Source organism: Python bivittatus, unplaced genomic scaffold (genome assembly GCF_059951505.1).
Source record: "Python bivittatus isolate LINGU-HERP-01145 unplaced genomic scaffold, Pbiv_v1 ctg000960_np1212, whole genome shotgun sequence".
NCBI lineage: Eukaryota > Metazoa > Chordata > Lepidosauria > Squamata > Pythonidae > Python > Python bivittatus.
Window position 1 is genome coordinate 9,287,916 of NW_028277124.1, and position 144,179 is coordinate 9,432,094.

At 39.2% G+C, this 144,179-nt stretch overlaps 4 protein-coding genes across 6 annotated transcripts; 2 read left to right on the forward strand and 2 right to left on the reverse strand.

The window, feature by feature from the left end:
• Window positions 1-5,240: 5,240 nt before the first annotated feature.
• HARS1 (histidyl-tRNA synthetase 1) lies at window positions 5,241-41,150 on the reverse strand. The gene is made up of 13 exons (XM_007430639.4): window positions 40,866-41,150; window positions 39,210-39,299; window positions 35,671-35,790; window positions 28,217-28,312; window positions 24,694-24,819; window positions 22,385-22,492; window positions 21,636-21,734; window positions 15,730-15,823; window positions 14,577-14,704; window positions 14,255-14,494; window positions 9,810-9,926; window positions 7,429-7,575; window positions 5,241-5,558 (listed from the first exon to the last, which is right to left on the reverse strand). Exons 1-13 carry the CDS (start codon window positions 40,941-40,943, stop codon window positions 5,499-5,501), a joined length of 1,503 nt encoding a protein of 500 aa, XP_007430701.1. The 5' UTR covers window positions 40,944-41,150; the 3' UTR covers window positions 5,241-5,498.
• A 5,093-nt stretch (window positions 41,151-46,243) lies between these two features.
• Window positions 46,244-72,953, reverse strand: LOC103055611 (histidine--tRNA ligase, cytoplasmic-like). Of its 3 annotated transcripts, none has more exons than XM_007430642.4 (14): window positions 72,815-72,953; window positions 71,293-71,502; window positions 70,456-70,539; window positions 70,112-70,231; window positions 61,342-61,437; window positions 59,790-59,915; window positions 58,811-58,918; window positions 58,542-58,640; window positions 57,792-57,885; window positions 57,055-57,182; window positions 56,723-56,965; window positions 52,913-53,029; window positions 47,599-47,745; window positions 46,244-47,429 (listed from the first exon to the last, which is right to left on the reverse strand). In XM_007430642.4, the coding sequence occupies exons 2-14, from the start codon at window positions 71,392-71,394 to the stop codon at window positions 47,364-47,366; spliced, it is 1,530 nt and encodes a 509-aa protein (XP_007430704.1). In that variant the 5' UTR covers window positions 71,395-71,502; window positions 72,815-72,953; the 3' UTR covers window positions 46,244-47,363. The 3 variants fall into 3 exon arrangements, with proteins under 3 accessions (XP_007430704.1, XP_007430703.1, XP_007430705.1); XM_007430641.4 differs by lacking the exon at window positions 72,815-72,953 and adding an exon at window positions 72,655-72,794; XM_007430643.4 differs by lacking the exon at window positions 72,815-72,953 and adding an exon at window positions 72,329-72,567.
• On the forward strand, window positions 72,946-111,270 carry ZMAT2 (zinc finger matrin-type 2). Its single transcript, XM_007430640.3, has 6 exons — window positions 72,946-73,074; window positions 86,644-86,737; window positions 87,116-87,239; window positions 98,864-98,937; window positions 107,548-107,693; window positions 110,082-111,270. The coding sequence occupies exons 1-6, from the start codon at window positions 73,057-73,059 to the stop codon at window positions 110,223-110,225; spliced, it is 600 nt and encodes a 199-aa protein (XP_007430702.1). The 5' UTR covers window positions 72,946-73,056; the 3' UTR covers window positions 110,226-111,270.
• An 11,193-nt stretch (window positions 111,271-122,463) lies between these two features.
• Window positions 122,464-140,301, forward strand: LOC103056398 (protocadherin-10). The gene is made up of 4 exons (XM_088131352.1): window positions 122,464-125,121; window positions 134,973-135,025; window positions 135,144-135,232; window positions 137,587-140,301. Exons 1-4 carry the CDS (start codon window positions 122,464-122,466, stop codon window positions 137,844-137,846), a joined length of 3,060 nt encoding a protein of 1,019 aa, XP_087987478.1. The 3' UTR covers window positions 137,847-140,301.
• The last annotated feature ends 3,878 nt before the right edge of the window (window positions 140,302-144,179 follow it).

Genomic DNA, 144,179 nt, shown 5'->3' on the forward strand with positions numbered 1-144,179 from the left:
CATTCATTCAGTCTCTAGTGCAATAAAGACCAGAACAAAGAGATCAATCAAGAGCTCATCTAATCCAGCATTCTGTATTCCACACGGATCATCTGGATATCTTCAGGAAGTTCACATCCTTGGGCAGGAAGATGACAGGCCTTTTCCACTCTCTCTCGAGAACATGTCACTAGTATTTCAGGTCTGCTGGTTGCAATTCAGGAGGTGGTACTGAGTGCTGTATTAATTTGTCTGTAGGTGTGAAGATGCTAGTCCTTCAAAATGATGTATCTATTTAAATATCATAGATAATAACTGTTCCATCTATCCTCTCCTTAACTGGTTAAAGATTTTGTAGGTGAACATAACTGTAATGAAAGCAACAACATTCATGTGATATTTATATATTGCACAAGAAAAAATATTTCTTTCTTTGCCAGTACTGAGTTTGCTGCCTATCCCTGTACTTGGATTGCTTCAAATCTAAATTCTACAAGTAAGGAAGAAAACTAAAATAGCATGGATTTAAATTATAAATTGCTGATTACCAAGGCAGGGCAGCCAACTAGCAAGGATAACTTGGAATCCTTCACTGAGTCTCTGCTGGTGGCAACATCTTGGGGATGTTAGCTATCTTGACAGCTAAGCATGGTTAGTGCTTGGATGGGGGAACCACCTGAGAATCCCAGGACTGTTGTCTAGATGAGAAATCAAAAAGAAAAAAGTGAAGAACCCAGTTAAGAAAATTGCATGGATGCAGTCATAGGAGTGTAACTTGTTCTAAAGGCATATTTACCTTTACTGAGCAGGGTTATGATTTCATAGTCTCTGCGGTCCCTTCCAGCTTTACAATTCTAAGATTTCAGTGTATCTGTGCTATCTACAGTCCTGTGGGGAAGGTAATAAAACTTTGAGTGTTTGTACCTCCTGTAACTAAGTTATGATCCATCCATTCAACCCTGACTCCTGGTGACTACAGGGACAGGTTTCTGCACTTTTCTTGGCAATATTTTCAGAAGTGGCTTGCCAGTACCTTCTTCCTAGGGTTGAGAGAGACTGGTACAAAGTCACCAGGGCTAGAACTCATGGCTGTCTCTATTTGAGAAACCTGCCCGGAGCCAAACTTCTAATTTGCTATTGTTTAGGTCACATCTTTCCCTGGACAAGAAGAGTCTATACCCCGAGAAACTTCCTTAAAGTTCCTCCCAACTGCACAGAAGGGCCAACATATAGATGTTGTTCCTGCTGACAGTTAAATCCTAATTTATTACTTAGAAGATTTATTCTTCCTGACATCCTTTGAACTTCTCTTTTGCATGTTATTTTGAACCTTTGGCAGAGTCTGTGCAAGAGAGATCCCTAGAATTCCCCCTCTCAAAATCTAAGCTCCAAGCCTTTTCTGATGCTCAGATCCTGAGGATGCAAATGATTTATCTGAACTACAAATCCACCCCCACAAAGATTATTCTTTTCTTTAGGATATGCACAAACATGTTCAGCTCTTAATCTAACCTTCAGCCTTGATTTCCTGCCACTATCCAGTTCAGTTGGTGCCCCTACCATTAAGTCACCACAGTCACATCCTTGCCTATAGACCTCCCTAGGTTCTCAGGCTTGATTAGAATTAACGCCAGCACTGAATTTACACATCTATCAAGAAAACCAGTTTGGTTTAGTGGTTAAGGTACTGGATTAGAAGCTGGGAGAGTATGAATTCTACTCCCACCTTGGGACTGGAACCCAGCTGGCTGACTTTGGGCCAGACATTCTCTCTCAACCCAGGGAAGATAACTGGCAAGCCACTTCCAGAAAAGGTTGCTGGGAAAACTGTAGAAATTGTTTCTGCAATTACCAGGAGTCAGAATGGACTCAGTGGACAATCACAACAGCAATATCATGCTATAAGTCCAAAGTAATGATTTTTCAAACATTTGGACTAATTAAGATTTCTTCAGCAGTCCTCTTTCTAATGAAAGAGAAGGTGGGTTGGTGATCGTGACAGAAGTCCAGCAATGTTTAGATGGATGATTATCAAGAAAGATGAAGCTGGAGGCCTCCCATGCTGTTTCTTTTTCAGGCAGCTTGTGCATGGATTTGTCTAAATATTTTAAAAGTATTTTTTTTTCCTGGTTTGGATTTCCTGCAGCTGTTGCAGAGTGGAAATATATTACAAATGGTGTGCTGCCAGTAACTATGTCTGTCACTGAGCCCAAGTCATGCACAGCCTGCCTTCACCACACTGTGGCAGCAGCTGGTTGCATGCCATGCACCATTTTATTATTTATTTGAATTTATTAGCCACCCAACTCCAATGGACTCTGGGTGGCTAATACATTTTGCCTTTTGGCATGCACTTTTTCTCACCCTCGTTACCCTCCCCGAATTAATAGATTGGATGTAGCAGGCTCAAATTCTTTGGTTCTTACTGCTAAGCCAACAAAGTTGTCATCTCTTTGAAAGAAAATTGGGAAAAAGAAACTTTCTTCCAGTAGAAAGTGGAACAGAATTGTTGGGTCTGTATCTCTTTTGAAGTGGAATAAAGCTGCAAGCTCCTGTAGCCCTCCAGAATTTGTGGGTCTGAAATGTTTACCCCCTTTGAAAGATTTTGTAGAAGGACTTCAAGGGCAAAATAAATTCAACTCCCCCCCCCCCCCCATTTCCACTGTGTTTCTGTCCAACTATTTCATGAAGCCTCCAAGGTTGGCTTGCTAATATCACAGGCAGCAGAATATTCTAAGCAGATCTCTAGTCAGGATAGCTGACCGAATTTGAGTAAAGTAAGGCTGGATATTCAACACATTTCATTATTTTGCTAAAATGGAAAAGATGAATGCAGGAAACCTGGGTTTCTTTCTTTGCCAGTACTGAGTTTGCTGCCTATCCCTGTACTTGGATTGCTTCAAATCTAAATTCTACAAGTAAGGAAGAAAACTAAAATAGCATGGATTTAAATTATAAATTGCTGATTACCAAGGCAGGGCAGCCAACTAGCAAGGATAACTTGGAATCCTTCACTGAGTCTCTGCTGGTGGCAACATCTTGGGGATGTTAGCTATCTTGACAGCTAAGCATGGTTAGTGCTTGGATGGGGGAACCACCTGAGAATCCCAGGACTGTTGTCTAGATGAGAAATCAAAAAGAAAAAAGTGAAGAACCCAGTTAAGAAAATTGCATGGATGCAGTCATAGGAGTGTAACTTGTTCTAAAGGCATATTTACCTTTACTGAGCAGGGTTATGATTTCATAGTCTCTGCGGTCCCTTCCAGCTTTACAATTCTAAGATTTCAGTGTATCTGTGCTATCTACAGTCCTGTGGGGAAGGTAATAAAACTTTGAGTGTTTGTACCTCCTGTAACTAAGTTATGATCCATCCATTCAACCCTGACTCCTGGTGACTACAGGGACAGGTTTCTGCACTTTTCTTGGCAATATTTTCAGAAGTGGCTTGCCAGTACCTTCTTCCTAGGGTTGAGAGAGACTGGTACAAAGTCACCAGGGCTAGAACTCATGGCTGTCTCTATTTGAGAAACCTGCCCGGAGCCAAACTTCTAATTTGCTATTGTTTAGGTCACATCTTTCCCTGGACAAGAAGAGTCTATACCCCGAGAAACTTCCTTAAAGTTCCTCCCAACTGCACAGAAGGGCCAACATATAGATGTTGTTCCTGCTGACAGTTAAATCCTAATTTATTACTTAGAAGATTTATTCTTCCTGACATCCTTTGAACTTCTCTTTTGCATGTTATTTTGAACCTTTGGCAGAGTCTGTGCAAGAGAGATCCCTAGAATTCCCCCTCTCAAAATCTAAGCTCCAAGCCTTTTCTGATGCTCAGATCCTGAGGATGCAAATGATTTATCTGAACTACAAATCCACCCCCACAAAGATTATTCTTTTCTTTAGGATATGCACAAACATGTTCAGCTCTTAATCTAACCTTCAGCCTTGATTTCCTGCCACTATCCAGTTCAGTTGGTGCCCCTACCATTAAGTCACCACAGTCACATCCTTGCCTATAGACCTCCCTAGGTTCTCAGGCTTGATTAGAATTAACGCCAGCACTGAATTTACACATCTATCAAGAAAACCAGTTTGGTTTAGTGGTTAAGGTACTGGATTAGAAGCTGGGAGAGTATGAATTCTACTCCCACCTTGGGACTGGAACCCAGCTGGCTGACTTTGGGCCAGACATTCTCTCTCAACCCAGGGAAGATAACTGGCAAGCCACTTCCAGAAAAGGTTGCTGGGAAAACTGTAGAAATTGTTTCTGCAATTACCAGGAGTCAGAATGGACTCAGTGGACAATCACAACAGCAATATCATGCTATAAGTCCAAAGTAATGATTTTTCAAACATTTGGACTAATTAAGATTTCTTCAGCAGTCCTCTTTCTAATGAAAGAGAAGGTGGGTTGGTGATCGTGACAGAAGTCCAGCAATGTTTAGATGGATGATTATCAAGAAAGATGAAGCTGGAGGCCTCCCATGCTGTTTCTTTTTCAGGCAGCTTGTGCATGGATTTGTCTAAATATTTTAAAAGTATTTTTTTTTCCTGGTTTGGATTTCCTGCAGCTGTTGCAGAGTGGAAATATATTACAAATGGTGTGCTGCCAGTAACTATGTCTGTCACTGAGCCCAAGTCATGCACAGCCTGCCTTCACCACACTGTGGCAGCAGCTGGTTGCATGCCATGCACCATTTTATTATTTATTTGAATTTATTAGCCACCCAACTCCAATGGACTCTGGGTGGCTAATACATTTTGCCTTTTGGCATGCACTTTTTCTCACCCTCGTTACCCTCCCCGAATTAATAGATTGGATGTAGCAGGCTCAAATTCTTTGGTTCTTACTGCTAAGCCAACAAAGTTGTCATCTCTTTGAAAGAAAATTGGGAAAAAGAAACTTTCTTCCAGTAGAAAGTGGAACAGAATTGTTGGGTCTGTATCTCTTTTGAAGTGGAATAAAGCTGCAAGCTCCTGTAGCCCTCCAGAATTTGTGGGTCTGAAATGTTTACCCCCTTTGAAAGATTTTGTAGAAGGACTTCAAGGGCAAAATAAATTCAACTCCCCCCCCCCCCCCATTTCCACTGTGTTTCTGTCCAACTATTTCATGAAGCCTCCAAGGTTGGCTTGCTAATATCACAGGCAGCAGAATATTCTAAGCAGATCTCTAGTCAGGATAGCTGACCGAATTTGAGTAAAGTAAGGCTGGATATTCAACACATTTCATTATTTTGCTAAAATGGAAAAGATGAATGCAGGAAACCTGGGTTGAAACAAGTTTTATTGATATCAAATCATAGATTCAAAATGTCAGTGTTTTAAACAATGGACCAGAATACTGAAAATATCAGCCTTCATTTGCTTTGAACTACAGCTCCTTACTCTTTAAGATTAAGCTCCTTGATCTCTAAGATTAAGGAGCTTTACAGCAAAATAAATTACAGCTTTGAAAAAAAACCTCTGATTTGCCACAGTTATGAAGAATTTTGCAGGTCTTTGCAAAGGGGAATCCAGTATTTCTAGAGAATATATGTTCGCATCTTGATTTCCTCTACAAGCTTTCCTCTGCAAATATCCACCTGCAAAGCAAAAGTATGGCCTAATTAAGCTACAAAATATGTATCTCAATACCCTTCTTACTATACTTTAGTAAAGTTATCACAATGTAACATTTATGTCATCTCTTCTTCCTATCAAGGTTGCCATGTTTATGTCACTTCCAAGCAGACTGCTTATATCATGCAGCAGAAGACATGTCAAAAGCCTACGTACAGTTTTAATTAATTTTTTGAAAGACTGTTCAAGGCCTGAATTTATATTGAGAGACTGTTGAAGGCTGCATTGTAAGAAGAAAGCTGTGTTCGTCTATGGTAGCCAAAAATCAGAAGGAATCTGTTAGCATCCTTTCAGACTACCAAATCTTATTAAAAGGCATAAACTCCTGTAAACTGCAGTTCAACTTATGCATCTGATGCATGGAGAGCTAAGTTGATATGGACTTAAATTGGGATGGGGGAAGCTAGAACACAGGGTAGTTAGGCAGGTTACATGTGAGTCAGATTACAAGTATCTTACCAATTAGCAGTTTGTTGAGATCTCAACAAACACAGTGGGTTTTTAACATATTACAATGGCTAATTTTACCTTACCAATTAGCAGTTTGTTGAGGTCTCAACAAACACAGTGGGTTTTTAACATATTACAATGGATAATTGGCAAGATCCTTGTAATCTGTCTCTCATGTAACTTGTATCTGCATAAGCACCTTGTCTTTCCTGTCTCTTCCCAATTTAAATCCTACATCAGTTTAGCCACTCCATGCATCTGATGAAGTGAGCTGCAGTTTATGACAGCTTATGCCCTTCTAATAAAATTTGTTAATCCGAAAAGGTGCCACCAAACTCCTTCTGATTCAAGGCTTCATGTGTCTCATGCAACAGCTGATGGATTACTTTCGGGGGAATAAAGGCACAAGGTTTTAATTCAGTCTGCCTCAGTACAATTAGTACCATTTCCTAACTCTACCGCTTGTAAAAAACAGTAATTTCATTCAGTATCACAACATGTTCTACAAAAGGTCACTTTGCACAAGAGCTCCATTCAGTCAGCACCACTTATACCTCCTATCTTTGTGTGAGGGCACATGTTCAGTTTATGTGCTCACTGCCATTTCCCAGGGCTTTCAGGCTAGGGCAGGTTTTACTGACAATGCCCCTATGGCTATGCTCTATTTCAGGAAACTTTTTCCAGATTTACGTGGCCTCACATTACATCCTGACCTCTTTTAGAGGAAGTAAGCTTCCTTCTTTTTAAGGGAGCCACTAAACTGGTGCTACCCTGGGATTGTGACCAAGGCTTCCTTTCCTGCCATTTTTTTTTTTTTTTTGGTGCCTTTGAGTGACTCTTGCTGACTGCCTGGACTAGTCCCTGCAGTTTTCTTGGCAAGATTTTCTAAAGTGGTTTGCTTTGCCTTCTACTTAGGGCTGAGAGAAAGTGACTGGCCCAAAGTCACCCAGGTGGCCTCCTGCTATTTAACTCTCACAAAATTGGATAGAAATCTTTGTCCTAAACCATTTTATTATAGAACTTCCTTCTTGGGCCTTTGATTGCTTTTTAAAATTTGTAAACAGAGTTAATCTATATGTGCCTATTAATAGTTGATGTTTAATTTCAACATACTTAGACAAATTCTTTTGTTTTGCAAGAAAGAGACAAATTGAATCACATATTCAACTGAGAAACTGTAACCATCTTAGGAGAAGCCATACATAAAAATCTAGCAAACTTCATTCCTTTGTGTCAAAGCACTGATGATGTTACCTAGATTGGTAATGAAATGTTTGCAAGAAGAAAAGCAAGCTCAGAGAATACCAAGAATCTAATGATTCCTGCTTTTAGTTGAGTATTCTGGAATCATGGTATAACCCTAAAATAAAATGGCATGCACACCTCTTCTCTAGTAACCACATCACGCAATTTGACAACTCCATCCTTTAACTCTTGCTCTCCCAATATGGCAACAAGTGGAATTCCTGTTTCCTCACAGTACTGCAACTGGCTCAGTAGTTTGGGATTTTTCTTATAAAGTATTTCTGCCTGGAAAATACAGTAAAACAGAGGGAAAAGTTAGTAGGCAATGATGGAAACTAACCATTATTCTGGCTCCAAAAATTCTGGTGCTCATCAGTTTTTCTCAGGAAAGACAATATTATAACGTATATGCATTCTTTAGACTATTTAGTCATTGTTTCAATGTTCCTCAGTTATATGAAATGCTACGTTATAGGATACATTCAGATGAACAGGTCTGACTAATGTCTTGCCTGAACACATATATCCAGCATGCCCTATAATATTGCAACACAGTGAATTTCCATGTCAGATATTTGGATGGAGGTTCTTCACAGGTGAACTGATGCAATAAATAGTCTTATCTTTAAGCTAAAGAGTGGACTTTTTGGATCAAGAGCTATGCACCATTTTGTATAATGTACAAGGTGTCTACTTAAAAAATGGGTGTGGGTAGGGAAAAGTAGAAAAGACCAGAGCAAGATAAAGAATACAGATTAACACTGAATAAACTTTAAAGTTTAAATAGGCTGTATTTGGCACTGGCCAGCCAGAAACCCCCAAGATGTTCAGAAGAAGGCATGAAAGTCTTCTTTGACAGCACAGCATACACATAAATACATATACATATTACTACTGCTCAATATTTTCTTTAAAGTTAAATATAAATTATTCCTTAGTGTAGGCTTTTGAAAAGAAGAAAAAAACCAATTTAACCCTTTTAAAAGCAATTCAAAAGATAAACAGATTAATTCCAAAATATTTAAAAATCTTAATCACTGGGGTAGAATTTGATTTTGTATAATCTGTAACATCCAGGAAAACTTGATCCAATTAAATAAATCTACTACATCAAAGGCTTTGTTTAATGTGTAGTCTAATGAATAATAGTGAAGAACTTGAAAGTTTGCTCAATTTTTTTGAGAGGTCAGTTTCACAGAAAGGAGTACAATAGTGTGCACAAAATAGAAAAGGTATTTTGTTCCAAACTGGGAAAAAATCAGCACCACTCTGAACATTCCACTGGAATTTTCTGAACATTCAACTTTCCAATAGAACATTTCTATTTCACATGTTCCATTATGGTCCATCACAGGAAACGTTTGGAACTTTAAAAAAGCCCCTAGGTAGGGTCACAAAAATCACTGGGATGATTGTCGAAGCTTCATTCTACAGACTGCCCATGTCAGTAAAATTTGTTAAAGGAATGATGTTTTTAAGCAAACTGTAAATATTTTTTTTCCATAGTGAAAAGAGAAGCAATAGTTAACCATGTTTTTTTGCAACTTAGTCTTTATGAACAAATAGCCATAAAGTTAAGTCTAGTAAAGAAACAACAGCAAGGGATTCACTTCAGCATCAAAGCCCAAGAACTTATTTGTCAACCTGCCTACAAAAGAATATATAGCACAACACAGAATACACAGGGACAACAACATTCCATTATGAGTAACTCATGAACTCAAACATTGCCACAGCAAAGAATCTAAAAAAACAAAAAGACAGTATTTTTTTTCTTATGTCCCAAACAGCTCAGATTTAATTTTCCTTCAAACTCCACCCTTTTTCCCAGAAGTATCTGCAGACTCTTGCTGCTTTAGTCCCACAGAAAAGGAGCAGTGTTTACATCACCACACCACAATGCTATTTGTATCACTCTGGCCTCCCTTGTCTCCATCATGGATACCACTGCTTCTTCCCCTCAACTAGCTTTTGCAAACAGCAACAAGGATCAAACCTGCACTGGCTGTTTATTAGCTACGCATCCTCCAAACTCCCATGTCTGCAAAAATTTAAAAGGACACAAAACAAGCTAAGTGGAAGAACATACAAAACAACTTGGAACAAAACACTCTGTTTGAGTGTGAGGCAAAACTTTGGAACAACTGAAACATTTCTTCTGAGTTGGAATGTTTCTAGCTCTGAATGTTTTACAAACCCCAGGAGGGGTGAAGGCATTCTCCACTGATGAAGTACACCAACTAAACTTTGAACAATCAAATAAATAGTGTTCTATTGTATGGATATCCTCATAGCATTAGTTCAGAAGTGAAATACTTGCTGCATTATAAGATGATCAAACTCATATTCTTAATTGGACCCAAACGATCAGGTTTTTAATAGAACAGCTTGCAGGTCTATCTTACTGAAGAGCTATATTGCATCAGATACACTTACACTTATGATTCTTTCCTACCAAACTCAGAGATCTAGTCTAGAATTCTAATTATTGGCTTGACCCTGATATAATTAAGTTGCACCTTAATTCCCGAATCCCACAGCTCAGACACAAGCTTTAGCCTTTCTTCAAGCAGTTTCTTTTGAGCAGATGCTACAAGCACCTGGGTCTCTGTTGTTCGGATTTTCTCTTCAGAAGCCTGAAGGAGAAAAAAAAGAGTTGAGAGAGAGAGAGAGATTTATGGAAATATAATAATAAGAGAATCACTACAATTCACACTTGCAACCCAGATTTAATAAATTAATCTGGATGGTTCTCCTCCTGTTGGTGTTCCAAAGAGCCATAAAAACCTGGCTGGTCTCCCAGTCCTCGGGCTAGGATAGTTGATGTCAGTTGGTGGGATATTTTGAGGTTTGCCATTTGCTCTTTTTTTTCTTTACTGGAGTTTGGTTCTGTGGTTTGTTATATTGTTTTGATGTATTATAAACCATCCAGAGTGGTTTGGAGTTGGGCAGCATCAAATTGAATAAATAAATAATTTTAAAACCTCCTGACATTACCGTAGAAAATGGGTGTTGTGATAGACTGATATACTGTGATATAAGTACAATGAATTGATTCTTGATTCATCTAAGGATTACAGTTTTTAACCTGATATCCTTTCAAATGTTCCTTCCTCCTTAAAAAGATCTCATCATCTTGGTACTGTTGCTTCTATAACTATCCTCATTCTACACACTTCACTAGCTGCCACATCAAGTATGAATAAAGCATTTAGTTCTTTTTAGTCTGAGAAAAAAGATAAGGATGGACATGAACATTTATAAAATTATGGGTGATATGATGGAGATAAAAGAAAGCTGTGCCACTGTCATTTTATACTTTACACAGATTTTGTACCAATATCGATCAGTATAGCTGATTAATGAAATAATACATACAGATATATAATATAATTACTCTGCCACACTAACATTTTATTCTAAGCTAAAAAGCTGTCTAAACTTTAATGTTTAATTATAGGGAGGATACCCCAGTCATATGAACATATTAGCTGCCACTTTTGCAACTTTACTATACAATGACTAGAACTTTCCAAAAGTCTTCAAACATCATTTAAATATTTATCTTTTTGATCAATTATTTATATATTTGTAACATTTTCAAATAGCTCCAAAAGACTTAGGATGTGGAATTTATTTTTGCAGAAGCTACTGTATGCTGGTTCTTTTCAGCAAGGATAGTTCTTCTTTATGGTGCTGAATGGTTCCCATCAGTTTCCATGGAATACATATTAGGCTAGTTAACATATAGTATCCTAAAATTGTTACTCTCTAATAACTCTATGTATACATTTGCTTAAGGATCAGAAACTTTGCATTTGATTTCATTAAGGATCAGTGAATAGATGCTATCTAGAATAAGCGGCTAATTAATTTTGTCAATTAGCCCAATAACATTTTCATTTGTCTTTTGATTCCTTTCTTTAGTTGTCCTTCCCCAACAAGTAGTTAAAATATAAATATGTTCAGTTCCATTAACAGCAGAGGACCTCACTTGTGTTGGCTCAGTGCCTAGAGGATTTAAGTCTTTGGATGGGGAAGAACCTCCTCCAAATCAACCCTAGCAAGATGGAAAGGCTTTGAGGTTTTGGTCCCCTGGATCTGGTGAGGTATCATCTCTGACTCTTGCTGGGGCAGAACTCCTAGACTTGTAGCTGGGGGGTGTGTGTCACAGATTCATCTCATGTGCCAATTGCACCCATTCCTGGACCTGCTCACAATCACTTATGCCCTGGTCACTTTCTGGTTGGATTATTGTAACCTGCTCTACATAGGGCTGCCCTTGAAGAACACCTGGAAATTACAACTGGTCCACAATGTAGCAGTTCTGGACATCCCACAGTTTGCTCATATTACACTGCTGCAGTGCAAGCTGTCCTGGCTTCCTGTTTCTTTCCAGGTGCAATTCAAAGTGTTGGTTATCATCTTTAAAGCCCTAAATGTTATGGGGCCAGGCTGTTTGTGGCACTGCCTCTTCCTAAGGATATCTGCCCATTCCATCAGGTCAGATAGGGTGAGTATGCTCCAGGTCCCTTTCCTTAAATGTTGCTTAGTGGGACCTAGGAAGTGCACCTTCTCTTTAGCAGCCCCTGCCTTGTGAAACACCCTTCCCCCTGAGATCTGGCAGCCCCCTACCCACCTAGTCTTTCAGAGGGTCTTGAGGAGCTTGCTGTTCCTGAAAGTCTTGGGATATAGCAAGGCTGGAGCCCAGTAAAGTGGAATGATGATGGGGGAGAAGGAGTGTTGCATTTGGGGCACCAGACGTTTTTGTTATGGTTTGATATTTTTAATTATTATTTTGTGAGCCACCCAGGGTACATAAGATCAGTGGCACCATACATCTTTTAAATCTGTCTGTCTGTCTGTCTGTCTGTCTGTCTATCTATCTATCTATCTATCTATCTATCTATCTATCTATCTATCTATCTATCTATCTATCTTTGTGAACAGACAGTAACATTTGGTCATGTGAGATAGCTTCATGAGTGCTGTCATGGAAAATGGCCATCATGGGGGTATAGTCATTTACAGAACATCAATTTCACTGAATGCAAATTAGTAACGATATCAGACAAACAACCTGATTGCAAATCAGAAGTGGGTCCAGAACCCAATACACAGAACATGAATTTGGACTTGGTTTTCTGACACAAGAGAATTTCACAGATGGTAAAGAACACAAAGGCCCAGAGAGAGAAAAAAATTAGAGGTGTGGAAAATGTTCTGAGAAGGAAACATGTGATTTTCCTGACATGGGCCATTTCATCTCTGTTCTTTGATTAGAACAGATTTCTGACCACCTGGGATATAGTTGGCCAGAGATTAGAACATTTTAACTTCAAACATTGTATCCACTTCTAGAAAATGCCACTTTAAAGAACTGGTACTTCCCTGAAACTGATGTTTGAGGAGTTCATGAATTCAAACTCACAAATGCAGACAGTGTCCTTGTCTGAAACATTCCAGAGCTAAATGTTTTTGGCAGGAACCTTATCTCTACATAGACTGACACAAAAATCTCTAGAACTGAGAGACTGAAACAATCACTTAGGCTGTATGAATTCAGAGATGACCACTTAAATAACATGGGGAAATAAACAGCTCTTGTTCATCATGGTCTCTGTAAAGCACACATGAATGAATAATCAGCTCCATTTCCTGATGATAGGCTTAGCTGGTTATAGAGCCAAGGATGCAGAACCTCCTTTGCTGAACCTGTAATGTTTTATAAATATGGGTGGATGGGAAACTACTGATGTAAGACTAGGCTGAAATAGCCATACCTAAAGGTGAAGCAGGCACATAAGCAGAGAGGACAAAAAGCCAGGAATCTGGTCTAAAAGATCCTTTAGGGAGGTATATAAGAAGGAAAGAAGTCACATTGTTAAGGAAACAAAGGGAAAAAGGTCACCTGAACCAGACAAAGGAAGTTGGGCCTGAGCACATGGAAACCCCCCACCCCCAATCCCATCAACAACTACCAGACTTGTAAATTAACAAGGCAAGAGTAGCTGCCAGTCTTGTGAATGAACAAAGCAAGGACTTTTGGGGATAAAAGGGGTCCTGAAGCCTGCCCACTCTGAGTCGTTTTTGGCGGCTTCCGTCCCTCTAGAAGGACATGGGTATGTGTGAGAAGTACATTGTAACCAGTAAAGTTTTGCTGTTACTTTAAATTTGCTGGGTTTCTGTGTATTCCAAAGAATCTGCTGTGTCTCAGTGTTTGGATGGAAGTGATTTGTGTGCATATCTAATTATTTTCCGGCTGTTGCCCAGGGCTGTGAGTCTTGTCTGCTCTAGCCGCACCTATCTGGAAAACCCAGGTAGAAAGCAAGGGTGGCTTACAAGATCTGTGCGCCTCAACTGGTTGTGAGTGTGTGACCATAAGCCGACCCTGGGAGTGCCTGTAACACTGCTGTGCCTAAATGGAATGATCTCTAATGCCTTCTGGATATAGTACATCAACTAACTGATAACAAAATGGTATGGAGGGAACAAAATGGAGGCCGAAACAAGATGAGAAATTTCTTCTCTTGCACCTTCATAACAAAGAAAGGAGTCTGTCCTCTGCATATAAAATGCAGCTTCTTCCATAATCCAATTTATGCAGACAGCTCTCCAAATGTATGATAGGATTTAGAAGGTATATAGGAAGAATCATATCTTGATTCATCTGGTATTCAATACTGTCAGAGCAAAAAAGAACTACCCAATCTCAAAACAGAGTGCCACTTTGGTATAGAGGTTATAGGCAGTGGACTAGAAACTGGGAGATCAGGAGGTCTAGTCCTCCTTTCGGCACAAAAGCAAGTCACACTCTCTCAGCTCTAGGAAGAAAGTGCTTACAAACCATTTCCAAAATGTTGCCAAGAAATCTGCATGGTGGAGCTTTTATTTCATTTGTTGCAAGCAGACCTGTATGTAATCACAGACAAGCTTTCAAGTAGGAAAAGCAAGGAATCTTTACCTCTATTTTTTGTTCCATAATGGAAAAGATCCGTTCGATGCCAATGCTGACTCCAACACAAGGCACTTTCCGACCCTTGGGATCAAACATCCCTACTAACCCATCATAACGGCCACCTCCAGCAACACTGCCAACACCAACAGATTCCTCCATATGATCATTTGGTTCCTGGAGGATAGCCTCATATATTACCCCAGTGTAGTAATCCAAACCACGAGCCAGACTTAAATCAAAGGAAATCTGTAAAACAATTTAAAAATCTCATAAACAGAACCGAAACACTCAACTCAATGTCATTAGAAGAGCAAAGAATAGTATTTACCTTATCTGAAATTCCAAAAAGATCCAAATATTTGAACAGCTGTTTCACTTCTTCAAGCCCTTCCCGGGCCAGTTTATTTTGTGAGAGCTTTGGATCTTGGAGCAAATGTTCGATCAAACTCAACCCACCTGTGGAAATGAGGCATGTAGGACACATGTTCTGTATGAAAGATGCAGCAGCAGTAATATGCCTTTATAAAAACTTCTTCCATTCAACCCTCCTTTACTTTCTCTATTTCTTGTGCAATGCAATTTCATTTCTTCTAAGACTGAAATATATACAAGTTGAAGTAGGCATACTGTACAGGTAGTCCTCGCTTAATGACTTTAATTGGGACTGGAAACTCCATTGTTAAGTGACATGTTCGTAAGTCAAAAAATCACATGACCGCGCTGCTTAGCAATGGCAGTTCCAGCAGTCCTGATTGCCATCATTAAATGAGAACTGTATGGGTCATTAAGCAAAGATCTCATGTGACCATGACTTCCGACTTCCTGCCAGCTTCCCCATTGACTTTGCTTGTGGGAAGCTGGCAGGGTTGCAAATCGAGATCATGTAACCGTGGGATGCTGCAACAGCCATGAGCATGAGGTCTGGTCATAACTATCACTTATTCAGTGCCATAGTAAGTTCAAGTGGTCGCTGAACAAGTGGTTGTTAAAAGAGGACCACCTGTATTTATACAGGTAGACCTCGCTTACCGACTGCCTCCTGCAGCAATCATTCAAAGTTACGAGGGTGCTGAAAAAGTAACTTTGTGACCAAGGCATGCATTTACAACCTTCGCAGAGTCTCTCAGTCACATGATCCCCATTACACTCAGTATGTGTTGTCCTCTGCCTGACCAGTCTTTTTTTTTCTTTTTCCCCCCTCAAAGAGCAGAGAGATTGGAGAGGAAGGGATTATAAGAAATTAAGGAGGCACACAATGGAGAATATACATCAAAAGGAATGCACTAGTGCTGGCAGCCACAAGTGTGCTAGGCAAACAGCCAGTGTATTCCCCATTATCAGCAAATGGGGGATACAAAATTGCTCTCTTGTAATCTCTTACGTACCACCTTGACTAGTAATGGGATAAAAGAGAATGACATCAGCATTTGGCTTGCATGCCTTAGAGAGCTAGAATGTATCTCACCTATTTTCATACTCACCATTGAGTCTTACATATTCACCAATATGATCTGCAATCTCTGCTGCCAATCCCTTCTCTCCAACCATCTCATTTTTTACATCTTCCCAAGCCATCTGTAGACAAGATCAAAGCTATGTAGACTCTGCCTCAGCGAACGATTTTTCTCTTCTATTAGCCTGAGATAATCTGGAACTGTATTGTTTCTTCCTGTTTTTCCTACTCTGATTCTAAATACTCTGAATTTTCAGAGTAGTAATTTTCAGAATATTCTATTCAAAAACATGCAACAATTGGGAAGAAAAGAAGGCAGGAAAGGAAAATTATTTCTTTGAACAGAATTTTTAGGAAAAAGACTAAAAATGAAACAACCAATATAGTAACATCCTTCTAAGCATATAGGGCAATCACATTTGGAATATTGTATTCAGTTCTGGTCACCGCATCTCAAAGCTATACTGTAAAGCTGGGAAATGTGCAGAAAAAGGCTACCAAAATGATTAGGGGCCTAGAACAACTACTCTGCAAGGAACTATAACTATGTTTGGGACATTTTAGTTTACAAAAAAGACTAATAAGAGGAGAACCTAATAGAAGTATATGAAATTATGCATAGCATGGAAAATGTGGACAGGAAAGCTTTAACTCTTACAGTATTAAACTTGAGGTTATCTAATGAAATTCAAGACTGTTAAATTTGATTATTGTTTTACACAATGCATAGGGAAAACTACAGAATGTATTGCCATCAAAAGTGGTGATAGTCAACAATTCAGATTGTTTTAAAAGAGAACTAGACAAATTAATGAAGGATAGCTAGTAGTCTTGTTTGTTGTATACTAACTGTTAAGTTACATGGAAGCATACCTTATATACCTGTTTCCAAAGAGCTTTTGGTTTTACAAGACGAATGGACTTTTAGGGGTCTCAAGGCTCTTGATAACTCCTCTTTAATTTATTAGCACAGCTGTTGTTATTAAACAGAGTTACAATTCTAGCCTCTACAATTCTAGCCTGTTCATCTATTCAGGCAACTTCTAATTTTTACCTGTCAAGTAAGCAAAGCTAATTACAAAGAAAATGAATAGGCCTTCTGAATTTCTAGGAGGTAAGACACAGTAGCAATTATAAAATCAATAACCTCTTATTTGAATTCAGCTCTCATGATCATTCTTCAAATCTGACCACAGGCTGTCCTGAAATCAAATCTATCATTGCCATAAACCCAGGCTATGCTACAGCATAGAGTTTCACTACAGAGTAGATTTATATCTCCCAAGAAAATTGGCTTCTCTGTCTAGAAAAGACTTCTTTCTACAGCTCCACCTCAATATATACAGAAAGAGGGGAAGGGAAGGGAAGGGAAGGGAAGATGATGGGGGAGTCTCATTTGGCAGGACTAATATTGGCAGTAGAAAATAAAGAAATGCTACCATGTGAATTTCCTTCACTATTGTTGCAACTGGGGAAATACAGGTAGTTCTTGAGTTACAACAACAATCGGGACCAGAATTTCATGATGTCACATGACTGCATCACTTAGTGATGGCAATCCCTGCAGTTCCTATTGTTAAACAAGGATTGTGGGTTGTTAAGCGAGCACCTCCTCACAACTTCCTGCCAGCTTCCAACAACCAAAGTCAGTGGGGAAGCTACTGCTGGGTGAGAGAGGGAGTGAGGGGCTGCGTGGGTGGCTGGGAGGCATAGCACAAGCGCAACGAGGTTTGGGGAGGGTGCGCGGGTGGTGGGGGAGGCGCAAGAGTGGCAGGGCTGCTGCCAGGTGGGTGTGCGAGTGGCCAAGGAAGATGTGTGAGGGTGTGCCGGTGGCAGAGGAGGCACAGTATGAGCATAGCGGGCTTGGGGTGCTGCTGCCAGGTGCAGGAGGGTGCTTAGGTAGCCAGGAAGGTGTGGCACAAGTGCAGTGAGGCTCAAGGAGGGTGTGCTAGTAGCCGGGGAGGTGCGGCGCAAGCACGGTGAGGTTTGGTGTGGCTGCTACCGGATGGGAGAAGGTGTGTTAGGGTGCGTGGGTGGCCAGGGAGGCATGGTGCAAGCACACCAAGGTTCAGGGAGGATGCGCAAGTGGCCAGGGAGGCACAACATGAGTGCAATGAGGTTCGGGGAGGATGCACGGGTGGCAGGGGAGGCACGGCGCAAGTGCATCTCCTAGCTATGTGGATGATTGTTGGTTTTTTCAGCTGCTATATATTTTAATTTTTGTATATGTATTTGTTTTATTGTTACCACTGTCCACAACCCAGAGTCGTTGTTGAGATGGGCTGCTATATAAATTGGTTAAATAAATAAATAAATAAATTTAAATATCTGGTAGCCCTAAGAAAAAATAGTAGGCTCTCAGCCTGAAGAAAAATGGGAAACTATCTCAGCCACAGTTTGCAAAATACTCTACAACACTCTAGAAAAGATTTAAACACCCCAAAACCTGACATGAATGTACTCTAAAAATTCAACATGAACTCCCCCAAACATTCCATGTATGGACTCTCAACTTTTTGCTGCTACTCTCAAAGAGCAAGTAATTGTAAGTATCATTCTCATAATACTTATGAGAAAAATGTTCTTAGGAGTTTCCTGGGTTTATAGAATGGATAGAGCATCTGTAATCCTCTAGCATGGCTATGGGCGCATCTGGAAAGCTATGGATGAATCACCAGAAACATCTGAAAATCACCATATGAGCCAAGGTTTGCAATACAGTACCCATGGGCCTTATGGCACATGTGTTCCCCCAGTGGCATCCACAGACAACCCTCCTCCCCAAGCTACATGACAGAGTTGTTTTAAAAGTTAATGTACTTGTTAAACATGATTTTATAAAATATTACACTTTTTAAGATATAAAGTAATAATAAATAAATTAGTTATAAATAGCATCACAGACAAAAGCCTATCTGCAGGGAAATAAAAGAGAAGTTTATTATTTTATGATTAATATAGACAATTATTACAAGCACTCAGTTTTAGTAATATTTGATAATCTCTACTATCCCTACAATCTTCACCTAATTCTTTATTAGTTCTGATTTATAAATCTAGTGCATCTCTATTTATAGTTATGAAAAATGAGACTGGACACACTGGAAAAAAGCACTGGTATAGTCTTGACATCAAACATCATCACATATTTCTCAAAACCTTCCCTTGCCCCTTTAGGTTTCACTGCACTCTTGAACTTCAAAATTGTCCCTCAGGAGGTAGAATTGTTCCCATTGGGAAATGCTGCTATAGGCTAAGGGAACCATTTATCTAAGTTAAGGGTTTGGTTCTATAGCATAGCTACACTGAAAGAAATCAATATCCCTTCCTTCCTGCTCATTCTAAATCTGTAAATAGAGTTGAAGATTGTTTTTCCTTAAATAATAAATGTTAGATATAATGCAAAGTTATTCTTTTCTTTTCAAACTGGTTCTCTGAATTCTCATTTCTACTGGGAGACAAATCAGGACCCTGTGATCTATTTTATTCAGTTTCATTAACTTCCTTATTAAAAGTTATCTCTTTGAAATCAGAACCAGAAATATTTCTGGCTGATGGTGTTCTTTCTCATCACAAAGTTTCTAGATTATTTGCTGCTTGCTATGTTATTTATTTTGTTAAGAAACAGAAGGTTACTGGATTTAGAAGGGCATGATCTGAGAATTGGGTGGCATGGATATCTATGGTATGATAAAGCTAAGGTGAATGTAGATTTTAAAAATCATTATATGTGCTATATGAGTATGGAATAAAATATAAACGCAGGTTTTATCTGAAAACACCTTTATGGCTTTTAGCCCAAGAAGCATTTTACAGGCAAAAAATAATAAGTAAACATAAATGGTTAACCTACCGAGATGTACTAGAATTTTCTCAAGGGGATTGTAAAATAAAATCAAGAGAAGGATATCCTTGTCAATGGTTTTCTTATGTACAATTAACAGAAAGCTTTAAAGTGGACAAAATATTTTATGGTTTTGAACAAAGTAAGACTGAGTTTGAAAGAGAATTATGTACTAATGATGAACATGTTATTGCTAAAATATATAAACTTTTGCTGAAATATGAGACGGAAGAAGAACAAGTGAAAGAATGTTTGATAACATGAGCTAAAATTTTTGGCTATAATATACAAATGGATCAGTGGGAAAATATGTGGTTGAAAGGACTGAAATTTACATTACTGTATGTTCTAGCGTTAAAGAGAATTTTTATAAAATGATGTATTGTCAGTATCTGTCACCAGAGAAATTGTCTAGAATGTATAAAGGTACTTAAAATCTTTGCTGAAAATGTGAACAATATGAAGGGACATTTTATCATGTTTGGTGGACATGTAAAAAAGCCAAAAAAATTGGATATAAATACATGCATTAATTCAGAAAATATTAAAGGTTAAAGTACAACTGAAACCAGAGACTTTTCTTTTGGGACTAATGTGGTTTTGATGATTAGAAAAAAAATGGATAATAGAAAAAAGTGAGCTTTTTTTATAATCATAGGGATAATTTTGCAATTGTACTTATATTTGCTGCAAAGGAATTCAAAAGATTCTTTCTATTTTTTCTTTTTTACTCTTTTCTGCACTTTTGCTTTTTTCTCTCTTCTTTCTTCTTTACGGTTTCTACTCTTTATTAGTTTGTGTTAGTTTTTACATGCTTTGTAAATCTTTTAATAAAAAAATATTTTTAAAAAGTTTCTAGATTAGAATGGATTGTTTATGAGCTTTGTTTGCCTATAAAACAGGGGTAGGCAATCCAGAGTCTACCACCAGCACTCTGAGAAGATAGCTCTGAAATTTGGTAGCTGAATTTTGGCTCCACTTCCTCCCCAGAATTAAGTGTGGGAATGGAATGATTCTCCTTGCTGTTATTTCCACTTTAACATCCTGCACAGGTTCAGTTTTGGGGACTGATTCTGCCCCACTGTTTGGCATTTTTTCTCTGGAAAAAACTAATTTCCCAGTCTTAAAAACCAGAGAGAGAGAGAGAGAAAGAAAGAGGGAGAAGGAGGGTGGAAGGGAGGAAGGAAGGTTGGTCAAAAATGTTCACCCCCACCCCTTCTGGTTAGATGGCTTTCTTGTCAGGATTTTCTTTCTCATGGGAAAGGATTCATCCCATTATCTTTACAACAATAACAAATAATATTTTGACTACAGAGATCATGTGAAAAACACCTGTTATTGTGTGTTGTGTATTGTGCTATCTACTGCCACCTATTGGCGTGTGTATGCTAGCTACCCAGTGGGGGTGGCATAGAGCTATAATACAAGGGGAGGAAAATGTTCAGTCTCTCTGAATAGTTGTTAGTTGTTTTAGTGTTAGCCACTATGTAGGTTTTATGGGCTACGTAATTGTAACAAAGTACCAAACAGTGTACCTCTTCTCTAAGAGTTTGTAGCTAGAGATTTTGTTAAGCTTGTATTGCTAATAAGTCTTGGATGCTACATTAAACGAGAAGATGTGTTTTTCTTTATATTTTGTATGATATTTGCATTTTATGGAATTTTGCATTTTTATCAATAAACACCAGTTAGTATATATTTTTTGACTGGATTTCTTTGGGAAACAAGAAATGGACATTGCATTGTGTTTGCTGTCATGGCTAATATTTTCCTGGAGTTTTTGCTGCACTCTGCACAAACAGGAGTGTTTGTGATTATCACTCTGCCCGACATTTCTGAAGCAATCTGAAAGGTCAGGAATCTATGTTGTGACCCTTGACCCCTCAACAGTTGCCCATCCTGATGTCCTTATCTATCTTCTTGAATGTTGAACTTAAATTATGTCTTCTTTCCTGTTGTAACTTCTGTAACAGCAGCCACAAGAATGTTGTTGCATTTCATGGCCAATGACTGTGATGGCAAAATATCTTTCCCTGGATTTTCTAGTCACTTGAGTTATCAACCTGTGGTCCTAATAACAAAGTCCTTACCTTGTCTAACTTGTCTACAGTGGAACAAATGGTCCGGAATTTGCTGTCTGGAACCCCACAGACTGCAAACACCCCATCAAGGATGCGCCGGTCATTGACCTAGAAGGAAGTTAATATCTTTTCAAGCAGCAATCCTAATTCTCTTGGCAGATTTTGATACTATTGGTCATTTTCCTGAACTATTTGTAGGTTGGACCTTGGAACATTGGTTTACAGTGATTCCAGTCTTACTCACTGGGCCATGTACTAGGGATTACTGGATGTTTAATCTATTTTTACTTCGAGTCTAGGAAAAATTTGAGCTTTCTTCTGGCAAATCTAATTTTGATTTATTTGAATGCTTTTCAGTTAGATTTACCTAGGAACTCAAAATAGTATGTATAATATTCCTTTTTCAAAATTTACCCACAACTATGTGAGGTAGATTGGATGAGAGATACAACTTCTATGGCTGAATATGTACTTCAATTAAGGTATTTCCAGAACTTCTTTTACTTTCTACAACACAGAAGTGAATGGCTAGGACACCAACATTGACAAGTAAGCAACAATAACCTCACTCCAAAATGTGGATAATTCTAGTTGCAAAATATACATACATATAAAAATATATCTCAATGGTTAAAGTATACCATTTGTTGCCAGAGATCAAAGAGAAAAATACAAGTAGTAATTGACTAAAATCATTCTAATACTTAAAGCACACCTGTGAGGAAAAAAATGGATTTTGGCCCAGATCTTGTACTCACCTTGATAAGAAAGTCTCCTATTTGTAGGGCACTTAGAATCTCGTGCACAATTTTCAGACACTCAGCATCAGGAATCATGATGTCATAGTGGCCAGCAATGTCAAAATCCTGGGTTACAAATTGCAAATAAGAAAATCCCTGAAGTATAAACTGTCCAGCAGTGAATCAGTCATTGGTCCTGTGTTGCTCAGTATATAGGAGCTATCTTTCCAAGTCTTGAAATCAGAAGAGCAGTCCTCTGGGATCTGACATATAGCACAAACTGAGGCAACTGGGGATTGTTTGAGGCTAAACTATCTACATCCTCCAATGATGCAAACTGCTTACTAGAGGGCTAACTGTTTCTTTGCATTTCTGAGACAAACAAACGAATAAATCCCAGAGTAGCCTACAGGAATGTGGCTTCTTTAGGCATCTGTCTTTTTTAAATTCCCCCCTCCATAATCATAGGGAAGAGTCTGAAAAATGAGCATACAGGGGTGGGAATGGGTAAGGTCCTCTGACTTTACTACAATAATTGCCAAATGGAGTTACAGCATTTTTTTTTTCATTCTGATAGGAGGAATGAAAAACAAGGAAGCAATGGCTTCCCAGCCTCCTCTGCAATGCTTGGGAGGCCACTTCCCAACTAACTGAGATGATCAATGTACAGGAATACGTAATGGAAGTGAATGTCTGTCACGTCATCTAAACACAGCCACAGAATCTTACTTAAATCTGGCAAACAAGGAAAAAGGTGCTAAATGTAAACAAAGAAATCAAGATTAAGAAAGTATTATGAATATAAAGGCAAAATGTAAACTAAGTACAGTTATATGGCACATGATTCCTGAAAATGACTGTGTTAAACCTGTAAGCAATGTATTTATATAGTACCATTAATGAGCATGATAATGCACATGATAGTGTAAAAGGTTACATCAGCAGAAAAAATATCCACATCCAACATTTTTAATACAGAGATTCTGAGTCCTATAAGATTATTCGTTTTCTTCCTCATTTATTCTAAACCCTTTATATCAAGAAAAAACCAACATTTTCTCATCATACCCATCTCTCTTATTTCTATCACATAGTTAGATAATTTTACCCATACTATGTTCTTACATGGGACATTCCCAGATGCCTTTACACAATTTTGGAAAAAAAACTATTACAATAAACTTTAGAATAAGACATATATGGTTATTATATAAAGACATCTATATACTGTACTGTGTTACTATCATTTATTCTGAGAAAATTATACTGGCACATATGGAAGTCATTTCAAATTTCACTGGGGGAATTAAAAAACATTCTTGCATAGCAAGGATGGGAAATTCATGGCCCCATGGGCAATGACTTGCCCAGAGTAGGTGTGATCAAACATTCGGTGTGTGTGTGTGTGTGTTAAGTTTTAAGGTTGCCCATAGCAACCCTTAAAAACACTGAAAACCTCCCAAAGAGAGGGCCTTTTTTTTCCATTTAGAAAAACTTTTTAAGGGGTAATATGGCTGATTTATTCCCCTGTAAGTTCAATTAAAAAAAAAAACATGAAAAAAAGGGAAGAAAACAAACACCATCCAAAAACACCAATGACGTCACCTCTCTGGCCTCTGGCAGAAAAAAGCGCAGCTACCAAGCTGACAGATGTATCTAAGTCTCTTAATATAATTTTTTGAAAAATTCTGCTTGTGGCTACATTTTAAGATGGAGATGCAGGGAAAAAGTAAAAATCACATTTTGCTATGACAGCTTGAAATATCTCATTAATATCACGTTAGCATTACCAAGCAAGCAACACATCTCTTCCTTTTAAATTAAAACACATCTACAACTTTGGTGTATATACTCGTATGTGGAGACATATGATTGATTATGACAAAAGATACAGGACAAACAGAGTACAGAATCAGAAATGTAAATGCTACTGAAAAATTACCATGTATCTGTAGTTAGACAGAATGGGCCTTTATATTAAATACCCGAAATGCTGCATCTACAAGAACAGTATCAGTCTCTTTGATATAGAATGATCTGCTCTCAGTATAAATGTACATTGCACATGGCTATACCCCCCCACCAAGGGGCTAAACATTTCCATGGAAATGGATAATATAAGAAGAAAGAAACAAGTTTGTTATTATCCCAGGGCTAGCTGCAGAACTATCCAGATACATGACCATATGAACTAAGGAGACAGAAACTTGTTGGCAACATTAGGAAACACTGCCCACATCTGTATCCGATACCATGGAGCTATGCATTCCACTGTGGAGGAAGCCAATTAGTCATATATAACCTAATGGTAGCTTGCATGTACTTACACACTGATAGAACTCCCTATAACGTCCCTTCGTCATGGCTGGATTATCCCGCCTGTAGACTTTAGCAATATGGTAACGCTTAATGTTGGTGATTTTGTTCATAGCCAGATAACGAGCAAATGGCACCTGGACAAAGAGGGCTAAGGAGCACACTTGAAATTCTAAGGCAAAACATAATCTCTACTAGAGCAGAGGGGGAATCTAAGAACCTTTGCTGCTAAGTAATGTCTCTCAAACAGAAACTACTAAAAAAAGGCACAACAGGAAGATATCCCATCCCTGAGTAATTCAAAGATGCCACCAAGGCATCATTATCATTATTATTAAAACTGATATGCTGCCCAACTCCCAGCAACTCTGGGCAGTTTACAAATGATTTAAAACATGAAAACAAGACAATAAAAACAAGAAACAAAAGAATGGTAGAGATGGCAGAATAACAAACTGGGTGGAAACCAAAGAAAACAACCAAGGTTAAAAGCAGGCTTCAGTCATCCCCACTAAATGCCTGGTGAAGAGCCAGGTCTTCAGGCCCCTTTGAAACACCAGCAGGAGGGGGAAAAAATGTATGAGGAGCAAAATGGGAAGTCAGGATTAAAATAAGAAGCGATAACCCTATAATCTTTCCTCCATTTTTTTTATCCCGCCTTTATTATTTTTAGAAATAACTCAAGGCAAACACACCTAATACTCCTTCCTCCTCCTATTTTCCCCACAACAACAACCCTGTGAGGTGAGTTGGGCTGGGAGAGAGTGAGCCCCAAAGTCACTCAGCTGGCTTTCATGCCTAAGGTGGGACTAGAACTCACAGTCTCCCAGTTTCTAGCCTGGTGCCTTAACCACTACACCAAACTGGTTCTCTTTATTCTTGGATAAAATATAATAATTTAATATATATAAATAAAATTATTAAATATATAAAACTTTATATGCATATTATAAATGCATATTATATATATATATATATATATATATATATATATAAACATAATTGTAACATTATAAAATTATATTATTATATATTATTATATATATTAAAATATATATTAAAATTATAAAATTTATATACTGCAATATATAATTGTATTAAATATAAATTTTGTATAATATAAAATTTATATAAAATATATAAAATTTATATAAAATATATAAAATATTATATAACATGATTTAATATAATGGATATAACATATCCCACAGGTACAAGAGAAATATCTTGTTCCTATGTACACTCCTATGTTCCTTATGTTCCTCCTAAGCAGCTTGAAATATGTTTTCAAGTAGCTGCCATATTATTTAGCAAACCTTTTTGAAAAATCTAAGTCTCACAGTTGTAGTGGGCTTAACCATTTCTGTTAAGTCTATAAGAAAAAATATTTTCAGAAAAAAATTATTTTTTAGAAAATTTCTAGGGGTTCTTCAATTCTGAGACTATCTTTACAGAAAATGCCATTATCAATTAATGAAGGAGGATTCGGTCTTCTGAATCTGGAGCTATATCATCATGCTTACCTATTGTCAAGTATTAAATACTGGAAGCCAGCAAGTGGTGTGAATTTTCCAATTTGGGCAACTTTGGAATATACATATACAACATTTGGTTGGATGGACGAAATGGACCAAAATATCTAATTAGTATCTAATTCTAATATCTCTAGAAACAATTTTGTCAATTAGAAAGTCATGGAACATAAAGTTGAATAATAAAAGATTTGACCTTTTTTCTCATGCCAAATTGACTTTATGGGGAAACCCAACTTTAAAAATTGGGAAAAAGATGGTGATATGAAAAAAATTGGATGGAAGCAGGGATATTGACTTTGGACCAACCGATAGATGATGAAGATGAATTTTTAACGTATGCTGTGTTAAGAGATAAATATAATCTAACAGATGTAACCCAATGGCAGTATTTACAGTTACAACATTCATTAACAACATTATTTGGACCAGCAGCATTTCAGCTTCTGAGACACCTGAGATATTAGAACAATTTGTTAAATCCTTTGAAACTAAAAAACCTACTATTAGTTTGTATTGATACTGTATCTGTTATCAATAAATCAGTTTGATAAGGGATGAGTGGACTAAAGAATTAGAGGTTTCTATACTGCCTAGACAATGGGAGAGTATCTTAACTTCTATAGCAAGAGTGTCAATGGACCTCAAACTACGACTTATACAATAAAAAATAGTATTTAGAATTTATTGGACTCCACTATGTCTGTACAGAAAAGGATTGTCAAAAAACAGCATTTTGTTGGAGATATAATAAGGACAATGCCTCTGTAAAGCCTATCTCCTATACTTATGTTTTGGGAGAAAGTAGTAGACTATATAAATATGATTATGTGACAAAAGCTAAAATTTTCAGAGGATAATATTCTTTTGAGCTATATACCTAGTACATGGAACTTGACAACTGGACAACATAAATGGATTCTTTGTGCTCTTACTGTGGCCAAAAGATTGATATTGCAGCATTGGAAAGATAAACTTATGGCCCTATTTATTCAATGGATTGACGACCTGATTGCACTTGCTACTTATAAGTGGATTGCCTATAGACGTAGACTTTGTATGGACAAGTATAATGAAATATGGGACTCATTTATACAAAATACATTGGGTTAAAAAAACCATGATAGTCATATAACTCTATTAGAAATATATATGTACTTGAATAATATTTGTATTAGATAAGCATATATAGAATTGTAACTGTTTACTGTTATGATATATTAACGTTTTTTTCTTTTTGTTATATTTTTTCCATTTTTATGTTAAAGCACTTTTATATATCTTTTTTTCTTCTTTTTGTAATCAATTAAAAAAAAATAAAAAATAAAAAAAAGAGTCCAAAAGAAAACATCACTTCCTTTTGGCTTGTCACTTCAGTTTCTGTTTCTCCGTTCAGAAACAAATCTTTACAACTGCACAATGGATTCATTCTGTCCAGAACTACAGATCTGGATTTTATTTTATTCCTGATTGTTAAATTTATGTAGTTCAAGCAATGTATTTGGTCTGATCCAATGTGTTGAAGATATGAGATTAATAGCTAGATTTATCTTCTGCAAAATGTTGATAACAGCATAGTCTTATATTACCTACTCAAAAGTAAATCTCACTAAAGTCATCTTCAATATACCCCAATGGAACATGCTCCCATGTATAAGTGGATATAAGTCTGCCTAGATGTAATTAAGCAACTTCATAATTTTTGTAAAAGCAGGCTGTGAAAATAAGCCTCAGAAATGGAAGACTTTAGCAAGGGATCCTAGGATCTGTTATGACTTCTGTTCTTTCAGACAGTAGCACCAAATTGTCTGGATACCTATATATTTTTCCCTCTTTCCTCATCTCTAGTTGAAAATTTGTTTAATCAACAAGTTGAACAATCAAAATAATGCTCGTGTATGGACTGAGCTTGAATAACTCTGATCACAGAATATGGAATTTAAGCTCAAAATGCCTGCTCACCATTTTATATTAATGCCAGGAATACCAGGCCTTAGGATACAGTTAAATCATAGCGAAGAGATAGCAGCTCTCCTCCTTGGTCTTTTAGATCATAGATGAGCTTGGAGTCTTCTCCATATTTCCCTGTCAAGGTTTCCTAAAAAGAAAAGGAGTATGAAAGAAGAGAGGAAAAATAAATAAAAAAAGACAGATAGGAATAGCAGTAAATAATGTTCTTACAAGAGACCAATAAAAGTTCTAGTCACAATGTTTTTATAAAGGTCACAATTGCTTGGGCATCTGAATAAAAATGATAAGTGAATAATTTCTATTCCTTTCTTTTACCTCATATAAATAACACCTTAAAAAAAACCCTGAAAACAAAAACCAGTTAATCAGATACAATATAGATGTCAAAATAATGAATAGCAGTGATATAAATAGGAAGGGAAGAGCAGTGGAGGAAGGCTGTTCCATCAGGTATGGAGACCAGATTTTAAACCAATTTCCCTTTTTGCCTTACTTCCCTGTGGAAAATGTTCAATGAGAATACATGGCAGACTTAAACTGGAATGATGTTTCAGAGCCATGGCAGTACCACAGAAAGAGGCAGTTGTACATGGCAATGAGAGTAGGGCTTCTTTCTTGTATGCAGGAAGTGGTATTTTGAACGGAGAGCAAACAGAAGGAAACACACAAAACAACCAGGAAAATCTGATAATATGTGTTGATGCTGCAACCAGTACTTCACTAAAGGAGCCTTAGCGTCTTGGTACCTTGTGTTACACAAATGTTTTCCAATCCTTTTTTCAATTTTCCGATACTTTTGCCTACATATGATAGGCAACATGGACACTTAACAGAATTGCTCTCAGAGAAAGAAAATAGATTGCTATATCTACCTATTACCAAGAAATTATCTTAAAACAATAGAACAACACATCTAAGTCACGGTTTTGTTCAGCTGTATGGGTCAATAAAGGTATTTTGCAACCCCGGCCATGAGTGAAGAGTTAACATCTCTTAAAAAATAATGAAGACGTGGCAAGAGTTTTCCCAGAGCTACAAAGACAAATTTTCTGAGGATAAGAAGTCTTGTGAATTCCACCCACCAATAGAGCAGAAGGAAGAACATTAAAATGGGCTCTAGGAAAAACCCATTTATATTTATTCAGGGTTAGATTATGTACATACCCTGCAACAGAAGGCTTGTGACAGTCCAATATTTGGCAATAAAATTAAAGAAGAGTGGTGAGATCATTCACACAATTGCTCTCAGAAATGTTAAGCATGTAGAAAGGGAAAATACATTTTAGTTCCTGCCCTGTTTAGCTTCTACAATAACTCTATGGCAGAAACTTTAGACAGCCCAGATTTTGATGTTCCCAAAGCTGGAGGATATAATAGTCTCTTCCTGTTGTATTGTCTCGTCTACTCCATCATGGTCAGAAGAGCAGTAAGATCTATAGTTCAGTACAATAGGCAGAACAAGCTGGGCATCATGTTCCAAAAATCAAAACTTTTGGTATTTGGCAAAAAAGCAAAACTGAAAGTATGGGTCATTGAGGAAAATAGAATCAAACAGGTCCATACCTTCTAATATTTGGGATTAGTATTCCATTCTATGAGGATTTGGAAAACAGATCATGAGTATGTTAGCTAAACAGTATTAAAATCCTCAGTGACCAGCAAGATGTTCTTCTTCCCTAAAGGAAAATTAATAGCAGCAACCTTAAAAATTCTGAGGCAATCCTTGGCCCAAATTTTATATGGTGCCCAAGTGGAAATATATGCAAAGAAGAATGCAACAGAGACAGTGTAAACAGTATTCCTGATGTCCATACTTGCTGCCCCTAGATGTCTACCTAATCACTGAGATTTGAGATTGGAATGCTGAAAATTGAAGTGAGAGTTTGAAGGTTGATGATAGATGAGCTACTGGCTTAAAAGGTGTAATTGGATAGGGCCCTATAGCTCATCAAAAGACAGGTACAGCCAGAGAGTCACAAAGGAACCAATTGGAATTTAGCATTGATTCCACATAAATGTATCATAATTTTCCTAAACCTAGAGGGGTTTTTTTAGCTCAATGTGAGCACATAGTTCATCATTTATGCATTTTAAATGATGTGATGCCTGGTGCATTCTACATTGCCTCAGTAGGATATTTATATTTTGATGGAATCAGAGTTTGGGCTGTGATAACATTTAATGATCAGAACAGATGGCTTAACTGTTGCTAGATTTTTTGAAAATCAACCTCCTTTGGAGATTTCATGTGTAGCCGCTAAAGGAAATGATTACATGGAAGAGAAATGTCCCCCAAACCTTAGTTAGATTGGTCCCAAAAGCAAATACACCTACTATACAGTTAATCCCTCAGGAGTCCAACTGGAAAGCCTCATTTCCTACTCAGGATCTCCAACAACTGCCTGTTGAAAGGATGGAATCTTTCATCTTAGAAGACAAAGCTTTACTGAATGCATTCTTGCCTGGCGACCTATTGTTCAGGTAGAGATACTGAAAAGATTAGACCGAGGAATTGTTTAATCCAAAAACAGGCATGTCTCCAGGATTCTCAAGCAGATACAACTGGGATACTGAGGGAACGTAAATAATTCATAGATGAAACAGGAATTGAAGGATTGGAGAAATTCTGTCAGGAAGATAAATCTAGTTAGTGATGAGAAAGGTAAGGATACCGGGGAGATTACATCAAAAACAAATCGCCTGGTCAATGAGGGCAATAGGAGTCAAACAAAGTATAAAAGCACAAAAACAGGTATTCAATAGCTGTTGCAAACCGGCTTGATATGAGGGATCCAGATGAGGAAGAACTGAGAAGAAATCCAAGAAAAACCTCTTAAAGTTTCACCAAGTAGTCACTGTTTATCCAGGTTGTGGTACAATGTTAGCATTTGAGTCCATTCAAATATGAACTTAATTCTGGAGTTGAGCAACCCTCTGTTAAGTACTATATGATTGTTAAGCCTCAATGTAGTTAGCACTGCTGTTATATTTTTTCAGTTTTAGTATATTTTTTACTTTGCCAGTTTCATTTACACTGTAATTATCAATAGCATAACAGTCAAATGGCTACTTATTCTGTGTTATAGTGAGTTTGTATACATTAAGTTTTTTTTTCATTTTGTTAGATTGTACCTATTTGCTTGCCATTGATCTTACTGATTTTTCATATATGCTTTGCATGTGCCACTTACTCCCCAATTATGTTCTATGCATGTGGTTTTCTTATATAGAGTTCTCATTGTTATAGATTATTTAATGGATCCCTTATATGTATTCCACTCACACTTTGTAATCTGTTGAACATATTGAAAATAAGTTATTTTTTCTGTCCCCAAACAAGTATTCCCTCAAAATGTGCTGCGACCTGGGTACAATAAAGTTTTTTTCTCACTAATTTTCTTCCTTTTCTATGTACCTTGAAGGCAACCCAAAAACAAATGTGTAACCATAAAAGGTGATGTAAAATCCCAGTTATTTTGTAACTTGTCCTTATTTTTATGCTTTTTATATTAAAAAGCATTTCTCCCACTAAGAAAGAGCAGGAAAGGCTTAAGCCCTTCTACTGTGAATGGGGGAAATTCTATTACAAGAGGTTCAGACTCTGAAATTGTTAAAGGAAAACCAGACCTGTCAATCCAGGTAAATGGGCAGAGACACCTGGAGTCTGTGAAAATCAAACTCAGGCACCAATCAAAAGCTGTAAGGTTCCCCTCTCACATGGACTTTTAGAAAGAGGAAGGGACATGCTCCATTTTGCTTTTTGTCCTTTCCCATCAAAAGTCTCCATGGTAATCTGAAGCCAGGCAAGAAAGAGAGTGGTAATCCTTAGAAATCTACACTGGGGACCAGGAAATTAGATCTGGAGTAAGCTCAATGAAGCAATACAATGGACAGATTTTGCTTTATTTCATGTACAGCGATCTGAGCTGTTGTGACTTTGTGTGTGCTTACGGGGGACACTGCACTGACAGAGCAGCTGTCTAAGATAAACCTCTCCAGAAGTAATTGATAATTCCTTCTTCCTTTTTCTTTCCAACCTTCTTGTAGTTCTTTGACATGCTGTAGATAATAAAGATGTAAAGTGATGCTGATTAATAGAAGGGCAGGAGATTGAACAAGTGAGGACTTTTAAATATCTAGATATGGTCCTTCAAGACTCAGGAATGCATACACTGACTCTTGTGATCTCATAGGCTCAAAGAAGTTCCTTGGCTATTCTAACATGTTTTCACATGAAAGGCAAGAAATGTATCTCCAGAGCTCTACAATTATTTATAATCAAATCCTTGGCTCAGTTGCTTTATGGATCCCAGTTAGGCTCTTATCCAAAGTATAGGCTGATAAAATTAGTACAAACTAAGTATATAAGAACAGTGCTTCAAGTTCCAAATATGTATCCAACTTGTGTGTGTGTGTGTGTAGTCTCTATAGTTAAAGACTAGCTAGATGAGGATTAAGATAGAATTTGGTTATTAATGTTCAATTATTGGCTTAAATGCCATTATTTCCTGGTTGGGTTGATTTCATTTCTTTCATTTGGTAAATTCTAGTCTCTTGGACGTAAGCAATACTAAAAAAGCCTGTCCCTTGATTTCCTATATTTTCTTGAATATATTCAGGCTGAGAGAATTATCAGATAAAACTTAGATATAACAGAATGAGAATTCCAAAATCTATGCAACTACAGCTTAACCACCATAGGTAGAAACCAGTTAAATACTGTAACTCAGTCTCCCCATTTAAACAAAGCTTTTTCTTCAGAGCAAGATACAATGATTTGCATTCAGCACTTTTATATGGGAGATTTAATTCCCACAGATATCTGAACCTGCTTCTGCGGTGATGTTTCAACTGAATCCATCCTCCATACTGTTACACTGCTCTTTTTATAATAATCCCCAAATACTTACTTGGCTTTTGTGTTACGTATTCCAGAGTAGTCTAAGGAATCTTAAACTAATTTCCTTCTATCATATATGAAAAGCCTTATTATGCATAATGCAGCACAGTTTTGTATAGCAGCTGTGAATGTGCGCAACTTCTGGTCTACATGAATAACATCTTTACATCTGCCCCATCAATCCTTGGTAATGTCTGAATGAACTGTAAATTGTTACTTCTAAATATTTTAAGATTATTAGATTTTACAGTACAATTTATTTCTATACTGTTAACCTATTTCACTATATTTAGAATTCAAACTTTATTACAGATTTCATTAAAAAGTACGTAATACAAAGTACAATGTGATATACATGATAAAAAGGCATAATAAAAAAGCCTATAGTCATACATAACCTACTTTGCTATCAACAATGTACAAATTCTACAGGCTACCAATGTAAACTTTCCAACAGCAAGTGTTATCTTGGGATCTTTATCAGCCAAAAGAAGCTGCAAACAGAATTCTCGTCTGACCTGGAAATGGTCTAAGAGGTGTTAGCAACTCATTACAGGTGCCTTGGTAAAAATTACAGTACAGCAAGATATGATCCTAAGATTCAGTGCTTCCATCTTTGCAGGGGCAAAACCTTTCAGCACAGGTTATTTTTGCTGATGGCAAGATATTAAATTGCAGTAGTGTAAAGGCCCTCAGAAGTTTGATATCTGTAAGTTGGGCCAGATATTATGCTGGTTTAAAATGGAATTTGCTGTGCCCCAATTGAGCTCTAAGTGACATTTTGGTGTATTCTGTTAGCAATTCTATGTCAACAATTCTTTAAGAGCTACCATTGCCTGATTTCAAGTGCATCAGCATCTCAGTATAGAACCCCAGTTTATGTAATTTGTCATTTATTTGGTGTTTCCAAGAAGATTAGTAATTATCTGTTAGCATAAGATATACCAGGCCTTAAGGCTGAAAGTGGGCTTTTACTCAATATCTGAGTCTTGGCTTCAAAAAGCTTCAAAGCAGATGGTACATACTAGACTTCTCTAGAGTAAAAGAGGGGATTACTGCTGAACTCCTCCAAGTATTCAGAGCAACCTGAGAGAGATGAGTATGTCACTTCCCTGAATAATGTAGCACAAATCTCAGATACTTAAAACATGGGACTTGTTAAATTATGAGTCCTTCAAAGGTCCAGTAGAACTTTTTGTAGCCCTTTACAAAATGCAGGACCTTTGCTTTTTTGTGGTTAATCTGTAATGACCTTCCCTACAGAAGTGGACCAGTGCTCCCTTGGCTCTTCTAAGATTTACCGGTGTCTGCAATAGTATGACAGCATCATCTGCATAAAGCAATATAGATATTGGTGTCAGGTTCAGCCCAAAGAAGTCCACAAGACAGTACAGGTCTAGTTCGATAGCTTTTATTAGCTTCCAACCACAAGACAGAATCCTGCCAGACTGAATCTAAACTTCTCAAGCCAGCAAGCAAACACTTCCTTAGGGTGGTGCCAGTCTCATCTTCTTAACCTTCCCATGCTCCTGCTGGGAGCTAAGGAATTGCTTACCTCCCTGAGTGCGACCTTCACCAAACCATTCCATCACATCTGGTCTACTAGCCTGTGTTGTGTGTGTGTGAAACTCTTCCTTGCTGAAGGCATCTATCATTGCATTAATATAGTAACTGAAAAGAAGTGGGGCCAAATGATTGCACTATATACTCAGCATCTGGTTTTACACTTCACTTACAGTTAATTTTATATGTTTTTTCTTAGTTAATTCTAATTTTTAATTTTAGGTTTTAGTGTTGACAGTACAATGCTGTTTATTTTATTTATACTTAAGTGTAATTTGGGGACATAGGATGGGTTCTTAATAACATAAGTTTGTCTGGAGAGGAAATCTCCTATACATTAGAAAATTCTATAAATTATTCTTTTTTTAAAAAAGGACAGGATACCTGTATTAAAGTACTTAAATGTAAAATAATTAACACTGCAATGGCAGCATATCCATGACTATTTAGAAATAAGTAGCACTGGGTTACTCAGTAGGGTTACTCTAAGGTAAACAGCCATAGCAGGAATCTGCAACTTTGGGGACACTGGAAACCTTTAGGATTTTGAAAAAAATATCCCAAGAACTTTTATAAGCTAGTTGGAATCAATTTTAAATTACTGGAATCACCCCTCCTCACCTTCACCTCTCTGAGTAGATGCATGCTTGCATTCATCTCACTCTCACTTTGGCTACTCCTACTCTCCACATCTACATTCTTTCTGCACACATTCTTTTCCTCCATCTCACTCTATCTTTCCCAAGAAGATTCTCTTCCTCTCCCTCTGCCTGTTCCCCCCTCTCCTTTAGGAAAAAATAATGATTAGGAAGAACAGGGGGCTTTGCCAAATACTGGGAGAGCTAACTATGGAGCCAGTCTAGGATGCAAAACTCAGTGGGGGAATTACTTCTTAGAATATTTTCATTTTCATTTCATTTTCCCTCAGCTGTTTGAAAGTTATAGATTTGAAGGTTGTTCATTAATTTAAAAAATATACCTTTGTTCTGAACTGGTGCCATCCCTACCTTGTGCCATCTTACCTTTAATTCAAATACTGGAGTATCTATTGTCTCAGCTCCATGACGTTTGAAGCACTGGGTAATGATGCTGAACACTTTCTCTCTGATGGCCATCTGTTTGGGATTATAATCCCGAGTACCCTGAAAGTAAAAATGAAAGGTCTGGGTTAGAAGACAACCTCAGCAACTTTCATCCTATTAAAAGCATGGAACATTAAGAAAGTGTGGATGTGAGGCTTGGCACAGTAGGGAACAACAACAAAATAAAACAATTCACAGTAGCTCTTTACTATTTGGAGCTTTTAGTTTAGCTAAAATAGAAAGTGAATGGGGACAACAGGATGCAGATTTTGAAAGTTATGTTCACGACAAGGATGGATGGAATTCTTCTCACTTTCTCTTGTAACATCAATGGTTTAGATTAATCATCCACCAATAATTGTAAGGCAAACCAAATTATGTTCCTCGTGCAATGCATGCTAGAGAGATGCACACAGGGAATATTAAACAATTGTATAATATCTGCAAACAACTACCCAGATTCTGTTCTTCCACACTTGTAATGGCTCCGTTAGTAGTAGGTAGTTCTACTGAATTTCTTGTAATTTCAGAACATAATAAAATTACAGCAAATATGGTTTTGATGTATTATTACAAAATAATTTTACTGCTAAGATTAATCTGTAAGAATCTGTATCTTAAAGGTGATACATAATTGATTATGAACGAACTAATAGAATTTACTGTCACAGCATCATGTTAGAGCCACTATAATGCTAGGCAAATAAGTGATGTAGTAAGTGACTGACATATTTTTAATCTGTTTACACCCTATTTTTGTCATTTGATTAGTCCTAAGAAAAATATTAATCTGATATTTATTGGTCCTAATAAAGGTATGGATATTGGACAGCATACTTTAAGAAACAGAGGCTATAAGTCAACAATTGGGGAAAGCTTGCTTTGCTTGCAACCTGTGATGTACCATGGAACACAGAGGATGTGCAAAACAGCCATTACGGAAGAGACTCTTGAGTCCAGAGGATGGGAGAAAGAGACTCCACCATAATTACACTTAGTATGACTTATGCAGGAGAATTACTCTGGTAAACTTTCAAAATTGTGTTACATTATTCCACAAGCAATAAAGGTATTTCTAAAAATCCAAGTAGTTCCTGTTTCCTAAGTTTGCCAGTCTCACAGAGCTTGACACAACCTTGAAGTTTGGCCACTATAACAAACCAGATGCCAAGTTCAACAAATCCCAGCTATGTCCCTATGCTCTCTTCAGAGCAGTATCAGTAAGATTCTGAGACCAGCTTTAGTGTCACAAACTGCTGCCTAGAGCCCTTATAACTAATCTATCCAGGTAGTAAGGAATAAAATATGAAGCAGAAGATATCAACAATGGATTAAGGCTGCAATCCTGCATGTGCTTAGCTGAGAATTAATCTCACTGAACCCCGAGACTGATTTCTGAGTCAGTATAAATTGGACTGCAATCAGATGAGTTATTTCAGAGTAAATTTGTTTAGTGCAAAATTATAAATACTAAATTTTATTTAAGTATGACAATGAAAATGAATTGCAGGTTAAAAAATCATTTGTAAAAGTTATTTATAACAAAACATTCATAACATTAACAGAACTGTTAACGAATGCATTCTGCGGGATTCTGAAGTTTTGTTTCCAGAGAATATTACATGATCACCATGCTATTAGATTAACTGGAATATAAAAAACTGGGAGTACCACATATTCATATAACAAACTATGATGACAATTTAAGAACTTTAAATTGGAACAAATTATTTCTTCACATACTCTTGCAACTTCATATTGAATACTGAGATTCTATTGGTTATTACCAACAGGAAAGGGGAAAATAATCTCTCTCTAAATAGAGACTGACCAATGTCTTCCTTTTGGTTATGATAAATTGGAGGAAAACAGAGGAAACACTCCTTAAAACCAAATTCTACTGTGCTGAAATGTATGGGAGGATTGTTGTTTAAAATGACAGCACATTGGATAAGAATGCCACAACTGTATGCAATTCAGGGCATCATAGTTTTTACAAAGAAAAAGCCTTCACTATCAAAAGGAACATCCTCCACTTTAGGACACGTAGACACAAAAAAAATTACAGACTTAGCGATGCTTCAGGGATGATAAGAGGATGCCCAGTGCTGATGAGCCAGGTGGCCATGTTCCAAATAATAAAGAAGGTTCCACTTATAACAAATTAGAAGGTGTCATAACCTCATCTTATTTTATAGATTTTTGACAGTGTGCAAAACTGTCTTATGTTACTCATCTGCGCCAGGAGTTCTCAAACTGTTAGGTCATGACTTAGAAGGGGGAGGCTACATATTTAAAGAAAATACCTCTGGCATGGCAGTCAAGCTTGAATTTTTGAGAACTACAAAGCTTATAAACAGATTTATACATTCATTCTGTTATGAAACACCAGCAAAATGTGTTCTTTAAATTATTATTTTTATTATGGAACATTTGGAAATGAACTTTTTATACTCTTATCAATTTTACAAAATGTTTAAATGTATTCATTAAAATCCTTTATGTCAAAACTGTCAATAACATTTTTACAATATGATTTGATTAAAGTGTAATGTATTCATGGAGTACAGATTTTAATGCAATTCACACAGATTAAATTCTCATTTCAGTAGGGTATAACAACTGACACCTATTGATCATATGATAAATAATTACTGAATATTGGCAATCTATTGATAATTATCAATAGTTAGGTTCACCTTCTTTTGGCAATATTCACATGTCTCCAGCATCACTTCCAGTACAGTGTGCAGTTATAGATCCATAGTCTTTGAAGTGTCTATAGAAATGTACATCTTAGCAAAATTCAGTATTTTTATGTTTTAATTTATAAAATTATATCACTTTATATCAAATTTTAAAGATTAAAAATTAATTAATAAAAGTGGTACAATTCTAGTCCCAGTGAAATTATTTTAGAGGGTTGCTGTACCACCAAGTTTGAGAACTCTGACCTGGGCAAACCAGAATGTGGCCTTCAGTCATGGTAGCTCATATCATAGGATGAATACTTACAGAAGAACAAGCATGAACTTACAGGAAAGCAAGATACTACTCCCCTAAGTATTTTTGTTACTATACACTTTCTTTAGCTTGCAAAAGTAGAAAGATAGAAAACATGCTTCGAAAAAAGCAAATTTCCCTCAGCATGAGATGTAGTTTAGAGACAAATCTTTCCATTATAGACCCACATTCAGTTAAAAGGAAACTGGGGGGAAAGGCAGGTACTGCACTCAGGCATTTGCACACTAGATATAAATTTCTCATTAAAAAAAATCTATCTCAGCTGCAGTAGATTCTAAAGCTGGGGCTTGTGCAGATGACAATCTAGTATATGTGAGGCACAGAGACCATAATGAAGAATCATCAAATTCTCCCTTGATGCCAAAAAGACTTTTTGGTAGCATAAAATTGAATACATATAAGTGGTCCATGAGTTGGTGTCTGCAATGGAAAAAAGAAAAAGTCAAAGAGTTTACCTTAGGTGTCTTCAAAACAAATTTATGCTTCCCTTCTTCAGGATGCATTGCTGACTTCATCTCCAGCAGCTTTGATACCTGCTTTGTGATCTGAAATATATTATTTTTAATCAGTGTAAGTTACACAGGTATTAGTTTTTACATACAGCACACAATGCTTTTGTTTATTGCTGCCAATTGGGATAAACTGACCCAAATATCCTTCTTCTATATTGTCTTACTGTAAATTTTACCATTCTTCTCATGGCTCAACATAGCCACCTTTTCTTATCTCCTTTAAACTTTTAAAAATTACTTAAATATACAAGTACTAAAAAAACCCAGAAGCTTCCTGGAAAGCTAATAGAATAGGAAATAGCACTTATGCTCAGCTGGGGTTGATTAAGAAAGTAATACCCAATCTTATACCAAAAAACCCAAACATATATTATACAGTATGCACAATATTCTCTCCAGTAAAAAATATATACTTCTGGTGTTTTTTTCTTTCCTAACAACATATAAACATGCAGCCTCTTATCACATAACAATGTCTCATTTTAATTTGTGTAAATTAGAAATAGAGCTTCTTCTTTGAAAACCTGTTCATTTATTCTGCTGTTCAAATATGCTCAGCTAGCTTTGTCAAGACTTGGTATTGATTTAGTACCTTATCCTTGAGGCATGCAAAGTTAAGGCCACTGAAGAACTTGGAGATTTCTACATACATTTAATTATTACAAGAGATTTTTTCAGTTTCCTTTGTGAATTTTTTCCCCTGCCCATATTCAGTAAAGTACAACTAAGAAGAAAAAAAACTTCCAATGATTAATGAGCAAAGAAAGGGGAAGGTAATGGAGGTGAGGCAACAGTTTTCAATAAGACAGTGTTAATGACAGGCTTCCAGGGCCAGTGCTTACCATTATAAAAATCCCTCCAGTCAGCCTCAGTTCCTCCTGGATATACAAACACATCCATGTAATTTTCTTGGCAACCACATGCACATGGTCTGCCCTTGCCTTCTCCTGGGTTTTTAATTTGCCTTCCCAATCTAGCCTCCATCCCTGGGATTTCCTGAGATCTATGCTGCTTGGTTTTTGGCATAATACATTGTCACATTGCTGTGGTTCATTTTAAAGGACAGAGCAGCCCAAATATTATTTTGAAGGACAGAGTAGCCCAAATATTTGATATAAAGTAATTCTGTGTTTAAATGTTATATAACTTGAGACTTATATTCAATTTATTAACTGCGCTTTCTTTCACCTGTATGCAGGTGAACAAAGCCTAACTCCCTTAGGCAAATTAGTGCTGGTTTCAAGATAAGCAGGAGATGACTGTGACACTCCATTTACCTTCTCATGTGGCCTGTGTTTTTACAGATTATTTGCCACTGCATTGTGTGCTTTCAACATACAGTACTGCACAAAGAATCAATGCAGATGGAGAAACTCCCAAACAGCATGATTTTTGCCCAGTACTGTAGAAATGATGAAAGCTGCTTCATCAGCCCAACGTGCACCTTAGGAGGGGTGATCTGTGGCACCGTATGTTATTCACACAGAGCAAGTACATGTCAGTTCTTCAAGCGCCTCTTTCCTGCATTTTATGAAAATCACGAGCCTCCGAAATCTGGAATATGGAAAAAGGCTGTCAAAGTCCCGTTCATCGCCTTACCTCTTCCGGGCTAGCCTTCTCCTGCTTGAGGCGCCGCACTGTATCTGCCTGCTTCCTCAGCGCCTCTTCCTCAGCCATGACGATGACACTCCTCGCCGACAGCAAAAATAAAAAAAAAAAAAGGGAGGGAGAAAGAGGAGAGAGCCGCCGGTACCCTCACTTCCTCACCCGCAGAATTTAACCTTTTGCTCCCCTACGCATGCGCACTGCCTGGTATTGGGGCGGCTATATCTGCCCACACTTCAACTCGGTGTTCAGCGGGGGTGAGATTTGGACGGGCCTGAGGTGGATGATGCAAGAGAAGCTAGCGAAGAGAGGAAGTGACGTTGGCTGCGCCTCAGTCATCTTTGTCCTGTTGGCGCCGCCGCCTATCTTTTCTCCCGACTGAAGCTGTCGTCTTAAAATTGCAGTCCTGTTCTGCTCAGAAATAAGCTCCTCTGAGCCGTATGTTCAGGATCGGTGAAACTTAAACACATTTGTATAAGTCAAGTGCAGGGGCTGTACATGCACATTGTCCTAAGTCGTCATTTAACTACAATGGTTGGATTCATGTCTAACGGTGAACCATAATATAGTTTATGGTTTAGATTAGTGTGCTGTGTAAACCCATCCAGTTGCGATTATTTCAGGAAAACAAGGCTTAGTGTATTGTAGTAATCCAGCCAATGACCAATTCTACAGAACGGATGTTTGGTGAGCAGTCATTCTGTCTGGTGTCAGAATTTGATTAGAAGCCACCATAAGCCAGGGATAAGGAGAATTGCACAAAAGCAAAAAAAAAAAAAAGCCCCCAAAGCACCCCATCTTCAAGATTTCCCTGCCAAAATTTAGCGGTTTTCTCTCTCTACTTTTAAGAAAGTACTTCTAAAAATTACAAGTTAAATAACTTAGCATCCATTAATTTAAGACAACCATTTTACTTTTTAACCTCAAAACAAAAATTCCAAAATCAGTTTTCTGTCTCCATTAACCTTACCGTAACATCTGCTCTACTACTTTATTAAGAGGAAGTAGTCTACCACTTTACTAGACATATACAGAAGTAGGTAGAGATTAGGGCTCACACTATACAAGCTGCAGATTTTTTATTATTTTAATACAATTACTTCTAAATATCTTGGCTCTCTTGTGAAGATGGTGATGCAGTAACAGTTCATGCATGGAGCTCCATATCTAGAAACTGTATTTTGTTTCCCCTCTAGATGAACGCTAACCACATTTCTCCCCTCAAGTGCTTTTGAAGGTTAATTTTACTGACTAGTTTGGGGATAAGAAAAGCAACTAAGGACAAGCCTACAGAACTTCAAGCCACAACAATCCTTAAAGGGCTTTAACAAATGGAGGGTTTTACCAGCATATTCATTAGTAAGTATATTGGACTCCTCTGTAGTCTCAAATGTGTATGCTCCTTTGATTGAGGCATTACCTTCTAAGAATAATGTGGAATTTGTATCTAATGATAACAATAATGAAGGAGGAGACTTACGACAGATTCAACTCAGCAAGATCTATCAAAAATGGTCTTGGAGGGTGGTACAATTTCCATTTATCAACTAGCAGCTTATAGTAATACTTGTCTTCCCTCATTGTCTTCCTCAATAGAACTTGTTGCCAAGGGATGCCTTTTAATCTCAGAGACTACATCTTTGTTATTTACCAAAATTAACCCCATGCAGGAAGCAGCTGAAGGGCTGAAGATTAGAATAGAAGCTCTCCTATTACTATATCAAAAAAGAAAAAATGCTGTGGCCAATCCTGCTGCTATTTTCCCAACCTCTTCTGAAAAATGTTTTAACATACTTAGCACAAATGGGCTGGATGAACTTAAGGCCAATTGCATGGAGCTGAGCATTTATACCTGCAACCCACTACTAAAATAACTTGCTTTCTGTTGTTCAGGCAGGTGGTTCTAACTATCTCTATGAATAAACATAACCTAGAAACTTGGGAGGATAAAAGAGAGTATATTTTCCCTGGCTCAGTTGTTTAAAAGTCAACCCACCAAACTGACTTGCTGTATGTGAAGCTACTCTATGGGCCACATCACAAGAGAAAATTATTATTTAATTATTGCAATCAGTTTTGCCAGGAATGTTTCTGAGGATGGGAACATTCCTTACTAACTTTAAAATTTATGCACAGTAAATTTGGAGAATTGTAAAAAACTAGAAATAAGGCAGTCTCAAGAGAGAGAGAAAATCTTATATCAGATTCTTCAGATGTCGCATTAATGTCACTGCAAAGACGTGACTCTATAAATACCTTTAAGCAATGTATGATTACTAAAGCCCCTGTGATGACATCTAGTGGTATTGTCCAGTCTTCATATGAGTCTGAACCAAGTCATAAACTTCTATCTAAGCAGAGGGAAAGCATTTTATTAGTACTCAAAAAACTTGCCTCTTTGGCCTCCCTCTTGACCAGCTAGTGTCCTTAGAATATAAACAAGCCTTCACATTATTAAGACCAGATTACTTGATATTGAACAACAGAATGAATTTAGTTTAATTTCACATCATATCAAGGAACATTTAGAAAACCCCAGATAGAAACTATGTACATATTTCATCACACCTATAACCTCTGCTCAGCAACAAGCCTTTTTTAGAACCAGACATGTTTTACCTACAGTAGTTCTTAGTGGCAGATTAGCCAAAATTCCTTTCTCCAAAAGAACTTGTCCCTACAATTCAGTTTTGATAGAAACCACCCAACATATTGTCTTTTGAAGTTAATAGGCCAGTAATTGGGAGTGTCTGTGGAAACCTGATATATATTTGCCATTTTAATTTAACTGATTAGTTTTGTTAACTTTAATAAAAAATACTGAGCCATTTGATCATTTTAATTTTTTTGGATGCTGCTGCCTCCATACCTGTGGCCTGGATCATTTCTCTTTCCCCGCTTTAACAAGGTTGCTTCTATTTCAATTTATGTTCAGTGAATTGTATTTTAAGAACACACTGGCCATCTCATTAACAATTATGCTGTCAATAATACAATAACTGCAGCTTCAGAAGTACACTATACAAAAACGTTACAAAGTTGGATAGATACTGCATTTGAAACTGTCAGGCTCTATTAACACCTCACTTATATACTATTTCATTCATTTTATCTCTATACAGTTTGCACCCATACAAATCTTTCAGGCAGGGGTGGAACAAGGCCAACATTGTAACATTTTTTGAAAGGCAGAAGGATGTAATGGGCAGGACAGTGAAGCAAAATAGGTGGAACAATGTAACTCATATAGGTGAAGCCAGAATGTTTTATTTTTTACTGAGTTTGGAGGGAAATTAGATTAAACATTAAAAATGGAGAAAACCCTAAGTCTAATTTAGGGTCTACATTATATTTTCCCTATTTCCTATGCCGCTTGTTTTAGTTATGGAGGTTGGAGGTGTGATGAAGGACTTGGATGAGGAGGTTCAAGATCATGGGGAGAAGCATCTCCTCAGCCCACAGACTGAGCATGTGAAAGCAAAGGGGATGAGACTGATACCACCCTAAGGAATTCGTAGTTTAGTTGCAGACTTTGGGAGTTAGAATTAGTCTGGTGAGATTCTGTCTAGCAGGTGCAAGCTAATAAAGAACAGAGCAATTCCAGAACTGTCTCATGGAGTTTCTTGGGCTGAACCTGACAGGAGGGGCTCCAAAGGGGTTAAGAAATGCCTGGGCCCTGCTCCCTCAGATTGCCCATTCTGCACTGGCAGTTCACCAAATTGGGTGAACAGAGATCTCGGCTCAAGGCTCTGATAAGTTTTTCTTTGACTGCAGCTGCTATATAATACTGTGAAAGGATACACCCGCTTTAAAGAGGTGCAAATATGCGCTATGTTCATGTATTCCAAACCACCGATTGTAAGTGCTCGTAAGCTTACTCTGATACTTCTTTTACTTGTGCAGTTAGGAGCAGGTTTCCACCCTCTAACCCAATTTTTAAAATTTCATACAGCAGCCACTTTGACAGTATCACTGACGAAGGAGGCATGAGAACCCCCCATCTGCATTCCAAAGCCATTTGGATCCATATGGCACCTGGGATGGACCATTTAATTGGTGCGATGCCCTTACAGACATCTATACTATACCATTTAAGGCTGAGTACAGATTAACTATAACAAGTGCATCAAATAGAACACAAGATCTACAATATCCATTACTGCATGTCTAGAGCCAGATATTAGGATATTAATTAGGACAGATCTAAGTAATTCGAACAGAGGTCATAACCCCACTTGCATCTAAGCATACAATAAGCATGTCCTGGTTGGTCCCCATGATATCAGCTTCATCTCATCCCCAACCTAGGATTTAATAGAAACTTCACACAAAACAAAATTTCAGTATTTTTCACTTTTATTAAACAAATAGCATCTAGTTTTGATTTCCCAGCCAAGCTTTGCAAACGTAATTTACAACCAGAACACTGCATTTAATCCTTTTTCTGTTGACCGTTTTCAGTTAAGGGAAGCTCCTTGACATTCTAAATTGCAGAGTGATCAATTTCTAACTGGGTATGTATGCACCCAATAATGTTGGCTTGCTCCATCCATCCATCCATCCATCCATCCATCCATCCATCCTATACTCTACCTACTTGCTAATTTAGAGTTAAGGAAGAATATGCAGATGTTAATGGTGATTGTCCCTCTGTGAGTCAGGGTGGCAGCAGCTGTTTCTTAGGTTGGTAAAACTGTTGATCATCATTTTGACACTCTATTAGGGCCATATGCATTGGGGTAGGCAATTCTTGTTGTGTATCCATCTCTTTCATTTCAGCACATCTCCAGATTATGCCCTTCACCATTTTGTGAACTTCAGGCCACTTTCCAACAAGGTTTTGGCAGCATAACCACTGCCAAAATCCAACTCAGGTTTGCCAGCCCTTTATTAAAACCATAGCTCTTCAACAGTAAGTCTTAGTCTTAGTTACTAGCTTTTTATTTATTATTAGATTCTGCCTTTTTTGTACAACCCAAAGCAGTGTACATACTCTTGCCTCCTGTTTTCCCCACAACCACTACTCTGTGAAGTGAGCTGGGCTAAGAGAAAGTGATTGGCCCAAAGTCACCAAACCAGTTTTCATGACTAAGGGAAGACTAGAACTCATGGTCTCCCATCCAGTACTTTAACCACTATATCAAACTGGTTCTGTACTTACTTTACTTGCATTCTTTCAGTTCTCCTTCCAGCCCAGTATCTTCAGTCCCTACTTCTCTCTCCTATGGGAATATGTACTATATGAAACTAAACTATGCTCTTTCCCAGCTTCTCTATCAGCAAAACTATCACAAAGTGTTTGTTTGGGTTTCAGTGTGGGTATATGTCAGACCTTCGAGGCAGACCATGTCAAGAAGCAGGCACGGCAGGGATTCCAGGAATGCTCTTTATTAAAGTAGGATAACAGAATCTTGAAAGCCTGTCTCAGATTCTCTCTGTCCCACCTTATACTAAACAAAATCAAGATAGGGTTATTTTGAGTTTCTTTCTCACACTTCCCTCTATCTCAGGACTGTGTAATTTTTTCTGCCAGACCCTTACCCCTTCCTCCCCACCCCAACATTTCTCTCATACCTTTCCCAAGGTCAGTCCTAAATTCCTTTACAGTATGTCAACAACCCACAGGAGGCCACAACTGAATGTAGGCTGTCACAGATATACTTGTTGGTGGTACCAACAAGGAATAGGATCAGATCAGCACTTATTGACCAGTCCAGCCTGGTGAAATAATGACCCCTCCCCTATAGTCCAAGGGCACTCTCTTCCAGGTCCATTCTGTTTGGGGAGCTGGAAAATCTGCTGTTTGAAATCGGGCAGGAGCATTACATGCTGCACCTTGCAGGTCAGCTCTGGGAAGTGGTGGGTGAAAGCATGAGAATTCAGTTATTTCAACAGAAGCACCTTTTCAAGAGCGAAACTCTATTTTACCATCACAGCTGGCTAAAACAGTGGATTTTGACAGATGGCTTAACCAGTATGGGTTTAGAGCTCTTTCAAAACTCTGTACTTCGGCAAAGCCATTGATCAACGGGCTACTACAGATCGTGACTTTTGCCAGATGGCTAAACGAATGACCGTGGCTATCTGTCAAAAACATTTACCAATCAAACATTCACAAATAAATCAGCACTGGTTTCCAACTGTCTAGTTAGCTGCAGATTTGGGAGTTGACTCATGCAAATCGGATGGCCATACGAGTGGAGAATATAATCAGTAACAATAACAGCAAAGCTAATAGCCTTTGAAAGACCAGTATATTTAAGCCTATGTACACAGCAACAGTGGATAAGAAATGTACAATGACACAAATCCAATTCTCCAAATCTTGGCTTGTATGACTAATACATGAAATATTATTTTATTACAAAAAAAAGAAAGAAATGTTGAACAGCTCCAGGTGCTTCACAGGCCGGCACTATTCCATAAGAGCGGTATGTAAGTACATAAGTCAGCCTTAGGAGCAGTATAAAACTGTCAAATAAATATATGAAACTAAGTATTGTATTTTTCCAACCTTCTCTTGATCTCTTCTATAAAATTCTCTTGAGGGATATTAACCTGAAAAGCAGACAGTGGAGACTGGATAAGTGCAACTAATCAAAATAAAATACCTTTACTGAGGGAAAATTGAATTGTAAACATCTGCGTGATCCCAGTTATGTTCAAACAGCTCTAGGGAAGTATTAGTTCAGATCAACAGTTTCTCCATTAAAACACCAACACCAACCTCTTTCCTAGTCACAACATCCCGAAGTTTCACTACTCCATTATTGAGCTCCTCTTCTCCTATGATGATTGCAAGTGGGATTCCTGTTTCTTCACAATAGTGCAGCTGTTCCAGTAGTTTGGGGTTTTTTTTATATATCATCTCTGCCTGAAAGATGTTTGTAAGAAATGGAAAGATAAATATTGGCAACATCCGTAAGATGTACTAACAAATGATTGGCTCAGAAAATTATTTAAGACATTTAATAAACAAACTAATTTATTGAGACATTTTTCATCAAATTGAAGGCTTCACATAACGATCTTATAGCTCTGTGTAAGTATTTACCCCTTTTGGATCTTATGAACGTTTGCATAACTTTTGTCACTATATATTAAAGCGTTGTGTGAATACTACATAAATACTGTAGTATTTATGTAGTAATTATAGTAATTATATATGTATAATTTATGTATAATTATAGTAATTATAATTATATATTATATAGTTTATATAGAATATACATTATACAATAAATAATTTATATATTGTATATAATATAAATAGTCTGAGTGAACAAACAAACCAAAGTTTGTTTTTTACTTCATAAACTCATCTTAACAGGTGATATGGCAGTGTGAAAAAGTATCAACCCCTTGTTCAAGCAATACAATTACAGGGATAACTGGGATCAGTTATGTGAGTACTTCATTAGACAGTCAGGGCTGATTTGGGCCAGCCCTGCCTTAGATACATCTTAGAGTATAGTTCCACTCAGCACTGTAGGCTTCTCACCACACAGATTCTAGAGGCATGCCATGTCCTACTCCAAAGAAATTTCTGAAGACCTCCACAAAAAAAAGTAATTGATGCTTATCAATCTGGTGAAGGTTATAAAACCAGTCAGAGACATAGTCTTAAAAGGGAGAAGATTTTGGCGGTAGCAAATCTTCCCCACAGACAAGGACTGGGTAAAAATAGGATTCAAAGGGAATAAGAAAGCAAAAGCCATTGTTCACTGAAAAGAATGCTGATGCTCACCTGAAATTTGCCAAAAAACACCTGAATGACCCTCCAGACTTCTAGAGGAATGTTCTGTGGACAGGTGAGTTAAATGTGGAACTTTTTGGGTTACATGGGCGTTGTTACGGCTGCTTTGAAGTCAGTGCTATTCAACATATTTATAAAGGACTTAGATGAGGAGTTAGAAGATACGACTATTGAATTTAGAGATGACAAAAACACATAGGGTGTGTGTGTGTGGAATAGCAAACACCTTAGAGGACATTATCAAAATTCAGGAGGATCTTGACAAGTTGGAACAATGGCAAAAACTAGCAATGTGAATTTCAAAAGGAACAGATACAAGGTTCTACATCTGGATAGGGGAAACCAAAGGGATGAGGATAAGATATAGGGGGGAATCATATCAGGCAGCACTATAAGTGAAAAGGATGTGGCTGTCTTGGTGGATCCCAAGCTGAACATGAACCAACAGTGTGATGCAACTGCAAAAAAGGCAAATGTAATCATCAACAGAAATATATTGTCAGGATTGAGACAAGTCATTGTTTGTTTCATTGGACAAACCACATCTAGAATACTGTATTCAGTTCTAGGCATGGCATTTTAAGAAGGACGTTGATAAACTGAAACATATCTACATGGGAGGACTAAAATGATAAAGGCCTTTGAAGAAGAAGAAGCTGGAAATACTTAAACAACCTGAATGGTCATCTGTTGAGGATGGTGTTAATAGTGGATTCCTTCACTGGGCAGGGCATTGCACTAGATGATATCCAAGATCCTTCCAACTTTTACATTTTATGATTCTATAAAATTCCATATTCTGGAATGGCCAAATGCACAGAAATGTTGTGGCAGGATCTGAAATGAACACTTCATGCTAGAAAACCCTGAAAAGCTATTGAATTGAAGCATTCATCATGGAAGAATAGGCCCAAATTTCTACCCTGAGAGACCAAACACTAAGTACAGGAATTACTGAAATTATTGATTGCAATTGTAGCAAAAGATGGGTGCAACTATTTACTAAATTTAAGAGGCAATTGCTTTTTCACACTGACACATGTTGGAATACTTTGTTTATAAAAGAAATGAAACGTATCACTCCCACTCTCTTTATATTTTACTAATACCTTCAAACTCTGATTGATAATCATCATCATCATCATCATCCCCCAGTAAAGCACTACCTTGATGCGGTTGTGGGCTTGCATGCTCCGAGGAGGATGAGAGCTAGGCCAGAGGTTCAACCATACTGGACAGGTCTCATCAGAGGAACCAGACAAAGAGTGTCTCTCCCATAAACAATATGGTGAGATGTAATTTACAGAAACCTATACTGGACTGGTCATCGCTTGGGTCAACAAGGACCACGCTAGGTGTTCTAGTTCCTGGACATCTGGTGACAAGTGGGCTATAGGACTCAGGACTGTTGGCTGAGCAACCAGGGTCAGCAGCTGCAGAACTACTGGAAGAAAAGTTGTTTATATAAATATACAAAAACTGAAAACAAAGAAATAATGATCTGCTATTACAAATCAAGTCCAATGAGAAGAGGATATCTGAAAAGAATGCACCACTTCTGGAAAGAATGACATCCAGAATTAGAAATAACAAAACAGAGGATAGCAGATCAACGTTGATTTATAACATGAAATAAAATATTCACAGAAGTAGAATTGGAAGAACTGCAAAGGTCTACCCAGGGCAAAGGAATCGAAGCCTTGCCGGAAGTAGCTCAGACAGTAGAGACAATCCAGGGGGAACTGGTAGAAGAGGAAGCCATCATCGGTATTAAATAGTTCTCATTCCCAAACCAGGCACCTTCTCCTCTGCCTTCTCCTCAGAAAGAACAAACCCTTCTAACTAAAAAAACAAGAGGAATTGAAACAAAGAATAACTGAGCATCTAGAATAGCACAAAAAGAACAGAATAAGGTTGCTTGCATTGAAACTTGTACAAAGAAACAGCTAGTACAAGTATTAAATGATGCCAATACTGTAATATCAAATATAAGTACTAGCTCACTACAAAAAACCAACTAATCTACAGCACGGTTGCAGTTATAACTGAATACCTGGGATGCAAAATCAACAAACAAGACAAAAAGCCAAACAGTGCACCACCAAAATGGGAGATAGGTTGAAAATAAGGTCAGCATGCTAAGATCAGATGCAAGCAAGCTAGAACAGATGAAAGAAAAGAAGCTGAAGAACAAGAAGACCAAAGAATACCTGATCAAGAAATATCACCTAGAAACAAGGAAGATCAAGGAAGCACTGGAAATAATAAAGCAGCAAATAACTGCCATAGCCAAGCAAATCAGCAGATACGAAGCTTGAATTGCACACTACAGGCAGAATCTCCAATTTCAGTCCAATCAGAAACGTTTCTACCAATCCATCAATGAAGAGACTGCAATGAACACTTGACAAAGAAAAAACAGTGAAGTTCTGAGCGCAGCTATGGGACAACCCAAAGAAATACAACAAGAATTCAGCTTGGATAAAGGAGGTGGGTAAGAATAAAAAAGAAGCTGAAGTGAAAGAACTTGTAATAACAGCAGAAATGGTAGAGAAAAGGGCAAGGAAGATCAAGAATTAGTCAGCACCAGGTGAAGATGAACTGCATGGTTTTTGGTTAAAACATCTGACTACCCTGCACCCACTCACTGCCAAGCAGTTTAACATACTGCAAGGAGGTGAAATTGAAGATTGGTTTTGTTGTTGTTGTTGTTCAGTTGTTAAGTCGTGTCCAACTCTTCATGACCCCATGAACCATATCGCACCAGGCCTTCCTGTCCTTCACTGCCTCCCTGAGTTTGCTCAGTTTCATGCTCATTGCTTCAGTGATGCTATCTAACCATCTCATCCTCTGCCATCCTCTTAATGAAAGATCCAGCAAAAGGGGCAGCACCAGGCAACTACAGGCCAATTACCTGTTTACCAACAACTTTCAGATTGCTAACTGGTGTGGTAGCTAGTGCAGTCCAACAGCATCTAGTTGAAAACAAGCTCTTTCCATCTGAGCAGAAAGGAAACTGCCCAAACAGCAGAAGGACAAAAGATCAGCTCCTAACTGACTGACAAGGTGATTTTGGAAAACTGCTAGAGAAGGAAGACCAACCTGAATGTAGCTTGGATTGATTACAAGAAGGCATTCAACTCCCTGCCACATGACTGGATAACCAAGTGCCTAGAAATAACAGGAGTCAGTAGAAACATCAGAAGCTTTGTGCAAAGATCAATGGCACAATGGAAGAGACAGTTGCTAGTCAGTAGTGGTAGACTGGGAGTGGTTAACATCAAGAGAGGAATCTTTCAAGGAGACTCACTATCACCACTACTGTTTGTCATTGCACTGATTCCTCTGTCAACAATACTCAATAAGTCAGGCCATGGCTATCAAATATCAAAAACATCTGCCAGGCTATCCCACCTCCTTTACATGGACGACCTGAAGCTGTATGGAGAAACACCATTTGAAGTGGAATAGCTGCTCAACACTGTCCGAATATACAGCCAAGATATTGCAATGGAGTTTGGACTGGACAAATGTGCCACTTTTACCATAAACAGGGGAAAAATAGTGAAAATGGAAGGAATCAAGATGCCCTATGGAAATAACATCAAGAGTCTGGATGAAGAAGATCACTGCAAATACCTGGGCATCCTTCAGACTGACAACATCAAGCACACTGAAGTCAAGAAGAAGGTTAGTAGTGAATACATCAGAAGAGTTCTGATGTATTCTTAATCCAACCAAACTCAGTGGCAGAAATACCATGAAGGCAATTAACACCTGGGCAATTCCAGTCATTAGATATACAGTTGGAATAGTGACTGGACTCAAGCTGAACTAAAAGCCCTGGATGATGTTTGTGTGTGACCAACCATAACAATAATAATATATTACACTGACTCCCAGCGACTCTGGGCAGTTTACGATTGTTAAAAACATTTAAGAACAAAAAACAATAGAAAACCCACAAATAACAGCACAAGACAGAACAACAACAATGGCAAAGAAAACAAACCCGCTTCCAGGGTCCAGACAGATGACATTGTTTAATCGATGGAACCTGGAGCACACCAACCCTGCTAGATTGAACCAGCTGGGCATATACTATGGGAGACAGGTAGTCCCTCAGGTAACCAGGCCCTATGCCATGTACATTCACTGGCAAAGATGTGCAAACATTCAAAAAATCTGAAAGGGAGTGAATACTTTTTCTCAGAAATATGCTCTGATTTCAAAGAATTCTAGCTTCAGGGTGTACAATGATATAATCTTAATTTCTCAGTGTTACCTTGATGCCAGCATTCCATAATTTAGATATGAACTTCATTCTCAACGCAAGGAAGTTCTTTTGGGGAGTTGCCACCAACACTTGTGTCTCTGTTGTGCGGATCTTCTTCTTGGACATCTCAGGTGAAAGAGAAAGAAAAATCAGTATTATAACCAGAACTTATTAAAATTTGCAAACAAGCATGCTTGAATTGGACTTAATTATTCTTGGAAATATTCCATAGGCTTCAGACATTTCCACTCATTTCCTAAATATGGATATGGTTAGCCACATGTACCGTGACTTGCACTCTGACCCTACTTATTTCTGCGTAAATATGCATTATTTTCATGTAACCATTTCTCCTCCTGTTTCTAAACCAGTTGTGTCTTGCTGGTTTCTATTTTTCTCCCTGCTAATCTAAACAGCAGCTATTTATTATTACAAACAACTTGTTTACTACAGAAACAGTGCCTTATCTCTCTTATATAAAGCAGTTAATATGTTGATTCTTTCATTGATAGATGGAGAATTTAAAGTGTATCTTTTCTGTTTTGGAGCACTGAAACTAAAGCTGACAGAAATAAGCAAGAACTGATACCCAGGCAAAGAGGGCTGAAATGTTCTTAAAGTCCTGGGAAGCAAGATCACTTTTGGAAGCAGCTTAAGCAAACACCACCCTGATTCAATAGAGTGCAAGGAGGAGGTGAGGTAAAGCACAATCAGACTCACAAGATTCTGTTATTATAGCCTATCTCAATAAAGTATAGTTAGACTGATTTTCTGGTCTGGCCTACCTAGTGGGGCTGACATCAATCCATTTACTCTGGAAGATTTAGAGGGCCAGGTGAATTGCATCCTAGATACTAAAGGAACATGCTTTTAAAAATGTTTTCCAGAATAGTGCTTTTTAAAATTGTTTCTAAAATGAATTTTTACAGTGCTTTCAGTAATACTGGTTTTATTAAGATCAAAACATAATGAAATATTTAGCAAGATGTTGAGTTTCTACTTTCTTTTGCATCAAACTAGATATTAAGAAAAAAAGGGGGAGGGAGGGAAGAGGGAGAGTAAAAGATGCTGCTGGACAACACTGTACTATCTTTCAGTACACTATAATAATTTTCCAGTCCAATCAGGGAGATCACTAAGATTATCCAAGGAAATCCTGCTTCATATGCTGAGACCTATGCTTTGCTATTTTGCAGATACTCCCAGGCAGCCTTCTCTATGATGATGTCTACACTCCAGAATGATTCCCCCAGGAATTTGCAACAGGCCTAATATTGAAACACCTACTGAATATCTCTGATTATCTCAGTCTTTTCTATCTAAGTCTTGGATGAATGATTTTGGTTAGCTTTTGTCCCCTGCCCCACTCACAAACTTTTTAAAGTTGTTTTTATTGTTATATTTTATATTGTTACTGAAACACTTTAAGATCGGTTGGTATGAGAACCAAAATGGAAAGACATTAAGTAACTAGTATAAATAGTAGATTTCAAGACTCAGGGGGCAGGGTGAAAATATGATTACCAGCAGTAGTGTCTCTCTCTAGGTGCCTTGTAAGGCAAAGAAAGAAAAGAAAAACAATTTAGACTTCATATTAGCAAAGCTAGATTGATCTTAGGTGTACTATGACACCTTGCAGTATATTTTATTTTAAATAAAACAAAACAAAAATACAAAAGCACATAAAAGGAAATACAAATACACACACAGAATATTGTTTTAACAGTGTGCAAAGGGGAATCTGTTACTGAGGAAAGTCCACTGAATCTGAGAATAGGGAATCACAGGGATTTATATTCTAGTACTTTGCTCTTCTAATGCCTTAAGTGAATGCCAGCAACAGTCACTTTTGTGCAAACACTGATTGCCACCTCTACCAATCTTTCTCATCCTGCTTCCTTTTACCCTTTTATCATCTCTTGCTTTCTTGCTTTGCCTAGTGCCCACTTGCCCACCCAATCTCTATACCAGCTAGCTCCCAGTGCTTCTCTGCCCAGTGCTCTGGTACCACTCTGCCTCCCTAATGGATCCATTATATTAGGGATTATTGCTCCTTTTTTAAATTGCAAAATTTCAAACCCAAACAGCTTGCAAGTTAACCTGAATGCAATGCAAACTTCTATCATGCCCCTATAAGAAGGAAGATCGTTTTTTTTTTTACCAAACACTGGAGTAAATTAGAAAAACAGGGGCAATGTGCTCTAAGACAGCTTATTCATTTTGTTATTTTAACAAGTGATTCAGTAATGAGGGAGATTTTTGAGCTATGATTGCTTGTTAATGCAAACATTGAATTTCTTTCAAGGAATTTCATAATTGTGCAGGTCTTATTAAAATCATTAAGGGGTCAAGGCCTGAAAAGAACAGATGACCAAGAAAATGAAATTACAAGAATAACCCTCTTTAATGCTGCAGCAGACCTGGAGCAGCACACAGTTCCATTATGGATGGCCAATCTTAATCTCTTTGTGTTCACTCCATGATTATTTTTCTAGGGCTTCTCTTAGCAGTCAGCTGTTGATTGACTACAGGTTTAATGTCCACTCATTTAGCAACTATTCAAAGTTACAATGGTGCTGTATGAGAGGTACTTACAACAGATCCTTGTAGTTGTGGCTGTTGCACCATCTCTGTAGTCACGTGATCACAATTCGGGCAAATGGCTTGCAAGTACGACATTGCAGCGTCCCGCAGTCATGTGATCGTCTTTTGTGACTATCGCTGCTGGCTTCTGACAAGCAAAGTCAATGGGAAAGCCAGCAGGAGGTTGCAAATGGTGATCACGTGACCGTGGGACACTGTGACTGTGCGGGATTTGCCTAACAGCAGCAACTGGGATTGCCAGAACGGCTGTTGTAAGTCAGTGCAGTCATGTAACATCACACTTTACGACCGCATCACTTAGCAACAGAGTTCCCAGTCTCAGTTACTCCCGGTAAGCAAGGACTATCTGTAATACAGGGGGATTGATCATAGGGACTGAAGACAACCAAGGGAGGGCAGGTCTCATTCAAAGTGGACTGATAAAAATCTCTTGTAGGCTATTAAAATACTGAACATGTGGTCTGAGCTAGCAGTTGCTATAGTCAAAAAATAAAATAAAAATGCAGTTCAAGATGCAATGATGGGTCAAACTGGATTCAGAGAAAAGATTATGATTCAGACAAAAGACTATGATTCAGCTTGGGAGACACTGGCGCACTGTCCCCTAAAGAGGCAGCTGGGAGCCTGTTCAAATTGGCTTTGGGAAAAGAATGCCATTCCTACCTTTTTCTTCTGCAAGACTAGACCAGTCTATCACTCTCTAGAGCAGTTTTTCTCAACCTTAGCAACTCTAAGGTGTGTGGACTTCAACTCCCAGAATTCCCCAGCCAGCATGGGATGAGACTTGGACTAATTTAGCGCCATGGCCCTGTGGTACAAGTAGGATGTAATCTCTCTGGCTGAGTCTTTTTGTGCAGGTTTCCTCCAGAGAAATTCTTGAGAGTCAGAAGAGGGGAACAGGCCTGACTACACGTGGCTGGTTTTGTTATCTGCCATAGCCAGGCCCCAACCATTTTCTCAAAGAACAAAAAAGGGAGCAGGCAGGCAAAACCCTAAAGAATATTTTAAAATGCTAATGGTGGAACTTCAGTGCTTAAGAATGGGGCTGTGCCACCCCGCACCCCCACCCCAATTGGAGTTTGGACAGTCCTTGCATCTCCATATTATTTCCTATCCTGCAAATATCCTGCACTTCCCCACTTGTATTCTGATCATTATGCACAACCATGAACCTATCATTCCCTTTACATCTTCTAACTGCTTAATAGACCTTACCTCATTATTCTGCTCTATGATGGAGAAGATTCTTTCAACACCAATGCTGACTCCAACACAAGGTACCTTATATCCCTTTGAATCAAACTTTGTCACAAGCCCATCATAGCGTCCACCTCCAGCCACACTACTTATGGTAAGAGACTCATTTAGGTGGTTATACTTTTGGTGCAATAAAACAGCTTCATAGATGACTCCAGTGTAGTAAGCTAGACCACGAGCCAGACCCAGGTTTAAGGAGACCTGTAAAATGGGACAAGAGGGCTATTAGTAGGAAAACACTGGACTGCCCCAGATCACTTATATTTACCTAATACTACATCCCAAGTCACCTGATCTATGATGCCAAACAGAGAAAGGTATTCAAATAGCAATTTCATGTCCTCCAGTCCTTCCATAGCCAATTTATTCTGGACCAGTTTTGGATCCTTGAGAAGCTTCTCAATGAGACACGGTCCCCCTGCAAAAAAAAAAAAAAAAAGATGCATTTAAGGATGGGAGATACGCATACAGGTAGTCCTCACTTAATGACAATTTGTTTAGTGACCTTTCGAACTTACAATGGTGCTGAACAAAGGGACTTACAACCAGTCCTCGCACTTACAACAGTTGCAGCGTCCTGGGGTCACATGATTGTCATTTGTGACCTTCTCAGCTGGCTTCTGGCAAGCAAAATCAATGGGGAACTGTGTGATTTGCTTAATGACCATGTGATTTGCTTAACGGCCATGGTGATTCGCTTAATGACCGCTGCAAAAAAGTTTGTAAAATTGGGCACAACTCGCTTAACAACCACCCTGCTTAACAATGAATTCTCCAATCCCTATTGTGGTTGTTAAGCAAGGACTACCTGTACATTGTTTTCTATCTACTTCAGTCAATCTTACAATTACTAACTCAACATTATTTGAGTTGTGAGCAAACTTAGGTTGAATCCAATGCTCAGAACACAAAAAATAAGGAAGAGAGCACTTGGTTTGCACAAAAACATCTGTAGGATCATAGTCAATCTTACTCCAACTAGAGATTAATTATTAACATATTATACAGCACTAATACTGAAACTCACCATGAAGTTGAACATATTCACTAACATGATCTACACACTCAGGAGAAATCCCATCCTCTCTGATCATTTCATTTTTCACTTCCTCCCATGTCACCTGTAGAGGAAATGGGGGAGTTAACTCTGCATTCTCTAGGTTAAAGTAATTCATCCTCTGGTTAATGGCTCTCTTTGCTCAAAAAGATCACTTAAACTGACAGTTTTTTCAATATGGGTGAAGTACAGACATAGGGAATGACAATTTGATGGGATCCAAGTGAAATAATTATTTCTTTTTATTTCATGTATATCCCATGAATTAAACAGGAAACATTTTCAGGACTGAGGGCCATACTCAGGCTTGCGTGTTGATATGTGCCTGAATCCATACAAATCCTACCCATCCAGGCATACACCTGAATAGCCTAGCAGTGCTGATTCATAGATCTGCTCTTCATGTAAGCACTTCCACAGCTGCATTCCTTAGCCCCTTTTGCATGTGCACAACTACAAATTCTCACACACACAAAGATCCCACATCCATCCATCCACATACTTCCATCACACATTCTGTTATCATTTTCTCCCTCATGTGCCCTCCCATTTCCATATACACATCCTATCTCCTTCATGTTCCCTCATGCATGCATGTCCTGCTCCCTTTCAAATATATGATCAAATGTATCAATTATACTCTTCCCCTCCTCAACTTGTACCTATTCACTTTACTGCCTCTCCTACAAGCCCACCAAGATCACATTGAAGATATTTTACCTTGTCCAGTTTGTCAAGAGTTGAGCAAGTCCTTTCAAATTTGATTTCTGGAATACCACATACTGTAAAGATCCCATGCAAAATGCGCCTGTCGTTGATCTGGGGGAAACAAAGAGCAGACATCAAAAAGAGATTAAAAAATGAATGCGCTTACTGAAGAATTTTTTTTTTCCATTGTCATGATTACTGTGTTTCTATTTTTTTTTTTTTTTTTACAGGTAGGAGTTTGTAGCATATTTAGCCTAAGAAACAGCAACAGTTTTTCTTACTTTGATAAGGAAATCGCCAAACTGCAGCGCAGTTAAAATCTCATGCATGACCTTCAGACACTCTGCATCAGGAATCATAGGATCATATTGGCCAGCAATGTCAAAATCCTGGAGTACAGAAAATAGCTATCAAAAATCTCCAAATAAACTAGGTAGAGTACAGTGGAACCTCGGGTTACGAACGCTTCTGTTAACGAACTTTTCGGGTTACGACCAGCTCCGGCCGCAAAATTTTGCTTCGGTTTGCGAACTCCGCCTCGGGGTACGAACAGGATACGCGGCCATTTTCCCTCCCGTGACACGGTCCGCGGCCATTTTCCCGCCCCGACACGTGCTCCGCGGCCATTTTCTGCCCCTGACATGTGATCCGCAGCCATTTTTCCACCCCTGACACCTGGTCTGCGGCCATTTTTCCGCCCGACACGTGGTCCACGGCCATTTTTCCGCCCCTGACACGTGGTCTGCGGCCATTTTCTGCCCCTGACACGTGGTCCGCGGCCATTTTTCCGCCCCTGACACGTGGTCCGTGGCCATTTTTCCGCCCCTGACATGTGATCCGTGGCCATTTTCCGCCCCTGACACATGGTCGTAGGGAGGGGGACTCTCCCTCCAAGCAATAGCTGCCTCCCTGTCCTCCACGCCAGAACGGATTAACGGTAATTACATTGAACCTTATGGGGAAATTTGCTTCGGGTTGCGACCAATTCGGGCTGCGACCAAAGTCACGGAACGAATTAAGTTCGTAACCTGAGGTACCACTGTAATTGAACAACTGAAGTACTCAATGAATAAATCCTATCTTCCTGAAGGGTGAAGTAACATATGTACCCCATCTCACCAAGCACTCGCTCCCTTCCACATTTCAAACATGGAACTCTCTGCTCCTTTGGCCAGTCCAATTTAAAGGTCAAAGAAAGAAGACGGCAACTCCGCCTCTCTGTCTTGCCTCCCGAAAGCAGAAAAATCTGCAGATACTCACACACTGGACAAACTCCCTGAAGCGTCCTCTCTTTATGGATGGGTTATCACGCCTGTAGACTTTTCCAATGTGGTAACGTTTACATCGTTTAATTTTGTTCATAGCCAAGTAACGAGCGAATGGCACCTAGAAACTTCGTTAAGAAAACTTGAGTATAGCACAGAAAGTAAGTAAACAATGGACAACCTTTTTCCACCTGAGAAATATTTTGCTTTTTAATAACAGCATAACTAGCTTCCAAGACTGCAAGTAGCCCATCCAGTGACATCACCAGGGGCTAGGTTTCCAGTCTTTTTCAGTGATAGGCTTAAGCTGTAAAATAGGTATCTTAAATCTCTTGGAGGCTCAGCTCACCTGTTTTGCATCTTGTTGAGAGGAGAACAGAACTATAAGCAGAAATGTTTTGGGCTGACACCAACAAGATTACTACTCTGACTCTAAATTGACTACTGGGTATTGAAAGACAGGTTCTTCTTGGCTATAATCCAAATACTGTGATTCTATCAAGGCTTCAAGCATTGTGGTTTCTAGAGACATAGTATAAAAGAATTATACATACTGGAAGGAGAAATCTACACAACGTTTATCCAGCAGATTGCTGAAATACATTGGATGGGGGGTGTTTTTTTGATAAAAGGGCAAAGAATAAGACTTTTAAGCAATATAGTAACATTATTTTATAATAAAATGTTCTAGCCCCCTCCTTTTCTTTTTCATTATTATTAATTTTGAAATCATATTATTTTGGTAGTACTGTTGTATCTTTTCTTTTCTTCTAGTATGTATTTTTAAAAAGGATTTGTTGCCACTATATTTTTGTTATACATTAGCATCTTGTCAATTTGGTGGTAACTTCAAAGATGGATTCCATGGGTCATACACAAAGGTTTGGGAGTTTCTTGTAGCCATGGACTGTCATTTTTATTTTAGAGACAGATATAGAGACTTTCACCTTCTCTCAAATATAGCAAAAGCTGGAGCTTGTTATTTCTTTGTTAAAAATGTAAGATAAAACTTCATTAAATAGCAGCAGCAGCAGGGTGAAACACTAGACAATTCAAAGTATCTAGAAAAATGGTAAAAAAATTAAACTATAGTAAGTTTGGAAAGTAGCTCCTTTCCTAGAAAAGAGACTGTAAAGCTGAAACAACCACAATAACATTCTGTGGTTTATTTTAGTAAGTTTCCTATCAAACAATATATGTAGAAAGAATTTTCTATAAGTTCTCAACAATTTCAAAGACTTTTACAGAAGATGACACACTGCACTGGTTCTGGCTGTTTGTAATACAGTTTCACTCTAACACATTAAACTGTGAATGGAAACATCCTGGCATAATAATGTAAATATGGAAGAGCTCCAATCTGATACACTCCCCTTAAACAAATCAACTAAAAAGGGGAAACTTCTTTTGAACCCCTTGCAAGTTTTGACCAGTCTTCAATCATTGTTATAAATGATACAGCAATCTATCATTATTCCATTATTCTGCCCAAGATACACCATCTTTAATAGAGTGGTTCTTGCAAGTTAGAAATTTTGTTAGGATACAGTTAAGTCATATCGAAGAGACAGCAGCTCTCCTCCTTGATCTTCCAGATCATAAATCAACTTTGTCTCTTCACCATAGTTCTCCAACAAGAGTTCCTTAAGTGAAGAAAAAGAAAAGAAGGAAAAACACAATATATGTTGTCATTTATGACTCTGTGTTTCAATCTCTATCTCTGTCCATCCACCTCTGTTGCTGTGATTATAACTGCACCATCCTCCTTGCCTGATTTGTGCCTGTATATTTTGTCTGTCTCCATCTGTCTCTTTAGGACTGTCTCTGCCTCTCTGTCTGCACACATTGCTCTCTCCATAGGTGTATATTGATAATCCTGCTCCTCCCTCTCTCTCTCACCTTAAATTCCCTGGGTCAGAATACTTTATAGGACCACCTATTTTCCTGCTAAAACTTCTTTATAAGATTTGTTCTGAAATATATTAACACATTATTTACTGTAGTCTACTATGGCTTTTTCCTCCAGCACTGTCCAAACTCTGGCCTCCTCTTGGAGTATAGTAATGTACATCTTCACTGCTAACCTTCTATGACAGGCAAGAATCCTGCTGCATTGGAAACCTCCTGAATGTATTATTTCTTTATTGAATGGTTGGGTCATATGACTAAGAACTATGAACTACAAGTAGTTGCAAAGGAAAGCAAGATACATCCTTCAATAATAGAAATGGAGAATTGGACTTATTGCAAAAGTTCCTATAGTAGATAGAGAATATCATAGGAAAGATAATTCCTCATATCCAGTCCAGGAGAAAAGATGTTTAAAAATTGTCAGTCCTTCATGATGGGACAGAGCTTTCCTATCTAAGTTTGGCAGTAACACTGTGTAAAAATCATATTTGGGTATTGAAAAACAGGAAAAAGAAACTTATAGAAACAAACAGAAGAAAAAAAATGATATCCTATCCTAACAGATGTGGAACCTGGAAGACACAAAATAATTGACTGTAGTAAGACTGCACTTATTAGTATTGTAAGGGAGTAAAAATTATCTAACCATTGTAGAAGAACCTTCACAGTAAATCCAATGTTCTATTTTCCAAGTGGAGAAGAAACAATAGATGGCAGGTAAAAAAGGAAATGCCATGCAAAATAGTTTCTCACCATATTAATTATGAAGGAGCCTCTCACTGAAGTATTTGCCAGCAACTCTGAGCAGATAACAACTTTAACCCTTCCCTCTGAAACTTAATAAATATCTAAGTAAGTTAGTAGAAACACACATAACTTTTATAGTACCGGGCACAGTAATTTGCAAAGCACACACTGACACACACTGATAGCTTATACAACATTGTGGTCCAGTGCCTGAGGGAAGAACCTGGTCTTCAAGGCCATTCTAAAAGCCAGCAGGGTTGGAGCCTAACTACCCTTGAACTTGGAAGTGATGCTATTCCACAGGGGAGGTGCAGTAAGGAGAAGGCATGCTTCCAGGGTCCACCCAGTTTACTAGCTGGGATCTGGAGCATGCCAACCCTGTCTTATCTTTTTGAGCTAGCAGAGATAATTAAGTCAGGTGGTTCCCTCAAGTACCCTTGCCCTGTGCCATGAAGGGTTTTATAGCTATAAATTAGCACCTGAAATTGCATCCAGAAGCCAACCAGTAACTAGTGCAGCATGCAAAATAGTGGTATTACATAGGTGCACTGAAGTGCACTCATAACTACCCATGCTGTTGCATTCTGGACAAGCTGTAGCTTCTGAGTAGTCTTCAGGAGCAGTCCCATGTACAACATGTTTCACTAATCCAGGCTAGAGATCACCAAGGCATGAGTGACTGTGAGCAGAGCCAATCCAGGAACTGGAAAAATAGATGGATCTCTACTAAAATAGATTTGTGCTAAGGCCCTCCTAACCATGGCTGTCACCTGCTCCTTGAGCTAGAGGCTTAAATCCAGGAGAAGCCCCAGACTGGAGCTCCATCCAGAAATAGTGTTGGAAAATCTCTGGGATCAGAGAACAGTTACTTGGTCTTGCTAGAGTTGAGCCAGAGTCTATTCCTCCTCATCCAGATCACAGCTTCCAGACACTGAGATAGAACTTTAATGGCATCACTTGAGTGACCAAGAGCTGAAGTGTACAGCCATATATCAGCATATTGATAATACCTAATCCCATGTCATTGTATACCTCACCCAACAGCAGATATTTTTCAACAGCAGATATTATTCAACAGCAGATATTAAATACGTAGCACCTCATAAAGGAAAGCCTTAGGGCTAGATCTCCATTCCACATCAACAGTGACTGGAACTAGCCCTTAATAAAGGAGAAGTACCACTATAACCAGTGTACCTCCCACCCCCATGAGCTGGTCTAGAAGGATACCATTGATGGTGCTGAAAGCTGCTGAGAGGTCAAGAGTCAGGTTGGATGAACTGCCCCCATCCCACACCCACCATAGGTCACCAACAAGTACAATCAATGTCATCTCAATACTATGTCCAGGTCTGAAACCCAGCTGGAAGGGATCCAGATAATCTACTTCCTCCAAGGCCATCTGAAGCTGCAGCCTGATCAAAAACAGGAGGTTGGAGACCAGATGAAAGTTGTCCAGCTACTGGGTTGAGCTACAGTTTCTTGAGGAGGGGGTGGACCACTGCCTCCTTCAAGGCAGGCAGAACCACCTCCTGACTCAAGGATGAATTTACCACCACTTCGACTCAACCACATTCCATCTCTTAGGAGGCCTTAACCAACCAGGAGAGACATGGATCTAATACACAGGGGGCTGTGCTCACAGCTCCAAGGATTCTGTTCATGTCCTCAAAGTTACAGACACAAACTCCTCCCAGAATTAAGCTAGACTATGTTGCAATCACCTCAACACAATCTGCACAGCCAGAGTCCAAATCAGAGCAAATAAATTTATTCAGGCTCCCTCTGAAACCCAACAGGGTCCATCAGGTGCCTGGGGTGGATCAAATAAATAGGTTCAGACTCCCTGCAATACAACAGAATTCCAGAGGAACCAGCAAGTTGATCATGACAAGGAACAGATATTGATATGTCCCCAGACCAATTTACATTGCCATTGTCCTGAGACAAAAGTCAGGTCTAACATGTGACCCTTGGTGGGTGTCAGGCCCTCAATGATCTTATCAGGCACACGGTGACCATTAGCTGCCAAGGCTAGAATCCACCATAATCATGTATGCTGTAGCCCATTATGTCCATGCTCCCTAGCACCCATTTTGCAGTCCCACAAGCACCTGATATTGTGTTGCTGAAGTTAGACAGCAAGAACAATAATGAATTCTTTCCTTTTTTTTTTTTGCTTAAATATAGGACATGAATATTAGAGGAATAAAATTATTCTGATTATATTGGAGAGAAAATGGCCAAAACATTTATTTCTCTTTGAAGAAATTAGCTTGCTTCCTTGCTTTCAAGACTGCCTTAGTAAAACTATGATTGTGAATTTAGGATCAAGTTATAATTGGGAAGAAACTGAAGATTAACTATGGTGCTAGAATGAGGCACTTGTAATTATGGCCTCCAGGCACAAGTGGGGCCGTACTTACCTGTTATTTTGTTGGAAATGATAGATTACTGATACATAGGTATGTAGTATCTGCCTAATGGGCAGGAGGGGAGATACACTGATTTAAGTAGCCTGCAGAATATAAGCTCCTTAATATTGACCAGATGCACCACATAATATAAGTCAGTGTGAAAGAATGAGCCCTCATTTACCAATGGGAGAGAGGGAGAGTGAAAAGATTTCTAACCACTCATACCCTGTATAGATGGTCAGGCAACTACCCTTATCCTTCCCTTTGCTATGTGAAGCATCGGCTTGGCTAGATCTTGGGTCCTGTCAGTCTTATCAGGTAGATCAGACAGGAAACACAATCAGATTAGCTAATTCTACTTTATTGTAAGGCTACATTAACAGAATCTTGCAAGTCTGAAAGTACAAATCCCCTGCCTTCTCCTTTACAGCCCAAGAAACTAGGGAGGGTTTCTTCTGAGCCTCTTGCCCCCTCCCATTATGTAATTGTGGGTTATGCTGTCTCTTATCTGACTGTCCCCTAGGCAGCATCTCTTCATCTCATCTCCCAAGATCTTTCCCACATATTATTACAGGTTCAGTGTAAGAATGGTCATCCTGGGCACAAGGGAACTATTTCCCTTCTCTGCTCCAATTCTCTGTTAACTCAACAGACAACGCTGGACACTATTTCCATTTGGAAAGCATATAAAAATTACTGTGCTGATTAAATGCCCTTTCTTTACCTTTTTTAAAAGGTAGATTAGATAAAAGGGAGACAGGAAATAAAAAAAGCAGAGCTTCAACAGGGCCTGCTTTCTAGAACTAGGCAGGATAGCAAACTAAGAAGGGAAACTCTCTTCCATCCAACAACTTTTGATTCCACCTTCTGGAGTAAGTGGGAGGACCAACATATTTTACAGTATTTCCATCCACTGCAGGAAAATAAATTTTGAGTATTCTAATTCCCAAGCCTGCAAGATCTTTCTTGCGAAGGTCATTTCTCAGCTTCTCTATGGAGCCGAAATCTGTACTTTTACAAAGTTTTTTTTTTTATCCACACTCAGTCATTACCGACTCTGCGGTGACTGCTTTGGATGAGTCCTTGCAGTTTTCAAGGCAAGGTGTTTTTCGGAAGTGGTTTGCCAGTGCCTCCTTCCTAGAGCAGAGCCCAGCTGGCAAGCGCAGGAAGCGGGGTTTCCGTTGCTTTGTGCCTTTTTTGGCGAGCACGGCTTCCACGCTACCGGCAACTGCTCCTGACTCCTTTTGCAAGGCGCCGCCAGCATCTTTTCCTCCCACCGGAGTGAGGATACCCATTTATTTATCACGTAGGTTTTCGAACTGTTGGGTTGACAGGAACTGGGGAGGAAGTGGGAGCTCACTCTGCTGCGCGAAGCTGGGCTCGAACCGCTGAAGTGTCGACCATTTCTGGCCAGCAACTTTCAGCATCATTAAGCCACTGCGCCACCACGTCCCTATTTTACAGAGTTTAATATCCTGGAAACGGTCCAGTCCAAGTTTATAAGAGCTATCCTTTCAGTTCTGAGATGCATCATGGATGCTGCCTTATAAAGAGACAGATTTGGTTTACATGGTGCCAGAGCCTGGTATGATCTCATCAATTTTTGGTTAAAATTAATTATTTTACTTGTCGGTCTGGCCCCACTGGTTCTCAGAGACCATTTTAAATCAACTTGGCTAAAAAGAGCTAATAGCAAACTCCAGTCTTGCTTTGGACAGTCTCTGCCTATTAGGTTTTGAAAAAGCCAGGAGTCATCTTAAGCAGCATATATGGGATACTGTGATGGAAGACATGAGTGGGGAGGATTCTGGAATGGGACTTCAAGGTTGCTGGAAGCAGGAAGAGAGGTTCCAGGGAAAGCACTACTCAGCCCCCAACCAGAACATGGGTTAGGGTTAGGGTTAGTCAAGAGAAGGAGATTGGCCCCTCCCTAAGGGCATCATGATTATAGCTGCTGTGGTTGGGGATTAGAATTAGTCTGGCGAGATTCTGTCTATTAGGTGTAAGCTAATAAAGGAGCTGAACTGATTCTGGACTGTCTCGCTGTTGTTCTTGGGCTGAACCTGACAGACACTGATTTCCAAACCAGTCTATGCCTAGTATCCAACCCCATAATCCACGTTTGTTTCAAACGGACATGTGCCATTCTCCTATCTTTCCTCCATTCCAATTCTGTAATTTTACCAGGCCTTCACCTTGGCCAGGCTGGATATACTTTCCTCTGCAGTCCTGTGGGAGTATTATAAAAATATCCCCCTACATCAGCACTTATGCCCATGTGGGGACAACTCTGTGGAGTCCCTCAGCCACATGCTCCTCTGTTGTTCTCTTTACAGGGAATTTTGGATGACATTAATCTCTCTCATTTGAAAGAAATACCGCGGCAGAGAGTACTTATTCTCTTCTTCTTCTTCTTCTGTCTTACTACGACTTGAATGTACCTTCCTTCCCAGGTTGCTTGATTCTGTGCCTCTATTTGTTCTATTCATCCCACATATGACTGAAGAATAGTACTAATGTTAGCGACCACTACTATTATATGTATTATTATTATGTTATGTTATTCTATTTTATTTTTATATTTATTTATATCTGTAGATTTTAGGTGCATGTGTATGTGTATATATCTATATCTATTTGATATACAGTGGGGCAAAAAAGTATTTAGTCAGCCACCAGTTGTGCAAGTTCTCCCACTTAAAAAGATGAGAGAGGCCTGCAATTTTCATCATAGGTATACCTCAACTATGAGAGACAAAATGGGGAAAAAAAATCCAGAAAATCACATTGTCTGATTTTTAAAGAATTAATTTGCAAATCATGGTGGAAAATAAGTATTTGGTCACCTACAAACAAGCAAGATGTCTGGCTCTCACAGTCCTGTAACTACTTCTTTAAGAGGCTCCTCTGTCCTCCACTCGTTACCTGTAGGAATGGCACCTGTTTGACCTTGTTATCAGTATAAAAGACACCTGTCCACAACCTCAAACAGTCACACTCCAAACTCCACTATGGCCAAGACCAAAGAGCTGTTGAAGGACACCAGAAACAAAATTGTAGACCTGCACCAGGCTGGGAAGACTGAATCTGCAATAGGCTGCTTGCCTTTTCACTCAGTGAAGAAATCAACTGTGGGAGCAATAATTAGAAAATGGAAGACATACAAGACCACTGATAATCTCCCTTGATCTGGGGCTCCATGCAAGTTCTCACCCCGTGGGGTCAAAATGATCACAAGAATGGTGAGCAAAAATCCCAGAACCACACGGGGGGACCTAGTGAATGACCTGCAGAGAGCTGGGACCAAAGTAACAAAGGTTACCATCAGTAACACACTACGCTGCCAGGGACTCAAATCCTGCAGTGCCAGACGTGTCCCCCTGCTTAAGCCAGTACTGTCCGGGCCCGTCTGAAGTTTGCTAGAGAGCATTTGGATGATCCAGAAGAGGATTGGGAGAATGTCATATGGTCAGATGAAACCAAAGTAGAATGTTTTGTCGTGTTTGGAGGAGAGAGAATGCTGAGTTGCATCCAAAGAACACCATACCTACTATGAAGCATGGGGGTGGAAACATCATGCTTTGGGGGTGTTTTTCTGCAAAGGGACCAGGACGACTGATCCGTGTAAAGGAAAGAATGAATGGGGCCATGTATCGTGAGATTTTGAGTGAACACCTCCTTCCATCAGCAACAACATTGAAGATGAAACATGGCTGGGTCTTTCAGCATGACAATGATCCCAAACACACTGCCCGGGCAACAAAGGAGTGGCTTCGTAAGAAGCATTTCAAGGTCCTGGAGTGGCCTAGCCAGTCTCCAGATCTCAACCCCATGGAAAACCTTTGGAGGGAGTTGAAAGTCTGTGTTGCCCAGCGACAGCCCCAAAACATCACTGCTCTAGAGGAGATCTGCATGGAGGAATGGGCCAAAATACCAGCAACAGTGTGTGAAAACCTTGTGAAGACTTACAGAAAACATTTGACCTCTGTCATTGCCAACAAAGGATATATAACAAAGTATTGAGATGAACTTTTGATATTGACCAAATACTTATTTTCCACCATGATTTGCAAATAAATCCTTTAAAAATCAGACAATGTGATTTTCTGGATTTTCCCCCCCATTTTGTCTCTCATAGTTGAGGTATACCTATGATGAAAATTACAGGCCTCTCTCATCTTTTTAAGTGGGAGAACTTGCACAATTGGTGGCTGACTAAATACTTTTTTGCCCCACTGTACATATTTCAAGTATATTGTGTTCTCTGGCTCTAAAGCCATAATTAAGAGATTATTTTGTTTGAGGAGAATGCTCTTAAAGTGCTAAAGCACTAGCAAGGAAGAATGTAAACCAAACACACATTTTGGGAAATACCAAGTAAGAAGTCAAATTTAAACAGTGTAGAATATAAGCTGAGGAAAAATGTTGTTTATAAAAATAGCCCACCTACGTAGAAGGCAGAATATGCTTATAAATAACTCTTCCTGATGAAATAATTATATGAAACAATTTTGACTTGGGTAATTTATAATTCAAAATTTAAGCAGTAAATTATTACATTCAAGGTTTACTAATATAATGTATCATATTGAAGAACTATTAGTATATTTTCATAAATGACAATTTCCATTGTAGAAGATATGCTGTTGCATAGTGATCTGTATTAAATATATGGATATATTTACTATTTTTATTGCAAAACACAAAGTATTACTGTATCATTATTGTAAGATTATTTTATAAAATTATGAACTGATATTAAACATTTTATCTATGACTTTATGGTTTGTAATACAGTTAATTGGCTTATGTTCATCCTTTCTAGTACTCTGACACTTCATGCTGTAATCTTAGAAAGGATTCACCTGTTCTACTGGAAATCTTTCCTAGCATTATGATTCTGAATGTAAAACACACAGCTTAAATAAAATATTTTGGTGAAAATGAGGGATGCTATAGGGATTCACGTTATAAGGAGGATACCACAGAACCAATTTATTTTCCATTAAAGAAACTATCTTATACCCCAATCCTAAACTTCATTATTTGGAACAAAATAGCAGCATAACCAATGAGTCCAATAGTAAAAACAAAGCAAAACTATCTTTCCTTCTTCCTGACCTGTCTCCACATTCAATCACACATCCAGTTTCATCAATTAAAATTAAGAAACCTGGACTATTCCAAAGAATTAGGCTACAAAAATCATATCAGAAACAGCGAAGTTATTACTTATTCTCACCTTCAGCTCAAACACAGGAGTGTCTATTGTCACAGCTCCATGACGCTTAAAACAGCTAATTATAGTGCTGAAGATTTTTTCACGAATAGCCATTTGCTTTGGGCTAAAATCCCTGGTGCCCTAAGAGTTCAAGGCAAAGGCAAAGAGGTTAGAACTTGAAAATGTTTGAAAGAAAACTGAACAGATTAAGCACATGAAAAAAAAACTATCTGGAAAAGTGCAAGGTCACCTAAAGTGCATCTTTTTCCACTGAGGGTAATATCAGAGCTAAGCTACTTGGAAGAGACCCTGGGGAGGAAATTGAACACAGTAGATCCAGATAGGTGACTAATACGGGGCATTACCTTGGGAACTTTGAGAATGAGGTTTTCTTTTGAGGCACCAGCATTTTGCTGGTGTGATAGCTGTTTTTCTGCATCTTCAGTAACCTGAGAAAGAGCAGAGCAAAACAAACCTGATATAGAAAAAGAGTAGCACTGATCTTCTAGTCCTTGTTATTGTCAGAAAATTCAACTGGTAAAACACAGAATGAAAGAGCTTCCACGCTCCCAATGACTATTCAGATTCTGTATTTCCACGTGTGGTACATTGGTTAAGTTGTAGGACTGGCACCAGGGGGATACAGGTTCTAGTCTCCCCTAAGCCATGGAAACTCACTAGATGAATTTGGCTCAGCTATTCTCTATCAGCATACTCAGGAAGATATTGTTTTTTTAAAAATCTTTTAAAATGCTAAGACATATATTAATAACATTAGAAACTTGAATCTTATATTCTTATAAACTTAAATATTCTTAACAGGCCCTCCTAAACATGTGAAGTAACTCTGTAATATTAATTCAGGCCATTGCCCACCTAGCCCAGACTTATGTGACAAAAGAGCTCCTCAGCAATCTAGCAAAGTGATTTTTCCCAATCTAGCTATCTGGCATCTTTTAAATTAATAGTTACAAATGAAATACTGTTCATCAATTAGCATCTATAGAATAACAAAGTGCTGTGTATAATGATGGATAAATGATAAAAATATTATATAAATATTTTTCAGCTCCAACATTTGCAATTAGAGATAGATCCCAGTCAATAAACACAACCACAGACCAAAGTAATCTTAGAATTCTAAGGACATAAACATCTTAGACTACAAAGAAAAGAATTAAGTACTGCTAAATAAGACACACCTGATTTGGGAGATGACTGGAAATCAAGCGTAGGATGCGAAACTGTACTGGAAATTGCTTGGTTCGAAAGGAAGCCTTTTGTAAAACAGTGATCCAGTGCATGTTGGAAAGTTTAGACAATTACATCACCTACTGTAGTGTCCTACTACTAATACATCAGATTCATAAGGAACTGTCTGCATTTTAGCCAGAAGTAAGCAGAACTATGATCTATAAAGAATAAGACATGCAACGAAAATGGAGAAAAAGAGAAAAAGAATATAAATCCCTTAGTAAAGAAATCATATTGGTCTATTCTTTAATATCACAGCAAGCAAAGATGCAGCATAATTACAGTGCAAAATAAAGCCCAGGAGACAACATCTACACTCATTTGATCATATGCATACTACTGACTCTTCCATTATAGAGCTCAGACGTATACAGAATAGGGATCCACTACATTTTGACCTCCCAATCTATCAGAAAGACTAGGCTAAGATATAATGACTGGTGTAAGGATCACACAGTAAGCTTTATGGCACAGTACAATTTAGAAGTCAGGTCTGGTATAACTGTATCACTCCCATTGCCAGTACTAAGGGGATGAGTAACCTAAAATCCCTAACTTCTTTCTTGCAGCCCCCACAGCTCCCTATCTACTATTGGTAAAAATAAAGGGCAGGGTTTCTGCCATTTTGAAGCAGGAAACACACTTTAAAAACAAGGAGAAAGAAAAAGATCCATTGAAACTAGCCCCCCCAAAACAAGAAGAGTCCACCCCTGCCCAGGAGTGTGCTAAATCCGGCCAACTTTGCATCACTGTCTTGTTGCAAGCAATGCCAATACAAAAGGGTCGCTCACTCCTGCACCAATTGACTCTCACAAACATCGTCTAATGTTAATCATATAATAAATCGAGCGAGGTAAGAATGGCTATTAATGCTTAAATGCAATTTTTGAAAAGTTCAACTGCCGTTTCACAGGACAAGGGACTTTGCAGATAAAAGTTCAGGACCATTTCATTTATGTGAAACATAAGCAGGAATTTGCTCACCATTCTCTAAATTCCCATCAAGTGCATGAATCGTTCAAAGCAGATTTTCAAAACCACAGAGAAAGTTCCCCTCTCGAAGGAAAAAGTTTAGATTAGAATGGAGCAGAATTTCATAAGGCGAGAGCATATTCCTCACCGGAAGTGAATCGTTTTCACTTTCTCGGTCACAGATTTAAAATGATAAACCAGTGTTTCTGAACCTTGGCGACTTTAAGATATGTGGACTGTTCCCCCAAACAGGCTGGGGAATTCTGGGAGTTGAAGTCCACATATCTTAAAGACGCCAAGGTTCAGAAACACTGCAATAAACTAACCATTTCACCCACCCTGCTTTGGTCTTCTGACAAGCTTTTCTGCGTATTTTAACGCCACCTCGGTTTGTTCTCCGTCTAAAGGTACGACACGTGCCAAGAGCACGTGGAGAAACACAGTCGTTTAAAGGTTTGCAACTAGAGACTCTGCTCAAAGCATAAAGTAGAAGCAGACCCCGCAGAGCACGTTCCTCCAGCCTCCCGGTTTAGACTTGGGAACATATCCGACCAGCAGATCGGCGCTGCAGAGAGGCCCCCTGAGCGCTGTGAAGCAAGCCCGAGTTCGGCCAACCTTCCTCCCCGCTTTCCGGGTGCCTCTGCAGCCAGGAAGCCCTTCCGACGCCTCAGAGCCTGCCCTTCCCGTGCGCTCGAAGGGCGCGCGTCGCTTTCCGGCTTTCCGGACGCTTCGGAGGCAAGATGGCGTCGAGCAGCGGGGTAGGTGCTGGGTTTGTGTTTTGTTCCCCTAAGGAAGGGAAAATACGGTTTCTCTTCTGGCTCCTTTGCTGAGAATCGTAACGCGTTGGGGAAACAGAGTTGGTAAGGACCTCCGCGTAACTTCATCGGCGGAGATCTGGAGCGCCTTGTGTTTTTCACGGCCGTAAGAAAAGGTCCCACCTCAGCGCGTAATAGGTTTGGCTGAGGGCCCTCTGCATATGTAGCTGGAGCACAAGGAGCCTCGGAGAGCTTGGCCATGGTCACACCGCGTCCAGCATTTTGGGCCACACAGTGGCCCCACGAACGCACTGAAAGTCCCAGGATAAGACAGGAGGACGATAGGCCCCTCCGCTCTTTTTCCTTAGCAGGTTTATGTTATGCCGACTTTATGGTTGCATACTAACTTCTGGATCCTAAATCCATCTTCCACAGCATCTGAAGGCAGTGAATTCCATAATTTTAAATGATCTGTGCAAATAACTGTATTTCACTGGTTATGAATCTCCTTACATTATATTTTATTGGATACCTCTTTCACTGTATGAGTAAGAGTAGGGTCCACAGGTTTATGTAGAGTCATTGGCCATTTTATTTTCAGATACTTTCCTATTGTTTCCAAGTATGAAATTAGCCACATAGTGGGCTGACATCTTACTATAGCCATACACTCTAAGATCCCTTTGCTGATCAGTTTAGCACCAACATTGTGCTACAGGTGAGTAAATGTGAAGTAGATAGAATATTACACACACACACACACACACACACACACACACAATCTGTACCAGCCATTGAAATAGGAAAAACATGGAATTACAAAATGAAAATGTGGCTCAGTTTGAACAGCACACTAAGCTAAAATTTTAAACCATAATTTATAGAATAAGCTACAGTTAGATAGAGTTGGCATATTGTGTTAAGTCAGAAACAATGGTTTACAAACCACAGGGGCTGGGTTCATGCAATACGAAGCCACAGAAATACAAACTACATTATCATCAATCTACGTGCGGTAGTCTGTTAGCAAAAAGGATGGAAAATAAAACTAACAGGATCATTGTGTGCTGTTCTGCCCATCTTACCTCAGAAATGATATTGTAGAATGAAAAGACAAGAAAATACTAAGAAATTTGGAAACCTGTTTTTAGTTCATCAAAATTATAACTTTTGTATGGTGTTTAGTAAGCAATCTATTTCTAGATAGCACAGGTATCTTTCTTAGGCTTAGCAAGGCATAGTGGCTCTGCATGCACATGCATATGGGCACAGCCAGGAGCTATTTATGAAGCAGCCACATGAGCCTGGAAGAAGGACCTGCTTCATTGATGCAAAGAAATATGCTTTGTGCATGTTTCTGTACTTGGGAAGCAAGTTTTTCAAAGGATTTGAGCCACCTTAGTATAGTATATAGTATATATGCACCTAAATCAGCGTATGTTACACCTCTCCTCTGCAAGCCACATTAGTTACCCGTTTGCTTCCAGTTTCAATTCAGGGTGCTGGTAATGACCTATAAAGACCTACTTGGAATAGGACTGAGTTATTTGAGGGACCGCCTCTTCCCAATCACATCTACCTGCCCATCAGGTCCAGCAGGAAGGGCATGTTGCAGGTCCCATCCACAGAGGACTCTCATCTGTTGAGACCTAGGTAGAAAGCCTTTTCTGATAAGGTAGCTGCTCTTTGGAGCATCATTGCCCCTGAGGTTAGATTGGCCCCAACTTGCTGGCTTTCTGGAAGGGCCTGAAAACATGGCTTTGTCATCTGGCCTGGGGATCCCAGTAACATGGGTATGGAGCCTGCAAAGTGGCTGTATTGCTAGGGAAATAGATTGCACTCTCCCACAGATTTTTTTTTTTAAGATTTTCAATTAATTTTGTTGTTATTTTTGGTTATTTGGTTGTATTGTTTTGTGTTTTTAACTTGGTATGATGCTCAGAGTCATGTATGTGAGATTAACAGCTATATAAGTTTATCAAATAAATAAATATCTCTAGTATAGGATTGATCAGGTCAGTTAAAGCAATGATTACCTTTATGGTGGTAACATAATGCTTTAAGAAAATGTTAAAATCCATTTAAATTTTTAAAATTTGATTTAATTAAAAGCCAATTTTAATTTAGAAGACCGAATTTTTATCTGATTCTGTGCATCAGTGAAACAAAATACCTAATATTCTCAAAGCCTTCACTTATTTGGAATGGAGAAAATCTTGAAAAGACTGAAGTAGGGCTGCCAACTAAACAGTCCAGCAGGATTTCAGTGCCTTGTGGTCAACAGATAGCAAGATATTCCATATTAGCCTTTATCTGTTGCCTGTGTTTCTGCTATGGAACTGGAAAGGTATACGACCAGTGGAACTGGAAAATTATGACTTTCACCTACCCCAGTGGTGAAAACTTTGAAAGCAGGCCGATCACTATAATTGGTCATAGATTGATTTTTCCTCCAGGCCAATATAGAGAATTGGATGGGATGCAAATTATACAGTTCCTGAATCTGGGTGCACAATAGATATTAATGCAGAAGTGAGATGGAAGAGTGAGTGTGCCACTTGAGTGCTGGTGACAGGGCAATAGTAAGTATAAAAAATGCCTTCTGGCTATGAAGTACAACTCCCAGTTCAGTGCAGGACTTCAAATTAAAGGATCCTGAGAAACAGCTATCCAGCTTCTGGATGAACACATCCAGCGAAGGAGAACTTGGTTCTGTAATCAAACAGTTCTTATTATTTGGAAGATTTTAAGAGCAAACTAGAATATCTCTTCCTGCAACTATCAATGGTAGAGCCATTGTTCTCTACCCTTCATTATGGGATACAGGTAGTCCTTGTTTAGCAACCACAATTGGGACCAGCAACTCCATCACTAAGCGACGTGGACATTAAGCAAGACATTATGTGACTGCAGTGGACTTACAACCTGCTGTGCTTAAGCAAGACATCACGTGACTGCAACTTGTGATTTTACTGCCAGCTTCTCCATTGATTCTGCTTGTCAGAAGCTGACTGTTAAGTGCACAAATGGTAATCACATGACTCTGGAATGCTGCAATGGTTGTAAATGCCTGTCGGTTGCAAAGCACCTGAATCTTGATCACGTGACTGCAGGGGCGCTGTGATGGTCATAAGTGTAAGGACCGGCCTTAAAGTTACTTTTTCAGCGCCATAGTAACATGAGAATCGTCGCTAAACAGGGCAGTTGTTAAGCGAGGTCTACCTGTAATAGAGATCAGGTTGTAATATTTCTTTAGGTATTTGAAAAGTGCTCTTCTATTACCCCCCATCTTTTGTAAAGACAAAAATATACCCAGTTTCCTCAGTTTTCCTCCTTAGTTTCAAGTTTGTGTGATAAGCTCAGGAAGAGGGTAGGTGGTTATCTGTTAGGTATAGTGTAATTTAATTTCCTGCACCAATCCTACCTCAGTCTAGCCACTCTAGGCATCTGATAAAGTGAGCTGCAACTCACAAGAGCTTAGGCTTTTAAATAAAATTTGTCAGTTGGAAAAGGTGCTACCAGACTACTGATTTTTTGCCACCATAGACTAACATAACTCTCCTACAAAGCACCAAGCAGAGGGTTGGGTTTGAGGAGATAAAATGCCCCTTCCAACTCTATGATATTATGAGTAGATAATGTGAACAGAATTGGCTGAACCTGAGGTTGTCGTAACCAGTGTTCTCTGTAGACGTGTCTCTGTAATGCAAAGTATTTGCTATTGTTGTTGAGTAGCAGTGGCTGTCACAAAGAACTATGTTGTACTATGAAGCACCTAAAACTATCATCCTGATCAGGTTTAAATCATTTGTGATATAGTGCAGAAGATTTTAGCTGCAGTTCTGTTACAGGTTATGTTCTGCCACCAGTGGAATTCCCCCCTCCATGTATTTATGCTGGGGAAAGGATAAATATTGGGAGGATTGCAATACATAATGGAGATTAGCTCTCTCATCTCTGGCTTCTTGGAAAGCAACATGTTATGGCAATTCCATTATCCATCTTATGTTAGGTAACAGTTCTCATGTCCCTCTGCCTTTTCTGCAACTTGCCTCTTCATTTCACATTTTTCTGTCTGTGGCTTTATTCTTCTTTGTAAGATCTTAAGCAAAACTTCCCTTGCATGAGGAATGAGTGCAATGGTTCAATACTGTAATTTGCATATTGTCTTATATCTCCCTTCTTTAGTGTATATACACCAATATTTTCCAAACTATAGTTCATACAGCCTTGTTCCATATGTGTTGACCTATAGCTAACTGCCTCTTCTCTTGCAATTCTAAATAGTTCAGTCAGTATTTCATCAGTGCCTGGTACTGTACCTCAATTTTTAGTGGAGTTTGTTCCTGAATATATTCTTTCTCTACAAATGTTTTTGTTATTTTATAGTCCCATTTGTAAAGAGTTGCAGTATAGTCTTTCTATCTTCCTTTAATCTCACTTCCCTCTATCAGTTTTCTTCCATGATTATTTTTATGTATTTTTACCTTATCTGTACATTGTCTGTCATTTTACTGATATTCATTCATTAGATTTATATTCTGCCATTATTTTGTACAACTCAAGCCAGTGTACATAATGCTGTTTTCTCCATAACAACAACCCGGTGAGATGGAGGGGTTGAAAGAGAGTGATTATTCCAAGGTTGCCCAAGTGGTTTCCATGCTTAATGAAGGATTACTATTCATTTTCTCCTGGTTTCTAGTCCAGTACCTTAACCACTACACCAGCCTGACTTTCTTAATTGTTTTTTAATATTCTGTAAAATATCTGGTTGTGGGTGGGTTGGTGGTTGGTTGGTTTTTTGGTATTTCTCGATTTATTGACCTCCTTCATTGAGGACATGTGGAGCTGTGTAGGTGTGAGGGAGGACAGCCTAGCTAAGGAACAACCTTCAAAATCAAACCTGGAAACAGGAATTGATAAACCATTTCTGTATTATTGCTGTATGGCTTTGGCTTGCTAAGCCTACCATGAAATGCTGCTGTGATTTCCAGCAAACCTGTCTTTTGATTGCGCTGGAAAAGTTCCTTTCATATTACAAGCTAGGCCTTAGGTCAGAAGTTGAGTTTAATTCATTTCTACCTGCTTAGTTTAGGGATGCAGCTAAAAGACCTTCAAAAGACTACAGCTTCTTTTTATTATTTAGGAGAAAAGTGAAGCAGCTAGTAAATTGCCTTCTCTCAGGCACGGGAAACTTTGATTTATGATAGTACTGCTTCAGTGTGGTTCAATCTGGAAAATACCCTCCTTGCCACCTTATTAATTTTTGCCTTGTAAATCATCTTTATTATTCTTCCTGGAAAAAAATAAGCAGTGATTTAGTTATGACAGGTTTGAACTGATTAACATGCTCCAGAAATAAATGAAACAAGGTTTCAAGCTGTTTGGGGTTCTTTTTGACAGAATTTGCACTGGTTCTAAGTTTTCAGGAGTAAAAGAGTAGGAGGAAACTTTGATTTGAGTGCAGGTAGTCCCCAGTTTAAGAACGAGTTCTGTTCCCAAGGTCTGTCCTTAAGTCAAATTTGTTTGTAAACAAGAACAATATTATTGTATAATATTGAATAAGTAGTATTGTGTAATTAACTCGAACCATTATGTATTTAACTTGAATTTTGCTACAATAGGCTCCGTTCTTAACTATGGGTCATCTATAACTCAGGCATTCTTAACCATGGGAGTACCTGTACATCTTTTCCAATTGAAGCTTTCATTGCCATGGGCTCAATAATTCAACTGTGGAAAAGAAAATATGAAGATGTTGAAAATATGAATACATAAAAAAGTTTGTGAACAGCCTGTTTTTTCTCTTTCTTCACACAGCTGCTTACCATTCTAGCAGACTAACTGCCAGGTTACGTTTGCATAAATGTGAGTGCAAGTTAACTGATATCTTGCCTGTTTCTCATAGAACTCTAAAAAAAACCCCAGCACTGTACTCCAGAATTACAAAAATTAGTCCCATCAATCAGAAATCATCTTGCTAATGACTCCTTAATGTCAACCTGGCACAGCCGGAGTCAATTCACATAAATAAAAACATCCCTATGACATCATAATCAACATACAAGATACTACTAGTTGTTTAGTAATGACCAAACTCACTAAACTGATCAGTGAACAAAACAATTATTGTAATCAAGTTATAACAGCATATGTCTGTTATAACACATATTGTGTTGTAACAACATTTTAAAATAGTATACTTCCAGGTATGTATGGTTTAGACCTGACTATTTGCTATATTAAAAAAAAAAAAACTACACTTTTGATTTCCCCTAAATCTCAATCTGTAAGTTTGTAATCTTCAAAATGTCATTTAATGTTAGTCCAGATAACTTTAGATACTGTAGAGGGATTAGGGAGTGACCTTGAAGAACAGGAGGAAGACCTGCTACCAAGGCAATGTTCAGATAAGCAGGGCTTGAGCCCGGGCCAAGAAAATAACTTGAGGAAGTATCTTGAGACTTGCAAGATTGATGACTAGACTAAGAAAGCAATGCCATATAGGTCAGGACTACTTTTATTGTAGCACCTATAGAAACAGAATTTTGCAAGTCTCAATGTGCTTCCACCTCCCTCATTTTACTGTCATGTGAACTAGGGAGGGCTTGTCTGAAATGTTTTCTCAGGTTATTTTTTGGGGCTGGGCTCAAGCTCTGCTTATCTGACTGTTGCCTTGGTCATGGCTCTTCCTCCTGACCTTCAAGGCCATCCTCTATGTAATGGTATATGGGAATGACCTTGGTTTTTGTCTATTTTTTTTTTTAAAGTGAGAATTACAGAATGGCACAGAGAACTACTGAACACAGAGATGTCTTGCATGAGTAACTGCAGGCTAGGCCCTCTGGTTATAAGCTGATGGGAATCTCTTCACACAGTGGTTTTAAGTATACATAAGTATACATATCCATTTTGATATACACTACTAATCATCATTAGTAAAGGGCAAATTATCATCAATATAACTAATTATCCAAGTAGTTTCCAGCAACAAAAATGTGAAGGCCAGTTACGAAGAAAAGGAACTTTTTGTTAGTCAGAAAAAGGGGAAAACTAAGATAAGCAACAGTGAAGCCACAGTTGCACTATTACAGGAATAACCCTCAATATCTTTCTCCATAGGGCATGAGGCTGGGTAATGGGAGATCCAAATTCAGCTCCCACAAGTTCAACCTCCCATCATGAGGAATAGTAAGAACAAGACCTGATTCACCTTCTGCATGCCTGGCCATCATTACATACTTTATACAAGAACATCTCCCTGTCCATTCATCCATAGTGGCACACAAGAAGAAGACAACACAGTTATCAAAACATGAATACCAACCCACCCAGGAATCTAGCCATAAAAACTAAAATAAGGATAGTTAACCTTTCTCAGACTGGGACTGCAGTTTTTAAAAATTATTTTCAGGGCAGTGGGAACAAGATTGTGCTGTTATGACATCATGTAATGGAGGATTTGGAAGGGGTTGTTTTGTATTTTTCTTGCTATTTTAGATACACTAAACTTGTCCAAAACCTTATCATATGTTATTTCTCTAGTTTGCTATTAGAAACTGATAGTAGCATGTGATTCTTAATCATCTGTCCTCTCATTTTAGGAATGTAATCCTGAGGGGTTCTAGGAGCCACAAATAAGGGGTTTAGAGATGCAGCTTGCAAGCTATAAACTGTATATCTTTGTATTAAGAATACAATTATTACAGATGGGATTCTAGCCCAGTTAATCCATACTGGTCTCTACTGTACTTGTTTCCAATGTTGAGGGCTACAGACAGTACAGTGCCCACGAAACCTCCACCTGAGGCACCCTGGGTAGGTATGGGAACAAGGTCATTACACTTAGGGGGTTGGGCCAGGACTTGCTGCCCTACTATAGCTCCTTTTTTCTTTAGATTGGCAGACATGGTCCTGTGCCTGAGCAGGGCAGACTGATGGACAGCTGCACTCCTAGTCCTCACATTGAGACCCACACAGCTAGGGCAGGGGCCTGTCAGTTCATTGCTTGGATATGGAACTATCTTTCTCATTTTAAACTCATAGCAAGGAGGTGATATGAACTACAGACTGCCCCACTTGGAGCTGCAAGTTTGAGACTCCTGCATGGTGTACTTTTTTGTCAGCCTAAAAGAGATTCAGAAGCTGCTGCCCTACTTTTGGCTGTACTCTCACGTTGTACATGAGTGAGGCTGCATGAAGTGACTGGAGGATGCAATGCTTGTGCTATGAGTTTGAGACCCCTGATACAACCTCTGCTATCTAACCCAACCTTCTCCAATATGGGTACCTTCCAGGATTCTCAGCAGAGGCCATGCTGGCTGGAGAATTGTGGCAATTAAAATCCACATCTCTAAAGGGTACTTGGATTGGGGAAGGCTGATACAGCCCTTCCTCCCACATTTACATAATGGATAGGCCTATTGCTTACTGCTGCCTCAGATAATGAGAAGTACTTCTTACTTTCTAAGAATCTACCCAAACGTTTGCTCTCCTCTTTTCAGTGATGGCTCCATGTCTTTCTTTAGCTTCCTCTTTCCTGGTTTATGAATGTACCCTTAAACACTTTTTATTTTGTCAAGCTTTTTCTTAATATGTATTGCTGGTTCTTTGTGTTTTAATATGATGCTACTTTGTGGGTGGCGTTTATTTTTTTATGATTTCTTACTCTGTAAGATGTCAGGTGAATTGGCCCTAAAAGACAGGATAAAAAGACATAATAGATCAATATAAATAATCGGGCCCAATCTAGCCATGTATTTCAAACTGATAACGTCTGTTCTTTTGAATTCTTTTCTTAAGTCAAGTGAAATAAACTGAGCAATATGATGAACATTGTCTGGATTTACTTAGTGGAATGCTAGAGATTGTAGTGCTGCTTGTAATGGGTATGCTATCTTTTTGGGCTCAGGCTAGCTCTTGTGACTTCTGGCGTACCTAGCCCTTTTCCTGGGCCAGATACTATCCAAAAACTCCATAGGGTATTGTCCTGAGGCAACAGCTTCCTGCACCATGTATAGTTGCCACCATCAGTTTTAGCTGGAGCTGGTCCTTCTTCCTACCCTTTTGCTTATGGCAAAACAGGAAATCCCCTCTTCCCTTCTGATTTTCCTATATCTTGTTATTTTTAAAATTCTGTTAGTTCTAGCAGATGATGTGGCACTTAAGAGACTAGCCCTTAATAAGCAAATGCATCTGAAAAATGTCAACATTCTCAGAAATGTTTCTGTAGACAATAATTGAAAGAGAACATACTATACACATTTCAAAAAGCAGCCTAATGCCTAATTACATTCCCTATCTCCTCATATTGTCCTTTCCTGAAGTGGAAGCAGGTGAATCAGTCTCTTCCTTGAAAAGAGCTGCAGTCTCTTTTCTTCAGTCACCAGCCCCTAGTAGCAACTCCTTGGAACCTTTTTTCCCCCTCCCTTCTTGCTAATTATTTAATCGCTGTTCCCTAGCACAATACTGTTTTTTAGGTCTTCCATCTTTAATTTCTTTAGTGTAGAAACTCTGAATGTTATCACTTAGTAAAACAAAAGTGAGAGCTAGTTTGGTGTAGTGGTTAAGGCAGCAGGCTAGAAACCAGGAGACCATGAGTTTTAGTCCTGCCTTGGGCACAAAGCCAGCTGGGTGACCTTGGGCCAGAGTCTCTCTCTCAGCCCAAGGACAGAGGCAAGGGCAAACCGCTTCTGAAAAACCTTGCCAAGAAAACTGCAGGGATTAGTCCAGATAGCCAGGGGTCAACACTGACTCAGAAGCACCCCCTCCCCCAAAAAACCTCCCAAAGTAAAAGACCTGATCCATGGAGTGCAAGTTTGAATTCATTTGCTACTTGATAGTCTCCTCATAACTGCATTCTGTATGTAGTTGGGCTAAGGGATCCAGACTAGAAACTGATACATAGAAATATATAGTTGAGTTAAGGTAGGTTGTAGGAGAAAAATATTATTTTACTGAGATCTCCGAGCTCCTATCGAAATCCTGGAAGCAAATCTGTGAAAGAGTGGAAAAATAACAATCAGCAGCTCTGACATTAAAATGCTTGTGTAGAAATGCTTGACTAATTTTGATGTCTTATTCTAACTATCTCTTAGGTTCAGGCTTTTTTAAAATCCATTCAGTAGTGTCCAATTCTTGTTTCTTGGCAAGGTTTTTCAGAAGTGATTTGCCACTGCCTCCTTGCTAGGGCTGAGAGAAAGTGACTGGCCCAAGGTCACCCAGCTGGCTTTGTGCCTGGGCAGGACTAGAACTCAAGGCCTCCCAGTTTCTAGCCTAATGCCTTAACCACAACACCAAACTGGCTCTCTTTAAATTGTTACTAAGGCTCAGGCTTAGTAACAATTTAAAGCTGTAAAAAAATTGAAGCTTTATTTCTTCTCATGCTCTAGGCAGGTGACAATAATTTGAGTAATAATAGGAATTAATATTTTTCAAAGCAAATTACAGAAAGTATAAGAAATCTTCAAACTATTCTTCTACCTTATGATTAATATTAAAATAATAACTAAATTACCTATATCTTCCCTAGCCACAAGTGCTCATCTGATCAAAAGCTCAGACTTATTTTGATGAACTGCCAAAAGGATGGATTTTCAGGGCAAGGGAATGCCTGCCAAAGGATATCTTGATCCCAACTCTCATTCTTCACTGTCTGATACATGAAAAGCAGAATCAAAGGGTGCCCTTGGCTGAAGGGGGGGGCACATAGTTGCTTTTACACACTGAACAGCTATTGTGGTTAAATAATTGATCCGTGTGCTAGGTAAGCATACAAAAGCACCCAGTTCTGTTATTTTAAAAAATAGTGCCTGTTTACCATGAACTGTTTCTGTTACAAGGTTTAGAAAGTATTATGCTGCTTTTTAACATTTGAACCTTGAATTGAATGAAACAATAGGATTGGGTTCATGTATCACACTAAGCCGTAATGTGGTTTGTTTGTTTTTAGCTTAGCATATTCTCTGACACTTAGATTGTTTTCTTTATATGTCACGCTGTGAGTAGTGGTTTTATGCACACATTGAAGCTCATAGGAAATGAATAGGAAGCTCACATGCAGATGTTCATAATTTTCCCAATTTCATTTTTATATCTGAAGGTAAATTTATGCTAAAGCTGAGCCATCAAGTAGGATGCCAAATACTATTTAGGCACGTTATGGAATGCTTGTGCTGCTAGGCTTTGGAAATCTTTCTCTACACACGCATACCCCACCCCAGAGAAGGCTTGTGTTTGTCTTACTGCTTCCGTTGTAGAGCACAAGACAGTCTCTTTATCTACCATTTTTTAAAATAAATCTTCCTTGCTTTAGACCTTGCACAAACATAAGAAAAGCTCTGTTGGTTCATTCCGGTGTGCCCCCTCCCTCATGGCCTTGAGGAAAGGTATTAAATCCTGGCTTTGCCTGAAGGTCTGGGGGCCAGAGGGGGGCCCGCACCTGTGGAGATGGCTGGTGGGATGATGGGTTGCCCCCCCCCAGCATCTTACAGGTTTTTATAGGGCCAAAATTAGAGGAGGTTTTTAAGGGTATTTTTAATACGTTTTTTAATTATTTATAGTTTTTAGCCATCTTGGAGAGAATTGTATTTTTTCTTTTTTATTGTGAGCCGCCCAGAGTCACCCGTGGGGGAGATGGGCGGCATACAAGCCAAATAAATAAATAAATAAATAAATAAATAAATAAATACTAAATGTCCACATCTGTTTCCTACATGCTTTTAGGAATTTGTTTCTGTTGCATGCCTGGGCAACTATGACCATCAGGATATTCTGTTTAGCTATCGTGATTAATAGGCATTGACTACTGATTGTTTCTTGCTAAATCTCTTTAAAAACTCTGACCCAGAGGCAATCATCACATTTTGTAGCCTTGAATTTCATATCTTAGTTAGCTGATGCAGTATTTCCTGTCATCTGCCCTGAGTCTAGTGCCCACTATTCAGCTGAGAACATTTTATTTACGTGATGATAGCCTCATTTTATAGTTTAATGCTCTTGTTGTATATGTCTATAAACTACTGAGATCCACTCAGATTTTGGGAAACTTAAAGGTAAACTGATGCCTTTATTATGTTACAATTAGCATTGAAGCAGTCATAGTTCTACATGCTATCTTCACATCATGCCATTTCCAGTTCTTATACTTCATCCTACCATGTCCCATTTTTATGTGTGATTTTTTTCCCTAAATTGAAAAACTCCATATGAGATGAAAGCTTAGTAGGTAATGGGTTTTTTCCTTGCCATAATTTAAACCTCTCTAGGTGTATTTCTATTGCTTTTTCCCTCTTGTAGTTAATGACAACACTTTCATTTTGATTGTGTCTCCCTGCCTTTTTCTTAAAACTGTATAAATACTTCAGTCCTTGTCAGATGTCTGCTGCCTTTATTTTTCTGTAGTTCATTTTAATAAGCATTGTTACCTTCTTAGTCTAGTAATTGTCTCCATAGGTTAGCATTTATTTCAGTCAGGAATGGAATCATGGTCTTTTCTTGTAAAACAGTTGTAAGAATATTAATAGAGTAAAACAGGTGCATCAGCAATGTGGTTCTCATGGGTATCATGGCACCTCTCAATGGCACATATGAAACTCCAAGGTGAAACAATCATTTTTTAAAAATGGATGATATTCATTTTTGGTGAATGGAAAATATTCACCAAAACTTATGATATTGAAATCTTCTCTCATAAGATCCCCAGGCTGAGACTGTTGAAAACTCATGAGATTTCTGCCATTTCAAACTAAAACCAGGCAACTTTTTAAATGCCCAGATAAAAGATCATACAGTGATACAGCTAGAAGGGCCATTGAGGCTCATTCCTTGTTCAGGGCAGGAATTAGGTTTAAAGCATCTTCAACCAATGGCTGTGTAGTTTCCATTTCAACACATCCAGTGAAGGGGAATCCTTCTGGGTAATTGATTCCATTATTGTTTTGCTTTTCTTGTAAAAAAGCTTCCTAACATTCAGTTATAATTTTCCTTCAGTTTATATCTGCCTTCCTATAACTTTAGTCCAGTATTCTGGGTCTTGCTGTCTGAGAAAGAGAGATCTAGATTTTTTTCTGTATGACATCCTTTCAGGTATTTAAAGACTACAGTCATATCTGTCCTTGGTCATCTCTTGTCAAAATTAAACATGTTATTCTGTGATGAAACATGTTATTCTGTGATGGACTTTGACCACAGAAAAAGTGGAATTATTACTTCCCATGATTTAGAATGGATACGTCTGTTGATGTAGCCTAAAATTTCACCATGCATATGCGCGCACTACCTAAAGAGATTGCTGACCCTTGTGGAATTCAGCTGTTGAGACATAAAGAACAGTTTAATTCCTTATCAGATCTTCTCAGTTCTGTGGCTTTTAGAATCTGGCTGGCAGCATATAATAGTTGAAGTTTATGCTTTCTTTATAAACATTGCCTGTCCATGCTTTTCCCATGTAAGAGTTTTCAGAGAAAATGGGTCTCCTATGAAACCAATAATTCATATTATTGTCAAAAGCAGAGGTTTCTTTCTTTGTTAACTGAATGTTATATTCTTGCATTTTTCTTTCATTGGTAGGCTAAAAACCTGGACTTCCGCCGAAAGTGGGACAAAGATGAATATGAGAAGCTTGCAGAGAAACGACTTACAGAGGAAAGAGAGAAGAAAGATGGTTAGTAGTATGCTGACTATGCAATGCATTGCTCTGTTTCATTAGTAGTTGCTAAATCAGTTTGTAGAATGAGATGCAAAGGACAACATTTCAGAGGGAAAGTTTAGTCACTTCATCTTCTGTTCTTTTCAAAACAAATTGTAAAAACCTCCTTTCTTTCCTGATTAACACTCATATTGAGCAAATTAAGAAGCTAGGCTTATCTGATCTTAGAACTGGAAGAATTAAAATTAAGTGAAGACCATCTTTTGGCAAATGAAGAAAAAATAATATTTAGTGATTAAAATAAGGGTTTTACATTTCAAGGGTAAACCAAATCATTCTCTCATCTATATGTCTGTCTGTTTATCCTCATTCATTTTTTAATTCATATTTTAGGCAAACCAGTACAACCTATCAAGCGTGAGCTTCTGCGGCATCGAGACTACAAAGTGGATCTGGAATCCAAACTGGGAAAAACTATTGTTATTACCAAAACTACTCCTCAGTCTGAGATGGGAGGGTAAGGTGTTAGAGCTTTTTGCATGTTAATCTATTTATCTGATTAACAGAGGCATAGCAACTAAACATCCAGTGCCCTCTGTTCATAACCTGTTTGGAAACGGTGGGCAGGTGATTGAACCAACTGAAATGAATCCGAACTGGATAATAGTAGGTCCCCTCAGATTGTGGATTGTACAGATTGTACAGATTTGGGATAGATGTTGTTGTTTACTCATTGAAATAAGTTCACAGCCTAGGAAAGACTTTTGATTCAGCCTTGCTTTATTATCAGTAGATTATTTCACTTAACTATATAATTCCTCTTCTCTGTACTGCCTCTTCAAGGTAAAAATAAAACACATATCTTCTTTTTAATCTTCATTTTGTAATTGTGATCCTTGTGCTTGAAACATATAGGTGATGTGACTGCCCAGAAATCATAACTGACAACTTCTAGAGCAGAAACAGACTTTTAAATGGGAAGTGCCTCCTTGGCATGCTTGCTTCCTGGAGCAGTTCTTGTCTCTTCCCTCAGTTTTATTCTGACTACTGCAGTGGAAGCAGCATCAGAATGATTCATCTCTGAATTTCAGTTGCTCTGAAATCTTTTTTCTTTGTTCCTAACATTTTTTTTTAATGAAGCCCACTTTTCCACAGAGCCCTTAAAATTATGGCTAAATAGCCTCATTCCATAAGTATTTAAGTCACAGTGGTAAACTTCTGTTCATAAACAGTGTTTTTGCTTGGGTTCCCTGGGTCAGGGTCATGTTGTGGACAATTGCCCACATTTCAAGATTTTTTACAAAGCAAGCTTGGCATACCAGATCATCCAGACTTTGCCTCTGCTTGGGGAAAGCATTGGAAGCTGAAGCTTCATCAACTTCTTGTCTACTGGTTAGAATTGAGAAGATGTCGCTGAAAAATAAAGCACAGTTATCCCTCTGATCTTGTAAAGGATTTGGTTTCTAAATACTTCAAGAGGGGTGACTCTCCCAGGCTTCTTTAGCAACTTTAAGTAAACTCTGAGGAATGGACTGGAAGCAGTACTTGGGTTGCAGCATATGAATTTGAATGAATAATTTGGAGGAAGGAATGATCAATTGCAACGATCAAGTTACAGGTAGAGACCTTTTTAGACCCAACAATTCAGCCCCACATTTGGCCTGTTTTCTTCAGATACTTGTTGATTCCACACCAGTGAATAAGGGATGAGAATTAGATGTGATGGAAGGTAGTCATGTTTGAATGTTGCTCTGGCATTCAGCACTTTCAATCATTCAGAATGTGCAGCTCTATATGAGCTCTTATGTCATATCAGTATCTTGTTACTAAAACCCATATTCTTCCACCCTTTTTTGAGACTTTTAAGAGAGCTGATATGTTTTTCCAGGTAAGTGGGAAGTGGCCAATGTCTTTGTAATTGAAGCATATGCCCTGTCTAAGCAGATCTTCTTGGCAAAATGGAGGAGATTGCAGTACCTCCCAGATGGTGAGGGACTATCAATTTAAACAGCATGCCTGGTTGAGATCTGTGGGCTTCAGTGATTTCCCCTTTAGTAGTAAGGACCTATTTAACTTCATAAAGAGGACCAGTGACCAACAGACTGGTTAAAGTTTTCCTCCAGGATGAGGATTAGTGTTCATTTCTTAGGGGAAGTGTCAACTTTTAGGAGGGGTGTTAGCCTACCCTAGGAGCTAATGACAGACCAGAATATAGCAACCTTGGCTGTCTTGAGCTGCTGACCTCTACTGAAGGAGAGACATGGAAAGTGCTACTACTCCAGGATCATGAGATATTGCTGGAATGACTCGGTAGGCTGGGAACTGGAAGCACTGTGTTATCATGGTTCCATTCCTATCTGTAGGAATATCATCAGAGAATGGCAATGTGGGATTTCTTTTTAGGTCCATGACACTGGAGATATTTGGTCTTACAGGGTGCCCTGTCTCTCTCTCCCATCCCCCACCCCCGTCTCTCTCTCCATCATGTTGCTGGGAGCAGTCATCTGTAAATTTGGACTGCTAATGACACTCAGTTCATATCTTTCCATCTGAAAGAGCCTGGGCAGGTGTTTGACAGTTGCCTATAGCCAGTTAATATAGATGAAGTTGAATTCAGATAAGATGGAAATACAGTGGATAAATATTTCTCAATCTTGAGAATTAGGAAGGTGGCCTGTACTAGATAAGATACGCTCCCTCTGAAGGAACAGGTGCTAAATTGTTATTAAAGGCATAAGTGGCTCTAGTTGTGTGTGTGGGGGGGAGGTTGTGCTAAATTTTGGCTGGTGTAGCAGTTACAGACCTACTTGATCAGGATAGCCTAGGCTTAGTGATGCACGTCCTATAAATCTTTTGTTTAGATTACTGCATTTTATTGTATACGGGCCTCTCCTTGAAGACACTCCAGAATCTGCAAATGGAGTAAAACAGCTGCCCAGTTATTAAGTGGTACAATTAAATGAGACTATATGACATCCAGTCCTGAAAATGCTAAACTGATTGTCAAGTGAGCTTTCAGGGCCAAGGTAGGGGAGTGATATTTATCTATGAAGCCCAACAGCTTAGGACCCAGGTATTTGAAAAATTGATCCCCCAATACCATTCAACCCATGTACTGTGACTTATGGTGACTAGAAGTAGGGCCTTCTTAGGGTCAGCATTCCAATTATGGAACTTTGGGAACTCTCCCAAGGGATAAAGACACTTTTTTCAGTGAGACATTTGTAGAATAGCACTTATCAGGACCAAACTGTCTTTTAGATTGCCTGTTATTTTGCTTTTCTGTTTTTTAAAAATACATTCTTTTTTAGCATTGCTAGGCTTATGGTGATGGTTTCATTTAATGCTGTTGGTGTTATTATATATATTTCCCCCTTCTCTTTTATACTGCTCAGTCTTCTCAGGCAGGAAAAATAAATATTTTGCCAGGGGTAGTCCTGCAGTTCAATCTGAGCTTTGGGTTACTATGCATATCACCTAATTTCATAAGCTGCAACTCCTCTTCTTCTTTCTTTCTCGGGACCAAGGCAGGACCTGCTGGTTTTATTGCAGAGGTTTGCAAAGTTGAGTGTAAAAACCATGTCCTGGAATGCCAGATAGCAAAGCAGTTGCCTGTAGAAGATCTCCGTGGTCCCTGTACACAGGCAATGTCCTTTTCCATGGCCTTTTACCAGGGTTAGGGTTAGGGTTCTTCCAATTCTGGTAGGTCTGTAGAACAGAACCTTGGTCTCAGCCTTTTACGTTCATTAGGCACTATTGCCTTAACATTCATGCCAAGGCACATGCATCTTATAAGTGGACAGTTCTGGGAGCCATTTTCAACTAGGTCTGGCCCCTATCTATTGCCAGTTGGTAAACCTGTTCCTTATTTATAAGGCTATGGCTTACCTATGGCTATTGCCACACTCTCAGGGAGCAGGTGTGTAAAGGAGCTTCTGTCTCAGCTGAGCTTCTGTCTCAGCTGTAGAAGCTCCCAACAATAGCTCACCTACATAATGGGAATTCACAGGCCACTCAAAGAACCACATGCAGAGAAGCAGACTAGCTTGTTTAATGGGTATTTTGTTTTTGCAAGTTTTAGGTAATTGTTCTTTTATCACAGAAGATGATAATAAAGAAGCATACTCTTATATGAGCAGTTTCCTCTTAAACGACTGAAGTGGAGCTATTTTGGTTTTAGAGAGATTCAAAATATAAAAAGTAACATCAAAAACTGTTAATAAACAGCTCAGCTATAGGAGACTGTTCATGAAAGTGGTGGGAGAGAAAATATGATAAACTGAGATGGCATTTTAATGAAGACATCTTATTCCTCTGTTCCCTTAAGCGTTCCAGTGCCATCCCAGCCAACTTTGTAGAGTGTGTTTTTGTACAGACTTACAAGTAGCTATAACCTCCATTCACATAACCACAACTAATTAAATCTTTACGTCTCAGAGCTGCATTTCCCCTGGAAATTGACAATAATATTACAGTGTCATGTGGAATTGATTGCTAATTGTTGATAGCATTTGAAGAATTACTTTCCAAAAGAAATTAATTACTGGGCTATTTAATCACATATGCAGGAGGTTGCCTGTGTCTCCAAAATCTCTTCAACAACTCATTTAAGAGGCAGGGATTAGGCAAGTACACAGAAATCAAAATGTTATGTCTGCCCCAGCTTCAGAAAAGGCAATCATATTTAAATAGAAATAGTTTTAATAGGTTGAAAAATAAAAAGTAAACACCACTGAGATTCCCCAAGTTCCGTATTCAAGTCATTTTCCCATATTGGTTTGCACCCAGATTTTTATTTTATAAGTTACTTGTTGTTTGTAGTTAAATGGAACCATCCTTATCTATACCTTCCAGTACTGCACAAAGCTGTTATAAATAAAAGAGTTAATGACCTACAAGTCTCACTGACTAGATAAGCTGCAGTGGATAATGCATCTGGAACCATCCCAATGTATTATTCCTTAACATATTACTAATAGAATCCCCAGTCAAAGAAAGGTTTATTCTGCCGCATGAAATCACTAAGCCTTTCTCCCTCCAACCAGTAAATTGTTTATATTTTATAAGTGTAGAAAGGTAGGATAATCCTCCCCCACAAAAAAAAAATCTAGTTCAAGATTTCCAAATTCTTAAGCTAGATATGTCATTTAAAAAATGGCAGTGACATAAATACAGTCAAGGGTAGTAGCAGCTTGGGGGGAAAAAAGATAATAGCTAGGGTTTTAAAAAAACAAACAAAAAATCGGTAGCATTAAAGACTTAGAATTTGACAAGTCAGCTCTTATATTTGACTAAAATAATTCATCTCTGTCTTCTCCCATTAATCAATTTTTAATAAGAGCTGCTGCTGCTTTAGCTTATTATCTGAAGGTAATCTATGGACTATTTGAACAAGAAAAGAAAATGGGGCAAAATCATCACTTTAATTATAATTATTTGCCCCAAGAGAGATAGCTTTAAATCATGAGTCTAAGTCAGCCTTAATTCTTTTAAATGGAAGGTTGCAAATCCTAGGGATCTTGAATTAAATCTTTACTGGCTACAACTCTTAAATATTGATTATACAAAAGCTAAACTTTGATAATTCACATAATCTATATTGAGTGGAACTTGACATTTTAATTCACATAGGAAAATATTTTTTCATGATTAATTTTCAAATGTTATTTATGAAATTATATTTCTTGTACTGTGTACTTTTTTGCTAGGCTTATGACCAGGGCTGTGCAATGGGCACATAAAACCTTTGACTCCAACTCTGATTCCTTTAATTATATATCAATATAAGAAATAAATTATAAATATACTAATTATATATTTCCTATATTGACTGCAAGCACACAACATACAAGGCATTTCATCACTGCCAACGTGAATATTTTTAAATTTGCAGAGAACTTGAAATTAAAATATATCCTGAAAAAAAATAGGTTAATCAAATTATTATCTATGAAATAGGAAATTTTAACATATTATATTATTTATATTATATACAATTTAAATTTATTACGAGTCGGAGTCAGTACATTTTTACCAGCTCCGACTCCAGTATCTCAAGAATTGCTTACGACTCCAACTCCACGACTCCAACTCCAACTCCACAGCCCTGTTTATGACTTGTCTTGGCAGGTAGCAGTACTCAGCCAACTTTTCCAGGGCTTAAAAGCTAAATAGGGCCTGGTTAATGCTTATATGGAAAACCACCTGGGAATGCCATGGCTAAACTAGGAAAAATCATCCTGGAAGAAGGGAATAGCAAATTATTTCTATATTGTTTCTAGGTAAACTACATGGATGTGTCCATGTAGTCTTTAGGAGCTGAGTGATTCAGAGACATCTTTATCTTTGTGGCCTGTGGCTATAGATATTAAAGTGAGCCGCTGGCATTATAGTGGTGCTCAAAAGCTTGTGAACTCTTTTGAATTTTCAATATTTCTGCATAAAAATCACCTAAAATATTATCTGTTCTTCATACAAGTCCTAAAACTAGATAAAGAGAACCCAATTAAACAAAAGAGTCAAAAACATTATACGTGTTCATTTATTTATTGAGGAAAATGATCCAGAGCTACAAATCTGTATGTGGCAAACTGGTGTGCCCTCCTTGAGCAGCAATAACTGCAACTCAACATTTCTGAGAACTGTGGATCAGTCCTGTACATTGGCTTGGAGCAATTTTAGCCCATTCCTCCTTATAGAACAGCCTCAACTTACGGATGTTGGTGGGCTTCCTCCCATGAACTGCCTGCTTCAGGTTCTTCTGCAACATTTCTATAGGATTACGGTCAGGACTTTGACTTGGCCATTCCAAAACATTAACTTTCTTCTGCTTTAACCATTGTACAACTTGTGTGTTTTGGGTCATTGTCTTGCTGCATGACCCACTTTCTTTTGAGCTTCAGTTCACGGACAGATACCCTGACATTTTTCCTTTAGAATTTGCAGGTACAATTCAGAAGTCGTAGTTCCATCAATGATGGCAAGTTGTCCAGGTCCAAGCAGCAAAGCAGGCCCAAATCATGATACTGCCACCACCATGTTTCACAGATGGGATAAAGTTCTTATGTTGGAATGTGGTGTTTGCCTTTCACCAAATGTAACATTTTTCATTCAAGCCAAAAACTTGCAGGATTGATGTCAGCCCTTCCAGGGTAGTCCTTGAAGTTACAATGGTAGCTGGGGCCAGGATTTCCATCGCTAAATGATGTGGTTGTAAAGTGCAATGTCACATGACCACATCACTTAGCAACGGCAATCCTGGCAGTCCCTGTTGCCGTTGTTCACCGAATCCTAGTGGGCATTAAGCAAGGACCCACCCCAATCCAAGCCATTCTTGGCTTGGTCCCTCTCAGCCCTGAGCCTTGATAAGATTACAAGTAATAGAATCTTGCAAGTCTGAAAGCACATCTCTCCTCCCTTGCCTTTACTTTCCAGGGAACTAGAGAGGGTCCCTTCTGAGATGCTTTCCATGCCCCCATTTCTTCCAAGGGCTGAGATGTCTCTTAGCTTGGCTGCGGCTCTTCCTCTTCCTGTCTCTCAAGGATATTCCCACAGACCATTACAGAATCTGAGGGACTTCATTGGCAAAATGCTGTGCAAAATAGTTAGGCAAGAAGTCTTGCTCATCTTTCCCTAAAAAGGAATTCACTGTCCTAAACAAAGCTGACAGCTCACAATGCACCAGTGTAGTGAGAGAGGAGAATTAATTATGTTTACCTCTGTCACCTCTACAACATAGGCCCCAAATTGGGTTCATGTCAATAGGATTTCTTCCTCTAAAATTCTGTGAGTTGTTTCTGCTGCTCTAAAATTCTCTGAGTTGTTTCTGCTGCTTCATTTCTTGGAGTTCCTAAATCAGGTGCACCCCAAAATTTGGGTACAGAGAAAGGCTGCTTAGGGGCAATGTTATAAAGGGCCTGTGTAGGAAGGCCACACAGGTCTCTGCAGATCTGTCAGATCATTAGGAATATCATCAAGTGTCCTCTGGAACTCCTCCAGCTCCATCAGGCATCTAGGGTAGATGCTTTTAACATTTCTAGCCCTGCTGCTGTGGTTCTGGGAGGCAGTTAATCTTAATTGGACTAGGAAGTAATTAATCGTTGCTGAGCATTGCTGCATTATGTGGTCACTTGCCAAAAGTTCCCATTTTTTCCAAATAATCACCTTTTATTATTGGCTAGGATTATGTCAAGGCTATGTGGTCTCCAAGTACCATTCTCCACCTTCTGCAAAAGGAATATGAGACAAATCAGCAATGTTTTGGAAAAACCCTCCTTGGCCGAGTTTGTCTCCCAATAGATGTTAGAGTAATTAAAGTTTCAGTGAACACCAACCTTGGTGTTCTTATAACTGTTTTTACCTAGATACTCTCAATAGTGGCATCATATTCATTCCCTTGGAGTTCTGTACAGATACATTTTTAATATGAAATGCAAATCTTCCTTCCTTTCTTTTGCTCCTGACCCAGTCCCTTTCAAATAAGTCATATCCTTTTATTGTCGTGTGGTGATATCATAAGAATCATCCAAGTAGGCCTTGTTTCTAATACAGCTATGCAGCATTTCAGAGTTGAAGGCAAAGAGGTGGTTTGGAGCATGCAGAGGTGTTCATATAGCAGCTGTCTGCCATTCCTTACATCTGGAGCATTGCATGGCCCTAATATATACTAAATCATATTTTCCTTTCTGTTTTAAAGATAAAAAATTCCTCTTCTTCATGTCCCACGTTCTGGGAATCAGCATATATACAATGAGGCTATGAATTCTGTGAGTGAGTTGTTCTTTCTGATGTTTCACTGAGTACAGTAGCTTAATAGGCCTGACTAGGAGCTACTGTCTCATTTCTTCCTCCAGTATTTAAGTTATAGACTTTCATTTCCAGTCCTCATAGGATTTAGTTTAAAGCCCCACTGATCAAGTTCCACATGTTTTGGCCTAGCCCATTTCATGCTAGCACCCTTCTAGAAAACACAGACCAGCTATCTCATATGAGCATTATTTCCATAGTAAGTTCATTTGCAGGATTTTCCACTCCTTTTCAGTCTTCATCCATGTATTGGATTGGATGGATGGGAACTTGGCCCCCAGGTTCTGGGGCTTGTCTTGCAGTTAGGGGCAGTACAGATGTAGCTGCCCTTGTAATTGCAGTTAGGGACAGGAATTTAAAGATGAGATCACGCCTAGACCTTATCTCCACATGTCTTGACAAGAATAAAGGCCTTGATTGTTTAATACAAAGACACACATTCCTTGCTGATGCTGTTTCTACTTTCTTAGAATTTGGATGCTTTTTAATCTCTGTAGTTAAATGTCAATGGCCTGTGAAATGCTGTCAAGAAGTATGGTGTTTTAAACCTCATTAGAGAACATTCCTTATTGCGCCTTCAAAAAACCAATAGCAAGAATCAAGAGAGGTTGTTGCCACTGGATTTTTTAATTAGAGGACAATATTGTGCTACCAAGTCAACCAAAGCCAGAGGGTTATAGTATTGATCTTGAAGCACTGTCCAATCACCATCAACAAATATGAGAGGGACTGGAATAGCTGATTTGTTTTTGAAAAAGATAATATAGCTGGGCAATCTCTAAAGTAGTCTCCTTTTATGCTTCATATATGAAACAGTTTAAATGTATTACCCTTTTCACTTACACAACTTGAATTATTCAGTTGAAGAGACAGAAATAGAAAGTTCAGCATCATATTTTGTAACAAACACAGTCAGGCTTAGTTGATTCTTACCAGTTACTAGATATACAGAAATTCATATTGATGCTTATCAGTTATTTGATATAAAGAGCACCTTGTATCTTAAGGTATGGAACTGTACTTTGTATTCTCCAAGTATGAGAGATATCCCAAAATTGATTTTTTTATTGTTGTTATTATTTCTTCAACTTCAGGGAATAAAACATATGATCTCAGTATGAGGCCTAGTAAAATTGCTGATTGTATCTTGATTTTGCTTTCTTTAGATCTGAAATATTGATGTCTTAGGATTCATTTGTGGCATTTAATAAAATGCCCTACTGATAAATGATTTCTTTAAAATAAAGTTGCAAGTAGCATAAAGCTTTTATATAAAGGAGATTTTTAAAAGATACTAGTGGATATTGCTGAATTCACATATTATATAGTTGGTTTGGTTTTGGCTTAGTGTGTGGTGTGAATCCAGACACTGTAGTTTGTAAATGTGTTTTGTTATGGTTTAGCATGTAGTTTGGGTTTTGTGGGATCTGTTCATTGACACTGATCTCCAGTGAACTGATCAGGGCGGAGGAACAAAAGTAGCATTGACATCTGACTCCTGACTGTTTTGCTTTGGAGCCAGTTTTTAAGCCACCTAAAAAAAACCCCTGTGTACTGTAGGTAAATAGTGGGGAAGTACAGCACTTTTGTGATGGGCTCCAGTGCTGGACTCATTAAAAACTATTAGGCTTCATCCCTATCCCTGTCTGTTTATCAGATAATTAAGTAATCCATTCAAGAATGTGTACAAAAGGATAGGCAATAATTTAATGAAACAAAGGATTTAAAGCATAGATTAAACAATAATGAAATACACATATTAAACTTTAAAGTAGAATAACACTGCAGGTTTTACGGTTGTTGTCACTTTATAAGAAGATCAGGAAGTCTTGAATGACAAATGGAATAAGTAAAAACTTATATAAAGTAATGAGAAACCTCCAATACATGACCTGAAATTTAAAGCTCAGACCTTGAAGATAAAATGAAGAAAATAACAGTTAGTTTTACTGTTATGCTGAACAAGGTAGATGGTGTTTGCTTTGGGGTCATTTTGCATGAAAGAACTGAAAATTATTTTAAACTGCATTTATGAATTTTTACTGTTAGGGAGGGGCTCTTATGGAAATTTTTGTCTCGTATGCCAAAATAATTTGGCTCACTTTGATGACAGTTACGCATTAGGACTTGAGGAATGCCATTTGCTGCTCTGCCTCAGGCACAAATTGATTGTAGCCGGCCCCTGAGGACAAGCTCTGTGTTTTCAGGACTCCCTGTCAGCCAGTGAATAGTGTACCTCTCTTTCTTTTTGTAATGGCTTAAGCATAAATATCAAATAACAAAACTGAACCTTTTGAACTCAGTCAGTTCATATGTGTACACCATATATATACACAATATATTTGTATTACATATGTGTAATACAAGGATATTGTATTAAAAGGAGGACTGAAACTGTGCATACAGCAAAGAGTGAGAGCCCAGAAAAATGGGTGTCTCGTGTATAGGTAGTCCTCAACTTACGACAGCAATTGGGACAGGAATTTCTGTCACTAAGCGATCATAAAACGTGACCACGTTGCTTAGCAACAGGAATCTCTGCAGTCCCAGTTGCTGTCATTAGCCAAATCCCATGGTTGTTAGGCAAGGCAACTTCCTGCTGGCTTCCCACAACCAAGTCATTGGGGAAGGTGGCAGGAAGTTGCAAGTCTCAGGTGGCTCACAAGCAGGCCGGCAGGCAGGTAAGTGGCTGCTGCCAGGTGGGGGAGGGCGCGAGGGGAGTGTGAGGGTGCAAGGGAGGTGTGACAAGGCCTGGGGAGGGTGCGCAGGGGTGTGAAGGAGGTGTGGCGAAGGTATGGGAGGGTATGTGGGGGTGGGGAGGCAAGGCAAGGCTCAGGGAGAAGGCGGGGGTGGGGGAGACTTACTCCAGCAATTTGCAACCTTCCCTGTCAGATTCCCTATTGACTTTATGGGGAAGCCAGCAGGGAAGGTCACAAATGGCGATCACGTGATTGTGGGGTGCTGCAACCAGTCATAAGCGCAAGCTGGTTGCCAAGCACTCAGATCATGATCACGTGACCATGGAGGCGCTGGGATGGCCGAAATGCCAGTTGTAACCACCATTCGTTCAGCACCGTCGTAACTTATAATGATCGCTGAATGAATGGTCGTAAGTCAAGGACTACCTGTATATGGAAGGTGCACATTGATATAAAAGTCCTGCAGGGGGCAGGAGGGATTATTTAATACTAAGATACTAGGACTACGCAGAAAAAAAAGCTGTGGCTTAATCTATTTCTGGAAGCTTAGTAATATTGCCTTTGGTGGGACCATCCAATTGATACGAAAATGTTGAATTAGAGAATTGGTCATTGATTATCTTCTCCTCCTCCTCAGGTATTATTGTAATGTCTGTGACTGCGTAGTGAAAGATTCCATAAACTTCCTTGATCATATCAATGGCAAAAAACGTAAGTATAACATGTTTTTTATTTACTAATCTGATAATATTATTATTGTCACACAGTCACACAGTGTCACACAGTCAGCCAGATGTTTAGACTGGATTCGGCATTTTTATCTACCTATTGAGTCCTTCCCAAGGACCTGGGATAGGCAGATGTTGTTTGATGGTGTTAAAAGTATCGTTGCAGGATGTAAGCTCCCCCCCCTCCTCCTCCTCCTCAAAAGGTGTATGCCGCCCAACTCTCAATGACCCTGGGCGGCTTACAACAATCAAAGATAGAAATTACAATGATTTCCAGCCTGGCTGTAGAAAAGAGGAGTGACCTTTGGTTTTAGTCAACAGAAAGCCATAATGTTGTTTGTTTGTAAAGTAGCCATGGATGCAAGTGTTTATTCTGTGAGACATAGTAGACATACTAACCTATCTCATATAGAATCAGTCCATTGGTTCATCTTGCCCCAATATTGTTTTTCTTGATTCTCAGCAGTGATCAAAGATCTGACAGACTCATATATTCTTCTGTTAAGCCAATGGATCTTGAAGTGTGGTCTGCAGACCACCAAGGTCCAAGAGGTGGTCCTCTACAGCTTCCCTATGTCTACCGGTCAAAGCTTGATCACTGCCTAAGCCCCACCTCCCTGGGCATGTCATCAGTCTGCTGGTGAGAGCTTACTATCCTTTTCAGCCCCACCCCTGCATGTCAGCTGGCAAGAACCCACTGCTATCTTAATCATATCTCCCAGAACATGTTGACCACTGGTTCATGAGAATGGATCGATGGCTGAAAACTGGTTCATGAAGCATACAAGTAGCATTGTGTAGAAAGCCACAGAGATGACCTTGAAGAAACTATACAGAGATGGTTTCAATAACACGTACACAACCATGTTTTAAGTACAGGAAACAAAAGTTCTCCCCTAACTTCCCTGCCCTGGCTCTGCCCTAACTTCCTAGAGTATAAGAGGGAGGGAAGGGAAAATGCTGTCAAGCTTTCAAGATTCTGTTACTGTAGCCTGTATCAATAATATGTAATTTCAGTCAAACTTATGGAGTTGGTTTTCTGGTCTGGTTTATCTTGAAGGGCTGACACATCATGAGTACTAAAATTCAGAAAATTGATAACAGTGAACAGATCTCAAGTGCAGTTACCATCTGTGAGTCTACATATGCTGTGTTAAGTAGAGCTGTGATCTCTCACAAGCACCCCCAAAAGGAAGGTGTGACTAGGAAGTACAGTGATGACTATCTAAAATTGGGATTTTATTTGCCCTTAGATTCTTAGTACTCTGAGATTTCTGTTCCAGAATATTCTGGACTAGCAAATTTGTGTTAAGTGTTAGACATGGAGTACATAAAATCATTCAGATGGAAAATAAATCTTTTTCTGGATTAAATATTATTGGTACAAAATTTTAAAGGCCTTTAAAAATGGAGGAGATGGGAAGGCATAACTAAATGCAACTTTATCTTATTTGCTAAAAAAAATATGAACTCCCTTGCTCTTAGATGAAAACTAAGGAGTGGGTTGTTTGATTGGGTGGCATCCACATTTTCTGAAAGTTTACTTAGTGTTCAACAACTGCAGAAGGTTAAGGAGCAGTGCATTAAACTAGCATTTCTTGCTGCTTTCTATATCAGATATGATTCATGATTTAGGTTTTAACATATAGAATGCCTTGCAACTATTTATTAACCAAGTGGTTGTTTTTGCTCCTCCAATTCTACCATTCTAGTATTTTCTTTATATCCAGGCAAACACATTCCTCTTCACTCCAATATAAAGTGAAGATAGAAACATTCTATTCTGCTGCTTCTGTTTGACTTGGTGGCCCAAGGAAAAAAAAGGCACAGTAGTTTTAAGTTTTTAGTCTTGGTTGATTGAAAAAGGAGCATTCTTTTTTTATTATATAATGTACAGGTGACCTTTTTCAGTATTGAGTTTCTGAGGCATTCATTAACTACTCAAAATTTGAAAGCTATGCTAGTTTTTGTTATAGTCCTTTGTCATTAAATCCTTGTGTACTTAAAAAATCCTAAAATCTTTACAGCTAACATTTAGAGGGCTTGAGAGAAAAATGTCCTTTTATTCATCCATTCTTTTCCCCTAATCCCACTTTCAGGCTTTTTAATTTTAGGATGTCTGCCCATGAACATCAAGTGGAATAACACCATAGAGAGGCTTTCTCTATACAGTATTCCTTTATATGGAAGAATTTACTATCCATCATGTCTCCAAATTCCTCTTGAAAATGATGCTGTGGAGAGAAAAGGCTTCTTTCTGTCATGGCCCATTCCACACAAATTGCTTGACATATGGAGGCAAACTCCATGAGATGCTTGAAAAAGAATCATCACACAGTGATTAATTATAAAGTTCCCATGGAGTAGTGGAAAATAACCTATAGGGTTTTTTTCCCCCCACAGTAGCAGACTGTGATCAATATATAGTGGACGACATGAGCAGACATCTACTCTTGCACAGAACTTCCTGTTGAGCTCCCTTTCCATCTCCCTCCCCATACACTACAGATCTGCTCTGAGGGTTTTTCTGACCCATCCCAGCAGATATTGGGAGAGGTGAGTGGGAGGAACCTTGTCTGAGCTCACCCGATTGTTTCCTGTGCTCACCAACTGCTAACTCTCCCATGAGAAAGAACAAGAGAGAAGGGCAGATCAGGAATCTGCTTCAGCTACCCTGTCTGCTCCTCAGCACTAGGCCAACTGATATAATTTAGTGACTTTTGTTTTTGTATTTTTCACTGTAATTTCATTTGACTCCTTTAAGATGGAATATTAATAAATACAGTACATTTCCAGAGTAGTGCTGTTTTCTTTTTTCACATTCTTATGTGCCTGACTTTACCATTGGTTTTTGCCTTAATAAATCTTAAATGTCAGATTGTTTTGCTTTTGAATTATTCAATACTGTGCCATTTATAAACTCATTCTGCTGTTTAGTAATTGCACATTTACTTGCAATAAATGTAGAGAGTTGTGAATGGTAAAGATGGAAAGCCCCCGTAAGAGAAAGCAAACACGATATTATATCCATATGTTTATGTTAGCTGGATTTCTCTACAATCACTGATTAAAAGCTGACTTTTTTGTAGAAATTTCATCCAGCTTTCCTTTCAATATAGAAGCCACAGCATAAGCAAAAGAGAAAGAACCACTGATTGCATTTCATACCATATACAACATAGAAATATACTAGCTTGTGAATTCTGATGGAAATAGATGGAATGTAATAAGAGCCCCGCTGGATTAAGCCAAGAGCCAACATCCTTTATCACACATTGATTCTTTCAGAAACTTCACAAACATGGATGAGAGGGTGATAGCCCTCTCCACTGCTCTTCCTGAGTAGTTAGTATTTAAGCCGTACTACCTGCGGTTTCATAACTAGCAAACTGCCCTCAAGACTGGTAACCATTGATACCTTGTTGCTCCGTAGAAATTTGTTTGGTCCCCTTTTAAAACCATTTAAATTGGTGGCCATCCCAATATCTGTTATTAGCAAATCCCAAACCTGAAACCTTTACACAAACATTGTGTAAAGAAGTATTTCCTTTTATTGGTCTTCAATCTCTCTGCATTAATAGAAGACTGCCACTGTAAAAGGGGGAGAACTATAATGTGGGTCTTCACTTTCCACCATACATGGTTTTATATACCCCTGCCTTATTTCCTCTTGCTCCCTCTTCCTGCAGAACTAAAAAAATTCCAAATGCTATAGTCCTTACTTTAGCCTCCTGCAAGATGCAAGAATTGAAGTCTCATATCTCATTTTCAAGAAACTGAGTTTACATACCCCGAGTATGCATTCCTGCCTTGGTGTAGCTATTTGGTAGTTACTGCTACCATCAGCTGTCTTACAGGGGGAATGCTTTACTTGACATCCTAACTCCTGTGTGAAATAGACAGGGACCCCACAGATGGTATGCCTTACTGGTAAATAAAAGAGAAGCTGATAATCATGAAATCTGTAGCACCACCTTCTGCCCCTGTTGCATGTAGTATATGATTAGGGAAATCGGCTCCCCCTCCTTCTTTGAGAGGGAGATCACTTTCACAAGAGTTAAATATGCATAAAATTAGAATGTGAATAGATAAATAAAATTAAGCATAAATAAATAAAACATGATAAATAAAATTAAGTGTAAAAAAATAGAATGTAAAAATGCCTTTTTAATTTTAAGTAGTCACATGTAAACCATCAGGGGCAAAGGAAGTAAAATATAGCGCTGTTCAAAACAGAAAGGTGTTTTAAAAGGATCTCCAAATGAAAAAGACAAAAAAAATGTATGGTTCTGGGTAGACAAGATGATATTGATATACTTCTAATTTAAACTCTGCTTAAAGAGTTCACAGGTTGCACAGAATGCTCACAATACTGAGCTTGCATAGTTAAAATATACAGTATATCAGAGACAATAAATTGCTAGAAGCCTTAAGGATTTTAACTGGCACACACACACATTAAAGGTCTAATCACAGATTCCTAGCTAAACATACCTTTGAAAGAAAATATAACTTTATATTATTTATCCTGAATTTTCTGTGACCTTTAATCACAGACCTAGAAGCAAGGTTCCTTAACTCTTTTGCTTAGCCCTGGTATTTTGCTTCTTTTTCCTGCTTCCTGGAGGAAAAAATGGCTACAATTTCTCCCCGCCCTCCTACAAACAAAAGCTTTCTCATCTGGAGAGGGAGAGTTGTGAGGGAATCTCCTTGTTCAGGTCCATGACTCTGGGAGATCCTGCTTATTATGGAGGAATGTATACAGTATTCCCTGTCTGGGGAACAGCTGTCAATCTTGTGAATGCCAGGTGGCATCACATCATCCCCTAATTATTTTGATTGGGCTTCTTTGAGTTCTACAGTCCTTTTTCAGATGTGATCAGAGCTGTACACAGTATTCTGAGTGTGATTTTACTATAGATTTATATAAAGACCTTACCAGATTGGCAAATTTCGCTTCAATTCCCTTCTTAATTACTCCATGTTAGAATTTGGTTTTTTTACTCTGGACTGATACTTTCATTGAACTATCTACCATGACTCTAAACTCCCCTTTCTCATCAGTCACTGCCAACTCAGAGCTCATTAATTCCTTTGTGAAGGTGGGGGAGGAGAGGGTTTCTTATGTGTATTATTGTGAAGTTTGGAGTTCCTTTGCCATTTGACATCTATTCACCTAGCTGGGGTATAGCATTTTAGAGCTTTTTGCAATCCTTGTTGATTTATACTCCTGAAAAGTAAAGTTGGCCACTTCAGTAATTATCCCTGCGTCCAGTTATTTATAAACAATTTTAAAAGAACTGATCACAGGGGATCCCATTTTGAATAATTTTATAATCTGAAAAGTGTTCACGTATTCTTACTCTGTCTTCTCTTCTTTAAATGAGAACTCTCAGGAATCTTTAGTGAGGGATGTTATCAAAGGCTTTTTTAAAGCCCAAATATACAGGTAGTCCTCAGGTTACAACCATTCATTCAGCAACCATTCAGAGTTACGATGGTGCTGAACATGGGGGACTTCCAATAGGTCCTCGGAATTCCGGCTGTCACAGCGTCCCTGCAGTTACATGATTGTGATTTCTGATGTTCCCTGCTGGCTCCTACAAGCAAAGTCAGTGGGGAAGCCAGCAGGAAGTCGGAAGTCCCGATCATGTAAGGTCCTCGCTTAACGACCTGCATGGTCTTCATTTAACGATGGCAACCAGGGCTGTAGTAATTGCCATTGCTAAGTGACACGGTCACATGACATCACACTTTACAACCATGTCACTTAACAATGGAGTTCCCGGTCCCAGTTGCCATCGTAACCTGAGGACTACCTGTACAGGGTCTATTGGGTCATCCATATCTGTATGCTTGTTAACATCCTCAAAAAGTCTAAAAGATTAAGACTTAATCACATAGAAACCACATTTTCTCTTTCTCAATAAGGCTTATTTTTCTTTGAATTTGTTTTCCCTTTAATATTTTCTACCACTTTACCTGAACTGATATTTACTGTAGTAGCCTTTAATTTTTCATAACTTCTTTTTAATCCCTTTTTAAAAATTGGACTGTTTCCCACTTCTTGGAAGTACATGCCAGACTTAAAGCGAAGTTACATATTTATGTCAGAAGATAAACAGTTTCACATTTTAATTGCATAAGAATCCTTGGCTGGATACCATCTGATATTTATATATTTATATATAATGTGTTAGTCTTATAACTTCATTTCTTGCTGTCTCTTAGTTCATATATTGCCCCTCATGGAAAATCAGGTTAGGCACAGCTATCTGTTTTACATTCTCAGCAGTAAAAACTGAAGCAAAGAATTAATTACATTTTTTTCTGCAATTTTCATATCCTTCTGTAGTCCACCTTTGATGTTCCTGTCATTCAACAGCTTCTTGGGTCTGCTTCCTGTTTCAAATATATTTAAACAATTTTTATATCTTGTCTTAATGTTGGTTGTCCATATGCTTCTCAAAGTATTTTCATTTTCTATCTTTTATTGACTACTTTTATGTCTTTTGCTAAAGTTTATGGTTAACCTCATTTAGAGAATGTTTCCATATTTTGAGGGATGCCTTCTTCTCATAGCTTCTTTAATTCTGCTAATTAGCACTTTTGGCATCCTATTAGATTTTGTGATACCTTTCTTGACTTGAAGTTTACATTTAAACTGAGCATTTATTATTGCAGCTTTGAATAATTTCCAAGCATTAGAGAAAGACTTATTCCTTTCAGTTTTCTTTTGAAGTCCTTCATTTGTCCCACAAACATCCCTTTGATAGCCCTTGGAGTCTTTTGGTTCCTTTTTTGCATTGATAGGATTAATGGGCAAAATGGTTGTCCTAAGTCTTGCAGATGCTTAAGGAATCCCTTTCATTGCCTAAAATCCCTAAATACCTTTAGAGTACAGCCTTTGACATGCGTGTGTAGGTTGGTGCAGATCTTGAGCCAGTTGAAGTTGCACATCCCTGATTTGCATATATGTTGAATAATTTATTTGAATAATTAAATACCATTTGGTTCAGTAACTTTTATGTTACAGACGTGATTCTGGGCACTACTTAGGATTAAGCCTGTTCTCTACAGTGGGCTCTTTCACTACCTCTTGGAAGGTTCAAACATTTAGCATATCCAGATATTTGGTCTCCTTATCATTCATTTTCCCAGCCTATGTGAGTGTAAGTTGAGTCACCCATTGCTATTACTGATTTTTCCCCTGTGTCTTGCTGATGTCATTTTCCTTCTGAAACAGCCTGAGCTTCTTAATTGCGGCTAGAGGGAAAGGGGAGTAGTCCTGCAGTTCAGGGGTTCTGTGGAACAGTGTGCTTCACTTTTGAGTTCTAGTTTACAGATTGTGCTTCTTTGAGACATAAAGGCACTTTGTGTGTGCACTTATTTCTGCCCTTTGTGTAACCTGTATCTCAACAAAACTGTATCCAGTTGGTTCTCTCCATTCCACCTGATTTCTGTAACGCTTGCTATGTAGCTGTGTTCTCTTCGAGCATTAAACACATCTCATTTTGACTCGGGCTTCTGGGATTTGCACACAAGTGCTTACACACAGTATCTTCATTTAATTCTTTTTCCCATATGGCTTTCTTGATCAACTACACTAATTTTCTAGATCTGCACTACCCCTCCTTTAAACCATTATAATAATTTATACCCTCATCCTCTGGAGTTGTTCCTTCCTGTACCAAATGCTCCTTACATTCTGCCAGTTTCCCCCCCAGAATTAGTTTAAAAGCTGCTTTGCCACATTTTTTGATAATATGTGCCAGCAATCTGGTACCTTCTTGGTTCAAGTGGGCCCTCCCCCATTTGCACAGGCTTGGCTTGTTCCAAAAGGCATTCTAATGCTTCAAAAATCCAAACCCTCCTCCCAACATCATCTCATCCATGCACTAAGACTGCTCAGTTCTGTCTGTTTAATGGAGCTGGCATGTGGAACTGATAGCATTTTGAAGGAATCTGGTTTGACAATCCTGGATTTCAGCATTCTACTCCATAAATGGTTTCCAGGATTGAATAATTATTTTTGCTCTCATTAATGCCAATGTGCAACACAGCCATGTGCTCTTCTCCAGCACTGTCTGCCAGACTACATAGATGGTGTGTTGTACCCACAAGCTTTATTCAGTCACACAAGTCACCATGCGATTGCATGCCTATCACTTAGCTATCCATCTGTAGTAGAAGTGTGTAGTTGTAAGTGCAGGAAGCAAATGTAAGTTCATCCCTTGTCATTTATGCAGCATATCAGTGTCATCAAGATTATAAATGAAGGTGTTCTAAAATGCATCTTTTAATGAACCCCCACCCCACCCCCACAAGCCCAGGAATACAAATCTAACTCAGTATACAGACTTGGATAATTAGTTGGGATGAGGATGGACCCGTGTATTACTCTGGAAGGATGAAAGCAGAACAGGGTTAAAAGAATTCTCAAACCAATACTTACAGCAAGCATTATCTACTTGTACAAAAATATTGCTCAGCTTCAAGATAACAATACATTCTGCATGTGTTGCCTGTTAAAATATTGGTAAGGTTTCTTAGGCAACTCTGAAAATATTTGATTGGTTCCTGCCTTTTCTAGATCAGAGGAACCTTGGTATGTCCATGAGAGTGGAGCGTTCTACTCTGGATCAAGTGAAGAAACGCTTTGAGGTGAACAAGAAAAAAATGGAGGAGAAACAGAAGGATTATGACTTTGAGGAGAGGATGAAGGAGCTCAGAGAAGAGGTGAAGTATAGCCCAGAAATTAAACAGGACATGATTATAATGGAACGCATCTAAAGTTGATGGTGTTCTATTATGATTATTTTGCTGAAAGGTAATTTTTATATTGTCTTTAAAAAAGATGCCCAGCAATAATGGTGATTGTTTTGCAATTCTAGATGGAATTAGATCTTTGTGCCAAACTCAGCATATTTACTATTCTGATATTGCCCCAAGAGTTGCTTGTCGTGAAAATGATCAGGAAAGTTATTTTTGTTTCTTGATTTCCCCAGTGAATGCTGAATATAGCATTCAAGTTTTCTCTTACTGTATTTCATTGGCTTTGCAGCAATCTGGTGAAGTTGTGTATGTAGACTTATAGCACATGTTATCTGGTGAATAGGAAAGCTGTATATTTTGGTCTTTTTTTTATCTCTCTCTTTTTAAAACCAAAATGTGACAAAAATTAGAATTAATTCTCATTTTTTTTAATATTATAGAGGCAAGGTATGCTGCTGTCCTGTCCAATAAAACAAAATCTATTTTTAAAAATTTCTTATACCTAAAATTGAAGTTGGAAGATCTGACGAAGACTTTCAGAAGTCATGGGAGAATCATTAATGCCATTCACAGGTATAGGTAGTCCTCAACTTACGACCATTCGTTTACCAACCGTTCGAAGTTACGAGAGCTTATGTTATGACTTATGGCCGGTCCTCCCACTTATAACCATCACAGTGTCCCTGCAGTCACATGATTATGATTCGGGCACTTGGCAACCATCGTGCATTTACAACAGTTGCAGCATCCTGCGGTTATGTGATCGCCATTTGCGACCTTCCCAGCCAGCTTCCAACAAGCAAAGTCAGTGGGGTAGCCAACAGGGAGTGTCACAAGTCATGGTCATGTGATGTCTCACTTAACATCCACAGTGGTTTGCTTAATGACTGAGGCAAAAAAAGGTTGTAAAATCGGATGCGGTCACGTGATACCTTGCTTAACAACTGCACCACTTAATGACAAATTATCCGGTCCCTATTGTGGTCGTAAGTCAAGGACTATCTGTACTTCTTCCCAGAAACAGAAGAAATTCATTATTGCATGCATATATACACTTTTAATGCAAGTTGCAAAATTAAGATTTTTTGCAGATTGACTTTAGTAGCTAGCATAGAACCCCAATGGGGGGGGGGGAGGGAGGGAGGGAGAGAGAGAGAGAGAGAGAGAGAGAGAGAGAAAGAAAGAAAGAAAGAAAGAAAGAAAGAAAGAAAGAAAGAAAGAAAGAAAGAAAGAAAAAGAAAGAAAGATCGTTATGTGTCTTCCCGAAATATATACTTCGCATAAACATGACGTAGCATCTTTTTTAGGAGAGGCAATTTGGAAATTTATTTTATTATATTTATATGCTACATTCAGTCATTTGAAAGTGGCCTACATTATGACCCCCCGTCATTTTTCCTTGCAACAAACCCCCCATGATGTTAATTAGGCTGAGAAAGAATGACTGGCCCAAATCACTCAGGAATTGAGTATCTGAATGGGGACTTGAACCTGAGTCCCTCTGGCTACTGAACCAGTGCTCCGGGAATGCAAAATGGGGGGTTGGGCAGGCCATGGATTGGCTATCTTTATCAAATGGGAGATGCAGAATTTGCTGTTGGATTTTTGGTAACAAGAAACAGTATAGAAATCATACTAATATATAATTTTATTCAAGTCCACCTAATAATCACTGTGAGCCATGATTTTGATCTCTTGGTATTGTGGTTAGTTAATATAAAAAAGACCTGCAATGCCATGTAAGCTTTTGCGGCCTTAGCAACTGCTAAGAAACCATTAACCGAAGTCCCACTTCAACATCTCCCAACACAAGCATGGCCGCTTTCCAGGTCTTGCAGTCTCGCAGAACAACAAAATATTTTGATTAGAGCTGTAGAAGCCCTTTGATGCCAGAGCCATTCAGAACACAGCTTATGTTCTGCTGAGCAGCTGTCATCAGGCTGTTCCAAGAGCCATCAGCTGCTGACATTGCCTGCTGGCATCATTCAGCACCACATTTGTAACAGGGCATCAATACAGAATCCATGTGATTGTTTTCAAACAAAGCTGTATTTCTATCAGTATTAATTTCTGATGAAGCCTTCAATATTGGTTTAATAGCAGATGCTGACAGTGAATGGGTCTCTCCCATACAATCAGAGTCTTCTCATGCCACTTCGGTGTGCGCGCCTTTGGGTTGCTCTCCTTCCATTGTTTCTTTGGGATGAGCCATTTCTCTTCCACCCGTTTTTTGTTCTTCAGGCCAGAAAATGTGTTATCTCAGTTGCCTAATTTCCGAGGTTTGTCTTTCTTTTCAAAGATTTTGGTTGTGCAAGCAAGCTTGGATAAAAGAGTTATTTCCCTGTGTTGCAGGAGGAAAAGGCCAAAGCCTACAAAAAGGAAAAACAGAGGGAGAAGAAAAGGAGGGCAGAGGAAGACTTGACATTTGAAGAGGATGATGAAATGGCAGCTGTAATGGGTTTCTCTGGTTTTGGCTCAACTAAGAAAAGCCACTGATAAGCAACAAACTGTCTTCTGGATGGCTACTGTTTCTGTTCTGATGATGCTTCAAAATCCTAGGAAGACTTTGCAAAGAATTTGTATCTAAATATCTTGATAGAAGTTGGGAAACAATTTCACACTTCCTGTTTGGGGCTGATTCTGCCCTGCCATCATTAGAATCTTCCTGTCTGAAAAGGTAGCACCACATTTGCCTGTGTGTTGGTAACTCTAAATCTCAAATAAAAAACTATAAAATAGTATCTCCCCTCCCCGATCCCCTGACAATATTTAGGGATACATCTTTTTTTCAAGATTTGCTTGAGATGCACATACACTCTCACACAGAATTCTATGAAGATTATGGAGTGATTTTTTAAGAACTCCATTTTTCTTGGCCTTGTCTGCAGCTGCCTGTTTTCTGGTGCAAGTTCTGCTTGCTTCTTACTTTGTGTTGTACTGCTCTGTGTGCATGAGAGATGTGCTACTGGGTATATTTTTTTCTCTTAAACTCATAAAAAGCTAGTGCAATGGGGTTTTTAAAACTGTTTTATAAAGTGTTTATATATGGGGTGGGGAAGGGATTGGTAGGTTCATCTATGCTATTATTTTCAGGACCCACAGGAGATTATTATAACCTGTATAACTGAGCAAGTTATTGTCTGCACCCTTAGCTTGCTGAAATTTTTTTTTAATATCTCTAGTTAGTAACTTAGAAGGATCAAGGTTTCTCCTTGGTCCCCTTTCATTGATATAGGTAGTAAATTAATGAATATCTGAGAATTTGATAGGATTAGGCTAACGTGAAAAAAGAAAACTTTTTTTTGAAAAAGCAATAAATTGTGGTGCTCTGCTCTAAAAAATAGAGAATTTTTCTCATCAGGAGGAGTTGACCCCAGTGGGAATGCCTGTATCTTAAAAAAAAAAAAAAATGAAATCTCCAGTTTAAAGATTTTCCAAGGTTAGAACAGTAAAATGCCCTTTGGGCTTAATGCAGGTACTGAGAAGGAATCCCAGATGAGTCTCTTTTCTATTAAACTAGAATGATCCTTGCCAGTATCTTGCCACTGGCCATATTGAATAGATATCTCTGAGTTTTATCAGAACGGATGGGGGTTTGATAGAGAAGAAGGGGCTTTCTTGCCATCTTGATTCAGACTGGAGAAATGTTATCAGTGCTGCTCTAGCTGCTGTTTATGCCCCATGTCATTTTCATTGCTTTCTTAATTTTAGTTCAGCCAACCCCACTGTGACTCATTCATCGGTTTAGGAGGATTTACATCTAGCATGACTGATTTTCATAGTCTCTCCCTTATAGTGATGGGATCATTGTTCTTGCCTTTCTCCTGACTTTAATTAAATCTTACGTTCTTTCAAATACAGGTAGAATAAATCCTATGATGCTTTCTGCTGTTTTAATTCCTTAATCTTAAACTGCTGACAGCTTCATTGCCTCAGATATTTCCACTTCAATTCAGATTATAATCCCCATTGAAGATGTCATTGAAATGATACGAAGCCTGTAGCACTGCTAGTAGAGATACAAATGTCCTTGGAGACTTGATCCTTTAAAATAAAAAAAAAAAACCTGCTTAATGTGCCTCAAATTCCTTCCATGCGCCAAAGAGAAATGAACATTTAATTCCAACTATGTCCCTATTTGCATTCAAACCATAAAATCAACTCTATTCGAATGTATGAAAAACGAAGCCTGTGACTAAATATTCTACACGATTTGAAGAGAAGAGGTGCAAAAAAACAAAGGGGATTACAATGTTGTGTTAATTCTTTTTATGCACATTAAAAATGTGGTACATTTTGAATAATTTTACCCTAGCTAGCAGTGTTGCAAAATGCTCATTATTGTACCCTGAACCAATTTGGTTAGTGTTGATGAGAAATAGTATAATCCAGGAGATCTCTGATACAGGTGAGCAGCAGGATATGCTGTGTCTTGGTGTTCTAAGCTTAATATTAGGCTTGCTTCTGGGTGAGCTTGTTAGTGTGAGCTTCAAAGAGATTCCACTGTTCTACATATTGTCAAAAGCTCTAGCAATTGAGGCACAGTCCTTTTATCTGCACTTTATGGATGGGGAAAATCAATGGCTCCTTAGCTGTGGTGGTGGGTATATTAAGTTCTAGTCTCGGAGATTGACTAGTATTTTCTGGGAAATAAATGTGAATGACATCTGTGTCCTGCTTATGAGTTCCCATACACACTTGCTTGATCTTTGTGGAACCAGAATGCTGTACTAAATGGGCCTTTGATCTGATACAGCACAGCTCTTTTTCTGTTCTTGAAAAGATTAACATGTTTGGTTTTTTTAAACCATGCAGTACAGAAAATTAGCATGACACATTAATGTTGTACAATTTCCTACTCTAAGTTTGGATAATATATTGTTTGTCAAATTTTGAACAACTATCTTAATGAAGAATAATATACCCACTCAACAAGCAACAGAATTGTATCAGTTACCAGTGGATATGATGAAAGGCGAGGAAGCCCTTCTGCACAATAAGGTATGTATTTGTGCATCAGTGTGGGTAGAGAGAGGAATTTAATTTCCATGGTACTTTCCTTCTCCATTCCCCATTAAGAGTCTTTTACCTATATTCAAGCCTAAGGGCATTTTCCTCCATGGGGCTAGAGCATCTGCCTGCACATGCAATATTTCTGCCTGTCTCTCCTGTCCCAGCACAGGAGCTTTTCTCTGAGTGGTGGGGGAGAAGTGTCTTTGTCTTGGTCACTTGCTGGGAGCAATGGAGTGCGTAGTGGCAGAGACACAGACTCCTGCTGGATTCCCAGCAGCAGGAGCTGCCTCTAGCCAAGGATGCAAAACCAGTTTCCTTGGAGGAAATAATATTTAGAAAAAATCCAGAGAAAATGTTTTTCTGCAAAGATCATTAACCCTAAGTTCCCCATGCAACTTTCTCTCTGCTGAAACTAGCCCTTCTGTTTCCTGCTGCTTGCATCACAGTTCTGTATATTACCCACCAATCATCCAAAGAAGGTTCATCTCCTTCACCTGCCAGAGTCCTTTTGCTGCCTTTGTCCTGCGTATGTGGGCTGTGTTCTTCCCAGGGAGCCAGGGGCTGCGCAGGCTGGTCTGGGTGGAAATTTTTTCTCTGTGATTCTGGCTGAATGGATGCTTTGATTTGCTCCATACTTTGGTTAGGCAGAAAGAGTGGGGAGGCTGGGTGAAGTGTGTATCATAACTTCTTACTATGTTTATTTTGTCTCTTCTGTAATTTATTGCTGTTCATGCAGATACCGTGGAAAGGATGCAAGTTTTGTTTTCTAGTTTTAATAGAGCAGGAAATTGAAAATGGTTTGTATCCAGGGTGGGAATAATGATGATTAAGCTTGTGCAGTTGCTTCTTTCCTCTTACTGGTGGTCCATCTAACCCACGATTGTGGTTGGTAATAACTGTAAAGATGACACATTTCACACCTTTAAGCGTTCTTCCCCCAATCAGAGTGATTTTTTTCTGAAGTTTGGTGTATATGCACATGTTCACAAGAACACCGTTTTTTTGTATTTAGCAAACATGAAGATAAAAAGGGGGAACAATAGAAAAAACAGACGCTAAAGCAAAAGCAAAAGCAAATTAAAAAAATAAAAACATGCCAAGTATGAGTGTTTGTGTGTACATAGGCACAGAAAATACACAACTGTGATCTTAAGGAGAAACCCAAATATTTTAAATATATTCAATGTTTATATCCAGAAAGATTGTTAATGTAACTAATAAATGGTGGCCAGATTTAAATATATTTATCCTCCATTTTAGGATTTTTCAAAACTCCTTCAAAGATAGGAGGAAACATCTTGTCCAAAACAGCTTGCTTTCTGCATTTATTTCAAAGCCCTTTTTTAAAAACTACCCTTTTAATCTAGATGAATTTTAGTTGATTGCAATGCTCTAAATCAATTAATTGAGGTATATTTTGAAGAAAACAAGAGGCACGAAAGAAAATATATTCTAAGCAGACCAAAAAGCCCTACTCTGCAATTTTGAAAGGTAGAATTCTGATGCAGTCTTATAATGTAAACCTATTTATACCCACTCATAAGTTTGTGAGAATTTTTGCTACTTCACCCTAGCATGACTTGCTGCAACCTGAGATTATTTTGGACCACAACAGAGCTAGCTCAACTGAGGCAGCATCATTCCACCTACTTTCTGATTTTTGCTAAAACTTTTCAGAATGTCTGGCAACCTGTTATCTTTCTGTTTGTTTTTGCAGCGATATCAATCAATTTTAAACATGATAGTCTGAAAAGCAGTTTTGATTAAGTTGCAGGCTTTTCCATCAGATTTGGAGTGTTGATCCTAGCTTTGCTTATCACTGAACCTGAAGAATAATTCTAATGAATTTGAAAGCTTCCACATTACTTTGTGATATTTTAGTTGGATCCAATTGAGCTAGTGGATTACAGTTACATCACAGGCTGTTTCTAGCTACATCTCTTCCATTATAGAGAACTGCAGCCATATTTCTGTCCATAAAGTTCTGGTTTTACAGTTCTTTGCAAGGGACAGAGGACTGATGATAATTACTGTTTCTACAGTTTTGTCTTCTAACTGGAGAAGGCAAAATCTGTGACTCAGGATAAATTAAGGCTGACAGTTAGAAGCCACACACATCTTCTCTGCCCTCCCTACTCCCTAGCAAACTCTTCAGTACCATGAGTACTGAAGGAGCCATGCCTTTCTTAAAAAAAATTCAACATGTATTCCAGTCAAATATTTGCTGGTGATCTTTATTCAATATAATGGTTTACCCTGTTTTGTTTTGTTTTGTTTTGTTTTATACATGCCCATGGCCATTAGCTCTCTGTTTACAGAAGAATTTGGCTTCTTCATCGAACTGATTTTGACCCCTGTGCATTGGTGGCTATCTATAAGGGCAGGTAACAGCAGCCTGGTGTTTGAAGGCAGTCTGACCTTACAGAACTGACTGGGGGGTTGAGATTTGGTCAACTTTCTTGCAGGCTTGAAATGAATGTAAAATATTTGTACACCGTTAAGAGTTTTCAATGTCATTTGTGAACTTGAAAAGTTCTGTTCCTTTGTGCCCTAGACATAAAAATTAATGAGCCAGTTGCAGAGTGTTTGTTTGCTGATGAAGCATAATATAACTTAATAACTTTTTATCCAGCTCCAATAGCAGACAGAATCATACAGAATTAAATCTTTTGGTCTTAGATTTTCTTGTATCTTTCCTAGCTGGCATTGTGTCTCCTCTTTACTATGTCATTGCTATATGCTTTCCATTCTCCTTTCTTTCTCCTGCCAGATTTTTAAATTATTTTTTTCATGGAGGAAATGGAGAGAAAATGGACCGAGGATGTTTAATTGTGCAATAATGTTTTGTCCAGTACAATTGCTTATGCAGCTATTTGTCTATGCCAACCTCAGATAATATTATAATATCTAATAGAATGTTCATATACGAAAATAATTGAAGTTCTGGTTGAAATAACAGATGAAAAGAACTCTAGAGTCAAAATGATTTGGAGACACACATGTACACAAAACTGCGCATAAATTACATCTGTAAACTACTCCAAGGACATTTGTCAGTTGGGTGATATATAAATTCAGTCAATACATTTATAGTAACAAGAGGCCTCACAGAGACTTTGGAATTTAACAACTTTATGACATTGAGAGAAACAAAGCTGCTTATCAGCTGCAATAGACACATTCTCTTATCAAAGCTGGAGGATTTTATGACACTCTAAGTTTGGGCTATTATTGTGCATACTGGATTATCAGGCATGAATTCCTTTATCTTCCCTAATTTTGTTCTCCTCTCTAATACTTCCCACAAAACATTAATGCCTTTGCTATCTGGCCATTCGTTCCTGCCCCATTTATCCTTCAAATCCCCTTTTCACAGTCTTGTTTCCTCAGTTTATTATTAAACACCCACTGCTTTTTATGCGAAAGAAAGAAAGAGAGAGAGAGAGAGAGAAAGAAAGAAAGAAAGAAAGAAAGAAAGAAAGAAAGAAAGAAAAAGAAAAAGAAAAAGAAAAAGAAAGAAAAAGAAAGAAAGAAAGAAAGAGAAAGAAAGAAAGAAAGAAAGAAAGAAAGAAAGTGTTCTTTGCTGTTTTCCATGTATTTCCATATACAGTACTATATTTGGAGATGTGAGATGATACACTAAATATTAAAGAGTATTATGCTTCTTTTACCCCAATAAATTAACGATATGACTTCAATCATGAACTCAAGTAGTACATGTGTATAAAAGGAAGTGCATGAGAAGGGCATCTGTAGTTGACCAAATCTGATACCACCACCATCACACACTTGGACTATGACGCTGAGAGTGTAGCATTCATCAGATGCATATGGAGGACATAACTATACTTCCTATGGAAAGAGAGAAGGGAGATGGCTATGCTGTCAGGACATGGCATTGTTGCCTGTGCTCACTTTTGGTTTCTATGACATGGAGGTTGAATGGATATCCTGCCTCAGCTAGAGAGGTGTGTTGATTTGGAGCACTCAGATGGATTCAAATGAAAGAAGTGGTGAATGAGTAGGTGAAATATTTGGGGGTGGGTAGAAATCTTAGGTGGATACCTAGGAGTTAATATTGTTGTATGAAATTCCTTGTCACTTAGAAAACAGCAATTTCAAAGGAAATGTAATTAAGAAAAACACTCTGTTCCACATATCAAAATTAGTGCCAGCCTACATGTAAAAAACAATAAAATGCCATGTATGTTTTAATCCATGGCTATCTTTCAATTTTGACAATTTACCATAGCATGGTAACTAAGAGACTGAGCCATAAATTAGGAAATTCATGGTTCAAACCTAATTTCTACAATGCACTTAACTAGGCAACCTCGCTCTCGCTCTCACTCTCCCCCCTGTCTCTCCCCCCCTCCCCCCCCTCTCTCTCTCACACACACACACACACACTTTCATCTGTGATGATGATAATGCTGACCTGACCTAATGCACAGGGTTGTTGTAAGGACTTCCAACACAGTTATATAGAGGGGCATTTTAACACTCTAATCCATGTTGTAACTCTATTAGTATATTTTCCTTTGTATCTTGTCATTTTAATTAACACTTCAATGTAGTTCAAAGAAGGACTGGACACATTCATGTAGGAACTGAGGAACTCATCATTTCAGATGGTCAGAGAGCTGTAACCAGAAATAGTGGTGGCTGATTTTGATAGATACCTGAAATCTTCTATCATCATTAGGAAATTAAGTTACCCTGTGATTGCTTCATTTCACACTCTGAATATTGTATTCATATCTAGTTTTGATTAGTAACCACTTATTTTTGGGTTTCTGCATATGTGTTGTGAGGCTTTGTGTAGAATCAAACTGGAGCAGTGTTAAAGCACACTAAACAAGCAGCTTTTTGGATATAGTAGAAGCTGCTACTGATACAAGTTTTCCTCCAGAATGGAGGAGCTGAGCTGGATATTAAGCCTGGGAATATGCTTCTAGTTATGTTATATTTATATATCTAGCTATATAATTTTGTTATAGTTATGTTCCTGTTAGGAACAGTCTCAACATTTCTTTCAGGGTTCCTTGCTTTCTATGAGGTGCTAGAATCTCTAATTTCCAGAGATAAATGAGAAATAATATACAGACTGCAACACAAGAAAAATATCTTTTAATCTCTCTATGTGGATATATGCATATTAAAGGATATGGCTATCCTATAATAATAGGTGAAGTATATGCTTGAGAGTACTTATATGTGTCTTAATTTGATCTTGAATTATAATTCCTCAATTGTTCTTTACATGCACTGATGACCAAGTAGGTATCTTCCGCCGTCCTCTAGCTCTGCATTTGGTTTCTCTTTCCTGATTGAAAAACTTTTATCTGTATTAAATTTCCTTCTATTATTTTCAGATCACTTCTGTAACCAAACAAGAATATTAGTTACGCCACACAATTTTATGTTAATTAAACATTTATTAAGCATTCCCTTCCTCTCCTTGTCCAAATAATTTATACAAATATTGAATGGTACTGAGCCCAGGACTGAACACTGTAGCATACCATTCAGTATCTCCTTCCAATTTAGTAAGCAATTGTTGTTGAGCACTCTTGGGTTATGATTATGGCCAGATGTGGATGCACCTAATAGGTATGTCATCTAGCTAATATTTAATTAGCCTGTAACACTATAAGACTGCTCCATGAAATTATGCCTAGTACCTCATCATTCTGAGACTCAAGGAAGCAGTTACTTCAGAGTCCTTCATGGACTTCAGAATGGATGGCTACAGTGAACCAACTCAGTCTGATATCTCATGCTTTTCTTTTTTCCTGTCAGAGTTCTACCTTGAAGCAAATTGCTCCAGGAGTTTATGAGGATTCTGCAAAAAAGTGCTACTTCATATAGGCGTATTAATTTACTAATCTCGTTTGATCAATACATAATACAAGTTGTAATTCTGCCCCAGAAGGAAATGTTTCCCATTATTCTGCTTCTCTGTCTTCCTCTCAGTTTCATCATGATGTTATCTTGGCTCAATCTGTCTTCCATGTTTCTGTAGTGAGGGTTTTTTAAAAAATAGCCTTCAATGTTGGAGGTGCATAATTTACTACTTTCTTCCCTCCTCTTACTTGTTCCTTTCTTCCTCTGCCCTGTGATTGAAAGAAAATGCCTCTGAAACTTTGAATATTTAACATGGGGGGAGGGCATGTTAACCATTGGGGAGCATCTTTATCTCTCACCTGATTTATGTTTTGCAAAAAAAAAAAAAAGTAAAAAACCCCACAGCACTTCTTCAAAATCTCTTAAGTAGATAGTTTACAGATTATTTCTTTCCTCTACCCCCAAATTGCGCTCAGGAATGTTTTGTTCAGAAGACTGCTGGTGTGCATAATATTCTCTGATTAATGCCAGGAGACACCCCTGGCTGTTTTCATCCACCTAAATTATGACTAGTAGGATAAGTGAGCCAGCAGCCTTCTGCAAATGGGATCCGAGATGGTTGACTGGAGAAGGAGACAAAATTGTATCCAAGGAATGATGAGGATACTAATGGAGGAGATCAAACGGAACAGCTCTCTGTGGGGCTGGGCCACCAGACAAAATGGCCAAGAACAGGATTCCTGGAGGAGTAATGTTGCTGGAGTTTATTCCACGTGAGTGTGCTGCTTTAAGCAGTGCACATTATTTCAGTTGATCAGGGTTATTGTGAATGGGCTTGAATGACTAAATCTTGGCTTAAATAATGCCTTGAGTATTCAGTTTTTGGTAATGTATCATAATGAAAGAAGTCTTTTCGGCACACTGGCTCACTCTGCCTGCAGGATGGAAACCATCCAGAGTCCCAAAGCCAAATAACCATTCCATGCAAACATGGATATCCCATCACCATAAATCCCCGTGCTAGTCCTGAGCAATGGACTGCAGTCAATTTACTTCAGCCTCCTAGCCCTCTGTGAAAAGGTTAATGTAAAACCTGTAGAACAGCTTCTTTCCCCCAGGCACTGCTGGAGTCCATGAGATTAGACACAGTTGGAATCCTTGTGGCTCCAGCAATGATGGGTGTTAGAGAACGGGGGGGGGGGGGCGGGGGGGGTATGTCTCTATGATTCAGTGCTGATGGAATCACTCTTGGTCTATCTGCCTGGGATATAATCCCCTGCTTCAGTAATTAAAATAATAATAATAATAATCAGTATTACAAGGAAAATGGTGTACAGTAAAATGTAATCAATTCTGTAGGAGCTTAACCATCTGTTAAAGGTTAAATCCGTGAAGAGTATAATGTCAGGGTATGGAGGATTTGTCCTTTGATGCATTGGGCTCTTTAATCTAGCCTAATGTTGAGGCTGAAGTAAACATGTGAGAAGGGAGGAATTCCCACAATCCGCAAGTAAAATGAATGTTGTCTTCAGTCTGGGTAAAAGCTATATCCTTAGGGGTCCCCACAGATCCTTATGATGTTTGAATCCCTCTGAAACCACCATCAAACCACAAATTCTATCTACTTGCAAAGAATAAACCATCCAATTGAATGATTATTGCTGCTGCCATGGTTCGTAAGCATGGCCCTGAGGCATAAATTCTCATGGAACTTTTAGTTTTTAAATGAGACCTCCCTAAAACCAACTTCAAATCACAAACTGCATTTCTCTGCATAGAATGTGACATGACTATTATGCATCTAATAATTGGTGGTGCTGTTATAGCTCCAAAACCTGACTCTCAGTGTTCAAGATTTTATATAATATCTACTTGAAGCCATCATTAAAACGTATAGCACATTCATCTACACAAATGAACCATTACAATGACATATCTGATTATTTCTCAGTAATGTCATAGTGCAACAATTCCAAGGCATGGGAAAGAGATGCTGAGTTCTGTGTGTCCATGCATGGGTGACTTCTCAGACAAGACATCCATGTGACTTTGGACAGCACAGATATTAAAAAGTGGGGAAAACAAAATGGAATCCTATAATGCTTTGTGGATTGAAACAACATCCCTCAGTAAGGGTCTGAATCTCATCCCTCAAATAGGTATGGAGCCATTCCATACTATATCTCACATCCTAATGCAGAGGCATGGTCTGCAAGGATGTGATGTTGGAGGATAAAATAGCCACTGGGAGATTAAGGGAAAACATGGTTGAATGATTATGGAAACAGATTTCAACTACGATTTGACTGCAATTTCAGGTGGATCCCATGAAGATCTGTTGCTTGAATCCCTATAGCCATTTTTGTGCTATGGTGGTGCCAAAAATGATCAGATCTGGTTCATTCAATGCAGATGGGTATAATTAGTTTTTTTTTTTCAGGTAACCCAGTAAAATCATGAGAATCCATGAGCATACATGCCCCAGGTCTGCTTGTCTTTATTTATTTAATTTGTATGCTGCCTGACTCCTAAAGACTCTAGGCAACTCACAACTAAAAACATTAAGAAAAAGAAAAGGAATAAGAGAGAGGGGAAAAAAGAATAAAAGGTGACAAAGATGTCAAGATCCAATCAGGAATGAAAAGGAAACAAAATCACACAGTGGGGAGGTGGGGCACATGCATCCTCACCAAAGGCCTGGGAGAAGAGTCAGGTCTTCAAGTCCCTTCAAAACACCAGCAGGGATCTTGGGGTAACCTCATTCCAGAGGACAGGTGCTGCTACAGAGAAGGCATGCTTCCAAGGTCCCGTAGATGACATTGTTTAATGAAAGGAACCCAGAGTGTGCTAGCCCTGCTAGATCAAATCAGCTGTGCAAATACTGTGGGAGAGGTCAATGTTTTATTGTATGAATAGTGCCCAAAATAATTGGATTTATAATTATTATGATTTGTGCAGATAAATGTGATCTTTTCATCACCAGTAGTTTCAGCAAGGTCCCATGTAAAAATTGCAAGGAATTTTGATAATCCACATTTAGATCCTTATTTTTCCTTCACTGTGGCTCCAGTGAATACAAGAGTACATTCTGTGTGAAAGATTTGCCTTTTTTGGGTGGACCCCATGTAAGAAATATGAACACCTATGAAGATCCAAGTTGGTTGCTGCTTGTCAGCATCAAATCTATCCACTGCCATAGCTCATCTTTTCCATTGGAAAGTTGGGTCTCTGTGGTATAAGAATAAAAACAGCCTCTTTACAACTATATTGACAGGTCACGCTTAATCAGATCAGGTAAAGACTAAGCAGATGCATTCACACATTACTTTTATGTCTGTGTCTTTGTATCTTGCGTGAACATAGCCTGATCAGTTAGTTTGTGAATCACTGTATTGTACACATCCAAGAACTGGATTAAGCCTGTTGAGTGAATGTATCTTTTCCCCACCCTCACTCTCCTTACAAAACCGGGTTAAGCCTGTTGCATGAATGTATCTTTCTCTCCCTCCCCTCTCCCCCCATTCTTGCTCTCCTTACTTCTTCACCACATCTTCCTCTGTCCTGTCTTTCTCTCCCTCCCCTCTCCCCCCATTCTTGCTCTCCTTACTTCTTCGCCACATCTTCCTCTGCCCACCGAGGGGGTTAATCGTTCTGCCAATCCTCGTCGCAGCAGTTGGGGCTCTGGCTCGACGGCGCTGTCCACCAATGCGGTGCTGAAATGGCAAGCGGGTCCTCCTTTGCTGGCTCGCTCTGCCAACCGAAAGTAGTTGGAAGTCTAAGTCAATCGATGATGAAGACGCACAAGGGAAGCAGCGGAGGCTGCAGCTGAGGCGGAGCCAGCCAGTGCTCTGTCGCGTCCCTTCTGAGCCCGCCGATGTCTCTTCTCGATCGAGGCAGCGGGACTTCCCGCTGGGAGTGGAAATATTGTACGGGGAAACTAAGGCTCTCCCAAAGCCTGCCGAGCTGCACTCCGAGTTGGGGAAGGCTCGAGGTGTTGCTCCTGCTAAGTTCTTGCTTGGCTTTGGCTCCAGCTCCTGCTCCCGCTCCCGCTCCAGCTCCAGCAGCTGGCCAGCTACGCTACTCGGTACCCGAGGAACTGGAGCACGGAGCCTTTGTGGCCAACATCGCTGAGGACCTAGGTCTGGATGTATCTGAATTATCAGCCAGGAGGTTTCGTATTGCATCCCGGGCAGGGAGTAAGCAGCACCTGGAGGTGAATCTGGAAAATGGGATCCTCTTTGTTAACGAGAAAATAGATCGGGAAGAGGTGTGTGAGGGCAGCAGGGCCTGCCTCCTGCACTTGCAGCTGGTCATTGAGAGCCCCCTTGAGCTCTACCGCATCGAGGTGGAGGTGCTGGACATCAACGACAATGCACCCAGGTTCCCTTGGCAAGAATATGTGCTGGAAGTGACAGAATCAGCGCTACCTGGGGCCCGCTTTCCTCTGGAGAGTGCACAGGATCCCGACGTGGGCATAAACTCCCTGCGTACCTACAGACTCAGCCCTAATGGCTTTTTCTCACTGGAGGTGCAGACTCGCAGCGACGGCAGCAAGTTTGCAGAGCTGGTGCTGGAGAGAAGTCTGGACCGAGAGCAGCAGCGCAGCCACCGGGTCCTGCTCACAGCTTTGGATGGTGGTATCCCAGAGCGGTCAGGCACGGCTAGAGTTGTGATCATGGTGTTGGATGCCAACGACAATGTGCCAGTCTTTGATCAGTCCACTTACAGCGTAAGCCTGCCGGAGGATGCACCCAAGGGGACTCTGGCCATCAAGCTCAACGCTACGGACTTGGATGAAGGCACCAATGGTGAAATTGAGTATTCATTCAGCGGGCACGCTCCACCAGGTGTGCGTGAGCTTTTCAGTGTGGAGCCCCACACTGGGCAGGTGCGCTTGAAGGGCCAACTGGACTATGAGCGAGCTGACCTCCATGAGCTATACGTGCAGGCCAAGGACCGGGGTCCCTCTGCAGTCGCCATCCACTGCCGGGTGCTGGTGCATCTCCTGGACGTCAATGATAACGCACCGGAGGTGACCCTCACCTCAGTCTCCACACCGGTCCTGGAAGACGCACCTCCAGGCACAGTCATAGCTGTAATCAGCGTACTGGATAGAGATTCAGGAGACAACGGCAAGGTGAGCTGCGAAATCCCGACCGATATACCCTTCCAGCTTCAGTCGTCTTTCCACAACTATTACGCACTAGTAACTACTGCACCACTCGACCGGGAGGCTGTGCCCGAGTATAACGTCAGCATCACCGCTCAGGATCTGGGGTCTCCAGCGCTGACCACCAGGAAGACCCTGACGGTCCAGGTGTCCGATATCAACGACAACGCGCCCCGCTTCCTGCAACCCTCCTACAGCGTCTACGTGACTGAGAACAACGCTCCGGGGGCGTCGATCTGCTCTGTCAGCGCGCTGGACCCGGACTGTCAACAGAACGCTTACTTATCCTACTCCATCGCGGACGGCCAGATTCAGGGCATGCCCGTAGCCACCTACGTCTCCATCAACTCGGACAGCGGACACATGTATGCTCTGCGCTCCCTGGACTACGAGCAGATTCGCAACTTCCAGATCCAAGTCGTGGCTCAGGACGCCGGCTTCCCGCCGCTGAGCGGAAACGCCACCGTCCACATCTTCGTGCTGGACCAGAACGACAACGCGCCCCTGGTCGTGGCTCCCGTGCCCCGCAATGGCTCAGTGGCTGTGGAGGTGGTGCCTCGCTCAGCAGAGCCCGGCTACTTGGTGGGGAAAGTCTCTGCAGTGGACGCCGATGCAGGGCAGAACTCGCGGCTTTCCTACCGGATCATCCAGGCCACCGATGCCAGCCTCTTCAGCGTGGCCCTCTACACGGGCGAGATCCGCACCGTCCGCGCCTTCCTGGCCAAAGACGCCCCGAAGCACCGTCTTCTCGTCCAGGTGCGGGACAACGGGCAGCCCCCGCTCTCGGCTTCCGTGGCCCTGTTGCTCTCGGTGGTGGACAGCGTGCCGGAGGTGCTCTCGGACTTCCGCGAGCTTCCTCCCAGAGGCGAGACCGCTTCTTCCAGGCTTACCCTCTACCTGATCGCCTCGCTGGGCTCCGTCTCCTTCACTTTCCTGGTGGCCATCGTAATCCTCACGGTGGTCAAGTGCCCCAAGGAGCGGCTGACCTTCCCCAACTACGCCTGCTCGCAGCTGCCTTGTGGCGGGGAGGGCGGCGGCTCCGCTGCCTTCTGCTGCTGCTGCGGCGGCAGTTGCGGCTCGTGTGAGCGCTCGGCCCCCGCCTCAGACCGCTTCAAGAACTCCGGCAGCGTCAACGCCCCGGTCTCCTCGGGCGACTGCGGAGACGGCGGAACCAGCGCAGGCCCTCCCGCCTATTGCTACAAAGTCTGCCTGAGCCCTGAATCGGCCAAGAGCGACTTCATGTTCCTGAAAGCCTGCAGTCCCGCCCCTCCGAGGAATAACGAAGCGGGCCCTCAGAGCATGCCGCCGGGCCCCGGCCCGAAAACCCGAGGGGCCAATAACTCTCGGCAGCTCGCCGACCAGGTAGCTTCTTGGGCGCCCCGATGGGGTGGGGGAGCCGTCTCCGGGAGGTAGGCTGGGAGAAAGGCAAACAGTGCCCGGAAACTGGAACACAGTAAGGCAACTTTCGAGAGGGTGAGACCTTTTCAATCCCGCTCAACTTTTTGAAAGAGAGCGGCCCGGCCCTTTCCCCTGAGGAGCCGTCGGATTCCGCCAAGCCTCTGGCTCATTACGTAATGATTTGCCGAACCTCGGCTCCTTTTAGAATGATCGGATGTGCGCCAAATGCTGGGAAAGGCTCCTCGAGCGCCGCTTTGGGTCGACCTCAGGAGCGCCCCGGGACTTGGACAGATTCGCTCCGAAACTGGGCCGCTCCCCTTCCCGGTCCGCCGCTCCCTGGCTCTCGCCCGCTCCCCGGTCTTTCTTCCGGGCGCGACGTGGCTCGGCGGTTCGCAAGAGCGATTCCTGAGCCTCCGGGGGTGGGGGCAGTGGCGGGGCATTTCATTCCCTTCGACTGGGAGAAGGAAGCCCAGCGGAGTCAGTACAGCTAAAGCCTCAGGCTCTGCCCTTTGCTGGGAGTGGATCGCCCGGCCTGCATTTGCAGTGGGGTCTTGCAAGTCAATCCCTTCGCTGGTAACAGCGATCTGCTCGGAAGCGAGTCCCTTCAACGGGGCTGTTGCTGAGGGAAGGGTCGGGTCCCGCTCAACTCAGAGACTTTCCCGGAGCCCTGGTGTCCTTCCATGCTCCACTCCTCCTTCCCCAGCAGACGGGCACCTGCTTTTTCCGTTTAGGTGGCCCAGCCTTGCCTGTGCTTTCTCTGGCTGCCCTATCCTTTCTTGGGTCCCCATCCCTGTCCCCGAGATTAATGCCACGCTGCTGTGTGTCAAGAAAGGGGAGAGGATACTTTGTGAGAGGAACCAACTCCTGGCCATGACAAAGAGCTGGATGAGAGGAAAAAAGGACCTAGATTGCGGGGGGGGGGGGGGGGCCGGGAAGCAGCATCATTTACTAAGCCTGTTTTTCAATGAAACACTTTCTTTGGTAAAAAAGCTGAGGATGCAAAGCAGCACATGATCAAAACACTTGCAAGCGGTTTCACAGCTCTTTGAAAAATGCCCATGCCATTCTCTGGACAGGGTTTCTTTGTCCATTTTCATTTGCCTTGTTGGACATCGTTGTCTAATATGGTAATGTTCTCGTCAGCTCAAAACTCCCCCTAGTGACTTGATGTCTTGAGCCGATTTCCACCCCTCTTGCCTCAGGCTGATGGAGGAAGCAGCCGCAAGGCCACACAAGCGAGGAGAGAATAAGAGGCTGGGATGCCTGAGAGAGGAAAAAAGAGAGAAAAAAGAAATGAAACAGCCTAAGTTATACATCTAGGGCTCTGAGGCTTGTGGGCATCTATTCCTCTTGAGTTTAAGGCTAACTTCTTTAAGAAGGAGGAAGGTAAATCTTTGCACACAGTGAGATTTTGGAGGAAAACAACCTCTGGCTTCTTTCTCACTTTTGTCTCTGTTCTTGTCTCTCTGGAAGAATGGTACGCTTCCCTGTTAGCTCTCAGAAAGCCTCAGAGTACAAACCACTTTGAGATGCCTGCAATGGGAGCTACCCTTTACCCTCTCATTTCCACAGGAAAAATTTGGTGGCCTTAAATTGCCCTTTCCTTTACTGCTGGGTTCTTCTGGGTCACAGGGAATGGGGGGGGGGGGGCTCTCTGAAAGTCCACATGAAGAAGCAGGAAATGAAAATCAATGAAAGCTGAACCTGAACAAGAGCTGCAAAATAAAGCATGGAAAAGATTTAGAAAGGAAAGAGCAATGTGAGACAAATTATGTATTTGTCTTCTGCTACATTGTGTAAAAGGTTAATTGGTGGATCTTGGGATAGGAAGGCAGAAGTGATAGTGATCCCAATGATCCTCCCCCAGTAGAGGGACAGGCTTTGGAAAAGAGTGGAATGAGCCCCCTCCCTGAAACCAGAAATGGTCTGGAATACTGTAAAGGCCTTTTGGAATAGGACAGATACAAGAATGGAGTGAGAGTCCCAGGCAGTTGAAGGACAGATCTGGCATTATAGAACCATCTCTGAAACTACAAGGACTGGTGTTATGGGAGCTGTGGGCAGAATGAAAGTTGTGGCTGGCATGACCAAGTCTGAAAGCTGTTGAGGTTATCTAGCCATGCTGATTCTTCAGACACTCTGATAGGATACTTAGACTGTATTTTATTTTTATTGCATAATGAATGTGATTGGGTAGTGGAGCAAACATCGCCCACTATCTCTGCAGAGAAAAGTAAGCAAGCATTCAAAATCCAGTGCCTTCAGTGATCATTCAGTGTTCTTTCTCAACTATGTAACCAGCATGCAAATCTTTTAACCTTTCTCTGTGATGGCAAATTAGACTGAATCATCAAAGAATACTTAGCTACTTGTATAATTGCCTTATCTCTCAGTCACATCTTGGAGAAAATACTGCCTCACTCAAAATGTATTACTTAAATCAAACCTAAATTCTTCTGCTGGTATATCAAGTTTTTTTTTTCTTTTCACTTTGGGAGTTAATAAGTGGACTTTTAAAAAAATATATGAATCCTCCTAACAACCTTTTAAAAATATGTGCCAGAGCCTTCTCCCTCCCTCCCTCCCTCCCTCTCTCTCTCTCTCCCTCTCAGGGGCAGCCTTCTCAGGTCCCAGGACCATGTACACTGACAGCTGTTGGCTGCACATGCTCTGATACATAGAGAGCATATGCACAGAGACTCTCAGACAGATCTCCCCCACAAGCATCTTGATACAAAGAGATTGCTGGGGAATGAACGGTAAAACCTGGCCTCTCACAGTTATTGGAAAGAAATTGCTGGAAAGAGGAGCTTTAATAGGGTCACTCTGGGGGGAGGCATTAACCTTGACCCATTCTCAGCATTCTGGCCAGGTTAGATCAGGGATAGCAGTTCTGTCTTCCATTTTCTACCTGGTGGCTGATCAGCTGGATGGAAAAAAGGGTCTCCAGGGACACTAGTGGCTGCGTGAAACCCATGGGCCATGTTCCCCATATGTTTGTTTGTTTATTTATATCTAGAATGTTAACTCTATTTATTTAACATTTGCACATTGGGTTTTTTTCTGATTTTTTTCACAAGACACTTTACACTGCTCTGAGAGAAGTTAGTAATTCCTCCTTCCTAAGAATTCCAAGAAAACTTTAAAAGTCTCATACTCTTAAAATCCTTGCTGCTAATACACTTTGACATTGCAAGTCATGTAATAATGACACATTTGATTTTTTCCCCCCAACTGCCTTCAAGTCAGTCTTGACTCCTGGTCACTGACATGGACAAATCCATGCAGTTTTCTTGGCAATATTCTCAGAAGTGTTTTGTCCTTGCCTTTTTCCTAAGGCTGAGAGAGTGACTGGCGCAGAATCAGGAGCTTGGTAGCATGTTATCTGACAAATACATTTTATTAAAAGGCATCAACTTTCATGAGCTCATGAAAAGACTCCTGGTTTGTTGCCACCATAGACTAACACAGCTCTCCTCTAATGACTAGCCCAAAGTGACTTAGCAGGCTTCCTCGCTTAAGGCAGGACTAGAACTCCTGTTTCCCCCTCCTAGTCCTGCACCTTATCCATCAGACCAACGTGGCTCTTAATATAATTAATTACCAGTGAAAATTACACTCCGAGGGTTGTCGGGCTGTAGTTCTGGAACCAGCACTCTTTTTCCAGTCCCAGCTATGTCCTTCCTTTCTTCCTTCCCCATTACAGCATGGAGGATTTTCAGCCTATTTCTTGCCTGCCTTGTTCACTCAAGGGTCAGCCATTTAATATTTGAAATAGAGCAGAAGAAACACTGTCATCCATCTCATCTCATGTTTATTTTTTCCTCCGTCCCACTTCCCTTCAGAACCCTTCCCAAGCTTTATTGCATGCTTCCTGTTGGCCCCCGGAGAGCGCTCCTTGTTTCCATGGCGCACGCTTTTCCTGCCTGCCTGCCTGCCTGCCTGCCAGGTATCTGGAAACCAGAGCAAGAGCAGCCGGCCGGGGAGCCGATCCCCAGCGGCCACCACGCCCTCCGCCGAAAGAAGACGAAGATGCTGCCGTTCCGAGTTCCCCAGAAATAGCTGCCGTCTCCGCGAGAGAAGGCGACCCTCTTCTTCCCCTTTCAGGCGATGAAGGTGGCCTTTGCAAGACTCCCCCGCGCCTCCCCCCCCCTCCTCCCTGCCGAGGAAGAGCTTTAGCGCCTCTCGGCAAAGGCCTCTCCCTCGACAGGCTGGCTCTCTGTTGAGCGCCGAGCGAGCGAGTCCCCCGCCCGCCCAGCTCCCCGCGATAACGAGGCCGATTAAGGCGAAGGCGTAAAACTAGGGCAATGATTTGGGGCTTTGAAATGCAGCCAAAGCGAGCGGCGCGTCTCTCAGCTAGTGACGCCGCTGCATTTCAACCATCTCCGCGAAACACGCGGGTGCCTCCTTGAAAAGAGCGCCGATCAGGATGTTTTTCGCCCGCGGATTAAAGCGGGCTGGACGATTCTTTGAAATCCGCAACGGGAACAGTGTATCATGGCATTCCTGCATACGGATCGGGCGTCTGTCGAAACAGCTACTCAGTTTATTCGACTTTTAAAGATATTTTCTGTCTGCTTCTAACAAACAGCACAACCCTCGCTTTCCCTGGGCTGCTTTCTTCATGCCTGTTTAGCTCACTCAGTGTCTGAGGGGAACTGCATATAATATGTGAATGGATCACGCCCCAAGCTTAGCAGGGATATCAGCATCAGCTCAGACACAACACTCTTCCGTGAAGAGAGCTTGCACCTTCAAATAAGAGAACCAGCACGTGCAGATTGATTAAGTTTAAAAGTAACAATTATACCTCTTTGGGAAGCTTTCCAGTTACAGTACTTCACATTTTTTCATTACTGAAAGAAATTTAACAGGATAAAAAGAAGAGAAAAAACAATGCAGGAAGATGCTCCGGTGTAGCGCTGCTATTCCTTTCTAGCAACATTCCCACCCCCACCCCCATGATACTTTCAAAGACTAACACATTTATTGTAGAAAAAGCTTTGGTGAACTACAGTTCACTTTATTGGATGCATAATGGAAAATCAGAATATTGACTCATAAACGACTTGTTATTTGTTGGCTAGATATTAATGCTCAGAATATGGGAAATGAACACAGTGACCTTGACTCTTAGTACAGGAAAGCAAATACAGTCGTGTGAAAAAGAAAGTACACCCTCTTTGAGTTCTATGGTTTTACGTATCAGGACATAATAAAAATCATCTGGTCCTTAGCAGTTCTCAAAAGTAGGTAAATACAACCTTAGATGAACAACAGCACATGACATATTACACCATGTCATTTATTTTACAAAAAGAAAGCCAAAATGGAGAAGCCATGTGCGAAAAACTAAGTACACTTTATGATTCAATAGCTTGTAGAACCACCTTTAGTAGCAATAACTTGAAGTAATTGTTTTTTGTAGGACTTTATCAGTCTCTCACAATGTTGTGGAGGAATTTTGGCCCACTCTTCTTTACAACATTGCTTCAGTTCATTGAGGTTTGTGGGCATTTATTTATGCACAGCTCTCTCGCGATCCCACCACAGCATTTCAATTGGGCTGAGGTCTGGACTTTGACTGGGCCATTGCAGCACCTTGATTCTTTTCTTCTTCAGCCATTCTGTTGTAGATTTGCTGGTGTGCTTGGGATCATTGTCCTGTTGCATGACCCAATGTCGGCCAAGCTTTAGCTGTCGGACAGATGGCCTTACATTTGACTCTAAACTACTTTGGTATACAGAGGAGTTCACAGTTGACTCAATGACTGCAAGGTGCTCAGGTCCTGTGGCTGCAAAACAAGCCCAAGTCATCACCCCTCCACCACCGTGCTTGACGGTTGGTATGAGATGTTTGTGCTGATATGCCGTGTTTGGTTTTTGCCATACGTGGCACTGGGCATTATGGCCAAACATGTCCACTTTGTTCTCATCTGTCCAAAGGACAGTGTTCCAGAAGTCTTGTGATTTGTTCAGATGCAACTTGGCAAACCTAAGCCGTGCTGCCATGTTCTTTTTAGAGAGAAGAGGCTTTCTCCTGGCAACCCTTCCAAACAAACCATATTTGTTCAGTCTTTTTCTAATTGTACTGTCAGGAACTTTAACATTTAACATGCTAACTGAGGCCTGTAGAGTCTGAAATGTAACTCTTGGATTTTTTGCAATTTCTCTGAGCACTGCACGGTCTGATCTTGGGTGAATTTGCTGGGATGTCCACTCCTGGGAAGATTGGTAACTGTCTTGAATGTTTTCCACTTGTGAATAATCTTCCTCACTGTAGAATGATGGACTTGGAAATGGTCTTATAAACCTTCCCAGACTGAGGGCAGCAACAATTGCTTCTCTAAGATCATTGCTGATGTCCTTACTCTTTGGCATTATGATAACACACACCTCAATGCTCGAGACCAGCAAACTCCTAAAACTTCAGCTATTATAGAGGTAGTCATATTTGCTGATGATCAATTGATCAAGGGCATTTGATTAGCAGCACCCGGCTGCTCCTTAGCCTCTTCATACCTATGGAAGCAATAAGGGGGTACTTAGTTTTTCACACATTGCTTCTCCATTTTGGCTTTCTTTTTGTAAAATAAATGATGACATGGTGTAATATGTCATGTGTTGTTCATCTAAGGCTGTATTTACCTACTTTTGAGACCTGCTAAGGACCAGATGATTTTTATTATGTCCTGAAACGTAAAACCATAGCATTCAAAGAGGGTGTACTTTCTTTTTCCCACAACTGTATAACTGTATAACTGCAGGTATAACTGAAACCTGATTCCTGAGACCAGATTATAGCAGCTGAAGAATACAACCCAGTTCAAAGTAACAGAAACAATAGGAATGGAGACAAGTTGCAATATATAACAAAACTACCCTTACCTGCTTCAAAAGCCAACTTAATGAACTTGGTGATACTGTAGAGATTATTTGGGTTAAAATAAGGGAAGGACTGACCAAAAGGATTGTTCTTGTTATCTACTATCGCTGGCCCAACCAAGGAGAAAATGTGCAGAATGCTTGCCAAATGAGGAACAAGTAGTAATAATGGAGGACTTTTATTATCCTCACATCTGTGGGGGGAAAAGTGCCAAGAATGGCCTTTCCAGGAAATTCCTGAACTATCTTGCTGACAGCCATTTTCTTCAGATATTACAATAAGTTAAAGGGGGAACATCTGGACTACATCTGTGAGTTTTCCCACTTTCCCTACTTTTTTTAATGAATGTTTGTACAATTTGATTGATTACACTTTGTTTTTGTGCTTTAATATTATTTTTTATTGTACACTGAAATGCGTGGAAAGTATATAGGAATATATTTAATGAAAAAGTAAATACATAAATAAGAGGCCAATATATTTTATATTGATGAAAGCCAGTTGGTGTAATGGTTAAGGCACCAGGCTAGAAGCCAGAAGACCATGAGCTCTAGTCCTGCCTAAGGCACAAAGCCAGCTGGGTGACTTTGGGCCAGTCCCTCTCTCTCAGCCCTAGGAAGGAGGCAAGGGCAAACAAACCACTTCTGAAAAATCTTGCCAAGAAAACTGCAGGGACTAGTCCAGGCAGTCACCAGAAGTCAACACTGACTCAAAGGCACACAAAAAAGTATTTTACATAAAAAGCTTAGGGACAATATGTAAATCGAAAGGGACACATATAGGAAGTGGAAAGAGGGATACACCAATAAGGAAAAGAAGGCACAGTTAGCCTGGATTTGTATAGAAATAGGATAACTGAAGCTTAGAATGAACTAAGATTCAGAAAGGATGCTAAGAATAACAAGAAGGATTTCTTCAGATTCCTAGGAAAATAAGAAGTGTTCAGTGCAAGTAACAAAAAGCTGAAAGATAGCAGCAAAGGTAAAATAAATAGTTTATTCCATTGTTTACAGTAAAGTCCAGGAGAGAAACTTAATAATACTTTATTAATAATACATTATATATCTGACTGTTCCTCGGTTTTTATGGAAGCTTTGTGCCTGCATACCTAAAATCTAGAAAGTTTTGCAGTCCCCATAGCCTGGTTCAGGAGCCTCTTTGAGAGGATGTCTCTGCAGGAACTCATGTTAAGTTAATCTTTCTAGAAGGGTAGAATATGATAAGGGTTTTCCTCAGGGACTAGCTTTCTAGCAGAGGCAACAGGCCATCTAACTGATAATGAGGAACAAAGTCTCCAGAATTGTGATCTGATAGAAGCCAGCTTTATGCCACTATTATAACTGAGGAAATAAATGTTAGAATTGAGGAAAAGTTACCGAGAAGGAAGGACAAATGGCCCGAGGAAGAAGTTGGAAGGAAAATTGGGGAACCTGTCCTGAAATACCTCAAGCTGTTTGCTAAAACAGAAACAATTGTTCATATTTGCTTCACCTAACTTGTTCAGTCTTGTACAGTGGTCCAGCCAAATGAAATGTCATCTCATTTGATTTCTCCAAGAACTGCTGCCAGTTTATTCAGAATTTCAAGGAAATCACTCAGCTCTAATATCTTTTCAATTTCCTCTCCAAGTCTGTCTTCCTCAAAATTTATACTTCAGAAAGCCCAACTTCCTAATTTCTGATTCCACATGGTTCCTACCATTTAGAATAAATAGTTGCAGTTCAAAAGTAGAGTAATGGGACAGACTGCCAGCAGTTCCTATTGGTACCATTAGCATTCTGTTAACCAAACCCCAATGTTGCAAACAAAATTCATCAGTTGTAAGAAGTTCCTGAAATATTGTTTAGACCAATTCCAAATTTCATAATTACCTTCTCCATGAGGAATTCCTCATAATTTTTGAAAATGAGTTAAGGCACTTGGATCACGTTTAGAAAAATGTTGATAAAAATTATATATAAATTATATAATTACATGTTTGTATGTGTGTGTATGAATATATACATATACATATATATATATTCATACACACACACAAACATATAAAGAATTAGAATATATACGTATGTATGTATATATGTATGTATGTATTCTAATTCTTGATTTTGTAATAAGCGTAGAAAGAAAAGAATTTAAGCTTCCCTCACCAACTTTTGTCCCCATCTAAATCCACATCTGGTCCAGAGTGAAAATAAAAACTAAGCAAAAATGCTTATTGCATTTTTTTTTCTACATATAAAGATTTTTATTTATTTTGTTGCCTTTATATCCACATTTCCTCCCCAGACTCAGGGTGGGATACAGAGTGGTTCTTCCAATTTAATTCACAACAGTGTAGGTGGGGCTGATAGTGAGTGGTCCACTACCATGAGAGTTTTATAGTCCCACAGCCTCACCACTATGCTGTACTGATTAAAACAATGAGTAATGAAAGAAAAAATGAGTCCTGAAGCACTTGTCTTTGAATGGAACTTTTCAGGAATTAAGCCACATTGTGATGAGCTTGGCCAGGCTGGCTAGAGATGATAAGAGTTGGGAATTCAATCCCTTTGGAGCATTGTCCCTGCAGCTTTCCAGGATAGGTGACAGAGAAGCCCCTCCAGAATCCTGGGACTTTGGTACTGACCACTTGGGGAAAGCGTTTGAAGTTCCTTGCCAGGGAGGGGGGATTTGTAGCAAGTTGTAGCCTTTGCTAAGTATTTAGCCTGTTTCAGTCAAGCAGTTCCACACCGCCTGAAGCATCATATGGGACAGCTTGAAAGACCTTTCTTGTCTCTTAATATTTCTTGCTTGACGTCTTGCTGTAGGCCATTACTGATTATGGTTACAAGAGCAACTGATTACAGAGCTCAAAAGGTTAGCAGAACAAAAGCATTTGGTCAAATTGTCCTGTGTATTTAATTCAACAGCTTCTTTTTTTAATCTGTAGGTAAAACAGGCCAATGCAGACTGGCTGCCATCAAAACAACCAATACTGAAGAGGTACGGTGTATATGTGTGTGTGTTTTGCCTTGTTAACTTTAGGAGAATTGTTGCAAAAAATTTTATGAGTGCTTATCTTATGGCAAGATATGTCTCTTTTTTATTTCTTACGCTGTAGTTCACAGAGCCTAGAGGATGTAGGAAAAGTTTGGAAAGGAGTTCAGAAAGACCATGATAGGTTGTGCACTTTGGTCACTCCAGTATCTGGTGAGTTTTGGACTACAGAACCCTAAAATTCAATGACTTGTAATTTATGAGACAATGATAAACCTCCCTCAAATGTTTACCTCCTTCCTTACTTTGGCATGTTTAAGGGTCACGTTGTTATCCTGTATGTAGAACTCAGCTATAATATGTAGATTCGTAGGGCTGGGATAGGGCTCATAATAAAAATATCAATTCTATTAGAGGGGTGCTTTGCCGTATTGGACTAGGGAGAGGAAATCCCAAGTTCAAATCTCAGTCAAACCAGGAACCTCACTAAGCCAATTGCTATTTCTCAGCCAAGCCTGCCTACCAGGGTTGTAAGAATAAGAAGAAAACCGAAGGTGAGAAGCAAGCAAGCCAAGCAAGCAAGCAAGCAAACAAACAAACGTATAGCTGATATGAAATAAAGTCTCCTTCTAGTTGAGCTCAGTTTCTGGTGACATGTCTGTGTAGTTTCCTTGACAACAATACAAAAGTGTTTGCCAAGATTTCTTTTGGGATTTTTTTTTAAAACTCAGTCTAGTTTCTAGCCCTGATGTGTTTCCTGGCAATGTCCCACCCAAATATTCAAGGTCACCTAGGGACTGCCAAATATTTCTCTATATATCCATATCCATATCCATATCCATATCCATATCCATATCCATATCCATATCCATATCCATATCCATATATATTTCATTCATTCCAGAACTGGGTTTCAACTTCAACTTTGACTCACCCCAAGCAGGGCAATTTGCTCTTACCTGCCTTTCCCAGTTTGAAACCTCTGCAAACCTCAATGCCAAATTAGTCTTTCTTAATCAGTTGTTCTGGAGATATGCTTTGTTGCAAATGATTAGCACTATGGGAGCACTATGGGACCCAAGAAAGGATTTTTTTAAGAAAGAAAGAGAGAGAGAGAGAGAGAGAGAAATCAATCAATCAATCAATCAATCAATCAATCAATCTTCTGGTATTTGCTTGTGTGTTCAGTGATTGACAGGTCTGTCCTTCATTCAGAATGATCTTTGCAATCAGATCCTCATTGATCTGATCACATCTTTTGCATGAATTGCAAGATAATAGGGACAAACTCTCGCAGGTGCTGACTGGAAGGTGGAATAGGCTGTCCAGGGAGACTCAGGAGAAAAGGGCAAGAGCAGGTCTTAGTCAAACTGGGAGCACAAAGAATTATTGTGAGTTTAGACATGCCATGAAAATTATTTGAGTAAGTGGCTTTTATAGTCAAAAGACAAACAAATTACTGATTGAGATACGTATGATAGCTAAGATTTGTAGTCCAATCTTGGAGGCACTGTCCTGGCTGTGACTAAGAGACCATCAAGGTGTGTCTTTGGGTAAGGAAGGAATATTAACTTTCCCTCCTCCTGATGCAAAAAGCTACCTTGTCTTTCTAGAGACTTGGTGCAGATTCTGCAAGTGATAAAATGCAGGTGGTTTTGTAATCTCAGAATTCAGGGATCTTTTAGATATATCCTGACCTAGAATGATAGTAAAAGGGGGGTTTGCTGCATGGCAGTAGTTGAGCACCAATCTTTTCCTAAGTTAAGGTATAGAAGAAAGAAACATAAACCCATGACAGAAATCAGTAAATAAATAAACAAATGGGAATCATCCTCCAGCAAAATTGAAGGTCCCATTTTCCTGAATCACTTTCTGACATGATGGGATGAACCACCCTACCAAATTGACTTTGGGTGAGCTATTGCTGGACTATTGTATTTTGCCCTTGGAGTGGGTTGGAAGGTCTGTTCTCTATGTTTACCCATATATATATAGGGAAACATAATTTTAGGCATATACAGGTAGTTCTTGCTTAGTGACCACAGTTGTGACCGGCAACTCTGTTGCTAAGTGTGGTGGTCTCTAAGTGGAAAAATCATGTGACTGCAATGGACTTATGACCTTACTTCCCATTTGGTTGTTAAGCGAAGCACCACAGTCACTAAGTGAAACATCACATAACTGCAACTTACAATTTTACTTCCACATTCTCTATTAAGTCTGCTTGTCGCAAGCTGGTTGCGAAGCACATGAATGGTGATCAAGGGACCGTGGAATGCTGTGATGGTCATAAATGTGAGAATAGGTCACAAAGGGTTTTTTTTTACACCACTGTAAATTCAAACAGTAGTTAAATGAGGCAGTTGGTAAGTGAGGACTACCTATATTCTGCCACTTAGAGATGTGTTTTTATGTCTTATATACCTTGCATGCAAACTGAAATACAATTTAGAAAAATGAAGCATAAAAAAATGCAGGCATCCTCTGCAAAATGGGCAGTGCTCAATGTGCTGTGTTTCATCCAAGGGTTTCCCTCTGTCATTAAAAAAACATTTTGTTTTTCACAGAGCATAAGAAGGCGCCTGGGCCCCCTAACAGCATCCGGACCCCTCCATATGCACCCCTATATTTGCAACATATTTCTCCTCTGGATTATCAACACAATGTGTATATTCCAGGAACCCCAACAACGCCTGCCAATAAGGATGGCCCAGTCTTTCTGGAGCAGGAGGCTAAGAACAGCTTCTCCACATTTGGAAAGAGGAAGAAAATGACCAACTATTCTGATAAACATGACAGCATGGTTATTAACAATAACCTGAAATAAAAAAAATGTTTGTAGGCCAGCAGAGGCTGCAAACCATGCCTGAATATTTCTGTGGTGCTGGTGAAGGTAGCTTGAGATCTCTGACTTTAACTCTCTATGTGGTTGTGCATAATACAAGTGGCCAAGAGTTCTTATCTACAAGCTACTTCCCCTAAAAAGATGGCAAACAGTGAAAGACTGTAATGTCAAGACACCAGTAATTTATAATGAAGGTGTGGATATGTCTTTGTGGACACAGGCAGATGCTAGAGCTCTTGGAACTGGAGGAGGAAATCAAAAGAATGGACATAACATCCATCCCATTTCATTTCACAGATCTGGTGGCTGCTGCTTTATGTGGAAGATGCAATACAACTGGCAAGTTGAGAAAGAACATAAATGAGCCATTTGTTTTATATTATGGAATATAATAAGTGATTGGGGTGGAAGCAGGACAGTTGTCTGGAACTCAAAGAGGCCATGGTATGGACCTTTTAACTTTTAGCACCCTTCCCCCCGTTTTGTAGATGGTGTAGTTCTTTTTCTTTTTAGACTGTGTGAATGTTTCAACACTGCATCTCATCTTGTTGTCCTGTTAGCATATTTAAATGGCAGCAATATGGAAAATCACGGAAAGCTAAAACTACATTTTGCCTCTTACAGAATTTGTGAGGGTAAAGGTAATGCTTAGCAGATAATGCATTTATTTATTTCATATTATATATTTCACCCATTGATAAAAATGTTTTCTCATTATTATATACATTTGGATTTAAAACAAAGCATCATTTCAATGGATATTAACATTATGCTTAGTAATCAGCCTTTTCTGTAAAAATGGGCTTTATTAAGAATTGAACTTTTGAAGAGGTGTTGTGACGTCACACACATGTGCAACAAGGGTGGAGCTTGCAGTGTGACCCCATGGTGTTGCTTTTGTCATTCTGACAAAGCAGCAAGCTCCTGCAGAGCCCCATGGTAAATGCACACGCTTCCAAGTTGAAGTGTAGGATAAAGAATTCTGCAACTAATAATACATGTTGTGCTTTATTTTGAATCCACTATGAACTGCTAATAACAGTGTTTTCAAATGGAGTGAAGCTGGCAAGGAGCCAATACTGCAGCCCCTAAAGAGACATTGTGTAAAAAAATCCAAGGAGAATGAATGTTTTTGATATCCAACCAGAATCTGCTAAGCAACTTAGGCTATCTTCCTAATGGCAATTCTATGAAAGTGTTATGTTCTGTTGAGTGGATATTATATTTTGGACCAAACTATAGGCCAAATTGCTATTGCTTTCCATCTCCATTCAACTAATTTTAAAGACAAAAGGGTTTTGAACACAAAGCCACCATTTTTAGAAATTTCTTTGATTAAAAAGAAAGAGAGAGAGGAAAGGCTTACGCCAGGGGAAGACCGATATCAGTATCATCTTAAAGGGCTTGGACTGACTCATGAAGTCTTGCCTTCAGCTCTTTACCACAAACTCTTTATCAACTTTCTTCACTACTGCAGAAGCTGAAACAGTTACTTCTTCTCTCCCATTAGTAAGGTGCATATTGCTTCACCCTCCAACTTAGTTGTGGTTTGAGTATCTGTAGTTTGAGGCTTCAGACTCACTTTTCTACAACTGTTTAAGCTGCCTGCATGGAAGTAAGGATGGGAAGGAGATTATTGAGCACCAGGATATCGGGCTTAGCCTGTTACCATTATGGGACAGATTAAAAACAGGTTCATTTTGAACCCACTTAATCTTTTATCCAGGGCATAAATAGCTCAAACTATTGAACATCAACTAGACACAATGGAAAGCTGAAGGGAGAATAAGGTGATAAGAAATTCTAGCCTGGTGTTCTAGCGTTGGGAAAGATGAGTAGGAAAGTTTTGAGGCACATTACATGCATTCTCCATCACTATAGCTACATCACAGTCTAGCTGATGAAAGCCAAAGGGGAAATGAAATGGCTATAGAAATGGTTCTGTTGGATCACATGATCAGTATTTGCATATATGCACAATTTTGCCCTGTGGACAAAATCAAAAGAAATGCGTGAGCATCCAACATGTAAAACTTGATGTAGGGTTTAAAACGTGAGAAAGGTTGATAAATTTTGAACTCAAGACAATAACTGATCTTCATTACTCTGCATTATCAATTTGTTTTTTTCCTAGGGACCCCAGATCTAAATATTTGCAACTCTACCCTCATTTTTCATAAGATTGGCTTCAGCAACAAGTTCTTTGCAGAACAGATCCATTTGGCACATCTATTTAAAATAACGTACGTGTGTGTTTGTGTGTATGTGTGTGAATAATTTGTTTTCTTAAAAACAGTCTTTGGCCTATATGCATGGAAACACTGTTGACAAGTCTGCCAGAATCACAGAAAGAAAAATTGATTGCATTTAAATTAAAATTGACTGCTTTTTGAATAATACATGCAGTGCATGTTTGCTTTATAGAAATAAATTGTTCTTTAATAATCCAGAATGGAACATTTGTTTATTGTTGCTTTTTGGTCACATTATTAGATAACAGAGACAGCGATCAGTGAAAAATATTTATAGTGGGAATGGTGCAGGTAGGGGAATGGCTTGAAAATCTCTAAGGTGAAGTTCTAGCAAAGCTTTCTGTAGCAGTCTTTCAAAGTGTGGTTACTTGTTGCAATTACATTCTTAAATGCAAGCAATATTAAACTACTTCATCTTGCAGCTTTAGGGAGGAAGATATGTATTGTGCAAATCCTGCTGAGCAACTTTATTGGAGTATGATGGTTTGTGAATGTCTAGGTGGCTTACCTTTCACTATAGTTGAAGTTGTCTCTACATATCTGGAATGCTAAAAATTAAAAATGCATTTATGTCCGTAATTGGAGGGCTTTGTAATCAAAGGAGGAATTTTGCTTTTTTTTGCATTTTCCCCACCGATCCAATATAGCAGAAGTGTAAGAAAAATGGAGTTCTCAGTGAAGCAGACTGGGGCAAATTATACTGTGAAATAAACTGTCTACAGACTGCTTAAAAGAAGAAGTACGTGGCTGTAGTGGCTCAGCCAGTACTGGATATGGTGACACCCTCCCATCAGAGAAAAACCACTGGAGAGATAGCAGATGATGGGAAACAGGAACAGTGTTGGCATCCCAGAGGGCACCTTACCCAGAGTGTCATCAAGTCGAGTAGACCCTCTGCTCTTTTATAGAGAATTCCTTGCCTTTATATTAGTAAATATAGCTGCTTCCCCCTTATCACTGACTTGGTATGGATGCTTTATAGAAATAGTGTTGCTTCCTAATTTGACGCCCATTACACTCTTCTGGCATCCTGTGTAGGCCTTTTACAATTTGTTTGATTTTGCAGCTTATTGATTTTTTAGCTTATCCTAATACAGGAGAGCCTGATGTAATATTGACCACTTGTGGGAGAGCTTGGCTGTTGAAAAAATGTAAAATATTAGCACTTTAGCTTAATTAGCATGACCCATAGTAGAAAATATTATTTGGTGAAACAAAATACTCTTAAAAGCTTACATGGTATTTCTAGAATTGGAAGGAAGGACACTTCTAAGAATATCTCTCCAAAAAACATGATGTTGTAATGTCAGTAATCACTAATGCTGTTGCTAGGAGAGAACCACTCTCAGTTGCAAAGTTGATAATAGATGGAAGGGAAGTTATTATCTTCAAGATAAGACAGACTCAAACCAACGCCAGATTTTAATAAACAAAAAATGAAAAAATGCACACAAATTCATAAAACATGCAAATGATGCATACTACAATAGATACATAAAGTGACTCAGTTTTAAAATAACATTTAAACAGAACAATTACACAGAATTATATTAATCAGTCTTTCCATTTTATTGATAAAGAGCCAATTCAAAAGCTGAAACTGAACAGATATCTTCAATCCAGGATTTTAGGTTCAGAGTAGCAATTTCTTTTCAACAAAGCAAACTGTCTTCTGGAGTATGTTCCAAGGTCAATAAATCCAAAATATTGGATTTCATAAACAGATACATTCCAAGTTTTCAGTATATAATTCAACACCACATTAATATCTTTAAATCTTATTTGTCTTCACAAAATCATATTAACAATAGTTTGAATATCAACCTCAAGTGTAACTACTACAGAGGAAGCCCAAATCACAGATGACAGGGTCCCCTCAAATACATATAAGAGGATAAGAAGTATAAAAAGGATGATAACCAACCCTTCTTAAACAGTGGTAGAGGTGTCCCAAAAATATAAAAAATTGTCTGAAAATCATAAGAGACAACATATCTAATTTTTTTTAATGGAACCATTAAGATGTTCCAATTCTTTATTCCAAAGTGCTTGCAAACTGCCAAGATATTTCAGCTGTCTATACTTTTAAAATACAAGTTAAGAATCTTCCAAAATATTTTCCAATAAAAGAAGTAATTTGGGAGATTGCCTTTCTCCGATTGTCTCTTGTCTCTGCCCACCCCATTAGGTCTGGGAAGAGGTGCATGCTCCGGGTTCTGTTTATTAAGGATCTTAAAGATTAATATACAGTTGAAACCAGAGGCTTTTCTTTTGGGACTAATTGACAAACAGTTGGTAAAAAGCCATGAAACTTTGTTTTTGTACATGATAACTGCAGTGAGATTATTGTATGCACGAAGATGGAAAGGTCTGGCATTACCCACAATGGGGTAATTGTTGGAAAAAAGGGTGGAACTTGCTAAAGTGGCTAAATTGACTTCCTTGATCAGAGAAAAGACGGTATCTACATTTATTGCTGACTGGAAACCCCTTATAGATTTTTTGTGTGAACCAGAAAAAAATGAACTTATGATTTATGACTTTGATGATTAAACGGAATAGATTATAGAAAGAAGAGACGTATGTTATAATCATAGAATAAGAGGTAAACTTAAAATTATACTTATAATTACTGTAAAGAAATGTGTGTTGACCATGGTATCTTGATATGACATAACTTCACTAGTTGCTAATTGCCGTCTGAACCCAATTCAAGATTTTAGTGAGGGTGAATAAAACCTAAAAATAATTAAATGTACATTAAACTGAAATTTAATGTACATTAAATTAACATATACACTGTCTTTAATTTATATGTTACTCCCCATGAGTCTAATACTGTTTGCCTTCTGTCATTTGCAAATTACAATTCTATAGGAATGTCTAAGCGCCACATCAGGCCTGGAGCCATAAATTGTGCACCTCTGTACTTATTTCTTTATCCTACTTTTATGGATACTGCTGAATCAGCTATGGACTCATGATGGTTTACAATAACAATCAGCAATAAAAACAGCCACAGAGTACAATCAAAATGTAAATGGTGAGGTATAAAATAAAGACAGCAATAATTGACATACTAATAAAATTGCAAAAAAATACACAATGTAATACTAATACTCCTAATAATGATGATAAAATACAGTAAATAGATAGAAATATAATAAAGTAAAGTAAAATAAAAATGAAGCTGTTAATAGAAAACTATCCAATAGTCTTCAGAAAAGTTATTATTCAGAAAAATTTAATTAACTTCTGGAATGTTACCTAATACAACATAGCAAGTAGGAAATTTGGGTCAATGAGGCTGAAATGAATATGGCCATGTAGGAATTCCAATGCTAAGGCTTGTGTTGTTGAGAAGAATAATTAAATGGTAACATTCCTTTAAACAGAAATAGAAAATGTCTCTGCTATTTTTTTCCAGCTGGGTGAGAGATGGACAGAGGAGAGGGCAAGAGGAGAGGGATGTGATTTGAAGAATGTTTTTAAATGCACTTGGCACTTTTTAATTTGGAATCATTAATATGTTCCAGATTTGTAGATTGAGAGCCTAAAGAACTCTGAATATTATGTTACATTTATGTGTATGGCATGGGGGGCATGAAGACATAGCTTTTTAAAGAATGTACTCTGCCCTTTCAGGAGATGAAATAGGTACAGAAAAAATGGAAGACAAAAACTTGTTCAAGTGAGAAAACTGAATATCCTTTTATTTGAGTTATTTCAACAAATAACAGCATATTTTATTTCAAGACAATATGCTGTTACTGAAAAACAGGAAGCTTTAATTCATGATGGAAAGCCAGTAACATTGATTAAGCACACCAATTCATTTATTGTGATCTTCTTTTATTTGGTACTGGTCACTGCAAGATAGAATAGAAACTGATACTGATAGAAATTTATAGGAATTTGATTTTCTCTATTTCTTTGAATATGTTCTATATTCTTATGAAATAAAATTCTAAGCAAAAATAATACATGATTACGTTTACTCACAATAAAAGAACAGGGATTATTTCTGTAAATTAAAAGCCCACAGTTTAAAAGCATTGCTGTA

Bases quoted from the DNA above. Each gene is read 5' to 3' on its own strand.
- HARS1 (XM_007430639.4), bottom strand. From the start codon at position 40,943: ATGGCTGAGGAAGAGGCGCTGAGGAAGCAGGCAGATACAGTGCGGCGC. The intron at 28,313-35,670 runs GTAAGATGGCAC...TTTTCTTTTTAG, and splicing joins CTCCAGTATTTGAATTAAAG to GAAACCTTGACAGGGAAATA. The intron at 24,820-28,216 runs GTATCCTAAGGC...CTCTTTGTCCAG, and splicing joins CTCTTCGCTATGATTTAACT to GTGCCATTTGCTCGTTATCT.
- LOC103055611 (XM_007430642.4), bottom strand. From the start codon at position 71,394: ATGCACTGGATCACTGTTTTACAAAAGGCTTCCTTTCGAACCAAGCAA. The intron at 70,540-71,292 runs GTGTGTCTTATT...GCTCTTTCTCAG, and splicing joins CCAGTCATCTCCCAAATCAG to GTTACTGAAGATGCAGAAAA. The intron at 70,232-70,455 runs GTAATGCCCCGT...TTGAACTCTTAG, and splicing joins TCATTCTCAAAGTTCCCAAG to GGCACCAGGGATTTTAGCCC.
- ZMAT2 (XM_007430640.3), top strand. The intron at 98,938-107,547 runs GTAAGTATAACA...TGCCTTTTCTAG, and splicing joins TCATATCAATGGCAAAAAAC to ATCAGAGGAACCTTGGTATG. The intron at 107,694-110,081 runs GTGAAGTATAGC...CCTGTGTTGCAG, and splicing joins TGAAGGAGCTCAGAGAAGAG to GAGGAAAAGGCCAAAGCCTA.
- LOC103056398 (XM_088131352.1), top strand. From the start codon at position 122,464: ATGTCTCTTCTCGATCGAGGCAGCGGGACTTCCCGCTGGGAGTGGAAA. The intron at 125,122-134,972 runs GTAGCTTCTTGG...TTTAATCTGTAG, and splicing joins CTCGGCAGCTCGCCGACCAG to GTAAAACAGGCCAATGCAGA. The intron at 135,233-137,586 runs GTGAGTTTTGGA...TGTTTTTCACAG, and splicing joins TTTGGTCACTCCAGTATCTG to AGCATAAGAAGGCGCCTGGG.